The sequence below is a fragment of the Hydra vulgaris genome, chromosome 06 (genome assembly GCF_038396675.1).
Source record: "Hydra vulgaris chromosome 06, alternate assembly HydraT2T_AEP".
Classification (NCBI taxonomy): Eukaryota; Metazoa; Cnidaria; class Hydrozoa; order Anthoathecata; family Hydridae; genus Hydra; species Hydra vulgaris.
The window spans coordinates 16,977,501-17,102,500 of record NC_088925.1 but is presented as its reverse complement, the minus strand read 5'-3'; the positions used below and the strand labels follow the sequence as shown (position 1 = coordinate 17,102,500).

At 28.5% G+C, this 125,000-nt stretch overlaps 4 protein-coding genes and 1 long non-coding RNA gene across 5 annotated transcripts in view; 2 read left to right on the top strand and 3 right to left on the bottom strand.

Moving 5' to 3' along the window:
* Positions 1–3,690: 3,690 nt before the first annotated feature.
* LOC136081233 (uncharacterized) lies at positions 3,691–8,545 on the bottom strand. The gene is made up of 4 exons (XM_065798534.1): positions 8,537–8,545; positions 8,152–8,382; positions 4,213–4,228; positions 3,691–4,163 (listed from the first exon to the last, which is right to left on the bottom strand). Exons 1-4 carry the CDS (start codon positions 8,543–8,545, stop codon positions 3,691–3,693), a joined length of 729 nt encoding a protein of 242 aa, XP_065654606.1.
* Positions 8,546–19,460: 10,915 nt separating this feature from the next.
* LOC136081681 (uncharacterized) lies at positions 19,461–22,817 on the top strand. Its single transcript, XR_010639013.1, has 3 exons — positions 19,461–20,865; positions 21,142–21,238; positions 22,624–22,817. It is a non-coding gene; the product is annotated as an uncharacterized LOC136081681 (long non-coding RNA).
* Positions 22,818–29,123: 6,306 nt separating this feature from the next.
* Positions 29,124–92,922, top strand: LOC100204338 (5'-3' exoribonuclease 1). Its single transcript, XM_065799393.1, has 25 exons — positions 29,124–29,393; positions 34,466–34,597; positions 37,167–37,267; positions 37,407–37,504; positions 37,901–38,010; positions 38,110–38,220; positions 38,781–38,948; positions 41,977–42,145; positions 42,301–42,368; positions 42,603–42,680; positions 44,988–45,190; positions 54,708–54,797; positions 59,934–60,090; positions 63,529–63,648; positions 63,782–64,165; positions 64,348–64,534; positions 65,900–66,072; positions 66,219–66,332; positions 66,555–66,815; positions 67,002–67,171; positions 68,878–69,013; positions 69,794–69,974; positions 79,273–79,360; positions 88,880–89,007; positions 92,652–92,922. The coding sequence occupies exons 1-25, from the start codon at positions 29,319–29,321 to the stop codon at positions 92,831–92,833; spliced, it is 3,684 nt and encodes a 1,227-aa protein (XP_065655465.1). The 5' UTR covers positions 29,124–29,318; the 3' UTR covers positions 92,834–92,922.
* A 1,498-nt stretch (positions 92,923–94,420) lies between these two features.
* On the bottom strand, positions 94,421–95,962 carry LOC136081232 (uncharacterized). The gene is made up of 2 exons (XM_065798533.1): positions 95,326–95,962; positions 94,421–95,187 (listed from the first exon to the last, which is right to left on the bottom strand). Exons 1-2 carry the CDS (start codon positions 95,960–95,962, stop codon positions 94,421–94,423), a joined length of 1,404 nt encoding a protein of 467 aa, XP_065654605.1.
* Positions 95,963–113,333: 17,371 nt separating this feature from the next.
* Positions 113,334–125,000, bottom strand: part of LOC100207960 (serine/threonine-protein kinase RIO1) — a 38,326-nt gene continuing 26,659 nt past the window's right edge. The window contains exons 4-5 of the mRNA XM_065799392.1: positions 114,534–114,677; positions 113,334–114,405 (exon numbers count right to left, since the gene is read on the bottom strand). Of these exons, the coding sequence (XP_065655464.1) occupies positions 113,420–114,405; positions 114,534–114,677 (1,130 nt within the window). The 3' untranslated portion in view covers positions 113,334–113,419. The remainder of the gene's footprint in view (positions 114,406–114,533; positions 114,678–125,000) is intronic.

Sequence of the window (125,000 nt, the reverse complement as noted above, 5' to 3'; positions counted from 1 at the left end):
CAGTCTTAATAAGTTTGGTGTGAGCAGGCAAATTTCCCCAAAATTATTTAGCGTGTACAAGCACGCGAGAGAATGCGTTAAATCATAATAAGGGTTGCCCATAAATTACTTCAAGCAGCTTTGACCATTTTTGACCCCCATCGAAACGCTTTTGTAAAAAGTTCCGTACAAGTCTTTACAAAACCACTAAACCCGCCCCCTCCCCTACACTAGAGTTTGACGTTATTTGAATAAAAAAATGTTATACTAAAATGTTATAACACGGCTAAGTAAGATTTTGAACTTTACTTTGCCAACACCCCCTCCCCCACCCCACCCTTGGTAAGTGATAAAACCCGCCCCTGCAGTTACCCAGCAAGCACATCAACATTGAAATAACATTGAAATTTTAGGTTGAAAATGATTGATTTTTATATAAAATGGAAACGCAAGTCTACGTTGAAACTAAACGTTTAAAATAAACCGAAAATCAACGTTAGATTAACGTTGATTTAGCGTCGATTCAACGATTGTTGTTCGTACGAACTTATATACGAGTTTATAAACCTTAAAAATACAGCTGTAGATTGTTACGCAAGCAATTCCCTCTAAACAATAGTTTTTAACAATTGTTCAGAATAACGACTTGCGATTGCAGAATAAGTTATTTCCTTTGAAGAATTACACGAAAAAAGAATTCTTAAGTATTTCCTAAGAGACAAATTCCGCACTAGGAATTCTCACTTACAAGCCGTAGCGCTAAACTAATAACGAAACGAGAAGACTACACACAGTTAATATAATAATTAGTTATAACAATTTAATATATAGATATAGAAATAAATGTCAAACAAGTATTAAAGCAGTTCTCTTTCCTATAAAGAAGAATACGAAACATTATATGGTACAAGAAGTGGGCTGAAGAATTTAAAAAAAAGATTTTGAAAAATGCTTATCTAGAAAAAGAAAAAAGAAAACCGAACACTTACCAGCATTGCCGAACAAAATGGACTTCAATGAATCCAATATTGCTATTACATGAAAATAATGGAAACAAAAGACGTAGTTGTATCTAAAAGCAGCAATGTCAAATAAATCTGAAGAAGAAAAATACTCGACATTCTTATTTATTATCGGCGAATACATGGACTTGGAATAAAATAAAAAATGATGATTGTTAAATTGATGACATCGCGGTAAAAGAACAAAGAGATTCGAAGAATACTGTTTACCAAAAAGAAATCTGGTTTTGGAAATAAGAAAGTTTTTCTTACGGAAATAAGAAGTCAATAAATCACTTGATTTTTTTGTGACTGATTTAAAAATCTGGCTCAGACATGTGAATTTGGTCTTATATTATACAAGATAATTGGCAGAAATCACATCAGTCCGAAATAATCTATTTTAAAAAAAGCAGATTTAACTTTAACAAAAGCGATTAGCATATGCAGAGCTAAAGAAGTAGCAAATGTAGAAATGATATCAATTACACACGAAAGAGATATTGACGTGGTAAAGAAATTCAAAAAGCCAAAACAAGCCGATACGACAATCGAACAAATACCGAAAAGTTCGCAAATAGCGAAAATGTATCAAAAAGAAAAACAGACTTTGTTGAATCAAATAAACAACAAAGGCAGTGGAAGAAGTGCAGTAGAACACATGAACCAAAAAACTGTCCTGCATTTGGTCAATTGTGCCACCAATGTAACAAAAAAACTCATTGGACGACTTGCTGCAATTCAAAAAACTTACACTAAAATTGCGCTGTCAAATGTTACGTTGAATCTGTATCATCTGGAAAAATGTATATTAAAAAAGAAGCTTTAATAATCTTCAAAGTTAATAATAAAATGATATGAGGAAAAATTAACACTGTAGTTGAAGTTGATGTTATGCCAAAAAGAGTCTACGACCAACTAACATCACGTTATAATCTCACTTATACAGCTGCGAAACTACGTGGTTATGGAGGGAATTATATTCCAGTACTTGGAATAAATCATCCATTTCAAATTGTAGCGACTGATTTATTTCACTGGAATAAACAGGATTTTATAATATTGGTCGACTATTACAGTCGTTATTAGGAAATCGAAAGATTGTATAACATCTGATTACAAATAGTGATAAAGAAACTAAAAATCTTTTCCAGACACGGCATACCACAGCTAGTACGGAGCCACAACGGCTCATATTTTACATCTTCAAAATTCCGAAAATTAAGTAAAGAGTTGAAGTTTAAACATATAACTAGTAGCCCGCAGTAAACTAAACTAAAATTTAGTTGAAACTTCAGTGGCATTCTTAAAACCACATCCATTGTTTCCTCACTAAGCAAAACAATAATGCAATGCATATCTTATTTACACAGCAAAAATTAAAATTTCAAGTGTGTGTGTTTTTTTCGGATTTATATACACTCATTCCATGGAATTAAGCAAAAAACTAAACAATTGTGTTTTAGAGTCTATTTAGGGTAACTCTTTTCAAAACATGAGTAAATTTTTGAAATCATTTCTAATTGGATACACAGAGGACTTTTAAAAATTATTAAAAGTTATTAATTATTAAAAGTTATGTAAATAGACCTGCAGGCTATTCATATAATTTTTAATCCTTAAGTGTATTGTAGTACTCCCAATCACCATTAAACATTAAACTATGCTTAACTTAACTTAAAGACTAAGAACGAATGTACCGCTCCGCATCCTGTTCTGCCTTTCATAGGATCATTCGGGGAAGTACAAGACACTTAATGATTAAAAACTACGTAAATAGACCTGGAATAAACAAAAACTAAACAAGTGAAGAAAAAAAGTGTATTAAGTGTAACTCTTTTCAAAACATATGAGTAAATTTTTTAAACCATTTTAATTAGATACAAAGACAATTTTAAAAATAGTAACAACTTGTCTCATATTTTCCACTTCCGGGGCAAAACGAGATAGCATATACTATGTAACTAAAGACCAAAATAAAGAGATTTTTTATAAAAAAAGATATTAAATATAATTTATAAAAATTATAGTAGCTTTAGCTTAAAAAATCAACCTGCTTGGCTAACCTAACCACAGTTAGCCTAAAAACATAGTTCAAACTTAATCTTCACCGTAACAAATTGTTGCATAAGTTACACCTAACTACAAGGCATATAATCATGGTTCTTAAAATGTTTAAATATATTTATGGCAGATACACACAGTTCAAATAAAGACTGTCCATAACTTAACAGATTAAACGTCATGGTACCATTATATACACCTAAAATGTTGTGCACATTTCTCGCTAGACTCTATTTTATCAATTTTTATAGTTTATTCTTTTCTTCTGATAGTCTTTTCTTGCATTTAACTTATTTTTTGTTTTTTAACCCCTTATTAAAGTATTTTTATATGATGAGCTCATTAAAATTTCTGACTTTTCCCCTTTTTTTCTTGTTGTCTGTATTTCGATAATTGGAATCGGTAATATATTAGTTAAAGAAAGCTGCCGAGAGTTTGAAACTGACAACCAAGCATTTATTTTATTAACTGAAAAACTAGCAATTTTGGTTTGGCTCAATTAAAGAATCAATTTTAGATGATTTTTCAGGATTTATATCAGCTATTTCATTAAATATTATTACTATCTTTTAAATATTGATTTTCAAAATAATCTGACTCAGGAAGAATTTCTCAATTAAAAGAGTTGATGCTTGTTACTCGAAATTCAGAAATGTACCAATGTAGCTGCTTTCACATAAGCTTGACAAAATAGTCCTGAAAGCTTATCAACTGTAATTCTTCTTTCTGGGTGCTTTCTCATCCAAGTTGTGCATACTGAGTTGTAAGCACTCTTAAAAGACTTGAACAAAGTTCGATCAGGTGGTTGGAGCTTATGGGGTATATGTGGTAATAATGATAAATTATGTAATCCATTATAGCTAGCGTAGTTGAGAAAATCAAGACGTTTGGTCTGTGATTTGTAACCATCAAGAGTTAACAAACATTCATTTGTAGTGCTATAATTCACGCGTATTACAAAGTGTGTTATAAAATCCCTAAACAGATTAATCTCTACCCAATCACTTTTGAAACAGCGTCCAACTGTTTCTGGTGGTGCATCATTAATCAATGAATCTAGCACCTGTTTTATTTTTAAAATAATAATAGGAGGTATGCAGTATCCCACACTATCAAAAGCTAGAATAACAAGTGTTATTCTAAAATTTTAAAGAGCTGCCCCTCTCACCACTAGTTACTTTGGCCTGTAAAATACAATATAACTATAAACATATTGACAATACAAAAAAAAAAAAAATCACACTTTCGTGTTTTACTAAGGCAAATTAAAAAAATGCAGCTTTTCACTTATTACCTTTATAAGCTATTATTTTTGAAGACTTGTTGGTCAAGGATCATTGCAATTGTAAATGCGATTCGCTTCAAATTGGTTTACATTAATAAGCTTTTCCAGATTATCAAAATATCTTTGAAAAACGGCTTTATTTAAACCAAAAACTCGATTTATAGATGCTGCCTCAGGTTTTTGAATAAACAAGAAGGGATGTCTTTTCAAAAATCCAACCTAATAAAATCTAGACCTGCAAGTTTTTTTTCAGTATTGAATGAATGGTTTATTTTATTGCGTACAACATAGTCATACATCGCCCTTTGAAGTTCATTAGGGGCTGTCCATAAAGTACGTACGCTCATAGGGGAAGGGCGTCTTCAAATAGCGTGCGTAAGCGTATAGGGGGGGGGGGAAGGGTTCTATATCGCACTATATACGCACTAATTAAAAAATGTCCGAAGTTACATGGTGACCAAACTTAGCCAATTTTACGGTATATAAAACTTTTTTTTTTATTTTTCTATTTTTAAATCAATATAAAAGTAATTTTATTATTTGACAAAAGTTATGTATTTTTAACGTTTTGTGTTTTATTTTTTGTTTATAAACGCGGACAATATGTTAACGGGGCTCTGTGATAAGAAAGTCAATGTCTTCTTTTTGCTCCGGCCGATATTTATATATGTAATGTCTTTATTGTAAAAATATATGAAACAACAAAAAAAAAAAGTTAACGGAATTGCTTATTTTTAAAACTATATATTTACGAAATTTATCAAGGGGCTTGGCGATAAGACATATTAGTCTTTTCCTCGCCCCTGCTACCTATATATCTTGTTAGTAAAATACGGATTGTATATATTTACACAAGAACAACAACAACAACAACAACAACAACAACAACAACAACAACAACAACAACAAAAAATGTTTGATAAATACTTCTAGTACTAATTCACCTTTATCAAAAGAAATGGAAACTTTATTTAGTTCAACATTATGAGTTCAAGATTAGCATGTTCAGTAAAAAAGTATATTTGAATGCAAGGTTAACTTCTGGTCATGTTTTATGAAAAAATGTTAACTGGTTTTTTCGCAGACTAAAGACAGGTTATTGGCTTTAAACCTGAGATTAAAATTTTAGAGTTTAATAATCTTTTTTGCAGAATTTTTCTGCAACGAATTTGGGGAATGTGGTTTCTTTATTTCTTTATTGTCAGTGCAAATTCTAACGTTAGCCCAAAATTTTATCAATAAGCATAATGATCAAAAATATGCTTCTTTTTTCTCTATTATGTTTTTTCATTCCAGTCATTCAAGAGATTGAGCGTTTAGACTCCCTTTACAGTGTTGGCCCTGATAAAAATATGAAGCTAAATTTTTGTCAGAGCTAGATTTAAACTCAAGGGCAACCTCTCAATGCAAAAAATGATTATTGAAGAATCTGTCCAAAATAAAAAAATTTGCTGCCACAATTTTCCTCTAAATAAAATATCCAACCTTGAAAATAGAATTCTAGAGAACAGATTAATCTTCCAAGAACTGTCAAATCGCCCTCCAATATAACTGTACAAGTTAATAACTGTTTCTTTATTTTTAATACTGTTTATTAACATCCATATTCTCAAGAGCCATATCTGGATTAATAACACTTAAGCAGCATACTCACTACTTAGGAATAATAAACAGATTCTATGAAGTCAATATTAAAAACACTTTTTTCTTGTTTTTTTTCGAGCTAAATTCTTATTAGAATGCATATAGATTGGACAATAGGCTATAGACCCTTTCATTATAATTGGTTGAGAAAGCATAAAGCATTTCCGCAAGTGAAAAAAGAAGACTCCTTAAAACTATTAAGATGCAAAATATCTTCCATAAAGTTGTCTTCTATTTCACAAGCTTTAATTTTTACCGATTCTTGATTTTTCAACCAGAAGAATGAGAATTTTAAAGAAACAGTTTTCATAGTCTTAAAATTAATTGTAACTAACTTTGTATAACTTTGAGTTGTAGTTAAGCCAAGTAATTTTAGCTTTTGATCGTGACTAAAATATTTAATTAACAATATTGCGCGTTGTTTGAGCAGAGAAATTTACAAATACAAAGCTATAGATGCGGTCTAATGTATAGCTGGCACAGTTTTTTCTATAGTTAAAGAGCTCTGACACCAATATGACTTCTTGAGACATCCATATTAAATTGCCTACCCAAGCTACTGCTTCTACTTGTATTTTGAGGTTTTGAGGTTGTTAGATATTAGTACTCCAAGATCACGCTCAACGCATGTTGGAATTAGATTGTGTCTGATACCGACAATGTCAACCTTGGTATTTTTAAATAGTTTGTGCGATAACCAACTTGCATTACTTTGTACTTCTCAACGTTTAAATTTACAAGGCAGTTGTGGGACCAATTTATGGCGCTGTCAGTGTCCCTTGCAGTTTTCCACAATTTCCTTGCAGTGTCATTGTCCCTTTATTGCAGTTTTCCACAATCAGAACTGTTACTATTATTGGCGTATAGTTTGGTATGGTTATAAATGCAGTCTTGTAAATCATTCATGAAGAACGCAAATAATGGTGACGCAAGAACTGATCCTTTAAGGACGCCACTTGTCACCCTTTTCGACTCGGACGTTTATTCTCCAATTTGTACTCACTGTTGTCCGTTAGCTAGTCAATTAGAGATCCAGTTTGATAGCTGGCCTCAAATGTCATAGACATGAGCCTTTGCACACTGTGTTGAATGCTTTGGAAAAGTCATTTATTATCAATTATTATTATTAATTTTTTTTTTATATTCAAAGTTCAAAAATATTACAATAACCAAATATATTTTATAATTTGTACATTAGTAACGACAGGATTTCTAGAAGATCATAAGGATCTTGTCATGAAGCCCTTTACAATATATGTTTAATTTTTAATAAAAATACAATGTCTGATTTTAATTTTGAAAGAGAGCTTTGTTCTATAAGTGCTTCCCCATATAATATTCGCGTAGTTTATATGACAATGTATAAATGAATAATATGATTGTGTGAATTGGTGTTTACTTAATATATTTCTCGCTTTTTAGAGAATTCCAATGCATTTAGCAATTTTATTGGAGGTATTATTAATATGATTTCTCCAAGATAGATTTTCATCAATATATACACCAAGAAACTTAGTAACCTTTTCTCTTTTTATTATTATTATATTATTGATTAAAAGGTCTGGCATGATACGAGGCAGTTTCTGTAATTTTGAAGGTGGGTAAAAAAGTGTCTATTTAGTTTTTTCTATTTTTAGAGATAATCTATTTCGTTTAAATCAAACAGAAACTTTTTTGAATTCATTTGTCACTTTAGTAAAAAGTACATTACTATCTTTATGATACAAAAACAAATTTGTATCATCTGCAAAAATTTATGAAGATCATTTATGTACATTAAAAAAATAAGTGGACCAAGTATGGATCCTTGTGGAACACCACATCTTATATTCATTATTAGATGAGATATAGAATCTTTATTGTAAATAAACTGTTAACGGTTAGTAAGATAACTTTCAAACCATAGTAGGGTTTTATCTTTAATATCATATGATATTTGTTTTTATAACAGGATTTGATGATTGATGGCATCAAATGCCTTAGACAAATCAATAAACACTCCTTGTGTAAAACAAGAGTCTTTAAAAGAGTCAGTTATATTGCGCATAAGTTGAAGAATGGCATGCTCGGTTGAATTTTTTTTTTTAAACCAAATTGGTTTTCGTATAGAATTTTATTTTCAACAAGGTAAGAGTAGATTTGGTTGTACATTATTCTTTCTAAAATTTTTAAAAAAACTGGAAGAACTGAAATAGGGCGATAATTTGTTATATTTGCACGATCTCCTGTTTTAAAGATTGGAATTACTTTTGCTATTTTTAGTTTATCTGGAAAAGACCATTGTGCAATGGATACACTGAAGATTTTATAAAGAATAGCTTTTATATTATCGTAGGAATCAATCACAATATTTGTGTTAATATCATCATATCCAGTAGCTTTATTTCGTTTTAATGACTTGAAAGCAACCTCAAATTCATTAAAAGTTAACTCAGTAAATTTAGATTAGAGTTTATTGATGTTTCTAACTCATCAACAGGTTTATCTTTAATGAATAAAATGCTATTGCTTAATTTTGTCCCGATAGTGAAAAGCTTTTGTTTGGTTTAAGTTTTCCAGACACCTTTTTCATGATTTGCCAGACGCGTTATGAGTTGTGCTTATATTTATTAAGCAAGTTTGAATTGTAATTTTTATTTTGCATTTTTTCCAAGCTTTTCAAGTAAGTTTTTATACTTTTTATAATTTTGTTTATGTTTTTCTGGTTTCGATTTTAGGCATTTAATGTATAGCTTCTGCTTAATTTTTGACGTTTTTCTGAGAATTTAGTTATCCAGGGAGATGACATTTCTTTATCTCTTAAAACTATTTCAATTAAAGGAAAATTGGAATCGTACACTTGGTAAAAAGTTTTGAAAAAATTGTCTTAGATTATGTTGATATTATCATTAAAGTTAATATAACCCTAATCTATAAGTGATAATTGTTCTCTGAAAGAATTTGAATTATTGTTGTAAATAAGCCGTTTTTTTATAAAAACCTTTCCCTGCTTTTCTTTTTTTTAAATTTACACATATAGAAAAATAAATCGGGAAGTGATTATTAACTATGTCAACTAGATGTCCACAGTAAACTGCTTCCGTTAAATTGTTTCGAGATTCGATCTGGTTTGTAAGCAATAAAATCAACCTAAAATTTTTAATATAGTTATTACAACTTATCAGCTTATTCATCTGTCTGAGTCATGTTTGTGACTTCAATATATGATAAATAGACTGCTAAAGACATAGCAGATATTGTTATTGCAAATGTTTTGAGTAAAATAAGGCATATATTATGAGAGGAAAATAAAGAATAAACTACTGTTTATGGTATCTAGGGACATTGCTATGGGCTCTGATGCTACCTAAGAGTGTTTTAAAATGTAAATATGGACAAAGAAATATTTTTTATATTTGTTTCCAATGTTAGTTGCATGAAAATATCAAAGGTTAAAATTCCACCATAAAAAAAAAATTCGCAAATTTTTTTTTCGATGATTATTTGCATCCCTACCACCTTAAGAAAATTTGTTTTTTGCAAACTTACTGATGCATTTTGGTACTTTTAATGCATTTTGGTATTTCTAAAATTAATTTTTTTAACAATATTAAACAAAAATAAATTAAAATAATAAATCAAAAAAATTTTTTAAAAATAAAACAATTTTTAGCTGAGATACAAGGCTTCAGGCATAACTGTACCGTTATGACTCACTGTCCCGATATGCAACGCTCTACCCTATCCAAATTTTATAAAAGTGACTGGTTACAACATATAATTTTTCCTTACAATACGTAGAGTAAGAATATATTTTGCTTTTTATCCAAATTGGGGTGAAGCTGTATTTTTTTTTTTACCTATAAACCTAATTATTTCACATTGTATTCTTATAAAATGTTTAATATGTGAATGGATGAAACCTTTTTATACATCTCCGAAGACTTCCTAAAAACCAGAAAGTGATTTTAAAGGTCTCAAAATATTTGATGCCCGAGCTGTAATTGGTTTTCAGGAAATAGGTTGTGGATTTTCATCTATGCAAATATTTTCCTCTATCATGAACTTGAAGTCAATGGCATTATTTTCTTTTAAACAGTTGAACAAGAAATGAATGACCGCCTATAAAAATGTTGCTGAGAGTAATATAGAGTATGCTGCTAAAAAAGCTTAAAAAATTGATTTAGTAGATAATAGTACTTGAGTACGTGTTTCCATTGACGGTTCCTGGCTAAAAAGAGAGCATGGATTAGTAACTGCAATATCAAGTGATAAGTGCTAGGATATGGTAGTAAAGTCAAATCACTGCTTTGGATCCAAAATGTGGGAGAATAAAAAAGGTTTTCTTGAATACGATTTATCGAAAATTGATCACCACTGTCAAATAAATCAAGAAAAATCCTCTGATGTGATGGAATCATTTGGTGCTGTTGATATATTTAACCGGTCAATTATTAAACACAACATTATTTACAAAGAATATCTTAGTGATGGTGATACTTCATCTTTTAATGATGTTGTTAGATCTGAACTATATGTAGAATATAGTTTAGCACCGATTAAGCTTGAATACATTGGACATGTGCAGAAATGATTAGGAACTCGATTACGCAACCTTATTAAATCTTACAAGGGTACAAAAACTCCTGTCTCTGGAAAAGGTCAACTGACTGATAAATGCATTGATTCCATGCAAAATTACTATGGTATGGCAATAAGATCAAATCTTTCCAATGTTTATGCTATGAAAAAAAGCATAAATGCAACACTGTTTCATTTCGCAAACACAAATGATCAGGTTGAGCGTCATAAATTTTGCCCTTGAGATACCAACAGTTGGTGCAAGCACTGGTCCAAAGGCCAAAAGGATTATTAACCCTCCAATACAATCCCTTTTTGGATAAAAAGTCTTCTTCTACCTTTTTTTAAGGATTTAACGGATGAGGATTTGTTAAATGCAAATGAAGCCCTAAATGGACTCATATGGTCGAGGTTACCAAAAACTGTATTTTTTGGTAGGTTAACCATAGAAATGGGTGTACATTCAGCTATTATTCATTTTAATAATGAACGGAAAGAAAAACTGAAAGTTTTAAGACACTTTTGTTTAAAAGGGCAAATTTCAAAGGCTGTGGCAACAAAATTAGATAATCAAAGTTAGATAATTCACGCATTAAGCGAATAGACGAATACAATGAAAAGCGTAGAAAAGGACTGCAAGCCAGAAAAAATAATTTTTAGATAAAATAAGTGAAAAAGAACCAGTAGATTCATATCAAACTCTTACTGAGACTTATTTTTTAAACATTTTTTTTTTTTTTTCGCATTTTTCTCTGGTTTCAATTTTTTGCATACTTGCTATAACTCAAAACATGGTAACTTGAGATAAAGTTGAGTATTTGACTTGAAATTTTGAATTTATGTTTAATGTAATCTAATACTCCGGATAACGCTTAGATTTTACATAAAACAATTAATAACTTATACAAAATTTAGTTTAAACTCAATTTGTATCAACATTTGTTGAAAAAAAGTAGTATTTTCACAAAAACTTTAATAACTCTTAGAGTAAAATAATTTATGCAAATCCTAAGGGTCATCCAGAGTATAATATAATAATGCAATGCATATGTGCAAAAGGATTTTCAATTTTGCTTTTGTTTTATCAAGATATCATGTTTCAAAAGCATCACTTGTAAGGGTCAAAATTAACACATTTCCTGCCATTATGGATTTTCTGTTTAAAAAATAAAAAGTATTTTTATGCAAACTTTTTCTCTTAATCTATTTAACTGTTTAAATGAACTAAAAAATGTTATAATGACGAATTTTAGAAAGTCGTCTATTTGCATCCCTAACACCTTAAGCGATACAATGACAAAATCTTGATCTATTGCTAATTTGCTTTATTTATAAAAAGTATATATTTTTCAAACACTATTTTTTATCCTCTTTTTGAATCTGGTTTTAAAAAAATATCTAAAATTAAACTTTTTGAATAGTATTAATTTCAGTAAAATGATTTTTGTGGGGCATATCGGGACAACAAGTTATTTATATAATTGACTATATTACTACCATTTCGTTTAAGCCAGCTTGTCAAAAATGTTGCTGAATACTTTCATGTATTATTTCAGACAATAATAAACACTCAAAACTACTAAGAATAGAGTGCGGTGTCCCCCAAGGCTCCATTCTTGGACTCCTTCTGTTTCTTCTATATATTAACGACCTTACAAAAACCTCGAAAAACTTGATGTTATAATGTTTGTCGATGACACAAATTTATGTTATTCCTCGAACTCAATTAAAGACCTTTACAAATGTACAAACAAAGAGCTTGAAAGATTAAACATCTGGTTGAAATTAAATAAGTTATCGATAAATACAGAAAAAGCAAAATATATATTAAGATAAACTCACCCATGCTAAACCTTTACTAAAAACCTTGAATGCACTAAATGTTTACCAAATTAAAATCTATCAAAATATTCTATTCATGCTTAAATACAATCTGGGACTAGTGCCATTGCATTTTTCAGATAACTTTTTTCAAATTAACTCTAATAGATATATCACAAGAGAGACAGGGAACTTCACATTGCCTAAAAAACCAACAAAATTCTTACGATTCTCTATTTCCTACCGGAGTCCGTACCTATATAACAAAATAATATCCGAAAATATAGAGCTTAAAGCATTAAATAATTCTCCCACCTTGAAAAAAAAATTAAAACACCTTATACTTAATATCAATATTTTTATTGACATGTTTTAAACTTAACAACAAGATTTATACTAAAGTAATTATGTGTATTATATAGTTTTGTGTGTTATATATTATATAGTATATTTGTGTATTATATAGTTTGTATACTTTATATAGTTTAACCACTTTTAACTATATATAAAAATTATTTAGATTTATTTAACCATTTAAAGCGGTACTCAATGATAAGGCTGCATAGTCTTCTACGAGTCTCCTTTATAACAACATGTTTGTATTTGAAGAAACAATAGTTTTTAGTTATTTTTTTTTTAAAAAAAACACTGTTAGTTTTTATGATAAAAAATATTATTTATTATTTTAACGTTATACTTTGTTATAATTATTAAATTTCATGTTCTTATGTTATGTTATATATTTTGCATTATTATTGTTATGTCATGTTATATACTTTGCATTAAATTATGCGATAGAATTATAACGTAAAGAAGTTTAAGGTGGGCGTTAACCAAAATTTTTGAAAAGTATCAATTTTTTTTTAATGTATTTTTCAAGAGAAATTTCTGTACTTTTAAAAAATATATACTTTTATACATTATTATTATTTTTTTTCAATAAACTTGCATCAGTCAAATTATTTACCTTAACAACACCCTTAGCAACCATAATTTCAACATTGTAATAGAACATTATGGTCCAAAATTTAAGATTTAAAAATGTTTTACATCAAACTAAAAACCTATTATTTTACCAAAACATAAAAAAAGAGTTAAATTTGTTGTAGTTTAACATTAAAAAAATTAGAACTTTTTAAAAAAATGTTAACCCAGTCGGCAAATTTAGTTGTAAATGCGCATTAGAAACTCGTTTAAATACGTATCGATGTGGTATGTATGTTAGCCATTTTATCGTATCGAACACGCATTAGAAATACGCATTAGATGCGTATAAAGACAGGTATACAATACGACGCCTACAGGGTATCAGACTCGCATTTGAAACTTTTGTAAACACGTATAAAATACGATAACCAGAGAATATTCAATACGATATTTTCCTGGTATTACATGCGCATTTAAAACTTTCCAGAATACGCATTATTTACGAATATATGTTAGCCATTTTATCGTGTCAAACGCGCATTAAAAATAGACATCAGATGCGTATAAAGACAGGTATACAATACGACGCCTACTGAGTATCAAACTCGCATTTAAACACGTATAAAACACGATACCCAGAGAATATTCATTACAATTTTATTAACTAATATGAGTTCATAACATATTGATAATGACTAGCAGTAAGCAATCCGTAATACGGGTTATGAGTTATTAAACCATTGATAACAATAAAAACATTAATAACTTGATATATTATCTAAAATAATAAATGCAAATTTATCTATAAATATTTTAACTTTGACTCCGTATCAGCAACGTCATTGCTTATAGGTAACGACATAAAGACCGCATTAACATCAGTTGAGTTCTTTTTAAAATCTGTCACAACACAAGTACCAGAAAAGGAAAGTCAAGGAAAGCCTGCAAATACCTAAAAAAAGACATAAAAAAAAAATTACAATTTTTAATTACAAAAGTACTATTTGCATTTTATTGTTAGTAGAATTAGGAAACAGAAAATATATGAACCTGTCATTTCGAAAAGGGCACAAGCCCATTTACTAAAAGTTTTCAAAATCAACAAAAATATGATTTTTATTAAAATAATGTCTAGGTTGCTAAAGAAATTAAACATAGAAGTAGATAAATAAAGAACGTATATAATTTATGTATTTTTTATTTTTTATAAAAAAAACACAAACCATACAGAAATTTTTTATTCAAACTTATAAACTAACTGCTAAAAGTTTTAGACTTATGTCCTTTTCGAAATGACAGGTTCATATATTCTGTCTACAGAATGATTAAAAAAGATTATAAAAAGGCTAGACAATGTATACATTGTTACTATAGTAACGCTGGCAAATAACACCACAACTTAATAAGATATTTTATTAACTTAAATACTTGGACTAAAAAGATTTTATTTATTACAATATTTGAACAATCAAGGGACAATTATAGTTAAACAATTTGAGCAACTATATCATAAAATAGCAAGCAACTGGTAAAATATTTCTTATAAATGGTCATTATCATTGGTGGTTTTAAGAAATACGTAAGTAATTACATAAGTTTTATTAAATCTCCCACTCATCTTAGAGAGAGAGAGAGAAAGAAAGTGTTTCCAAAGCAGCATGTTAACAAATGTAAAAAAGCTCGGAATAAATACTAGTAACTGGTTTTATTATGTTACCAGTAAACAAAATTACTTTTACCTTGATTAAAAGCTAATTTCCAGCATTTCTTAATTAAGCTCCAGCTTCTCTCTAACTGTTGACTAATGATTAATAGAGTAAATTTCATATCATACTAAATTTACAAAAATTAAAACCATGTTTCAACAGTTAGCTAACTAATCAAAAGATGACAAAGGATAGACAAACTAAAAAAAAAAATGAAAAAAAGAACACAATTATGATAGAAATTATAAAAAAAAAAAAAATTATTTAGATTTAAAAGTGTTAATTGTTACTATAAATAGTTAAACTCATACTTTGCTTTGTTCTGAAGTGTCTAAAGTAAAATCAAATTAACAGACATTAACACTGCTTGACACTGAATTCTGTCAAGTAAGTTTTCTGCACTTCGAGTTACATTTCTTACATTTCAACAACGATTAATTTCATCCTGCCTAGATCTCTTTTTTTCATTTGACAACTATTTTAAAGTTGCCTATTAGCATTTTACATCAGTAACTTTGTTGAGCTTAATAATATCTATTTCAATTTCACTTTTATCATATTACCAGTAATCTTACTATTGTTACAATTGAATAAATGAACGTAAAAGAATCTTACAAATTGTGATCTTTTCTAATCAAAGACTTTATTTAAACTTAAGATTTATTGAAATCCATATCTTTTTATTCGTTTACATACATAAGTCGTTTATCAAAAATATTAAACAATATTTATTTACATCAATTATATTTAATTTAACAAAGAATCTACAATGCACATAATTATTTTTACCTTAATGAACAAAAATAATAAATGCACAATCTTGTATAAAATATTGAAGCAATGTCAGTCAGTATATTTTACTCTAAAGTAATTTTATATATATATATATATATATATATATATATATATATATATATATATATATATATATATATATATATATATATATATATATATATATATATATATATATATAGATCTATATATATATATATATATATATATATATATATATATATATATAGATCTATAGTTTGTTGGCTTTGGGAAGAGCGGAAGGAAAAAAGTGATTCTTACGCCAACACATACGTCACTTTTAATTACTTTTGACTTTCGTCCAACATTTTCGTGTTGGACGAAAGTCAAAACCATTAATTTAATTACAAATTAATTGTTATATAAAAAAACCACAAAAACGCAAATTTAATTGACCAGAATGTTTTTAAAAACATTCAGAATGTTTTTAAAACATTCTGAATGTTTTTAAAACATTCTGAATGTTTTTAACAATATAAACAATGTTTTTATTTTTATTTTTTTTAATAAAATGTTTTTATTTTTATTTTTTTTACTGTAAATCATGCACGGAGTGTTGCTACATTGACTATCTTATAGCCTGACTCGGAAGGGAGTGCTGCTACATCGACTGACAAAAAGCCTGACTCACAAGGGAGTGCTGCTACATTGACTGACAAATAGCCTGACTCGCAAAAGAGTGCTGCTACATCGACTGACAAATAGCCTGACCCGCAAGGGAGTGCTGCTACATCGACTGAGGGTTTGGTTTGGGCAGGCAGTCTATCATTATTAAAAAAAAAAAATTCCGGTCTTGCATTTTAATTTTTACTTTTTGTCAACAAAATATAGAAAAAACTTTCGGACAACATCTAAGGGTTCTATATATATATATATATATATATATATATATATATATATATATATATATATATATATATATATATATATATATATATATATATATATATATATATATATATATATATATATATATATATATATATATATATATATATATTTATATATATATATATATATATATATATATATATATTATATATATATATATATATATATATATATATATATATGTATATATATATATATATATATGTATATATATATATATATATATATATATATATATATATATTATATATATATATGTATATATATATATTTATTATATACAAATGTTTATACTATTATATATATATATATATATATATATATATATATATATATATATGTATATATATATATATATATATATATATATATATATATATATATATATATATATATATATATATATACTGAAATATAGGCAGATTTAAGTTTATAAACTTTAGCGTCAACAAATTACAGGCCGTTTTTCATGTTAAATACACAAAATATATATCTAATATAATATATATCAAATATAAAATAAATCCAATATAAAATAAAACAAATCAGTAAACTTACTCAAACCAGTATCACTTACAGTGATACTAAAAAACACTTCAGTTCTTTTCAATCACTCTAAAAAATAACTTTCAGCTCATTCCAATAGCACTTAAAAATAAAACAAAACTTGCTTAGCTGAGTTGCCTAGTTTATAAGAATCTGAAAACAGATAAGTAAAAAACCAAGAACAAACAAACATTTATGTTTTAGAACTACTATATTTAAACAAATTAAATAAAACAAAGAATAACACCAGTTCTCCTTAAAAGCTAAAAAAAATTTTCAGCTCAGGTTTGCTTGCAGACCTTGCTTGTAAAATAAAATGTGAATAAGAAACACATTTAGAAAAGCCTAGAAAAAATTCATAAAAATTTACATACATTTGTTCTTTTATATCGCATAAATCCATGATATGATAAATCTGAAATGAAAAAATGTAATTGATAAGTAAATACAAAGAAAAAAATCAAATATGAATCAAAAATCAATATATCTGATAGAGATAAGATGTCATGATAAGAAAGTAGTAGTTGTTAAATATTGTTATTTCATGTTAGCTTTTAGAAAACAAATCATGTTTGTACTTCATGGTTCTAAAAATTCAAATTGAGATATAAATAAAATGTATATATGGCAAAATGATTTTTCTTGAGTGGCTTTTAGTGAATGATTAAAAGCAGTGAGTTTCAGTAATAAAACCACTTGAAACTTTTAACAATGGACACCAACATTAAGGTAAGCCAAATGTAACAACATTAGTAACATAAATAACAACTTTACGCAAAATCTTGCTCAACACGTTTGCCAAGTCGCACACTTTGAAAACATAAAAACAACATAATATAAACATACATAATAACTATAAAACACAATACATTTATTCAACTTTATATAACATATACAAAAACCTCATAATATATTTATATTCACAATAGGTGCATTTTATACTATTTTAATGACACATTTATAAAACAATTACATAACACATATTACCACATACATATGTTTATCAAAAACTTTTTAACTATGAACATAATATATACATATAAGCAAACTATAAACATATATAACTTGAATTGCGCGAACAAAAAATTTAAAAATAACATGAAAAAATCTAAAAAGATTCATATATATGAATATATATATATGTAAAAACATATATCTCGTAATAAAATATCAAATTATAATTATATTTAATTTAAATCAAATACTTATTGAATAAAGAGCAAAAAACAGATAGAAGAACTGCAATCCTTATAACAAAATTTAACGTTTAGCAACAATCAAATGTCAGTGTTGGCTTGAAATTTTAATTTATTTTTCTAAATTTTTTAAAACAGTACAAAAAAAAGGTAATAGCATAACAGAAATGTTAATAAAATAATAATCAACATAATAGAATAAGCAAGCTATGAAATGATAGGATTTATAATATATTTGAATTATATTAATTTAGGACTTAAATAAAATAAAGATAATAAGAAAATAAGAATATAATAAAAAATAAGAATAAAACAAAATAAATTTAAAAGTAGTAATAAATATTTTTATGATAAAGTTTTAATAACTTTTTTAGTACAAAAAAGTACTGTAACTGCATTGGAGATATGCGATACTGCTTTAGCAGAACGATATCTCTTCATACAACTTTTCATGTATTCCTGACTATTCCTTTTCATTCCAGACAAACTTTTTACTAAATATTTCAAATGAAAACTTTTTTATTTAAATTTTGCTTTTACAATTTCAGTTTAAGCATGCGCTTTAAAGCAAAGATTTTCGTTTTTCCGTTATATGTTGATATTTGTTCGAGATCGGGTACGATATCGTATCCGATTTTGATCAAATATTAAATAATACGTATTTTTGATAAATAAGTGGTATTAAACTCGAATTCGAAACTTAAAACTAAATGCGCATTTTTCTGGTATCAACGGCGGTATGTTATACGTGATCAATACTCCGAGTATTTACAATACTAGATATGCCGACTGGGAAGTTAGTTCCCAGTCGGCATATCTAGTATTGTAAATACTCGGAGTATTGATCACGTGTAACATACTGCCGTTGATACCAGAGAAATACGCATTTAGTTTTAAGTTTCGAATTCGAGTTCAATACCACTTATTTATCAAAAATACGTATTATATAATATTTGATCAAAATCGGATACGATATCGTACCCGATTTTGATCAAATATCAACATACAACGGAAAAACAAAAATCTTTACTTTAAAGCGCATGCTTAAACTGAAATAGTGAAAGCAAAATTTAAATTAAAAAGTTTTCTCTTGAGAAATTTAGTAAAAAGTTTGTCTGGAATGAAAAAGAATAGTCAGGAATACATGAAAAGTTGTATGAAGAGATATCGTTCTGCTAAAGCAGTATCGCATATCTCCAATATAGTTACAGTACTTTTTTGTACTAAAAAAGTTACTAAAACTTTCATAAAAATATCATAAAAATATCATAAAAATATCATAAAAAATCATAAAACTTTCATAAAAATATCATAAAAATATTTATCACTACTTTTAAATTTATTTAGTTTTATGAAGTCCTAAATTAATATAATTCAAATATATTATAAATCCTATAATTTCGTACCTTGCTTGATTTATTATGTTGATTGTTATTTTATTAACATTTCTGTTATGCTATTACCTTTTTTTTGTACTGTTTTAAAAAATTTTGAAAAATAAATTAATATTTCGAGCCAACACTGACATTTCATTGTTGCTAAACGTTAAATTTTGTTATAAGGATTGCAGTTCTTCTATCTGTTTTTTGCTCTTTATTCAATAAGTATTTGATTTAAATTAAATATAATTATAATTTGATATTTTATTACAAGATATATGTTTTTATATATGAATATATATATGAATCTTTTTAGATTTTTTCATGTTATTTTAAAATTTTTTGTTCGCGCAATTCAAGTTATATATGTTTATAGTTTGCATATATGTTTATATTATGTTCAAAGTTAAAAAGTTTTTGATAAATATATGTATGTGGTAATATGTGTTATGTAACTGTTTTATAAATGTGTCATTAAAATAGTATAAAATGTATCTATTGTGTATATAAATATTATATGAGGTGTTTATATATGTTATATAAAGTTAAATAAATGTATTGTGTTTTATAGTTATTATATATGTTTATATTATGTTGTTTCCATGTTTTCAAGGTGTGCGACTTGGTAAACGTGTTGAGCAAGATTTTGCGTAAAGTTGTTATTCATGTTCCTAATGTTGTTACATTTGGCTTACCTTTATGTTGGTGTCTATTGTTAAAAATTATAAGTGGTTTTATTATTGAAACTCACTGCTTTTAATCATTCACTAAAAGCCACTCAAGAAAAATCATTTTGCCATATATACATTTTGTTTATATCTCAATTTGAATTTTTAGAACCATGAAGTACCAACATGATTTGTTTTCTAAAAGCTAACATGAAATAACAATATTTAAAAACTACTACTCTCTTATCATGATATCTTATCTCTATCAGATATATTGATTTTCGATTCATATTTGATGTTTTTCTTTGTATTTACTTATCAGTTACATTTTTTCATTTCAGATTTATCATATGATGGATTTATGCGATATAAAAGAACAAATGTATGTAAATTTTTATGAATTTTTTCTAGGCTTTTCTAAATGTGTTTCTTATTCACATTTTATTTTACAAGCAAAGTCTGCAAGCAAATTTGAGCTGAAAATTTTTTTTAGCTTTTAAGGAGAATTTGCGTTCTTCTTTGTTTTATTTAATTTGTTTAAATATAAATAAAAATTCTAAAATATAAATGTTTGTTTGTTCTTGGTTTTTTACTTATTTGTTTTCAGATTCTTATAAACTAGGCAACTCAGCTAAGCAAGTTTTGTTCTATTTTTTAGTGCTATTGGAAAGAGCTGAAAGTTATTTTTTAGAGTGATTGAAAAGAACTGAAGTGTTTTTTAGTTACTTCACACGGTGTAAGTGATACTGGTTTGAGTAAGTTTACTATTTTGTTTTATTTTATATTGGATTTATTTTATATTTGATATATATTATATTAGATATATATTTTGTGTATTTAACATGGAAAACTGACTGTAATTTGTTGACACGAAAGTTTATAAACTTAAATCTGCCTATATTTCAGTATATTTATATATATATATATATATATATATATATATATATATATATATATATATATATATATATATATATATATATATATATATAATTACTTTAGAGTAAAATATATTGACTGACATTGCTTCAATATTTTATACAAGTTTGTGCATTATTATTATTTTTGTTCATTAAGGTAAAAATAATTTTGTGCATTGTAGATTCTTTGTTAAATTAAAAATAATTGGTGTAAATAAATATTGTTCAATATTTTTGATAAACGACTTATGTATATAAACATATAAAAAGATATGGATTTCAATAAATCTTAAGTTTGAATAAAGTCTTTGATTAGAAAAGATCACAATTTGTAAGATTCTTTTATGTTCATTTATTCAAATGTAACAATAGTAAGATTACTAGTAATATGTTTTATGATAACAGTGAAATTGAAATAGATAGTATTAGGCTCAACAAAGTTATTAATGTAAAATGCTATAAGGCAACTTGAAAATAGCTGTCAAATGAAAAAAATAGATCTAGGCAGGATGAAATTAATCGTTGTTGAAATGTAAGAAATGTAACTCGGCATGCAGAAGGCTTACTTGACAGAATTCAGTGTCAAGCAGTGTTAATGTCTGTTAATTTGATTTTACTTTAGATGCTTCAGAACAAAGTAAAGTATGAGTTTAACTATTTATAGTAACAATTAACACTTTTAAATCTAAATAATTTTTTTTTTTTTTATAATAAAATCTTTTTAGTCCAAGTATTCAAGTTAATAAAATATCTTATTAAGTTGTAGTGTTATTTGCCAGTGTTACTATAGTAACAATGTATACATTGTGTTGTCTAGCCTTTTTATAATCTTTTTTAATTATTCTGTAGACAGAATATATGAACCTGTCATTTCGAAAAGGACATAAGTCCAAAACTTTTAGCAGTTAGTTTATAAGTTTGAATTAAAAATTTCTGTATGATTTATGTTTTTTTTATAAAAAACAAAAAATACATAAGTTATATACGTTCTTTATTTATCTACTTCTATGTTTAATTTCTTTAGCAAACTAGACATTATTTTAATAAAAATCATATTTTTGTTGATTTTGAAAAGTTTTAGTAAATGGACTTGTGTCCTTTTTGAAATGACAGGTTCATATATTTTCTGTTATTATTATCCTAATTCTACTAACAATAAAATGCAAATAGTACTTTTGTAATTAAAAATTGTAATTTTTTTTTTTCATGTCTTTTTTTAGGTATTTGCAGGCTTTACTTGACTTTCCTTTTCTGGTACCTGTGTTGTGACAGATTTTAAAAAGAACTCAACTGATGTTAATGCGGTCTTTATGTCGTTACCTATAAGCAATGACATTGCTGATACGGAGTCAAAGTTACAATATTTATAGATAAATTTGTATTTAATTTTTTAGATAATATATCAAGTTATTAATGTGTTTTTATTGGTATTAATTATTTAATAACTCATAACCCGTATTACGGGGTGCTTACTGCTAGTCATTATCATTATGTTATGAACTCATATTAGTTAATAAAATTGTATTGAATATTCTCTGGTTATCGTGTTTTATACGTGTTTTATACGTGTTTAAATGCAAGTTTGATACTCAGTTGGCGTCGTATAGTATACCTATCTTTATACGCATTATACATCTATTTTTAATGCGCGTTTGACACTATAAAATGGCTAACAAATATTCGTAAATAATGCGTATTCTGGAAAGTTTTAAATGCGCATGTAATACCAGGAAAATATCGTATTGAATATTCTTTGGTTATCGTGTTTTATACGTGTTTACAAGAGTTTCAAATGCGAGTTTGATACTCAGTAGGCGTCGTATTGTATACGTGCCTTTATACGCATCTAATGCGTATTTTTAATGCGTATTCGACACGATAAAATGGCTAACATACATACCATATCGATACGTATTTAAACGAGTTTCTAATGCGCATTTACAACTAAATTTGCCGACTGGGTTATGTTAAGTTTGCGCGCTGATTTTATCCGTTTTTTATTTTTATTTTTGAGAAACGATATCTTGATGTATCTTTTTCAAAAAATTTTATCAGGATATTTAAAGGGTTTGATTGATTTAGATCAATTTGATTGATAATAGATTTAGATTGATTTAGATAGATTTAAATTGATTTAGATAGATTTAGATTGATTTAGATCAATTTGATTGAAAATAGATTGATTTGAGCGAAGCATTTTAAATTTCCTTAACTCCTAGGTCCCGTAACTAGGAAAAACGGTTTTTCTTTGTTACCATGGCGACTATTGCCATGAACAAAAATCTCTCTTTCAAATCAATCCTTTTTCTGTTGTTGTCATTTTAGTTCAAAAAGATTTCGAAATTTAAGATCTTTTATTGAGATATGTGATAGATTATTACCTCCACATGAATCATCAACTCCCTCTAAGCTCGGTCGAATTCATTCGAATTTGTCCCAATTTCGAATTTTCGAATTTGAGTTCTCAAATTCGAAGTGGTAAAAATTTGTCAAATTTGATTTTTAATCAAATTCGAAATTCAAATTCAAATTACTCAAATTTTGTCAAATTTAATTTTTTCTAATTAAATATTGTAAATCCTCGAATTTTTTTTTTTTAGGTTAACGACCAGGGCTTTATGACTCATCAAGGGTGGGGTTAGCGAAGATCTAACTGAGAGGCGACTAAATAAGTGCAAATTTTATACCTGCGAATCTATATAAGGACAAAGCACTTGCAAGCACTGGCATAAGTGTAAACTGGCATAAGTGTGCCAAAGGAATTTGGAAACACTGGCTTAAGTGGGAATCAATTGCAAAAACAGGCAAATTGACATAAGTGCGCCGAAAGAATTTGCAAAGACTGAAATAAGTGTTAAACTTCCTTTAAAATTGAAATACTGAACGAGGGTGGATGGAAAATAGGTTTCGTAGACTGGAAAAAATCTCTTTTATATGTTTAATATATTCACAAGCGCAAATATAATTTAAGGGCAATACTCTACTATTTATTATCGGTCGTCTTTCTATCGCAAATATCTCTTTAAACAATAAATTTTTCAAGCATTTATAAAGTAGCGAGTGAGAAAGTAATATTTATATGGGATCACTAGACGTTAATCCTGATTTTTAACAATATTTTTGCATATACATTTGACAATAGAAACAAAAAGGAACATTTTCCGCATTTTTAGATAAATCAATCACTTTCAATGCATTGCATGCTATTAGTTGGTGGATTTTCATCTCTTTTGCTTGAAGAGGTTCCAGCTCTTATGCTTGAAAATATTTTAGTTTGGCTGGTTGAAGAAGACCCAGTCTTGGATTGAAGACTAACATCCAATTTTCTTTACCCCCTTCCTTAATAAAATAAATTTTGGTCGAACCTTCAACCAAGACTTCAGTTGTTTCTTCCTGAAGAAGTTCCTCTTCAGCATCCTTTTCTGCTTCCTCCACGTAAAACTTTACGGAGATCCTAACCTTTGGCAAGTTGCCCTTACAGTAAACCAGCATGTGGACATTTTCTACATTAAGCTTTGTCCTTCTGTAGGTCACATTGCACTTTCTGATGAGAACACTCGCTCTGAGCTAGCAGACGATGTCTGAAAAGTAAAATGAATTTAATATTGTGTCAAATTTTCAAATAAATTAAATTAAAATAGACTGGGACAAACTTTCAAACAGCTAAAATTCAAATTTAAATTTGAGTGACCAATGTTCAAAAATTTAGTTTACGAATTTTGAAAATTGGCGAGTCCCGACCCCTTCTAAAAAGCTATTTCATAACAAAGTTTTATTTATAAAAAAAAATATTTTCAAAATAGTTTTTTTTACCTGAATACAAAGGTATTTTTTGGCACGCTTCGCAGTAAGAGGATACTCCGAATGATGCCTTCTCCACCATTGTAGTACATCAACATCGGCTGGAGAAGGATCTGTTAAGTTGAGGTACCTGTTCATTTCCAACTGCATGGGGCTAATGGCTACCTCACAAAGTGACCGAGTGGGCTGGCTAGACTGAGAAAATCTCATTTTAGGCTTAAAAGCAATAATGACTATAGTAAAAAAAAATATATATATAATTTTTTTTTTTAAACCTAAAAATATTCGAATTTAAAATTTAAATTTCAATTACCTAATCTTAGCTTCAATGCTGTAGTGTTCTTCATCAACTTCCTCAAAAAATCCGTGATTCAAGTCATGTACTAGCTCAACTTCATTCTTCTTGATCACCAGCTCAATCATTTCCCTGTAATTTGGATTTTCATTTTCGGCAAGTGTAAGTCCTTTGTAAAATGGGTGGAGTATTGCTCCATAAGCATAGAGCTTGTTTTTGGTCCGACAAACCAGATATCTCTTTTCCAACTTTGACTGTAAGGTTTTGCAGAATACTTTGGCCTCCTCGTTGATTGTTGGTTTATTGAGTTGAGAATTTAGATAACCATTTATATTAAAAAGTTTTGATAAAACATACCAGATGGTTGGTTTTTTGTCAGAAGAAAATAATAAAGACATCTCTTCAATTCTGGTGAGTGGACCAATGATGGCAACAATCTGAATAAAAATTTATTAGAATAATTGATAATTATTATTAATTTACACAAACCAGGCCCCTACTCTTCTTAAAAATAGCTTAGACAACTTTGAAATTCTTGGTGACAAGTGAGTTTTAAATTTTGGGACTGAATTAAAAAGAGAAATATTTTGTCCCCTTTTAATGCAGATCTGGGCCAGAAAGTCTTCCTAACCCCGTGAAGTAGGATCTGATATTCAATAACTAAATAATTCAAAAAAAACTGTAAAAAAAAATTAATTTAAGCAATATTTGGATTTATCGGGAATAACTAATTTAAACAATTCGGAAAAAAATCTCAGTCACCTGTTCAAATTCCTCTGATGTAGGGATTTTTTTCTCAACTTGGGATCAGTTGCCTTGCTAAAATCCTCTCTGATCCTCTCAAGAGCTAGCTTTAACTTTAGCATCATCATCAAGCTGGAATTCCAGCGGGTTTCAACAGGTGCAATGATCATGACAAATTCAACTAAAAGAAATATTGTTAAAAATTTGGTTAAAAACTAGTAAAACTAGGTTATACCAAACGCAACTTCATTCAAACCGTAAAATTAACTGTTTTATACTATACAATATACAATAATATCAGCGATGGATTAAGGCAGGTGGGGGGCTAGGGTATAAAGCTCCGAGCCCCGCACATTTAGGGACGAAAACTTTTTTAGTGGAGCTTCTTTTTATAGACTTTTTTAGAAACAGTTTCGGGCCAACAACAAAAGTCTTATTTTGGCATGTAATAACCAAATTTGTATATAATAACTAAATATAAACATAAACATGTAATATATAATATATGCATAATATAAAATATATACATATAATGAATGTATAATCCAAACTTAAACTTGAAAACTTTTTCAATTGAAAAGTTTAAAGAAATTAATTACCAGTTTCAATGTTTGAATCATCGTTACACTGATTGTTTATCCTGACACACTCTTTCTTGATCCTCTTGATCAATGCTCCTTTTGTGAGTTCAAGATGACAGTTTCCTGAATGCGTCAACAGCATTCTTCACTTCGGGGATGCTGAGACACTCAGTCACCACAAAGTAAAGTATATGGTCAACACACCCAAGGCCTTCCTGAATTTCCTTTGTTAGTTTTTGGATAGCTGCTAGCATATTGGCTGCATTATCACTTGTGGAGGTCTTGTGGACATTTGATGGAAGGCCTAAAATCTACATACATCTTAAAGCATTGCTAAAAGTCAAGAAGTTTAGCAATGCTTTGAGATGTATGTTGTCTACCCTCTGCACTTCCACAATATACCAGAAGCTTCTCTAGGGTTCAGTTCTTTGAGATATAGTGAAGTGTCAAACCAAGGAATGAATCAAAGTTTCTAAACAAGAAAATAAATTTTCTTTTATATCAAATTTTATAACTAAGAGGTCGTTCTATGTTAATCAAAAGACCGGTATTTACCTATATTATGACTAGGCCGCAGCCTAGCGGCCTACGACTTTCAAAAAGTTGTCATTTCTCGTTTTATATACAAAATCATTGCTATTATATATTTATATAAAATCATTTTGATTGCTATTATATATTTAGTAAATTGAAACATTTCTAAATAAGTTAAAGAGTAAATAATTAATTTAAGTTAAAAAAATGTCAAAATTCATGTCGGACGAACAAAAAACAATATAATGAAGAAGAATATTGCAAAAATTTAGATTCTATGGAGCCCAAAGAATTCCTGAAAATTATAAATTTAATTTATTTTTAATTTTGACGAAAACATTTTGCAAAACCTTTTTTAGGGCGCCAAAAATTGATTTAACCTAGGACGTCTTAGTGTAAATTCAACCTTGGCCATCCGATGTTATTCCCTCCCCGGTAAAAAAATTAACAAAATTCTGTTTTTAATGGATTAATAATTTTTTTCACAATCAGACCACAAATCAGTTGTGAAAGCCACTCCAACGGCATTGTCTTTTAGATCTGTTACAATCTTGTTTGTCACTGCCTCCTTGACCAATCGGTTAAGAAGAGGAAGTTTTGCTCTAACCATAGTTCTGGCGGACTTCACATGGAACTTTGGATCCAAAATTTGACAAAATTTTGAAATGCTGCCTCATTGACAAGGTTGAAGGCAAAATTACTGCCTGTTAAATACTTCATCACAGCCAAATCAAATTTTGTATACAACTATAAGCTAATTATATTTTTACATGAAAATATTAAATTTTTATAAATATAAAAAATATAAAATTCTTTCTTACAATAAGCATTAGTCTTAGTGATTTATAAGGCCTTAGTCTCAAGCTTTGTAAATCACTCGATAAGATGTTAGTGAAATAATGGTATTGTGTGTTAATGATAGAAATTATGCATCTGAAAATTAATTAGTCACACTTTTACTTAAAAATGCTTTAAAAATTTTTTTATATCTGGCTGAATTATCTCCTCCCCCTAGCAAATCAGTTAGTATAAGATGGTGTGGTAATTTTATTTAGCAATAGAGATAAATATTTAGTCATACATTTACATAAAAATAATCTACAAATATTTGTATATTTGTCTGAATTATCACCTCCCCCCTAGTCAATCACTCCATATGATATGGTGTGATAATGGTATTGCATAATAATGATAGAAATTACGCATCATTTTATGCGGTCCGCATCTAACCGCATAAAAAAAAATGTTTTTAATATTGTTTCGAAAACTATTTTTTATAGGTACTCCTGAAGTTTTATGTGATTTTTTTTAAGTGTTTTCTTTTATGCGGTCCGTATCTACCGCACAAAAAGAGGTTCGAGTGTACTCTGATTTAGTCGCCTAATTTCTCGTTAAAGCTGGCTTAAATAAGGAGAAATCGAGCCCTCGAAATACAAACCATGCTTTTTATAAAAAATTGCGTATAAATTGTTCAACACACGTGCGCTTCTTTATTTTATACATAATATTATATTAGTTTAAACCTGAATTCAACAGGTTAATTTAGCAAATTAGCTCAATTAATTTTATTTAGAAAACAAATTAGGAATCCTAATTAAGCATTAATTTTTAAAAAAGAATTTAAAGTACAAAATTAATTAAAATATCTAATGCATTTAAAATTTTAAGTGACTTAGGTATTTGTTCTTTATCAATATGATAAGAACAATTACGACTAACTTGAATAATATATAAGAATTAATATATTCCAATAAATTTATTTTTCAATAAGGTAGAAAATGTGTAAAAGATAAATATGCAGTACAAAAACTATATCATGAAGAGCTCAAAAATTTCATTTTAATAATACTGTTAATAGGTATATAAGTTATATAGTTATTAATACAGTATTGATAAATAAATTTAGGCTTATCTAAATTAAAAAGTTGTTATAGTTGCATATGCAAAATATTCATTCATAATGGGTGTTCCTAAGTTTTATCGATGGCTTTCAGAAAGATACCCTTGTCTGAGTCAAACAATCAGAGAGCACAAGGTAAGTTTCTTATTACACAAATTTCTCAGAGTATATTAAATATATATTATATTAGAGCTGTGATATGTAACCAGGGTTAAACTAATTGATATATAACCAAGGTTCTATTACTAAATTAAAACTAATCTTTGATTAGTTTCAAAAGCACAATTTAATTAGTTGATTTAGTAAGTATTAAATCAAAAAAAAAAAAATAAGTTGCATAATAAAAAGATCAACATCCTCACTTGATTTTATGAGTTTTTTTGGGTTAATATTTAGTTTTTATGGTAGATACAACATAAATGACATTGATGCTGTATTAAGTATTTGTTTTAGATTAGATTATGCTATTTTTAAATGACCTTGAATTGTTAGATTCTTTTCAGAAAGTAGATAATTGACAAAAAAGCAACTGTTCGATTATTTAATCTTGTGATGCTCAAGTTTAAATTGTTTTAAAATTAATAAATGCAAATATTTTGATAAATAATATGTAAAAGTAAAAATAATTGTAAATGACATAAAATTTAATACAATTGAATATAAAACATTTTATATATTGAGTAACTTAATAATAGTTTTATTGCTCATTCATGCTTGTTTGCACAGAACTCACAGGAACCATTAAATCTGTGTTAGTGGTGAGAAAGAGTTGCAGCACTTTTTATTAAATGTGAAAAAAGTGTATGCAAATATCTAACTTCAAATTATGTAATGTTAAAACATATATCAGGTTTTACAGTTCTACTTTTACTTGAAAATTGCATTGCAGCAACATCTCCTTAAGTTTGATTTATAAATTTATTTGATATTTTATTAAGTCTTTTGTTTATTAAATAGTGTTTATTAAAACATTGCTCGAACAATAAGTCTTAGGGGCCAAAGTGGTTAACTTGCAGCATTTCTGATCTGAATTGCCATGGTTCAAATCCTTATGCTAGCACTTTTTTTTAAATCTTTTTTCGGTTTGGTAAAATACAAAATAAAATATTTTTGAAGTTCTATAGATATTATATATATAACATATATAAAAATTTTATATACTATAACAAAGGAAAGGGAGAAAATTTTCAAAAAAAGCCTAAAATTTCTAAATACATCAAAACACTAGAAGAAATTTATTGTGCATATGTCCTGATAAAGATTTTTATGTTATTAATATGCTTAAGTAATTAGTCCTAATAAACTGCGAAGGGTCTAAAAAAAGTTAAGGTCTGTATCTTGAAAAAGAAAAAATTTAAAAAGCCCATCCTCCAGAAGATGCTACTGTGGAGGCAAAAAATAATAAATAATAATTTGGATGTTTGTGGTAAGGGGTGAATTTGAACCCTCGCAAAATGACACTGATGACAGCAGATTAAACCATTGAGCTATGGAAGTTTTGCCATGATGTAGAAGCAACCATTTTATAAATCTTTTATGCTGATTGCAATTAATCAACACTTTTTAAGCCGGTTCTCTAAATAAATGCAGCCTTATTGCATAGCAATAAAGTTGTGCTTATATATAAACAATATATATATATATATAAAATATTTTATATAGATGTAAAAAATCCACTTATATAACGTTATATACAGAATTGTGTCTAGTAGAATTTTTTTTTTATTATTTACAAGTCTTTTTTGCTTATACTGTTTTGAATTTTTGTATTTATGTTATTGTATTTAAAAAATTGACTAGATTGAAAAAACACAAAACATTTTGTCTCATCCAAGTAGAAAATTCAAAAATTTTAGATTTGTCATGACTCTCCCCTCTCTTGATAGTTTCTGTTTGCTAAATTTACACCATCTTTTTTTTTTTTTAACATCTTCACTACCAACAAAGCTGCATGCAACTGCTATTAAAGTTGGAAGTTACTGGAAGTGAAAAATGAAGTTTATAGAGCAAGATAACAATTAACAGATGACTTAAAAGTTTGCAAATTATATGAATCAGGAAAGCAAGATAAAGGAAGTGAATTCCAAAGAACTGATGTTCGAAGAAAAAAACTAGATGAATAAGAGGGTCTGGAGCACTTAGGAACAGTCACAGTAAAAGGATGAGACTTAATTGAATAACGAATAACAAGAGAATGAATTTTAGTAGGTGGCACAAGAGACACTAGCTCTTTAGAGCAGTGCTTATTATGGTATTTGTAGAAAAAAGAAAGAGAAGCAGTATTACAACAATGTGTTAATGGTTGGAGGTTGGCTGCAAGAGCAGGTCCAATTATGTTTACAATGCGTTTTTGCACCTTTTCTAAAAGAGAAAGAGCATCATTTGAAGATCTGCCCCAGATATGGCAACAGTATTCCATACAAGGCCGGATTTGAGATTTATAGAGATAGAGAATAGAATCCGGAGTAAGAAAGTGTCAAACTTGATAAAGAGAAGCAACCTTAGCAGATGCTTATTTTGCAAAGGATTAGATATATGGTTTCCAAGAAAGATTAGTAGCAAGAGTTAATCCTAGAAGATAAAAGGTAAATGACTCATCAAGTACATTACCGTCCTTAGTGACGTCATTTGTATAGTGTTATGTACAAATGTCTGCAAGTGTAAACGTCTTTAGCATAAGTTAAGTTTGGGCTGCTATATGAAACAATCATGGATAATATATGTATAATATGAGAAAAATTTCTTTTTAACAATTAAAAGCTAATTACTATTTTTTTTGTCATAAATATATACGGCAAGATTTAAAAAATTTTAAATTTATTACCCTAAGGGGATGCTTTGAATCCTATGAAATGACACTGGTGACAGCACGCTAAACCACTGAACTATCAATGATATGCAATAAGGAGAAAAATAAACCATTTTATAAATAAGCTCTATGTATGTGTAAAAGATGCATGTTAAGTTTTTTTTTGCTCTTAAAGCAATTTTTTAGAATAAAATATTTTACTAAAAAATATTAAAGTAAGGTATAAGTATAGAATAATTCCATGTCAATTGAACCAAAAATTTAAAAAAATGTCATTGTATATCTCAGATTTTGCTGTTTTTATGCCGTTAAGAATATGTAGTATAATAAGAATTACTTAAAAATTTTAGCCTCTAGCTTCAAGAAGATCCTAAAATATGACTATTTTATTTTTAGCAGATATTGGCCAGACTCCTGTTGTCATTCAGAATCACAATGTTTGTTTAAAGCTTTCAAATCACATAACTTTAAAATATTTTTTTTTACTTGAAAATTTGTATTTAGCTATTTTCAGGGGCATCAAATTCAATGAAATGATCAGAAATGTAAAAAATCATTATTAAGTACCTGTAGTTATCACAGGGTGGCTACGCCTCCTAATAAATCCTAAAATATCCTAATATTTGAAAAACCTCCTAAAAAGATCTAAATTTTCCTAAATTATGCTTGAATTTTTTAAAAAATACTCATAAAATCTCCTAATTAAAACTTGGTTTTCAAACTTGAAGTTTTCTTCCGAAGATTCAACTTAAACTTTCAAAGTATTTTAAAATTTTGAATAATATTAAAATTTCATTAAAGAATTTTTAAAATTGTCCTACATAATCCTAGTTTTTTAAGTTTCCTGGTAAAATCTCTTGAAAAATCTTTAATAATCTCGTAAATTCTTCTAATTTTTCAACTCACATAATGTGTGGCCTTCCTGTTATTAGTTTAAATAAATTAATGTAATTTTTTGTATGCCTATTTTTAATCCTCAAGAAACTCATGTGGCCTTGATGGTATTAAAAAAAAAATTACACATCATTTTATATTGATTGATCTTTCAGAAAATATAAAGATTTTGATCTGCAAGTATATGGATTTCAATATAAGGATAATGGAACATGTTCCCTGCTTTTTTGTAGCAGACTATTGCAAATGATTTTTCACTACCTTGGCATTTCTGTAGTGTTAGCTGCATGTTAAAGTTGTATCTAGTGCCCAAGGCACCAAAGGGACTGGGGAATGTGCCTCACTTTTTTGTAGTGGAATCTTGCAATAGATTTTTTACTACCATGCCTGAAACTTTTGACATTTGTGTAGTCCTAATAAATGTATGTTAAAATTGTTTAAAGAACAGACAACCGGAGGGTCCATAGGGCTGGGGCTATGCCCTTCATATTTTCTTTAAATTTTTTGTTTGTTTTACCAATTTTAACAAACTTTGAAAATATCGTCTTCAAAAACTTTTTTGATTTATACTTCTTCCATTCAGTTTTTGATCATTCTGTATTTAATGAACTTTCTTAAAATTTCTTGAGGAAGGAGGTTTTACATTATAATTTAAAACTTTTTAAATTAAATTAATTTAAAAAGTTTTAAATAATTAAAAATCTAAATAACTAAATTTTTAGATTTTTTATTGTGTTATTTTGAGTCCTGTTATTGTTATTATTATTATTGTTGTTATTATTATTGATATTTGTTTGTGTCTGTGTCTGCATGTACACACACACACACACACACACACACACACACACACACACACAAACACACACACACACACACACACACACACACATATATGTATATATATGTATAGTTAGATAGCTAAACCTACCATTTGTGGTAAAAAACAGCTTTTAACAACTCTTTGTATTTTCTAATTGAATTAAGTACAGTTTATGTCAAAACCATTAAATTTAATTGAGGAAATTAATTAAATTTATAGTTTTTTAAAAAACAACAAATGCAAAAATTATTAAACTAAAATGTTTTTATTTTTTTTCTCGTTACATACATTGACTGAAAAATAGATATAACATGCATAGAGTGTTGTTAGACTGTTACTTGACTGACAAATAGGCAGAATATGTGAGAAGTGTTGCTACATTGACTGAGGGTTTTGGTTTGGGCAGGCAATCTTTTGATTAAAAAAAAAACTTTTTAAACTTTTTCTGGTCTTTTAAATTAATTTAAAAAACAATCATAAGCATAAATTTTATGGTAAAAGTTAAAGACCACCAAGCAACAATATATATATATATATATATATATATATATATATATATATATATATATATATATATATATATATATATATATATATATATATATATATATTATATATATATGTATATATATATATATATATATATATATATATATATATATATATATATAAATAAAATTATAGATTCCCGAATTCGACAACTTATATATAGACATGAATGGTATTATTCATCCATGTTCTCATCCAAATGATGAAGACCCGCATTTCCAAATTACAGAAGAGGAAATTATGATGAACATATTTGATTATATTGAAGTAAGTTTTTAATAATCATTTTTTATTTAAATTTTTTATATTAACCCATGAAATTCTCGTATTGTAACTAATAAGTGACCGGGGCCTTGGCCCCAGCTAAAAGTGAAACTTTTTTCAAACCCGGCCCCAGCCTCAGCTAAACTATAAGATTTAGCAGGAGTTGATAGCCAGGACTTCAAAAAAATTTATAATACTTTAGATATTATAATTTTATGCTTACATTTACTATTTATTAAATACTGGCATATATTTATATATTTTTAAACTCTAGTTTACTTCCAACAAGATTGCAACCACTATTAAGTTATGAGTTACTTTAAAATAGAGAATAAGTAAAAATACTAGGAAATGACGACTTAAAAAGTTGTAGGTTATATATAAAAGTAAAAATAAAGACGGCTCATAGTTATATAGTTTTTTTGATGTGCAAGGGAAAAAACTGGGTTAATAAAAGTTTTTATAGCATGAAAGGACAGATAGAGTTAAAGGGTGCAACTTGTTGAATAAGAAGCCAAGCAAGAATGAGTTTTGGTTAATTGTAATAGCTTGTTTGAGCATTGACCATGATTGTATTTGTAGAAAAAAAGAAAGAAATTCAACCTTACAGCAATTGGAGAGTGGCTCAAGCTTGGCAGATCTAATTTATTACTATTATTTTTAATGTTAATTCACCTCTCCAAGGTTAAAAACGTCACTACAGACAAGGAGGCTATTTAATTGTCGTTATAACCCTCTCTCAATTATATAACTCGGAAACACAAACCTTGACAACCAAGGCCGCTGCGCAGAGAAACAAGTTGAACGCGGTACTACCAGGAACGTGGTGGGGATTGAACTCGGTACCTCTCGCTTATGATGCAAGCGTTTCACCACCACACCACGACCGCATTACATTTACAATGTGCTTTTAGACTTTGTAAATGTAATTTAAATCCATAAGCCAAAGCAAGCTATTAGGCTGTTACAGAAAAGAGACGAGCAATCAAAAAGTGAAGATTTTTTTGTACAAAAGTATAAATTTGAGTCGTCAACAAATAGAGACACTTTAGATGTTCAATTTTCATGAAGAATGATATTTTAAATAAGAAACAATACAGGATCAAAGATTTAAGAGTACCATAAGATACCTTGTGGTGCCTTTAAAGTTACTTAAAATAAACAAGAGTGTAGGCCTTCAAGAGTAACTTTATTACTGCAGTTAGTAAGAAATAATTTAGTAGTCTCAAAACCTTTATGTAAATAAATTAATAACAGAGTGAAGACTATTTGTAGGAAAGTTTGAGAGGTCAAAGTGTTTTCTAGAGTTTTAAAATGGAAAAATTGGTACCACTTATTTAGTATTTTTTTTAAATTGAATATTATTAAATATTATATAATTAATAAGATTAAATGTTAGACTTACTTTAGCTAATAACATTGTTGAAGACTAACCACAAGTCTCTAGAACATCTAATACAATTTTTATAGATACAAGATTTAGTAAACTGAGAATAACAGAGCTTAACATCAGACGGGACCTTTTTACATCGGCTTTTTGGAATAATAAAAGGAGATTTGTTCCTAAGAGGGATGTTTTTGTAAAAAAGATGAAATAAATGATTAATAAAGCAACCGCTCTAGATGGTGAAAAAAATATGGAGTAGAATGAGGTTTGACTTAGGTTGAGTAGGTATAAAAGCTTCCAAACCCAGAAGGAATAAAAGCTTCTGAGATGTGCTTTATGCATACATTTATGGATATAAATATCTATGTTTGCTATTTATTTAGATCCTGGCATACAATATCCTTTCATATTTATATAAATTTAAGTATTTATATGGTGTAGTATTTGCCAAAAGAGAAGATGATGATGTAATGGTAATGATGATTATGATGATCATTTTGATGTTTATCTATGCATATATATACAAAATATAATATGAATTTTGAATTTAAAAAATTATAATTTAGGATAAATAAATGTTAATGCAGCCCCGGCTATATTTTATCGAACCCGGCCCTGGCCCCGGTCAAATATCAACCCCGGTCGTTTACTAATTGTAACCTAGTAGTTGAGGCAATTTACTTTTAACTATTATAAAATAGATAATATAACTACTTGGTGCAGTTAAGGCAGTTTTTAATTTATTCAAATTTTATTGTTTAGAATTAGTGTGATTTTGTCAGTGTATTATGTTCGAACAAGAGCTTTAGAACTTAAATTTTTTTTTTTGCTTAAGGTTTTTAATATGTTTAAAGAAACTATATTTGATTTTGAAAACAGCATTTTGATGAGACATTTTAAAATCATACACATAAATAATTTCTAAATATATTTTTGAGGTTTATCCACTTAAAATTTCCATTATTATTAATTTTTATTTTCAGATGTGTGTGTATATATGTATATATTTTATATCATTATTATTTACATTACAGGTTTGTAATGTAAATAAATATCTGTATAAAAATATATATATTAAGACATCTCTAAAATTTTTAAAATCTTTGTTATCGTTTTCTTTCCAGAAAGAAATAAACATTTCAACAATGTTTTCATGGTAGTAAATGTGTGTCATTGTTTTATTAGACATTGTTTCGAATCATTAAACCAAAGAAAAATTTCTTTATGGCAGTTGATGGATGTGCACCTCGTGCGAAAATGAATCAACAAAGAAGCCGGCGTTTTAGGTTCAAAATAACGTTAATTTGTTTCAGTTGTTTATTTTATTTAAATTATTTTTTCTTTATTTTGATCAATTTTTAATGGATTTTATATTTCAATTGTTTTTTTAATTAACTGGTTTTATTTGTTTAATGATATGTCTAGAACAGCTAAAGAAGTTGGAGTTTCTATAGAAAATGCTATTCAACGAGGAGAAACCTTGCCTAAGGGAGAATCTTTTGACTCTAATTGCATTACTCCAGGTATGATTTCATTATGCAAAACTAATTTCCTACTAATTTTTGACTGCCTAAAACTTTATTTTTTTTTTAATTTTGATTGCTTAAAACTTCATATAGTTTTATTTTATTTATTTAAACCAAATAAGATAATAAAGATAATAAATAAAGATAAGCAAGAACAAATAAGAATGCCATTTTAGAATTTATTAAAAGTTTTTATCTGAATAAATGGTATTCTTAGAAACATTTAAGTTAACTTCATCTGAATGAATCTGAACGAATTATATTCTAAGAGCTTTTTTGACAATTTTTAGAACTTTAGACTTTTCTTAAGCCGTGACAATTAATTCTGTTTTTTAAAAGGCAATGTTTGTAATATATTGTTTTTTTCAATTCTATTAAACCTTGTGTAAAAAGGAACAGAGTTTATGGACCGACTACATCAACAACTCAAGTACTTTATTAATTATAAAATTTCAACTGATCCTCTTTGGAAACACTGCGTTGTTCACTTTTCTGGACACAATGTATGATTTTAAATTGTTAGCTCTTTACACAATATATTCTCGTCAAATAACTTATATAGATTTGCTCATGTATACAAACGGTTTTAACAATTATTTTAGGTACCTGGTGAAGGAGAACATAAAATAATGGACTACATTCGCTATTGCAAATCAAAACCTGATTATGATCCAAATACAAGGCATTGTCTTTATGGACTAGATGCTGATTTGGTAAGGTATTCTTTTTTTTTCATAAACTGATTATTCATTTCTTAAACAAATTATTTATAAATTAAATTTGGTTTCCATCATTTAAATTAATTGTTTACTCAAATTTCTTGTGCAACATTCAAATTCCTTGTTCATCATTCTAATTAATTGTTCATCATTCAAATTTATTAAATTTGTTTTATATATAATATATTTAAATCAAATTATATAAAGTTCATTATTCAAACTCATAGTTCACCATTCAAAATCATTGTTCTTTATTCAAAATTATTGTTCAGCATTAAAATTCATTTTCAATTTTCTCTCCTATAAAGTTGCTAGTTCAATAAAAAGCATTAAAAATCATTATAATTACTTGTTCATTATAATCATTATAATTTTCAGGTTTTAGATTTGTTTAGTATTTAAAAATCATTATAATTACTTGTTCTTTACTAATCATTATAATTTTCAGGTTTTAGATTTGTTTAGTATTTAGGACAAATAATGGCTGTATTCATTTTAATTTCATTTAATGCTTGTAAGTAATGTATGCTTTAATGAAAGTTTGTAATGTTTAGATCATGCTTGGTCTTAGTGTTCATGAACCTCATTTTTGTTTACTGCGAGAAGAAGTCAGATTTGGTGCCAAATCAAACATAGTGTTATCTCCTGGAGATCAAGTCTTTCATCTGCTGCATTTATCATTGCTTCGTGAATATCTTGACCTTGAATTTTCTTCTATGAAGGTATCACTATTAATTGCTGCATACTTGATGCATTTTTAAAAAATTTTTGAAAATGCAGAATGACAGTTTTAGTTTTAGGGTTGTGGCTCTGGTGTAAAAATTGTTTTTGACTTGAATAAAAAAAATAATAAAAAAAAGTTTATATCGTGTTAATGAGCTCTAAATACAGCAATTTGTTTAAGTACATAAAATCAAAAATTTTTATGTTATATCGATCCATTATACATACTTATCTATCTGAATTTATTTTATGAAAAATTTTTATGTCTTTTTACTCACTAAAATAAAAAGGTCATAATTTAAAATTAAAGGTTTTTCAATAGAGTTGATTGATACAATTGATTGTATAAGCCTCACATAAAACGTTTTCAATTTTTAGATTTTTACTTTAATCAAATTTAAGACATAAAAACATGCAAAAAGTTTTAAATTTAAAAAATCATACTCTCTAAATGTGTTATATAATAAAATGCATTGTGTTTAAAAAGTATCGAATCAAAAGTGTATCAAAAAAAAAAGTTGCTCAAAAGTTCATTTTGAATCTTAAAAAGAGCAAAATTTTATAAAACTTTAAAAAATAATAATCATTAGAATATAAAAAAATAATCATTTTATATAAATCCTATTATTTTAAACTTTATGAATAAAAACTATAAAAATTATTCAATTATCGACTATCAAAATGAAAAGTTTTTGTATATACTAAAATACTACAAAAATAAAATTTTTTTCATGTTTAAAAAAATATTTATTTTTTGTAGTATTTTGATTACAAATCAAAATACTGCAAAATAAAAATGATTACAATATTTGAATTTTTTACATTATTTCACTTCATTTGAGAATGATTTCCAGCTTCAACTGGAAAATAATTGAAGTGTTATCTCTGGGTATTAATTGAGTGTTATCTCCCATTTGCTGATTTTTTAATCAAAACTTATAATTATATTGAAGTAAAAACATGTTTAAATCACCTTATACTTTGAAATTTATATAAATCAAGTTTTTTTTTAAATAAATATTTTTTTCATTTTATTAAAGATGATTTTATATCAGTTTTGTATTTGTAGGTTCTATTTATTATTTAAGGTCTTGATCTTATAACTTTTACATATTCTATATATATATGCATTTTTAATTATTTTTTAATTATATTTTTATTTCATATGATAAATTTTGTTGTACATTTACAATAATCGCTTTCTTGTTCTGCTGTCTTGTAGGATTATTATAGCCAAGTTGTTTCTATAATTGCTTATCTATCTTTAACAAATATTTTCGGTCTCAAAGTTTTTATCCATAAAATTTTATCCCTTGAAAATTTTATTAGACCAAAATGCACTTTGTGAATTTAATATAAATTTATTTTATCTTTTAGATCTCATTGTAATTGACTATTATCCTTTGATTCTTTAAGAGTCTGATAGTCATGCTTGATCTAGGCATAGACTTATTTATCAGTTTGCTGATACAAATGTTGTTATATCAGATTATATAATTTATTACATTTGATAATTTGTTGTTAAATCAGGTTTGAATTCTCTGACTATTTTTTTATTTGAATTTATTTGCCAGTGCACATTAATTGATTTTATTTGCCACTGCACATTAATTGATTTTATTTACCACTGCACATTAATTGATTTTTTTGTTTTTCTTTTTTCAAAGACTTTATTACTTTTAATGCTATATTTGATCAAAACTTTTCTTTTTCTATCAATATTGTTGTTATTTATGACTCTTAATGGCAGCTGTTGCTCATCACAATAAATTTTCTGGGTCTAGTACTACTGATCCTACTGGCACTGAAGCTCAAGACTTTAGTCTAGATCAATCTCAGATCATACTCAGATGGTTAACTTTGTTACTTATTTTTGAGAGAATTCATATACATATTTATGTATAATACATATGTATTATACAATAGCATTATGCCATATAATATACCCATATTACATATGTATGTAATATTTGTGTATTGTTTCTGGCTCTAGCTGAGTTTGTGATTCATGGTATTTTTTGTGACGATTCTTGAACTGGTTTCTTATTATTGTACAAAAAGTGTTTTTTTTTAATAATCTCCTGGGTTCAATGCCAGATGGCAGGCATAAAGCTTTTATTTCAAGCCTCAATCTCATCTTCTTGCACAGCTGCTATTTTTAATAAGCCTCAGTCTCATCTTCTTGTTGCTATTTTTAGTCACATTCATCATCTTTTTTCATCAGAACTCTCTTGAAAACAAATTTATTTTTACGTTAGAAATTGATGCTGAGGTTTGTTATTCTCAGAATACTAAATTTTGTGTTTTATAGTAAAAGTTATTGTAAAAAGGTGTTAGGTTCCAGAAACTTTTTGAAGGTATTTAACAATATTTATTTAACAATATCATTAATAAAGGCAAATCTAACATTCCATCTATTATCAATGGATCTTATTACCTCACCTAGGGATAAGTTAAGTATTTGCAGGGAATTTTTTTAACTTTAAACTTATTTCTTGAATTTAGAAACCACACTTTTTGTGGCATCAAACAAAATTAAAAACATTCAAATCTGATCTTCTAAACAAGCTCTCTTTGTGAGTTAGGAAAGCTTATAAAATTATTGAATACTGCATTCCTTATTTCAGTATTAAAGTTGCCTTAAATGGGCAACACTCATTTTCATTTCCAGTAAACTTTACGGTACCACAAGGTTCCATGAAAATAGAACCTTGAGGAAAAAGGTTCCACACTTGGTCCTGTAATGTTTTATGTGTTTATTTTTGCTAATGATGCTATTAATAATCTTACCTAAATATATATATAAATAAACATTAAAGTTATATTCAATCCAAAGTAAATTTTAACTTAAATAGCTGGCTGCTTTGTTGAAAGTAAATTTAAAATTAAGTTTTGTTAAAGTTTGTTTATGCAGGATATAAATATGTATAGAACTATAGAAAATGTAATAGTTATTTTTGGTTATAAATTTATTATTTATGGTATTTTTTTAAATTATAATTGGTGGTAGTATCAATTTTTTTTTAGGAGAGTCTTGAGTTTGAATATGATTTGGAAAAAATTATTGATGATTGGATTTTTCTTGGCTTTCTTGTTGGAAATGATTTTGTACCACATTTGCCACATATGCATATTAATCATGATGCTTTGCCTTATTTCTACAGTGTTTATAAAGATTTTCTAATTACTGCAGATGGTTTTTAATTTTTTTTTCTTTTTTATACAATCATTTTATAGATATTTTTCAAAAATATTTAAGTATTTGTTATAGCATAAGTATCCTGCTATGCTCTTGATGTTATAGTATGAAATATTAATAAGATGATCTTAAACATCTTTTATCAATATTAGGTTATATCAATGAAGGAGGTGTTGTAAATTTGACAAGACTAAAGCAGTTTTTTGGTTGTGTCAGTGATGTAAACATTTTTTATTGTTTTATGCTTATTTATTTATTTTTCGGGTTTTTTTTTTAATATTTAATTTTGTAAAATTCTTTTGTAAAAATTTTCGTTAAAAATTATATGCTTCTTTATTAAACTAACTCACACCTATAAAATTAATAGTTTTTATAGTTAGCCTAATTATATCTTAAATTTGTTATTGTCCAATAACTTGTGAAAAAAGAAAAAATTTCTTTAATTGTGTTGTAGTTTGATTATGAACTCTTTGCTGAATGGAAAAAAACCTCAAGTGGTGTAAAAAATAAAAATGAAGAGAATGATAAAAAGGTTTGTTTTATTAAATGTAAGTTGTAGTGACAAAGCATCATGGGATGCTTAAAGCAATAGTAAATATTGATCAATATTATATTTGTCCCCTACATTTTAGCCAATACATATAATTCAGTTAACTTGGTTTTAATAAACATAATTTATTTTTCTCAATTTGATAGAATTTTGAAATGATTTTGATAAAAAAATGATATTTTATTTCCTCAGTTAGAAAAAATAATAGACTGGGATGTTTCATTTTTCTTAGTTTTACGAGATTATAACTTTTTATATATGTATAGATTAAAAAGTAGGATAAGGGTTAAAAAGTGTTATTATGTGAATTAAGGATTGAGATTACACAGGTTATAGAATAGTGTTACTGAGTTCAATGGGATAGTTTTTAAAGTATGTAAATAATTTAGCAGTAAAAGTGCTTTAATAGAGCATACCTTTGTAAGCCAGAGGATGGAGCTTTTTTCTTTTTTTTAATTTCTTCAATTCCATTCTTGTATGGTTTGGACAAGTTTCCATAATGCTATTTTCTTATTTATATTTAGTTTTATTTGATATTATGGAAGAGTTATTAAACATGTTGCGGTTTACAGACAACTGTAATTTTTCTACAAATAGTATTTTACTTTTTTTTTTTTGTTTAAGCACATTTATGGATTGATGATAAATTTAATTTATTGAGAGTGTGAAAAATAGCAAGCATGAAGTTTAAATGCTGACTATATTTGTAACAGACAACTTAAGTAAGTCATAAATATGTTTTAGTTGCCTGAAGGGTCCCCCAAGAAAAAACACTGGTTTTAAACAATTTTTGAATTAAAAATATTTTAGGGTCCCCCAAGACCTTTGAGCGTATAATGATTTTGAACATATAGTGAGTTAAGTTATCAATTGTTTTTATGAAAAGATGATTATTTTTAAAGTTTTTATATAATTTCGCTTCTTTTGAGACCCAACAAGACATGCTTTTGAAAAATTTTTTTTTCTTAATATTAGGGACCCATTATATGTTCAAGGTTCTTGGGGCACCACTAAAGATATTTTTTATTCAAAAAAACTTTTAAATCTAGTGTTATTTTATCCTATAGAACACATTTAGAGGTAGAGAGCAGACTTTTTAAAAAAAAAATTGTTTTTAGGACCATCCTAATATATAATACACACATACAATATATACATACATAATATAAAACATTCGTTTTACATTATAATAATATCATTTATAAAATTCTCAAACAAGTTGTTTTAATTAATAGAGATCATTGTATATATTTAAGCCTAATGTTACTTGATGTCCAAGTGAAGTGTATCTATACATAGTAGTGCCTAAATGCCAACTGTAATAATGGTTTATTGGTAGAGCACTTGCTTTGTTAACAAGAGGTATGGAAATCAAGACCCCTTTCCTTGTACCATGGAAGTGCTTAACTTGTTTTTCAATGCAGCATCCTTGTTTATATGTATAAATACATATTTGGTTTTTTCTATTAAACAAGTTTGTAAACAACTTATTGCTAATCAATATATTTATAAAGTTCTTTACAAAATTATATTGTAATATCTTCAAATTCTAAATGTTGTACAGAGCACTGTTCTTTTGCTTCATATTCAATTTTTAAACTTCATTATGCTTTTATACTCCTTTCATTATTATCTATTTTCATAAATTTCTATTCTTCTGTTCATTATATTTTTTCCAATTTTATCGTATTCATATAGTTTTTTCCATGAATACAAGTTTTAAGAGAATGTTTAAGAATCTTTTTTTTCTTTTTAACGCTCTTTGCTTTCTGTTAACTCTCAACTTATAATAGAGAAGATTTATTAAATATTAAATTTTATCATGCAGATCAAAATAAAGACCTAAAACTGTGAAGCCTTGATTTTTGGTATTTTTTTTTAGTACTCATGGTTTTGTTTTTAATTTTATTGCTTTCTGTAAAAAAGCTTGACTCAACCCAAAAAGACTCATTTTAAACTAATGAAATAAACTTATACATAACACTCAGTGTAATATCAGTAACCTTTAGGGTATGCTCTACGCTATGTACTTTACATGTACACTTAGTTCTTTACTGAAAAAGAGATTGGTCTAAATCTAATCCCTATTTCATATTGTTGCAATTGTCGTTGGTTAGTTATTATTTTTATTAATGGGATTTATGTAACAGCAAGATATTGTTAAAGTAGTTGTAATTAAATGTCTATAATAAAAATCTACTTTTTATTTCTTATATTTATAAAGCTCAAAGTTTTATTTTGATATTTAGATTTAGTCTTTTTTTTTTTTTTTTTTTTTTACATTTTTAGATTTTTTCATTGGAAAATCCTGATGGAACAGAGGGCTTTGCAAACGCATTTGCAAATTTTTCGTTTAATGGAAGTCTGCAGAAAAAGAGCAAGAAATTGATAAAAGTTAAAGGATCAGATAAAGATCTAACAATAGTTAATGAGTTTACAGAACACAAACAAAATTATTATGCAGAAAAATTTGGTATGAATGTCAAAAACAAGTAAATCATTTCACATAGTTTTTATTATTATGTTATGCTACTCTAATGGTGAGAAAATGGCAGTAGTCTACTTTAGTGGTGGGTGTATAATGATGGGGTTCTATAGTATTGGGGGGATGTTGATTGCTTTTATATTAGGTAAATGCTGACTAGTTAAGTGGTGGGTATGTGGTGGTCAACTTAGAATTAAGACTAATGTTATTGTAAAAATTAAAAAAAAATAATACAATACAATTATATTGTATTGTAATATTACAGAATAAAAAACTTTTTTTTTTAATATTGCTGTGATAAAAACTAATTACTATTACTATTGTATTGTTTTTGTTCTAAAAATAAAGTAAAATCCCAAAACTATTGTGTTGTTTTTGTTCTAACAATACAATAAAATCCCAAAACTATTGTGTTGTTTTTGTTCTAACAATACAATAAAATCCCAAAACTATTGTGTTGTTTTTGTTCTAACAATACAATAAAATCCCAAAACTATTGTGTTGTTTTTGTTCTAACAATACAATAAAATCCCAAAACTATTGTGTTGTTTTAATGAAATAAAATTACAATAACTATTTTATTTTTTTTGATGAAAAACGATTGTAATACTTATTGTAGTGTATTGTATTACTATTTACTTAATTACAAATAACATTGAGCTCAAGTGTCAGCGTGGCACTCATTGCAATTGGCTTCGGAAATACCGTCAGTTACAAAAATTCATCGAGGTAATATACTTAAATATCCAAACCATTGTGAAATCAAGATTCATTTAATTTAGAAATGTTTCAAGAAATGTGTATCATTGTTAAAAAATTTAAAAATATGAAATAGTTATATAAAAATATAAAACAGTTGGAACCAAAGACAGAAACAACTGAGACAGCGGGTTAGAAAAAAATGCACTGGAAGATTTACATTAGGCGTCCAAGAGATATTATATCTTATAGGTTGTTTAAAATTACAAGGCAGCCCATTTACTTGTGAATCAAATGTCAATAAATATATTGAAAAAGAAAAAGATCTGTTAAATGTCAAAAACGATTGATGAATGGGATGTTTATTTTAGTAATACAGTTGATCATAGCAGCAAAGGTCCATTTTATTTAAAATCATAATTGTTAATAAAAATACAAAAAAATGCTGTCTTATGTCTACAGTAGAATAAGCTAATAATTTAAGGTTTCTACTTTACTTGGAAAGTCCTCAAAACAATTCACAATTAACTACAATGACTTTTTTATAGTTATAGGTACTCCAAGAAGAACTAAGTGTCTTATCACAAAGCATCGTGGAAGAGCATTTTAACTAGGAAGTTTACACCACATTCCTTACCTATGTCGCTTTCTGGTCAGAGCCAAAATTAAACCTCAGACCTCTCGATTCTGAGAAAGAACTCAAATTACTGCACCACGGCTGCGATGAAGTTATTTTTTATTTTTACTAGTAATTGTTAAAAATTATTCCGTATATGGTGTAATTTCATGTATAATGCCTAATTTTTTGTTGTATTGATAACTACACCTAATGATAACATATTTTATAGACAAAACGAAAAGAAAAATATTTACCACGGATTCTACTTTGATAATAAAAATGATTTCAATAAATTAAACGATTGATTGTTTTGTCAAAATAATCACTTTTATTGAAATTGAAGTAAAAGGCTAAATATTTATAATGAAAAAAGTTAAGTAATTCAAAATCACCATAAAAAATTAATTAAAAAAATGTGGTTAAACTACTAATAAAAATTCAAAATTTTTAATTTTGGACTTTCCCCCCTCACATGTTGGGAGTGAATCAGAATAATAATAATAAAATATCAATTGAATAATGCAAAATATATATTGAATTGTAACCACCTTTGTTGTGACTAAACAATTGAGATTCGCTTTTTGGAAAGGTTGCAAAACTAAGATTCTTCAAGTGATACTTAAGTAACCCTTAGTGATGTTAGTTAGTATAGCATTAGGAAATAAATTTAAAATAGAATTACAGCTGAATTACTGTTTTAGGAAATGTTCCAGAAGTCATATCAAGTAGAGTTGTTTGTGTCGAGAGTTTTAATACCATCATTAGACCACTTTATATTTGGAAACTTAAAATCACCAACAATGAAGCAGCCATCGTAGGGCTTTCTATTTCATCGCTGCAAAACAAGATCCTAAGTCCATTTTTGCTGTTCTGAGAAAAAGGCTTTTAAAGTTTTTAATTCAATTCTGTGTTTGATCTTCATAATTAAACCAAATTGTTTTTAAAATACTTATAGAATATGTTATTATTATAAAAAATTTAAGTTTATAAGAAGCAACAATGCAAATGGACCTAAGATAATCTTAAAATTATATAAAATATGACAAACTAAATTAACTATCTACAAATTAAATTGCAGCTGCAAAACAAGGCCTTCTTAAGTCCGTTTTGGCTGTTCTGAGAAAAAGACATTTAAAGTTTTAAACTTAATGCTTTTGATTTTTTTTTTTATTAAATCTACTTGTTTTCGCTTAATTGTTATATGTTTTAAGTATTTTAAACCAGAAAAATTTTTTTGTTTTGCCAAAAAATGGACTTATAATAGTTTTGTTTTGCAGTAACGATGTCTCTTAATTATTTTTTTTAGGACATAAGATATTTGAACTTAACCATAGTTGCAAAAGTTCAATCAATTTTGGTTCCATACTTTGTGAGATGACTTGTGCACCTAAGGAGTATTTTAAACCAAAAAAGTCAATTTTGCTAAAAATGGACTTAGGTTAGTATTGCTTTGCAGCAATGATTTAAGCTTTGAGCTAATTTTAAGGATTCAGCTATATATTTTATTAAACTAGCATCATTTAGTCTTGATATACCACAGATAAATATGTTTGTTGATAACTTTTAGATACCTAAACTTGTTGGAAAATTTTTTTAAAAAACTGATTAACTTTATGAAAATTAAATACATCAGTATTATAGATAGCTACACTGCCACCTCGATATCCCTCTTGGCAATCTTTTTTTTAAAGCGAGTTATTGTTTTAAATACAATAGCTTATTATTATTGTACTTGTATTATTGTACTTTGCTTTAAAACGTAATTCCATCATACTTGCTACTTAAAAAATTATATATTGTTTTATTATTTATGAGTTAATGCAGTTTGTTTTAATTTTTTAGATATAAGTAAATAAAAAGTTGCTCACTATTTGAGTTATTAGTCAAGATTATTATTAATGCTAAAATAAAATAGTCTAAAAAAGTGTTGGTAATTCTTAGCTATATAGTAATAGTACAAATTTCTAATGTTGCCATGTTTATATAAATGCATATTATTTTTAAGAGTAACAACTTTTTAAAAAGAATTTTGGAAAAAGTTGGCTTGGGCCCCTAATAACTATGGGCCTAAATTTGGCTAACACTATTATATATTTAAATATGTCCTCTGAATAAATACCTAGACCTTAAGGTTGCCTTAGTTTGAATTCAGAGGATCTAATCATCATCATGAAAACTCTGACTTGAGCCGCTGGAGATCTGATTTAGTTGATGTTCATCATCTTCTGAATCAGTTTCTTCAAATTGAGGTTAAAATATGGCTGAAGAAAATAGGTTCAAATATGAAGAAGTTGATGTTTCAGTTAAGTGGTTTTTTAGCAGTTTCTAATGGAGCTGACCTGGCATTAAATCCCAGTGTCTGTTGAATGTATTTGTGCTTTACTGGAGTTGAGGTTCTTCTTGAAAGGATAACTGACATAAAATTGTTCATGGAAGCGTCTAAATCTTTAGAGCTGGCTTCTCCTTTATGCTTATAGGACTTTTGCAGATGGACCTTCAAGTTGGCCTAAAAAAAGTTATTTCAGCATTTTATTTAAATTAATTATTAAGTATTTGAAAGAAAACAAACAATATAATAAAGTCAAATAATTTTTTTTTAATAAATTTATCCAATTACATTTGAATTTCGTCCAAAATCAATGTGATGAGTACTTACTCTGAGAAGATTTTTTGTAAGTTATAAAAGTCTGTGGGACTTTTTTTTTAATATTATTCGCCTACCCAAGACTGATAGCCTCTACTGTTGAGGAGGCTACTTTATTGTGGATACAACCCTCTTTAAAATCTTTAACTACATAACACAAATCTTGACAAAGAAGGTCTCTGGGCGGAGAAACAAGGTAAGAAACAACTTGTCACATGCTGAGAGGACCATTCATCAGTAGTGAAAACAATGTAAATACTTTAATATCAAAGAAAACAATGTTTTTCACAGCTTTTTTGACAGCCTCATACACGATGGGATGTTTGTTCTGAGAACAGGTCCTAGCAGAGTGAGTTGTGTACTGAAAACAATTTTAAACAGTTTAATTAATTCAGGCTCTGATCTAGTGAATCTAAATAAAATCATCCAAACCAAACCATTACAATAACACTTGGCATTTGAGGTTTACTTTACGATTAGTATAAAAGGTAAGCTTATTAGGGGTTCTTTTATTAAAAAAGGTGTTTCTATGAGGGTGCAGATTTTACTGTCATTATTTTTACTATACAAATTCCACACCCGAAAATCCGGTTATAAGTTCTTTTGTTTTACTATTGGTTTTGGCAGGAACAGTTGTGACGCTCAATACTGCTAGAATCACTAGCCATTTAAAATATTTTAAAAAATATCAAAAGATTCAACACACCAAAATATGCTTCATTACTAAGTGTGCTCAAGATTCTCTATATCTCTTCAATTCAATTTTCAATTCAATTCAATTCATATATATTCTGAAATAGTTGTTACATTCACGGAAGTTTACAAATAGTACATGTACTAATCTTAAGTAAAAACCTTGTAAATAAAAGCTACTAAATATATTGTTAATGTTAATAGTAATAATCGTCCACAGCTGTAACAAAGCAAACATTAAAAGTTAAAGGAGTAAAATACTAATAATGATAATAATAAGAGTGGTAGTAGTAACAATACTAACAATACAATGATAAGAGTATAATGATAATAATAAAAATAAAATGACAACAATAAAAATAATTACAATAATCATAAAAAGAATAATAGTCATTTAGTATTAGTCACACACATACACCTTTTATTAATGTGATTTATATTATTATCATATTTTATTAATGTGATTTATACTATACTGTGATTTACAAACTCAAATAGATAATCAAATATATTAATAAAGTTGGTTATATAAACCCCTTACACGACAGTAATTATGAAAATATTAGAATATAAAATTATGTTCATACACACATTATGTTACATACACACATATATAGACACATATATAAACACACATATATATACACACACATACATACACGTATACATATATATACATACACATACACACATATATACACACACACATATATACATGCATATATATATATATACATACATACATACATATATATATACATATACACATATATATATATACATACATATACATACACATTCACACACACAAATATATATATATAAATATATATACTTACATACACACGCACACATATATATACACATATAAATATATATACAAACATACACACATACACATCCATGTATATACATACAAATATATATACAAACATACACACATACACATCCATGTATACATATACACTTACATACATATACACTCACACTTATTCACATGAGCTTATCACAAACACTTATACATATATACGCATATCACTGGATTTATAAACTGTATTTGATTAGGAAGGAATGGAATAGGTTACTCTTAAAAACATAAATTGAATGAAGAGCTTTTAGGTCATAGGGAAGGTTATTCCAAGATTTTATACTTTGGTTTTTTATGGACTTATATCCATAAGTAACAGAACGATGATTTAAGACTGCAAGATTGAGATTATCAGTTGATCGAAGATAGTATCGGTTATTTGCATTTTTTGGGAAGAAATTGTTGAAGGTAAGAGGTAGGTTTTTGTGTTGGTGGTTCCAGACAAACTGGCAATTCAAGAATTGAACAAGGTCACATAGTTTAAGGATCTTAGAAGTAAGATAAAGCACATTAGGATTGGATTTGTAATTCTGAAAATGTATTATTTTTAAAGCTTTGTTTTGAAGATGAGATATCCTTAAAACTTCTTGCTGTTGAGATTGTCCCCATATTTGACAAGCGTATCGTATATACGAGCCAAAAATGGCATGATATATGTTTAACAATGCTTTCAGATTGACATAATGGCGAACTTTAGCCAGCATTCCATTTGATCTGCTCAATTTTAAGGCTAAGTCTTTGAGGTGGGATACAAACGATAGGTTGGAATCAATTATAATTCCAAGATATTTGATTGAGTTTACAGGAATGATTTTCTGGCCACTTAATCTGAAGTTTAAATTTTTATTGATTTTTGTTTTTTTAGATTTGAATATGACCAGTTCAGTTTTGTTACAGTTGAGGGAAAGCTTATTTGAGCGAAGCCACTGAATTAAATTGGCAAGATCATGATTAATGTATTTGTTAATTTTTTTTAAAGATTTGATAATGAGCAAGTTAGTATCATCAGCAAAGTGGTAAGGAGTTGCATACTTAATTGAGTTATTGAGGTCATTAATATAGAGAAGAAAAAGTAGTGGTCCTAATACTGAGCCTTGAGGAACACCGTTGGAACATTTTATTTGAGTAGATTTTGAGTCACCGACTGAGACAAACTGAGATCTGTTGTGAAGATAGGAGGTAAACCATTTAAGAGGTATTCCTCTGATTCCATAATATTCTAATTTCTTGAGTAGGATAGAATGATCTACTGTATCAAAAGCTTTTTGTAGATCTACAAAGACACCGCATGCAAAGTTTTTATTATCAAGAGCTTTTCTAATTGACTCAGTTATTTTTATAAGTGAGTGAGTCGTGGAATGATCAGCACGAAACCCATACTGGTGTTTGTAAAGGCATTTTAATTTATTCAAAAATGCATAGAGCCTCTTATGCATAGCTTTTTCGAAGAGTTTGCTTAGGTTTGAAAGAAGAGAGATAGGTCGGTAGTTAGACATATCCATTATAGAACCTTTCTTAAATATTGGAATGACTTTAGCAACTTTGAAAGCATCTGGGAATAAACCGTTTTGAAATGAGTTATTTATAATAATACTGAGAGGTTTAGAAATTATGTCTGGAATAAGTTTAAGAAGGAATGTAGGAAGGCTATTAGGACCAAAGCTTTTTCCAGTTTTAAGAGTGGTTTTAATAAGACCAGAGATTTCATTCTCTGTGACAGGATCAATAAAGAACGTATTAGAATTTGGAGAGTTGAAATAGTCAGTAAATTTGGATGTTGAAGGTATGTTTTTGTTTTGAAGTTTGTTTTGGATAGTAACAAAAAAGTTGTTTAATATATTTGATACAGTAGTTGGATCTGTTATAATATTTTCTTTCAATTTAAGTTTGAGAGTTGAACTATAGTAGGAAGGTTTATTGTTAATGATTTCTTTTATCCCTTTCCAAGTATTCTTAATATTGTTTAAGTTTTTACTAAAATAGGTTGTGTAATAAGATTTTTTACTACTTTTTAGTAGATTGCTGATTCTGTTTCTATAAAACTTAAATTTAGAAAACAGCTCATTTTTAGTACTAATATCTTTACATTTTGTGTGTTTTTTATATAGTTTGTTTTTAATAGAAATAGACTTAAGTATGCCATTGGTGATCCATGGTTTTGATTTAAGTTTAATTTGCTGCTTAGTTAGTTTTTTGTATGGAGCATGTTGGTCTAATATTTTTTCAAATGTCTTTAAAAGAAAACTGATAGATTGATTTACATCATCATCTTTTTTAATATAAAGGGCCCAGTTAATGTTGGAAACATCTTCAATAAATATATTTTTGTTAAAGTTCTTGAAGCATCGCCTGTAGAATTTACTTTTTTTAGGGTGATTAGTTTTTCTTGGAATGCAGATAAATTGAGCCATATGATCAGATATTGAGATAGTAAGATTGCCAGAGATTTGGTCAGGTGAATTAAAGTTTATAAAGATGTTATCAATAAGTGTTTGTGATTTAGCTGTTATGCGTGTCGGTAGAGTAATAACAGGATGTAGTGAAAAAGAAATAAGCGAGTCAAGGTAGCTAGATATAGGGTTTGATTCATTATATTTTAGTATATCCATATTAAAATCCCCCATAAGTAAAATACTTTTTTTTTCAATATTTAGCTTATCTAATAGTGGAGTTAAATAATTATTAGTGAAATCGTCTTGATTCATAGACGGATGTCGATACATGCAGCCAATTATTATATTTTTTAAGTGAGGCTTTATAATTTCAACAAAATGGATTCAAGATATTTGAAAGAGTAGATCTTTAGGTCGTTGCGAACTATGTAGTTTAAATTAGAGTTTAGATATAGAAGAGCACCCCCTTTTTTAGCCTCAGTGGGACAATGCTCAATGTTAAAACCATTTATAGATATGCTTGTTATATTTGAATCATTTACATATAACTCTTAATCTTAATAACATATAATCTTCAATAACTTGTACAGCTTACTAACCACTCTTAAATATGAAGCCAGCCGATCAAAAAGTAATAAAAAATAACAACTAATAAATAATAATCTATGTATAATTAGGAGATATGCACACCCTTGTGTCAAAGAATTGTCATAAGAAAAAAGTTAATGTCAAAGAGTATTACGTATGATTGTGGAAGAACTACTTTTCCTCTAACAAACTCATAAGTGAATTTGGTTTTTTAATGATTTACCTGGAAAATGCAGCAAAATAAGAATCAAACATCATAACCTTGGATTAACTGTTAATAAAACCAGTTTTTATCATGTTAATAGTGATATGTGCCAAACGCAAATGTAACTGGCCTTTGCATTTGTAGACTATTTGATAAGCATTCTGTGGTCTGGATTATTGTAAAATGTTCTGTAACTAAAGTTAAAGAAAACTATTCAATTTCTATTTAATATTTCTTTTACCCATCTTATAACATATTTTATGTTGAATTATTATTGTTTATACCATTATATTACATTGTATTCACATAAACTTTTAATTAAGTTCGAGTATTTAATTTTGGTCTGGTTAATCCCTTTTATTAGCAACAAAATGGGTGCTTTCTGTTTTTTTGACCCTGGTAACTTTCAATATTTAAAAGTTTGATTTAAAGCCTAAGAGTACCGCTCATCCCATCTATTATGATTCAGTTTATCAAATAATACTACAATCAGTCATAAAATATTAGTTGTAACCTGTTTCAAGGTTACATGGTATGGTGACTGGACTATTAAAACATCGCCTATTTCTAACATAACAATTTTTTTTTATCTTATTATTGTATTATAATATTATTATTGTATATTATTATTGTATTATAAAGACAAATTACAATACAATATTTATTTTAATTTTATTGTAGTGTTACAATATTTGTAAATCTTGGATATTGTTATTTTTCTTGAATTGTTATTTTTCTTGAAAATTAATTGATATTGTTATTTTTCTTGAAAATTAATTGAATAACTATAGTTGTTTCTGATATATTTTTTTAAGTGTTGAGATGCAGACAATATGTTCAAATTATGTTACAGCATTACAATGGATATCACACTATTACTTCAATGGTTTGCAATCATGGAGTTGGTAAGCATATTTTTGAAATTGCCTAAAGTGAATACAAAATCTTACTCAATTTTTAGTTCAATTTGTATTCACTATATTGCTTATAAAGTGACAACACTTAATGTAAAAAAAACACGATTAAAAAAAACAACTTTTTCTATTTTCCATTCATAAAAATACAGTATTTTATATTTGTTCTTAATGAACCAAAAAAAATCTAAAATCTAAATGGTAATTTATAGCTGTTGCAGAGTTGCTGAAACAAATGAGTTCTGTTGGGTCCTTTGTAACACATACAAATGGATGGTTAAGCGCCAAACCAGCCTGTACAACAAAGTTCAAAGAAATTAGTTTATATTAAAAAATGATTTATGTAGTGTTTCTTTGCAAACGCCAAAATACTATAATTAAAATTTTAAGTGCACTGAGCTGCAATTACTTTTAATTTTTTCGGTTTAGTGGCTTTTGTTAAAGACTTTTAAACTTTGTGCCAAATTATCTCATTTCAACATATTCGTTGTATAGGCTGGTTTGACGCCTAATCATCCATATGTTTGTGTAAACTTAGTTCAACTGAGAATGGTATGGATCTCAAATGGTAAAAATAAAACAGTATTATTTTTATCCGAATTCATTTATTGAGAGTAAGCCTAAATTGTTGGTCTTTAGCCTAAGCTTTTTGCAAGTTATTTCAATGTTTTGTCTGTGACCATATTCCATGATTATAGTTCTTTTCGTTGTCTCATTTTTTAGCACATAAAAACTGCAAACCAAGAGTATTTGGTTAATTCAAGTGACTTAAACAAATTGCTTCAAAAGATTTTATGAAATCCAATATGCTTTGTAATTGGACCAACATAATTTTAATGAATTCTAAACTTTTTAAATTTACTAAAATTGAAACAAGTTTCTAATTTGTAGTGTAGTTTATAATTTATATTGACAACAACAGAAAAGATTATTAAACTTATAACAAAAATGCAAAAGTAAATTACACAAATTTTATTTTGGTGTGCGATGTTAAAGTTTTAGACTAAAACTTTAGTAAACTTTCAAAATAAAATATACATAAACTTTTTGTGAAAAGGAATTCTCAATTTATTAAAATTTGATTAACAACTTATTTAATTAATTTGAATTAGGGTTGATAAAAATCATGATGTTTAGAAAGACTTTTTTTTTTTCATTTTATTTATTTATTTTTTTGATTTAAATCAGATTTTTTTGATTTGCCAATTTTTTTTAATTCTGAGTGGAATTCTAATGTTTTAATGCACCAAATTTTTAAAGACCAAATGACAAAAATCATAACAAAAAAATAACATTCAAACTTACATAATTTAATTTATTGTTTGTTTAAACATCATCTAATTCATATTTTATAAATAAAAAACTAAGTAAAAGTTATAATTACCAAAGGTTCAAAAAATGTGCACAATATATCTTAAAGTCAGCCTCAAAACTTAAAGTTACTTGCACATTGTATGAAACATTAAAATCAGATTTTAGTTATAGGGACATTTTCGAGATTTATTTATTTAAAAGTTACCTAAATTGATAATAAATATAATGATAAACAAATATATGTTAATATATATGTTAACACAAGGCTACTAAAAATTTGCACAAAATTTGAACGCTCGAAATTCGCAAACAAATTTGAATATTTCTGCAGTTCGTAGTTAATATATTCACTAGACATCCTTATTTCATAATCTGTAATGATTTTGGCAATTAAAATTATATAAATAAAATAGATGGAATTAAAGAAAACGACTTGTTCCCTTCATTAATTCACATCACAAAAATATAAAATATATACTTTGGCCTGATGGTGCAAGCTGTCGTTATGCAAAGCTAACAATTGAAACTTATAAGAAGTTTAGTATAACCTATGTTTCAAGGATGATAATCCACCAAATGTATTGCAATTAAGGCCCATTGAGGCATTTTGGTCTCATTTAAAACAGAGAGTCTATTCCAATGATTTCAAAGCAAAAAATCTTAACCACCTGAAAAGGAGAATTCAACTTAAGTTACGAGATTTCATTTCAGAATACTTTAAAAAACCTACTTTGCTCGCTTAAGACAAAAACTCGCTACACTGTTGATCATGGACACTTTTCATTTATAAGATGATCTATTATTGCTATCCTTATATATTTGATCAGTTGTGAAACAATAATTTAATTTGAATGACAATTATAAGCAATTCATTTTTGTGCAAATTTTTAGTAGCCTTGTGTTATTAAAGTTTTACTATAAGTTGTTTAAATTAGTTTTCTTATGATTTTCAACACCTGTGTCTTTACTTTTATTTAAATATCTGCGCTAGAGGTTTACAAGCATTTAATTGACAGTTTTATTTGATTTATAAGATAATAAATATGATTTAAATAAGATTTTAAGATAATATTAAATAATATTTAAATAAGTAGTTTCCACTTTTTTAAATATTTCATTTTTAATATTACATTGTACTGTATGCTTTGTTTTTATAGTTTTATTTGGTGATTTGTGAATCAAAATATTGACAAGTGAATCAAAATATTGAAGTTTAAATCATAATTAGTATTAATAACAATAATAACAATAATAATATCGTTTTATAATGAGATTATTTATCATAATATCAAAATCAATGCCCAAATATTTTTTTTGAATAACAGCTATTGAGTTTTGTGATTAACACAGTTTACGGTATTTAAAAAACCAAAAAATTCAAAGACCATAAGCATTTCTAGGTATTACAATTCATGATCAGTTAATTTGCCCCTTGCATCAATTAATTTTTCAGATTTTGTCTATTTATTAAGATATAAATCCTATTTAGTTGAAACTATCTTGCCACTGCCTTTTTATATCAACCTAAGAAAATATTGTCTACAGAAAAGAGAAGGCATTCTCTACAGTAGATTGACTAGATTCAGTTTTCTCAACAGAAAACTGAGTCTAGTCAGTTTTCTCAACCGAAAATTGACTAGTTTATGCTTCCTTAGTTGTCAGTTTGATATTTTCTACAGTCTCTTGATTAATGTTCTGATTGTCTTGAATATCTTTCAAAGTATTACATTTACCAAAACTTTTATGGTTTATCATTTGAGCTACCAAACCTTGTATTTCCACAAAACAGCTTTTGCATTAGGCTTTATCACCTTTTTTTCCAAATTTTATATATATATATATATAAATGTATATATTTTATGTATATATATGGGCAATTCCGCGAGAAAGAGGGGAAGAAAAAAAAAGCAAAAAAGTTATTCAAACACATACTAAACTCGATAACTCTTTTTTTTTTAATTACTTAAAAATACTTTTAAACAAAAAGTTATTAAAAAAAAAGTCGTTTTATTATACCATAACATGGTCTTAATGTTGGGTTGTATAAACATGCTTTGACACTTATTTACAGTCCTGTAAGCGTTAAAAATCGTATCGTATATTCATAATTGAGAACTTTGATAATGTTATAGTGCATTTTTTAAACGTAGTATACATGGTTATTAATAATCATTTATACTTTTTTTTACATCATTGATTGTGTCATTTTATTTGTTGTTTTTAAGCATTGGGTTATTTGTTAGGACCATCATGGTTACAACTGTCATGACAGAAAAAACATAAAAATGCTTGTAAAACTTCAAGTAAAAACTATGAAACTCAGCATATACTAACATCAATATGTGTTAAATACACACACCAAATGATTTTTTTTTACCATGCTGTTTGCTGAATTAAGTCTGACAGTTGTTTTGTTCAAAAGTGGTAAAAAGTAAGCTTTACGACCGTCACGCTACAGAGTTGATTTTTTTAAAAAATTCAAAACTTTAATGCTGTAACTTTTAAATACTAAATTATACGATAGTATTTCACATTTCTGGAAAGTTTCAAGTCATTTCCATTTTCGGTTTATTTTTAATAGCTTAAAGAGTGTCAAATGTTACGACCGTCACTCTCGCAGAATATATGTAATTTTAATTAATTATATATATACTAATTAAACTATTACTAAACAGGAGTTATTTTTAGTGCCTTTGAATCAAGGTAAAAGGTTCAGTGAATTATCATTAAAAACAATTTTAAAAAAATCAATTTAAATTATTTTTGTTGCTATGATTTAAATCATTATTTAGATTAAATTAAACCAACTGATTTAAATCAAAACAACCTTGATTTGAATTAATAAAAATTCTACTACAATTTTCTTAACATTATAAATTTAATTGTAATTATCAATCAAATGGTTAAAAAAGCCAGAAAAAGTGGTTTTAAGTAAGCTGAATGTATTTATATTTTACAGGATTTTGATGTTAAATGTAAAATTCAATGTGAGATTTAAAACAAAAAAACAAACACATTAAAAAAAAAAAATCGGCTTATTTGTATTTTACAGGAAAATTCTTTTTGCTGTAATTTTAATCAAGATAAAATCATTTAATTACAAAAAATTTTATTGATGCAACAAAAAGCGAGACAAATTTTATTGATGCAACAAAAAGCGAGCATACAAATAGTTACTTCTTATTACTTTACATGTTGAATAAAGGAAAACAAGATTTCAATTTATGTGTCTGCAAAAGAATTTGTAAAAAATGTAAATAAAAATAATATTGACCAACTCTGTTGACCAATAAGGAAAAAATGATATAACTAATATAATACCATGATTCTTACAAATCCATGAAATTGTCTGAAGTCTTGGAATTTCAGTTTTTAGAATTCTGGGATTAATTGCACTTGTTGAGAGACTTTTTATTTTCTTCAAACCAGAGAACAGTTATATTGCTTTTGTTCCTTGTGTTACTAGTTTAAATTTTTTGAACTAACATTAGTTGCTTTTTTTCCACAAAAAGTCTAATAAGAATCTAATAGTTGTATAACCTTTATAATAGCTGTATATTATTTTTAAGCTTTGCATTTTTTTTACAACATTAAAGCAATTTCTTTTACTCCTGTAAATAATTTACACAGGAAACTGAATCAGGAATGGTGAGCAAGAGTTATAGTTTGCCATTTCTCCCTAGACTTGTATTTTGTATATGTTTCATTCGATCATTTGATTTCTATGTTTATTTTGTGACAATTTTAATTAATTATGCTGATTAATTTAATAAAAATTATTAAAATTTATAATATTGAATTCTTTTACTTTAGGTATTATCCTTATCACTATTCCCCATATATGTCTGACCTTGCCAGTTTTGAATTAGAGAAAATAAGTATGGATCTTGGGACACCATTTCGACCATTTGAACAGCTTTTAGCAGTTTTACCTGCTGCTAGTGGCAAACTTCTACCTAAGGCATTTCAGGTAAGGTAAACTCTTCTTTTACATTAAATAAGTAACTCAAATAAAACTCAATTTTTTTTGGCTTATCGTAATTGCAACTATCTAGATTTTTCTATATTTATGAACTGTAATGTACTCAATTAGTCATTTACATTTTGTCTTTTAGGAATAACTCTTACTTCCAATCTATCTTGGAAACCATATAATAAATCCATAAAATTAAATCAAAGTAAAAGTACTTCAATTTATTTTATTTAATTTAATAAAAAGTTAAAATAAATTCTTATATTAGTTATTATACTGATTATAACTACTTTCAATATATCTACGCTCTATGCTTTTATGCATCTTTTAATATATCTACACTCTAACAAAAGCCAGAACACAATTTATCTACGCTCTAACAAAAGCCAAAAAAACTTTAATTCTAATGTTTAAAATAATATCTAGTTATAATATCTAGTTATAATGTTATAATAATGTGAACATTCCAAAACAGTTTGTAATAATTGTTGTTTTATGTTTATAAGAAATAGTTATAACACAAAAATTGTTAAAAGACACAGAATAACTTTATCAAAAGTTATTCCGTGTTAAATAAAGTTATTCCTATTATTTTGGGAATACTATTATTAAGACAACAAAACAACAGATCAGTTGCAGATTTCAAAGCAGAATCTAATAGCAAAGATAGGAATAGCAAAACAATAGTGTGGTTTCTAAAACTAAAATCTTTTCTAACCTATATATATATATATATATATATATATATATATATATATATATGTTTATATATATATATATATATATATATATATATATATATATATATAGAGAGAGAGAGAGAGAGAGAGAGAGAGAGAGAGAGAGAGATACAGGCTTTGTAATGAAGCGGGAGTGATCACTCTGCGCACGTGAAACATGCTCGTAAATAGCCCACAGTGCGCAACAAATAGTGCTTGCTAGCTTCATAATGAGAGTAAAAAATTGCGCTCGTCTAAAGAAATTGCGAGGGAGAAAAGTATAAAAGTATAAATTGATTTTATAAAAAATATTTGTAGTAAAAATTTTTTGTTTAAACAGTAGAATTTACATATTTTTAAATAAATTAAATTATATTCGTAATTAAGTACGTTACGCATAACTTATGCGTGACGAACTTTAATCTCAATTTGTGCAGCATAAGTTCAAATTAAAAATCTTAGTGCAAGAGAGCTAATGATTTATTCTATTTGAAAGCCAAATTTATCAAGTTTTTTTTTTTAATTCCAGTTGAACTTATCATATAATTCACTTAATTGTACCATGGTTAAGTCAAACCATTTGCTAACTACAGTTTTTAAGGTTCCATTTGACAAAAAGCTTTGCTTAACTTTTACTTTGAATTGCATATAAGTCCATGTAATAAAATATCAAAACTTGCAACACTTCTATAAAAATTCCAAACTTAAATGTTTAAAATTAAATATCTAGCATAATATTCATAAATATCTAGTGTAATAATTTATCAAACTAAAGCTTCACTTATAGCTTCAATTTCAAACAGGTTCAATCACATTCTATTATTTAATAGAATTAAACTAAATCCTCACTTATAGCTTCGATTTTGTACAGGTTCCGATCACGTTTTATCAATTTATGACTATTTAATATTATATTTAAAATTCAAAAACATCAAAAAAAATTCAAAACGTTGGAATATCAAATATTTTTTGTCAAAAATAGCTTAATAAACTAAATATTTTCACAACTAAAGTTTATTTATTAAAAAAGTTGAAGCTAAACAAAACTAAGAATTGAAAATAAAAAATTTCAATAAACGTAATAACAAACATAATAATACATATAACAAATGTATTTGTTATACCTATTGTTTATTGAAAGTTTCAGAAGCGTGCTCGCAAATTACAAAATAAAAAATGTAGCTTCACTAGTTTCACAAACCCATTTCTCAAAATATATGTCAATATATAAGTTATTTATATATTATATTTGTATAAGCATATATATACTTACACTAATATATATTTTCTTAGTATAAGAAAATATATATTAGTTATATGCTTATAAGAAAAGTATCATTCATAGTCATCCTTAATAATAAGATTTATACTAACATGTATAATAAGATCCATACTAATATCCAACTTAACTAATAGCTAAGTTTTATAAGTTTTGTCATTCAAAGCGTGTACACTTTTATTTACAGTAGATAGTAGTTTTGAACATTTTATAAAAACCATTGTTGAATATGGTCAGGGAAATTCATCTGATTTTTCAAAAAAGTCAGGGAATTTTATATAAATATTTGGCTATGAACCCTGATTCAGTTTAAGTTGGAAACCAGTTTTCTGTTTTGTACAAACAATGAATGGAAAGTTATTAAGTTATTACTGCTAACAGATTGAATGGAATGTTTACTATTTTCAAAACATTTTGTCCCAATGAGAATAGAAAATTTAAATTAAAAAATTAAAGTTTAATAGAATTTTGAAAAATCAAAAGTTTTAATCTGCAAGATTTTGTAAACATTTCACTCATCTTTTTTTAGATGAAATATTTTTATATCTTTTTTTTTTTTTTTTTAACTATTATTTATTTTAAATTAAATTTAAAGCGTTTCTGTTTTTTCTAATGCTGCAATCAACCATGCTAATTCAACTCCAAAAGGAAACAAAGTTATGTTGTAAATTTTTAGTTAATGGCGATATTTCATTGTTTTTGTTTCTTATTAAAGCAGTAACATATTTTTTCTAGATACATGAATGCATTAACTGAAAAACCAAAGCTTTTTCGTCTGATTTCCTAGACTTCACATGAAAAAAGTTCAAACAAAATATCGTCTACCCTTTCTCTTGAACTCTCTCTCTCTCTCTCTCTCTCTCTATATATATATATATATATATATATATATATATATATATATATATATATATATATATATATATATATATATATATATATATATATATATATATATATATATATGTATATGTGTATATACATATATCAAGTTTACCTGTTGTTGCATTTAAAAAACAAATCAAGAGTGTCAAATAAATAACAAACTGTAAACTTATATACATTAAAAATTAATTTTCAGAAGCATCTTTATGCTTTTAAATTGGTGCCAGAAAGCCAGGCTTTAAACCATTGGTTTAAAACCTGGCTTTCTCCCTTTGCTAAAATAACTTCGCAGATTTTTGTTATAGTTGATTAGTGTTATTAGGTCTGACATTGTTGCTTTAATAATATATTGGGATCAATTTTTTTATAACCAGCGATATGCCAGAAAAATTGACATCACAAAAATTGGTAGTCTACTAAGGTGTAGGATAGTTTATATAGATGGGTGCAAGGTAGTTTATATAGATGGGTTCCATTACAGAAAATAAAATATAATTTTTTTTGTTTTGTTTAAAAAGCTTGCATAAATGCTTTTAATTTTTTTTTTTTTAGAACTTAATGGTGGAAGAGACATCAACAATAATTGATTATTACCCCTCAGACTTTCAAACAGATTTAAATGGGAAAAAACAGCAGTATGAAGCTGTTGTTCTTATACCATTTATAGACGAGGTTTGCATTTTGTATCTAGTTTGTTTATTTTAATAAAAAAAATTTTCTTCTATCTAAAAATGGTCAATAAACATATATCTACATATGTTATATACTATAGCACATATAGATATACATTGGTCAACCTTTTTAGAAGCGCTTACTTGATGCTATGGCACAAAACTATGACCAACTGACAGAGGAAGAGAAATCTCGCAACACCTTTGGAAATGCTTATGAATTTATGTATGATGAAAATCTAAACTTAACTTATCCTTCATCTCATCCTGGCTTAAATGATATAGCTCCATGTAAAGTTAAACAAGTTGAAATTTCTCAGGACCTTTACAGATTAAAGATCAATGATATAAAGAAAGGTCTGTCTAAAGGTGCACAGCTTGACATTTATTCACCAGGGTTTCCAACATTAAAACACCTAAAACATAAATGCTTCTTTACACAGGCTGGTATCAAAGTGTTTAAACACAAAAGTAAAATTGAGAATGCAATTATTAAAATAACAGAACAAAAAAGTATGGTAAGTACTTTGTACAATAATTTTTTGTTGCAAGAGTGTAAGTTATGTAACAGTTAAAAAAAGTAATTGTATAAAATACTTGTATAAAATAAAGTGTAATTGTATAAAATACTTGTATAAAATAAAGTGTAAAAAATTAAAAAAAAAAAAAAAAAAAGGAAAAGTGAAAATTTTTTATAAAGGATATTGAAGAAACAGCCAATTTGATGATTGGAAAGTCAGTTTTTGTTGAATGGCCATATATGGTTGAAGCACTGGTAACTTCAGTGATGAATGAAGATCTTTGCTACTATCTAAGTAACGAAAATGAACTTGCTATGAAGATGGTTGATGGAGAAGATTATTCTAATTTTAAAAAGGAAACAGCTGGTATTTTATTTTTTTATTCAAAACTAATTTATTTTTTTAATGTTAATTTACCTCCCCAAGGATGAAAAGACCTCTACAATTGAGGAGGTTACTTTAACTGTAGTTACAACTTTCTCTTAACTCTATAACTCTGAAACACGAACCTTGACAAACAAGGCTGCTGCGCAGAGAAACAGGTTGAGCATGGTACTACCAGGGGCGTGGTAAGAATCAAACTCAGAACTTCTCGTCTATAAGGCAGCGTTCTACTACTACACCACTACCGCATTTAGTAAATGCGTAATGTTAAATGTAATACCTAAATATGGTTAATGTTAGACAAACTTTTAATCAAAAGAGTAATGTAAAATAATCAAAAGAGCAATGTAAAAGTAAAAATAATGTAAAATGTACTGCAAAAGACAAATGAATTAATTGAGACAATTGATTAATTGAGACAATTGAAAATAAAATGTATATTAACATATAGATTTTACTAGACTATTGTATATTATCATTTTTAAAAATGATAATATACAATAGTCTATGATAAAAAAGTGTTATTCTTTGAGAAATAAAAAACTAATTGATTTAAGTAAGACATATTACTTGTAATTTTTATGATTTATTAGTAACATTATATGCCTAAGTTGATATAATTGGATTTCCATATCCTATATGGATTAATAATCTGTTATCAATTCAATTTTTTTTGTTCACCTCTGTCCCAATGGCTTACTACAGTCAAGGAGGCTACCTATTATTTTTTTAGTTAATATTTTTTTCTTTATGTTTTTTACCTTTTTTAAGTTTAGCTGATTTTGACCACCACACCTCTTGCAGTTTTGAAGATTAAATTTGATCTACAACTCGATTTTTTTATGAGTGTAAACACTTAAAATTACTACATTAGCAGAAAATTATATTAATTTAAAAATAATACTGAATGTTTTCGATTTTCGGACAACCATTATTTCCAAATAAAAAGATGGTCAAAAATTTGATCAATCATTCCATTTTAAGTAACAATTCCTAAATGTCCTAAAACGTCCTACAACAATGTCCTAAAACAAGCTAGTTTTTCAAAACTAAAAAAACACAACTAAATAGCATTAAAAATACAGTAAAAAATTTCATTCTCAATAACAATTGATCAGCTCAATTTAAAAAACAAAAAAGCAAAAAAACTTCTCACTTATGAAGCAAGATTGCTGAATAATTTCTGCTTATTACTGGTTGCTAAAAAAGTTATGTATTTAAGTTAATACTTGATGTTTATCAAGTTATTGGAGATTAAATAATTGATTATCTATTGATTAGATATGAGTTTAAAATTTATGTCTTGTGCTTTATTTGTTTGTTTTTTATTATTTTTTATTTACTCAGTTATTTCTTCATACCATCTATTTGAGCGAGGAATAAATCTAGGAGATGTGACCACGATTGTGGCAGCTAAATTGCTTTTGGGTGAAAAGTATAAATTTGATGGAGGTAAAGCTAGTTTAGTAAAAGAATGGTCCCAGACTCCTACTTTTTATCCATTACAGACTATAGTACAGGTTTTTTTTTTTTGTTGTTTTTTTTGTTTGTTTGTTGTTGTTTTTTTTGTTTTGTTGATTTAAAGTAAAAAATAAATGATTTTATATGTATGAATAAATTTATTCAATTATAAATAAAAATAATCAAAGAGAAAAATTTTTTAAAGGATGTTTCTGTTTGCAAGAGGGAAAAGAATGTTATTAAATCTACATCAGACTTGTTTCCTGTTCATTCTCCGTGTGTTATCTTGTCGCAACCACATTATGGATTCACTGGAAAAGTATGTCAATCTGTTTTTCATTGTCTGTAATAGTTGAATTTTATTGTTTCATCTTTTTTATTACAAATTGGTTAGTTATGTTTTTGCTTTGTTTTATCTTTTTATAATAAATAATTACTATAGTTTTTAAAATTTGTTTTCATGTTTGCTTTAAAAAGTTTTTTTAATATAATGAGCATAATGATCTCATATGTTTAAGAAAGATTTTTTTTTTTGTCAAAGGTTCTTCAATACAACGAAAAGAATGATCATATAAATGTCCTAATAAACATTCTGAAAGAACCGAATTTTTCAGAAACAATGTTTGAGTCTCTTTCAACAGAATATGTCTCTTCTCACTCGATTGCAAAACAAATGCAAATTCCTATCGATGTACTTTCAAGAATCACTGGTGATGTATTTGTAACAAAGGGTAGTAACCAAACTGGTATTATGTCTTATAATCTTGGCTTAAAAATAAAATACACCAAAAAAAATTTAGAGGTATACTTTTCAAGCTGTTATTAATAAATGTTAATTTATTTGTGAGGTTTTTAAATAACAATTTAAAATCATAACAGAGTTTTTAAGCCTAACAAATTTAAAGAATTTTTTTTTGATTGCACAGAAGGCCTAATATCCATCATTTTCAGTGGAAATTTTTTTATTTACATATGTTTTTGTTCTCAGATGCTAGGTTATGCAAGACGCTCTGCCTTTGGTTGGTTTTATTCAGCGTCTGCAGTTAATCTTCTGAATGAATACATGAAAAAGTTTCCAGAAGTTTTTCGTGGGTTAGAATCTATGGCTTCATCAGATGTTGACAGTTTTAATTTTTCTGATTTATTTCCACAGCAAAGGTTTATTTTTTGTTATTGGTTATAATATCTACTTTATTTATTAAATAAATCATAATAACTAAAATATATATATATATATATATATATATATATATATATATATATATATATATATATATATATATATATATATATATATATATATATATATATGAGAATATAAAAGTATAGTAAAAAATAACCCAAATGCATCACTTCAAGATAACACCAGGCTACATGATTAATAAAGAAAAATTTATATATATATATATATATATATATATAATTATTTTTAAAAACTAACACAATGTTTTTTATTCTTGACATGTTTCGTAAAGTTTATTTACATTTTCAAAAAGATTATTTTACAATAAAAAAACTATGAAATAAGTATTAAAAAATAATCTTTGCAGAGAAATATTAAGGGACAAAAATTATACATAATAAACCAATATATTTACTACAAAGTAACTCAATAAATAACCAATCAAAATAACCAGCTGTCAAAAAAAAAAAAAACTGACAGTAAAATTAAATAGAAAAGTTTATAGCATAATGTAAAGTTTGTCTATTAAGTGAGGGACTTTCCCATTTAATGTGGAGGGTTTCTTTTATCTTTAATTTGTGTTTGGTTGGGGCATCATCCAAAATCTCAAAAGAATCACAGTTAGCCAGATTTTTGCAATTAATAGTTAAATTTAAGTGTTTAAATATATGAGATTGTTTATCACTTTTAAGGTGCTTATTTATTCTAAAAGGTTCACTTTTAAGGTGCTTATTTATTCTAGTTGCCAAATGTCTGGAGGTTTCTCCAATATAACTGGCACTACAGCCAGCGCAAGAAAATTTATAGACAACATGAGATTTAAGCAGTTTAGGAAGTGACTCTTTTAAGCAAAAACTATCTTGTATTTTATTAGTAGTGAAAATTAATTTTATTAGAACATCCTTGCAATATTTATGAACAATTTTTGAAATTTTCATTTAAGTATAATTAGAGTACATTCCAATGTGTGGAAGCTTAAAGTGTCTTATATTTAAGCTATTAACATAATGTTAGAAATAGATGGGTTCATTTTCTTATTAATATAGGATTTAATTTCAGAGTCAATAATTTTTTGTGGAAATTTATTATTTTGTAAAACTAATTATAGATTCTTAATATCTTTATCAAAACCAACCCAAGTATTTTTACTTCAAGTATTTTTAATGTACAATCAATCAAACAACGAACAAGTCCAAATTTGTAGCAAGGGAATAAAACTAAAAAATTCTTGTAAAAGATCTGTATACGTTTTTTTGTGATAAACTGAAGTCAAAATCGAATTGGATTTTTTAATAAGTACATCTAAAAAAGCAATCTGGTTATCTTGTTCTTTTTCCATAGTAAATTTCAAATTTTTATGTTGTTTATTGAGGTGTTTGAAAAATTCTTGAGCTTTATATTTAGAATATATAAGAACAGAATAATTATGAGATGATGATGTAAAATGTTGTCTGAAGAATGGTTTTAATTTTTATTTGGCAATTATGTCAGATGAACACAGGATATTTATAATTATGTCAGATGAAGATAAAATAATATTTATTATTGTCAGATGAAGACAGGATAATATTTATAATGAGTAGTTTTTGTTTTAACTATATTAGTATAGTAATAAAACAATTTAAAAAGAAACAGTTTTAAAACATTTTAAAATCTAATGATCATTTTATTTTATTTTTAGTGAGGATTACTTGGACCATGTTAGCATTTTTTTGAAAAATCTACCATGTTATGATGGACAATTAATTAGGTGCCAGAGCAATGTTCTAGAGGAACCTGTTGTGAATCGAATAGAGCAAGCTGTTAATGAGATAAAAGTCAGTTGTTTTTTTGTTGTTTTTTTGTTATTAGGACTTGTCGATTTTTTAAAATATATAATATATAAAATTATAATAATAACTTTTTCTTGATAATAGCAAATTTAGTTTTAGTGTTGGGAAACTTTTATTGAAAGTAAAATGATTTCTGAAAAATTGTTTTAAAAACGATTTTTTTAATATAATTATGTGATGGTCCTAAAAACACTCTTTTTTTAATACTACAGTTTATTCACTTATTATGACAGCTTCACTTATTATTTTTTATTTTTATAACTAAAAAAAGAGCAAAATGAAAATGAAATAATGTTCTACACTTTCATTATCTTTTTTTTTTTATTTTTTATTTTTTTTGCATTTTGGCAAATTTTTTTTTGTTTAATTTCCAACAATTTTTTCTTGTGGTTGCCACTAAAGTATTGCTTTATTTGCATTGCGATGAATTGCATAGAATTTGTTTATAGCATTATATATGATTATAGCATTGGCTATAATTTTGATTATAACATAGGCTTTTTATTTCACTATTGCATAACTCTAAAATTAAAGACAAGTTTTTTTTCTTTCTATATCATAATTAATTTTATAATTATATCATAAAGCATAGTTATATCATCAATGTCATAAATATCACCTTAAATGACGCTTTGCAAATCATGGTTTCATTAAATTGTCAAAGTGTAAAAAAGTAAATATTTTTAGTGTACAAAATTAAAGAATTTTTTAATAATTGTTATAATTAATGAATTGAAATATTTATTTACAAATATTCTTCTTTAGGACCAGCAAAAAAAAAGTTTGAAATTCCAAGTGAAACCTGAAAATTTATTTCTTCCAACTGACTCACTATACAATGTCCCACAGGACAGAGAAATATTTTTGTTTGATCGCGTTGTAAATATTCAAAATGGCATTAATGTTCCATTTGGTATGAGAGGAACTGTTATTGGAATACACAAAGGTTTTTCTGATTTTACTGTTGTTAACAAATTGCAACTTCTATAATATGTTTTTAAACATAAATTGATCAAAAATAAATTACTAAAATTATTTCATTTATCAATAATCTTTTAATTGAGGAGTGGACTTGCAAAACCAGATAATTCACTTTTTTTTTTTTCATTCTATATAATAATCTTCATAATGGCAAAAAATGTTTTCCAGTAAACCGAATAGATAAAAATTGAAATATTAAAATTTGAACAATTGATATCATAAAAAAAATGTTTAAGACAAAAATTTGAAAATCATGCTCTTTTGACCTTATTTTTATTACAAAATGAAAAAACCTTTTATCTTCTTTTGCATGCCAATCATTTTTTTTTTATCTGGTTTTGATCGGAAATTTATTTCTAACTGGTTTTCAAAAAAACTTTATTTAGTCAACTCAACTGGTGGCAATTTTAATAATCTATATAATTGTGCAAAACGCCCCTCTGCCTTAAAAAATGAGTAATTTTAATGTTTGATACTTTTATAGGGTTGATGAAGTTAAAACTTAATTGTAACTGTTTGAATATGGCTTTTGTAGTTTTAGTGAATTTTTTGTATATGATTTTTTTCTTAAATAATGTCCTCCATTTTTATAAGACATTTTTGAAAACAGAATGTTGATAAAAATTTTTGTCTTATTTTTATTTTGTCTTATATATTATAATTATTGCATAGACAATTTTTTTTAATCTGGTTTTACACGGACAGAATAATTTAAGGCAGGTAAAATGTTATTAAAATTGTTGCTTTTAAATTCAATTTATATTTGTAAAGGTGTAGAAATACTACTACAAAAAGTCTTTTTTTTTTTTTTTTAAGTGAATTATTTGGTTTTGCAAGTTCACTCCTCAATTGAGAAGTCTAAGTAAATGTATAAAATATATTAAAAGCTTTGGTTAACAAGTACTAAACTTTTATTTTTCATTCATTTTCGAAAGAACAAAAATGTGGTCATTAGGGCTATGACTTTTTTTTAACCCCATGCTCCTGTACTGTAGTTTGATGAACTTTTACCTAAAAACCATGAAATGAACTATTATTTGCATATCTTTTGAAAAAAGTTAAGTAAGGTGCAATTTGTCTTTATTTTTGCATGACAAATACATTTCCTTCATTACTTTGATTGCGCGTTCTGCACATTGATTACTTCTGGGGATCTGTACTATAGATGGCTCTCGCTTTCAGTGATTTTTTAAAGAGCTTAAAGCCTTTTTGTATGGATTCAGTACTTCAGCCAAGTTGTTAAAGTTGTTTTTGTTGTACAGTTGGTCTGTAAACCAATGGTCTGCCCAGCCATACAATATAAATCGACTCTCTGCAGAACTGTCCTTGTTGAAGGAATTAAAATGAAGGCCAGGATCACTAGCATAGCATTGGAGTTCCACCTCGCATTGCTGATGTTGGGTAATTTCTGAAACCTGATCAATGGAAAATGTCCCTTTTCATCAAAAATCAGAACACTCGAGTGAGATGAAATAAAAATTTCATATCATCTCTCCAGCCTGATATTTCAAGAATTACTTCTATTCCATTATCAAACTGTTTTCAGTTGTTCGTACTCCAACAGTTGAGATACAAATAAATATTCGATGTTCGGCAATAGTGTTTTACTTCCAAGTTCTTCATCCATCACCAAACGGAGGATTCTATCTAATACATGGTGTTGACAACTGATTAACTGAGGTTTATTAATGCATTTCTCTGTGAACATTCATGGCAATATTACAACAACACCATTCTTTTTTTCCAGTGTTAACGCTGGTGGTATCTGCAACAATCATCTGTATTGAATTCCATAAATGAAATTCATCGAAGACTTTAGAAATTCCTTAAGCAATAGTTTTTCCCCTGCCATCTACCAAGCCCAGGAAATCCAATTTGATTTCTCTTTTTTCATTTTTAAGGACGACCACTTGATAATCAATTCCATTGATGTGCTTGCAATCAAAGTGTAAGGACCAACTTTCTATATGCAACTTTTCAATGATTTCTTTTTTTAGCTTGATTGCCTCTTTGATTGTTGACTTGTAAATAGCTGATTGACATAGAGTTGGGATGTCAATGCTTTCATGAGCCAATTGCTTGCATATGTAACAGCTTTGTTTGTTAATACTCTTGTGTAGGTTGCCAAATTTTGCTTTTATTGTATTTTCTGCTTGGTGTAGGAGTAGTCTCATCTTCTACATCGTTTGTCAGCCTCAGAGTCAGAATCACTGAAACTAGGATAGTAAGATGATGAGTTGGATGACCTATTAAAAAGTTTTTGTCTTTTAGAGGGATGGATCGTTTTTTTACTGGCCACTTGGCCTGTAGAGTATCCCACTGTTCCTTTGCTTTCCACTTGGAGATGGTACAATCATTTGTTCTCAGAAGATAACCATGTTCCATCCACTTTAGTAATATCAAAAATTTCATCAAGGGGTTTGTAGCTTCTCCACTTAACACATTCATCATAACATTTCAGTATTTTATCAAGCTTTGCTTGTATAACTTAATCAGATACATGTGGAAAATTCAGTTTATTCTTCCACAATTTGGTGACTTCTTTGGAAATTTTTACTATTCGCTCCTTTCTTCCTTTGATTTTTGGTCCAAGGAAATGGTAGCGCCCGATAATTTGCTTTTGGAGAGTCTTCAAATTTTGCCAGATTATTAGTCCAGACATCCTTGTTCTTCTGAATGCTACTATTGCTAGGCTTGTACGTAGCCATGTGTTGCTTCTGTAATAACTATAAAATTAGATAAGCAGCTATATATACACAGTCTAAATTGTTCTAGAATATTCTAAATTGCTCCAGAATGTTCTAAATTGTTCTAGAATATTCTAAATTATTCTAGAATATTCTTAGTTGTTCCAGAATGTTCTAAATTGTTTCAGAATGTTCTAAAGTCGTCTAAAAAATTCTGGAATTTTCCAAAATTTTCTAATGTTCTAAACACTTCTAATCTATACAAGTTTTAAATGATTTTCAGCAAAGCCACACTTAATAGTAGTAGCAGTAACAAGATTAAATAAATGACAATTCGTAATTTTAATTGCAGGGTGACGTTTTTTACAACCTAGAGGAATTGAACATGTTTTCAATGTTTTCTAACAAAAGTTCATCAATTTGACACAGGAAATTTTTTTTTAAAAAAAGTCAAAAAGTCATAACCCTAGAGCTCATAGTTAAAAAAATTTGTAGTAAAACAATGTCACAAAGAATTTTAGCCGAACTGTTTGGCAAGGACAAATGGTTTCAGAAATGAGTAAATTTTGTTTAAATTTTATTTTTCCAAATGAGTCTTGCCCCTGTTAAACTTTATCATCAAATGTTTCTTTGTATCGTAAAGTATATTTGATTAAACTTGTTTTGAGTCTTGTTTTAAGTGATTCATTTAGAATTGAATATTAATGCTCAATAAAAATTTACATATATAAATTTATTTAGTTATACAATTTTTAAATAAAGAAAATATCATATGAACATATGAGGAGCCCATCTGCAAAGCGCGCCAAGTCCAAAAAAAACATTTTTTGAGTTAATTCCATTTCTATATTCTATATACTGAAATCTATAATCTATTTAAATATTAGTTCTATTAAAAGGCTCTTAGTCCTAAAAATAGGTATGGGAAATATCAAAGCGTTTTCAAAACACATTAAGTCTAACTGGGTTAGAGCTTTAAAACATGAAATCAGAAGCTAATCAGATAAGCGATAAGTGATCTTGTGTTTTTTTAACAACCGGTCTGTTTATACTTATTAGCACACTTTTTCTTGGTGCATCAAATTATTTAAAATTTATCACTTAATACAAAATGACTGAAATTAAAGAAAGTTTTATAGCTGCTGTAGAGAAAGAAAACAACCTTACTTACCAAAGGGAACAACCATCTTACTAAAGGGAAATGCAAGTAAAAGAATACAAAAGAAAAGGTAGTATTTATAATTTATTTCTAAATTATAAGTAATAAATCTTTTAATCAATGCAAGCCATATATTTTTTTATATCTACTCTTAGATGTCTAATACAGGGGAATACATTTGATTAATTTTTTTAAACTTTTCCTATACATCCAAATTTATTAAGACCCCCCTTCCCACCTGTTTATTAATTTTTATTTTCTATTAACTAAAATAACGGTGGAGGTGTACTTGATTCATGTGCGATTAAAACAATGATTTATTTTAACCGTTATTTAATTGAATTTTACCAAGGAGGTATATTGACTATTATACTATATCTATATCTATTATATTTTCTTATTTAGCTAAGATATGCCACTCTCCTCTAAACCCATGAATCAAGTACATCGCTGCCAAAATAAATCTTCTCAACTTATACTACCATTTTTAATTCTATTGAAATTATGATGACAAAGCTGTTAAAAAATGCATATTTGACCACAAACCACAGTAGAATTAAAATTATTTTATTTTTTGTTCTGTAAAAAATTGCAACCCACCCTTTTGTTAAGATCCACCCACCCGCCACACATACCCACACACTGCCTATTAAATCTGGAATAAAATCCCCCCCCCCCTCTCTTTCGTTTACTCTCAAACTACCCCCACCCTTACCCCTTGTATTAAGCACCCGAGAGTACTTGAAATATCACTTGCGTTTTTTAAATTTGTATGTGCAATATAGTACATATTATAAATAATAAATTGTTTTCATAACTCCAATTTAACTTTTTGTTATAAGGCACGGACCTAAACCACCTTCAAAACATTATTGAGAATATGAACATAAAACGGCATTCAAATGTTCTGAAATAAAAGACACAGACCTCTACCTTTTTAATGCTCATTTTATAATGCTGAAAAAAGTGTGACCATGACAAATTTATATTATAATTTATGTCAGTTCAGAAAAAAAAACGATCTAGAAAAAGAGAGCATTTTGACCCTAAAAAAATAAGGAACAGATCTTATTGTGAAATTAATTATTTTATGGAGAGAAAAAAAACAGACAAATAGTTAATGTTTGTAAAGACACTTTTCTAAACTACTTACAGGTTGGTAAAACTCGTATTCAAAGCATTGCTAAACATTTCTTTAATAACAGAAATCCAAGAAAAGAAAACAGAGGTGGTGATAAAAAAAAGCCACAAGTTCAGTGATAAGCATAACGCTGTGGTAGAATTTATGAAGAGTCTTCCTGGAAGGGAGAGCCATTACAACAGAAACAAATCTAGAAAGCTGTATCTGCCATTAGAGCTAAAAAGAGTTAAAAACGTTTGGAAAATGTACACAGAGAAGCAACCTAATCTACCAGTAACATGAATTTTTCCAAAAAATCTTTATACTTTAATTTAGGGTTTGGCTTTCCTAAATCAGATGCATGTTCATTTTGCGAAAGAATTCGACACCAAATAAAATGTGAAAATGATTTAGAAAGAAAGAACAGTTTGATTACTGATTTAGCTGTTCACAAACGAAGAGCAAATGCATTCTATGATCTTTTGAAGGAACAAAGAGATGGTCTAAAATTATTTGCTTTGACCATCAGCAAAACCAAATCATCCTAAAGTTCCAGATCAGCAAGCTTATTACAGTAGACAAATGTGCATGTACAACTTTTGTGTTGTAGAAAAAAAAAATAGCGGATATTTGAAGAAAAAAAAAATGTCATTATCTATACTTGAAATGAGTATGACTTCAAAAAAAATAGTTCATCTTGCTCCAGCGCAGTGTTTAACCAGCTTTGCAATACAAACATGGATGACATAAACACTGTTCACTTAGTTTCTGATGCTGGTGGTGGTCCAAATAAAAATAACGTTTTTTTTTACATATAGGCTTCTGGCTGTTAAGACATGCACCAGTATTAGTAAAAACAATTGAACTTTTGTTTCCTGTTTGAGGGCATACATTTTTGCCATGTGACCGTGTATTTGGAACTTTAGAAAAAAGTTTGTGAAAATTAAAAGAATATATTCTCCGGAAGAGTACTATAATGTTTACAGTACTCAAGGAGCTGTAAAAATTGCTGGAATAGACTGGAAATGTGTTTGATTTCAAGTCAGTATGTCAAAGAGTCTTTTAAAAGCCATTGCCTATCAAAATTCAGGAAAATTAACGCTTTTTTATTACAAGAGGATCAGCTAAAATTATTGAAATTCAAGCGGAACCTAATTTTAAATTTGTGCTGAATGGTCCTCAGATTATAACTAAAAGAGGCCATAGTTGTTTATCTTGTCCCTCTCAGATTCAAAAAGGAGTCCCAGTAGCAAAGACTTAAAAAAAAGATATCAAAAGCCTAATGCATGTGTAACTAGGAGCAAGATATTCGTTGTGATTTTTTAAAAAGTATAGTTAGCAACTCTTTTATAGAAAAAGACCCAGAAGATGAAGAAGATACTATATATATATATATATATATATATATATATATATATATATATATATATATATATATATATATATACATACATACATACATACATACATACAGTATTGGACAAAACATTTGCAACCAACATCGAACAATGCTAAAAAGTGTTCCTAATTTTACATGTCTTAAAAACGAAACAAACTATATTACCACAGCAAACAGTTCAGGAGTCTGGAGTCATATCATGCCATGACATGAGCAATCAGCTGACAGGTGACAGCACACAGGCAGAATTTCGTTGACAAGTGCCATTTCGCAGCGGACAAAACAAGTGCAACTTTTTTGATTTGTTTCATTTTCTTAAGTCTGGTCTGTTTCAACGCCACGGAAGTTTTTTAATAATTAAAGGAAGTATCCAGAAGTTTCCAAAAGCATGCAGAAGCTTCCAGAAGTTTCTAGAAGAAGCATCTGGAAGCATCCAGTAGCATCCAGAAATATCCAGAAACATTCAGACGCATCCAGAAGCATCGAAAAGAAGCATCTAGAATCTTCCAGAACAGGTTCACACAGGTTCATTTTACTATATAAGAGACATGTAAATCGACATGTAATTCAGTCAGTATATGGAAGTCAATCAGTCAGTATTATCAAGACAGTTTATCGAAGTGAGTTTATCAAAGTGTTTTATCGAAGAACATCAATGCAAGAAGTGAAATACAACAAGTGTTTCATTACATCAATACAGTCCACATCCAACCAAGACGTTGTGTTCCACAGAGCATTATTGTATCATCACAAGGTAAATGTAACACGGTAAGTCTTGAGAAGCGTGATTATTTTTTTAAATTATTTTTATGACTTCAAGTGCAAAAATGGCTCCCGACAGTCTTGGATTGGAACTAAGAAAGAAAATTATTGGCGATTACAGTCAGTAAGTGGAATGTCACAAAAATGTATTTGTGATAAATATCGCGAGAAAAAATGAACTGTATCAAGACTATGTTCCAAATATCATTCTACGGGGAAGTTGGCAGCAGATAACAAAGGTGGAAGACCGCGTTCCACCACTTCTAGAGAGGATTCTGTGATCGTCAGATCCGTCAAGAAGGATCCCTGGATATCATCAGTCGAGATACAAAAGCAATTAGAGCTGCCTGTATCGGACTGAACAATCAGACGACGTGCTGTTGAAGCCGGATTGTTTTCTCGACGCCCTGCAAAGAAATCGCTGATTTCACTAAAAAGCCAGAAGAAAAGACTCCTGTTTGCTACATCTCATATTGACTGGAATGTGCAGAAATGGCGAACTGTCCTGTTCAGTGATGAATCGAAGTTCAACATCATTGGGAGCAATGGCATTTGCCGTGTATGACGACCGGCCGGAAAATGCCTTGATTTATGTTACTGCTATAAGACCGTGAAGCATGGTGGAGGCAATGTAATGGTTTGGGGGTGTTTTTCTGCTAACGGTCTAGGTCCAATACATCGAAACGATGGAATAATGGACTGTTTCATGTATAAAAATATCCTGAAAGATGTTATGTTACCTCATGCTGAATGGAATATGCCAATAAAATGAGTTTTTCAGCAAGACAACGATCCGAAACACACTGCAAAAGTAGTCAAGCAGTGGTTTCAAGACAACCACCAATCGGTGATGGATTGGCCGCCTCAATCTCCGGATCTCAACCCTATCGAGAACCTGTGGGAGATTGTCAACCGCAGAATTAATTGTGAAGGTATTCGTAATAAGGATCAACTGTTTGAACAAATCCAAAAGGCCTGGGCAGCAATTCCACTAAGTTTCGTTGATCACCTGATCGAATCTATGCCTCGAAGATGCAAGGCTGTGATCGACAACAAAGGATTCGCCACGAAATATTGATAGCGAAATACAGCTTGGTCAACATTTTGTCAAGTTGTCAAGCACTTGTTTTGTCCAGAAGGAAATCAACTTTTTTTAATACTTTTGATTAATTTATTAATTTTCGTGTACAAATAATGAACTTTGTGATGAATAAAACTTGAAGAACTTTGTCTCTAAACAGTTACATAGTTATTTCTCTAAATTGAAAAAATGCAGCACTTTTATATAAAGAAACTAAATTAGCATTATTTGGTTGCACTCGTTTTGTCTGATACTGTATATATATATATATATATATATATATATATATATATATATATATATATATATATATATATATATATATATATATATATATAGTTTTTTGTCAACTAACCTATTTCAAAAGTCCATCTCACGTTATCAAAATAAGCTTAGTCAATAATTTAATCAGGTTTATTTCATGATCCTATTGAATTGCATTTTTTCGTATGCGCATACTTTATTTGTATCACTACACTGAAGTAACTTTTACCAACAATTTTTTTTTTAAGCAAAATACATGTGGGTCAGTTTTCCTTCAATATCTCAAAATCAATTTGCTCGGACTTAGCGCATTTTGTATATGGGCTCTTCATATCATATAAATGAAATCTGATAAACATATCATATCTGATAGCTGTCAAATTTCGTATTAATAATTTAAATTATAATTTAAATTATTAATATTTTTGAAATACTCCAATTTTTAAATTTACTATTAAATATTCTTTTCTTGTATTTGTGATTTTAGTAAGTGTAAATTTTTTATTAAAAAATTTTATTTATTCAAGTTGTGTGTTTGCTTTGTTTTCATATTCCAGCCTCTATTTGATGTTGTGTTTTTTGCTTCTTTATTCCAGCCTCTATTTGATGTTTGTACTGAATTTCTATTTTCTTATTATGTAGTCAGAAGCATTTTTTGCACCTGCGGCTATATTTAAAAATTATTTTTTTTTTTATATATTTTTGTTATAATTTCTTCATTATATTTTTTTCACATTATATATAACATATGGATTACTTTAGTTTGATTTTAAATTTTTTATTTTAAATAGTTTTAATTGATGAAAATAGTATTCGTGCAAAAAGTGAACTACGATATGAAGTACTTTTTGACGATGTTTTGCTTGGTGCTTCTGTAAGGTAAGCATATGTTTTGTATTTGTAATCAAAATGAAACTGTTTTACACTTTATTAATTAATATAGTTTTTTTTTTTTTTTTTTTTTTTTTATAAATAATGTAATAAAACAATAGTCATTAGGCAAAAATATTATTAATTTGTTTAAAAGATAATAGCAAAAAATTTGTTGGAAAAATAGCGCTTATTTTTAATTATTTTTAATAAAAAGTATTCTGCTAAAAAGTAAAGTTAAAAGATATTTAAACTAGTATTTATTAGTTTAATACCAGTAAATTTTCTAAACAAAACAAAGCAAAAAAAAAAAACACAAAAAAAAAACCACAGCTTATTTAAAAACAAAAATGAAAACCTTGTAAAGTAGTATTTTTATAAACTTTATTCTAACAGTCATTGGTTGATTCAACTATATCTAACTAAAAATTAAATATGTTAAACTAAGTATGGCTTTTTATGTATATGTGTAATTATTTCTCTTAGTGTTTAGGTGTAGTTTTACTTAAAAATTGGTTCAATATTTAAATTAAATAATATTTGAAAGCAGGATACAAAACCATAACTTTCTCTATGTGTATTTGTTATTAATATTGTATATTTTTTAATTAACATAAATGTACTACTTGCATCAATAATGTATAAATATATAATAATTGTATAAATAATGTTGAACATCAAAGACCAGTTTTAAAGTAGATTTCTTTTGTTTATGAAACAAAAGTTTACAAGCTTAGTCCCGAAACATTTTAATTTTTGGTTATTTGTAGTGTAGCCCTATTAACTGCAGTACACAATACAGGGATAAATTGTGGTGTAAAGCATCTGGCAATGTTTGTAATTTTTTATTTATAATTAGTGTTAGCTCAGGTGTAAGTTACTATATATGTTTGTGTTCTGCCTTAACCTCTGGCACAGTGTTAGCTCACCTGTAAGTTACTATATGTTTATTTGTGTTTTGTTGGAACCTCTGGTGTGGCGTTAGCTTAGTCACTGACTAGTGGCTACAACCGTATAACAAATCGTCCACCCTAACTTCCAGTTTCCCTTCAGATAAAATATCTTTCTTGAAACATTTTAACTTTTAAATAAAAACAATGGTTGCCTGATATTTACATGTGTTTGAACAGGGTCGTGCACAGGATTTGGGGGCCCCGAGCATCCTTCAGTTAAGGGGCCCACCCCCTTTACTCCAAAAAAAAAAAGCCTGCTTAAATTTTTTTATTATATTACTGGAATATATGTATAATTAAATAGTCCAGCTGTTGTTTCTTACAATATTATTTTTCTTGTCTTTTGTTTAGCAAACTTTTCAATCACATCATGGAAATCAATATTTTTTGCTAATAGACACTCGATACTCAAAATGGCGAGGTCACTTGTTCGTTCTTGTCCCATAGTTGAGCGTAAAAAATTCTTGATGAGCTTCAATTTCTGAATGAACGCTCACTTGAAGCCACTGTCACTGGAATTGAAGCAAAAATACGCAATGCAATTACTATATTTCTAAAGAGTTCTCCAAGCTTCATTTCAGAAATTTTGTTTAATAAGTCAAATGGGGCAAGAGGTTCCTTTCCAAAATTTGCTGTATGAATTTGTTTTATGTGAAGCAATTCTTCAGTCAGTTCATTTTCAGTCACATCACAAGAATATTTTTGCGAAAAATGTGAGCAAGCACTCTTGATTTCTGCTTCAGACAGTTTTTGATACTTCCACAAAAAAGAGAATATAGAAAGGATTTCTTGAATTGCTGTGAAACGTGCAGTAAGTCCACCAATTACAGAATCAAAAATGTGATAAAAAACCGTTCTCCGAAATGTTGCCTCCTCTCCTGATTCTGTTTCTGTTAATTCTGTAATTTGTTCATCACCTTTAATTTGCTCCCCAAAAAAACTTTTGCGTTTCACTTTTCTGTGGATTGGAAATTCAGAACTGATTTTTGCAACATCTGCAACTAACTTGGCTTCTTCTAAAATTGTAGGCCATTCCTCCCGAACAGATTTGAGTTGACTAATCAATGCTTCAATATTTTCCACCTCAATATCAATAGTTGCTTTTCTTGCCTGAATGACCTGGTTGCAGCGGTCAATCAATGTGAGAACTTTCAGCCAAATTCCAGACATGAGAACACATTTGGAGCTCATATATTTTAGGGCACCTCTAATCTCAGTTTTTGCTTTAGGCGTGAGATTCAAGCTCTTAACTTCTTTCAAAGATTCAATGATTTGGCTTAAGTGGTTATAGAAAGGGCGAATGCTGTCAAGTCTCTCAGTCCATCGTGTTCCTGATTGTCCATGCAAAGACACACCGTGAAGTCTCTTTTGCAATATTTCCCAGCGTTGCGGACTAGCAGAAAAGATCGTATATACGGTTTGAACAGTTCCAAAGAAAGTCTCAGCATCTGTTCAGCTTGAGGCAGCATTCTGTCCACACAAATTCAATGAATGACAACCACAGGGTGAGAATACAGACAATGGGTTCTTCTTTTGTAGGATTGCTTGAACACCCTTATATTTTCCTGACATGTTGACTCCATTGTCATAGCCTTGGCCACGGCAGTCTTCAAAACAAATTTTTAATGTTTCCAAAGTTTTTCAGAATTAATTCCGCAATATCAGATCCAGTCTTCTTGGCACAATCTGCAAAGATCCAAAACCGCTCTTCAATTAAAAATTTTCCAGGTTCTTTTTCATGTACATATCGAATGACAAACGAACTTTGTTCAGTATGGCTCACATCAGGAGTGGCATCAACCATAATTGAAAAATACTTTGCAGACTTGCATTCTTCTATAATTTACCTGCGAACCTCAGCTGCACAAAGGCCAATGAATTCATTTTGAGAACGATTTGACAAGTAATGCGCCTGAAGACGTTGACCCTTGTCCTGTGATTGTTTAACTTTTATCACATGTTCCTTAAGAATTGGGTCATAATGCGAAATCAGTTCCAGCAATCCTAAGAAATTTCCATTATGAGAATCTCCAATTAGGTCAGATTTTCCACGAATAGCCAATCCACGTTCACCAAGAAACAGAATCACATCCAAGATTCGTTCCAAGATTTTTCTCCAGGTGTCAGCTTCATTGAGAATTTGGCAATTCATCAAATGTTCAATTGACTGATCAGTTTTCATTTGAGCTTCCAATTCACGCCACTAAATGTAGCATTGTTTATGGATTTTCGAATGCTCATGTTCAGGAATTTGACTGATGAGATTCTTCCACTTCTTTTCATATCCCCATCCTCCAATCATTGCAAGGGATGAAGTCATGTGTGGAAGTTGATTTCTAGGTAAAAATAATCGGCATAGAAAACAAAACAATGCTGTCTTTGCTGGGCTAAATACAAGCCAATCCTGCGAGAAGGATTCCCCATTCGGCATTCTGCTTTTCAAAACTGACCTTGGAAATATGTGATTTCCATTATCTTTTGGCATATCCAGTGGGAAAGGAATGTGACCAGCCATGACAAACTTTTCCAGCTGAGAAGGGGAGAAATTTTCTGTTTCAAATTCACCAATGTCAAATGGCTGCAACAATGCTGGTCCATCACTGCTAGTGGTCCTTGTAGAAGTATTATCACTACCACTAATTTGACAGTCTTCAAAAGTGGCTAATTTCTCTATACTGCCAGCACTATTACCAGAAACAGAAGATTGGATACTACCGTCATATTTTTGCTTCGTTGAGCTAGTGTAAAGGGCATCTGATGTTTTAGGAGTAGTTGTAATTCCAATATCAAATAATGTTTGGCTTCCTTTTTGTAGAGCCGCTTTTTTTACTTTACTGATTTTTAACTTTGATGCACCAGATGGATACGTGCGTTTCATTTTTTTTTTTTAAATACTTTCGTCTAATAGATATATATACATATGTGTATATATATATATATATATATATATATATATATATATATATATATATATATATATATATATATATATACATATACATATATATATATATATATATATATATATATATATATATATATATATATATATATATATATATATATATATATGTATATATATATATATATGTATATATATGTATATATATTTATATATATATAAGAACATATATTTGTATATACAAACATATGTATATATATACACATGTATATATATAAATGTATATATATACATATATATATATATACATACGTTTGTGTATATATATATATATATATATATATATATATATATATATATATATATATATATATATATATATATATGTATATGTATATATATATATATATATATATACACACGATTAAATAATTAATAAAAAATTTATATATATAATTAATCACAAAAATGAAAAAATTAAATTTATTTTTATTAATCTATAAATTAAATTGTACAATCAAGCAAATCGCCTGTAAAAAAACTAATCCAAATACGCCATTTTTAAAATAAGATTTAAACACATTATAACTTTTCCCGCTAAATTCAAGATAAGCATGTAGATAAGATTTAAACAAAAGCTCTTCCGCAGGGATCTTCTATAAATTATGCAACGCTAAATTTATTTTTAAAAAAATTATTAGATCTCAAGCTCATTTTTGAGGCAATTTTCATTGAACTTAATGAGCTATTTTTATTTTTTATGTAAGTTAAAGCTCTTGATGGGGAAAAAGAGAAGGAAAAAAAAACCTGGAATGTTATTGCCGCTGTTGGGGGCCCCCATAGGGTCCGGAGCCCCGAGCAATTTGCTCGGGTGACTCAGGCTCTGCACGCCCCTGTGTTTGAATATAAGTTTTGATAGCTAACTTATCATTTGACAATCATTTATTTGAATCTGGTACTTGAAAATTACTTAGATAAAATCTAAACTTATTACAGTTGATTGTATTTTGTTTATATATGAAAATATTTATGATTATTTTTTTCATTAAACAAATTCTTTTTTAATATTTGGGGTTTAATCTTATTCTTTCATTTAACTTATTTTAACTTATTTGCTCGCTGACTTTTAGTTTTACATCAACTGATGTCCATGGCGCATCATTGGGATGCTCTAATTGATTTTTTTTTTTTTAAATAATTCATTTCTAAGATTTTTTTCATGTGTGTATTTGTCACCATTTAGCATGTTTAATAAAGAACAAAATATAGCATTCTATGTTTTTATCACAAAATGTTTCCTAATTTGTCATGGATATATTTTTGTTCATATATCTCCCTTTTTTTCTCTATTAAAACAAATTTTTGACTTATCAGTCGTTTTTTATGTAGTTTATACTTACATAGTTACATTATCATTTATGACCATATTGAGGGTGATCTTGGTTTGCATCTCATAATATCGGAAAATAATCATTTCTGTGTTATTCAATTAACTTGTTTCTCTTCGCAGCTGCCTTGTTTGTCAAGGTTCGTGTTTTCAGAGAGATGAGTGAGGGTTGTAACCACAAATAAAGTAGCTTCCTGGACTGTTATAACCTTATCAGCCTTGGGGAAGTGAAATTAAAAAAAAAATTGCTTTTAACTACTAAATTGATATTGATTATGACTTTTTAGCTTTTCAATAACTTGGTAAAATTACCATTTGTACCAACGGGTTATTCCATGCCATATGGAGCAAATTTTTATGAGGTTCCTCGTGGACCATCTCAGATTTTGCTGAAACTTTTTGATTTTGTACATACATATAAGACAAGCATATTTTGAAAATTTCAGATCGTCATTGAATATGGTTTTTGAAAAATCCTTATTTAAGTAGTGGACTATTTTGCATGAAATTTCACTCTACAAGCAAAAAGGTTTTTTCATCGTTTTTAACAGCTAATAACTTTTGAACAAGTTGGTTTTATACTTTAACTATTTTAAGGTAGCAAGTATGCAATGGATACTTTTAAAAAAACAAAAAATTTAAAATCTGGCATCTTAGCTTTTTCCATAATGGCAAGCTAAAGGTTTTCCGAGGCAATTAGATTTATGTGGTTTTGCAAAGAGCTGCGCGTTAAGAAAACTAACCAATTTAAGTCAAAGTCTTAGAAACGAAAAAATCAGACATAGGAGGTTTTGATAGTAAGCTGACGATCTGTTACCTAAGATAGGACTTTTTTTTTTCCTTAAAATTTCTTATACCTGTCAATCAAGGAGTGTTAATAAAAACGAAAAAAATTAATGGTGACTTATTTATTTTTATTTATTTATAATCATGAAAAGTAGTGTCTAAAAGGCAGGTAGGTTTCCATAAAAACTTTTTAAAACTCTGAAGTTAACAAAAAAAATGATTTCATTGAATAAGATGTTATTTGTTGCAAAATGATAATTAAAAAATACCAATTTTTATAACCAATTTTTATAACCTAACCCCAGTAGATAAAAACTTACAACCCTCACTTTTATAAAAAAAAAATTCTTTATGAAAATCAAACAAAATGTTTTGCAATTTGTAAATTGAAGTGATGAAAAAAATTTACAAATGTTTTAAATACATATGACACTAAATATTTTAAGATATTTGTTTATATATAACTTGAAATTGCAGTTTAAATTTTTTTTTAGCTTTAATAAGAATTTTAATAAAAATAGATAATAAAAAGATAATAAAAAGTTTTTAAGATAATAAAGAAAATTAAAGTTTAAAAAAAATTAAAATTTCTCAAATAAAAAATTAATCTCATTGATTTCTTTTAAGTTAATATTATAAAATCTTCATCTCTGCATGGTCATGTGAATTTGCTACATAAAGAACTTTTTCATAAATTTAATATGAAGATCTTAATGCTCTTCTGAAGTAATAAAAATAATTCCTAAATAAGATTCATTAATATTCACATTAGTACAAACACCATCAAATGAAACACTTCTTTTTTTTATTGAGGTAAGTGACATTGGTATGAAACTGTGATGGTTTCGTGTCCCAAGTATTGTAGAAGAAGAATGGTATCTCTCTTCCAAATTGAAGTTTGTAATATGTGTCTTTATAAAAACTTTGTCAACAAAAATAAATAATATTCCTTTTACATGTTGAACACACCAGCTGTACATTTTGATCGATGTGTCAATAGGATCCTTAAGTGACTGTAGACTGGCTTGTGCAACCATACCTTGTGTAACAAGACGTTTTACAACCTCTATTTTCAATGCTACGAATCATTAACTTCAGTAAGCTTTTATAATCAGCAATTCTCTAAATTTTTGGTACAAAAAGCTTTACATTTTGATGGTACTCGCAAACACAAACTGTATGCAAACCAGAAGCGCCACAAAAATGTACCGCTTGGGCCTTAGCTCACAAAATTTTAAAAATCCAGCTTTAAGATAATTATATTTTTTTTAAACTCAATATAAAGTTCTTTTATATTGACAAAAAGAAGTCATTTTTTGATGTGTTGCTTTAGATCATTTGATTTAAGTGACACAAGCTCTTTCTTTTCTGGACAAACATTTGAATATTAATTGTATTTATAGAATTGAGCAACCTCTGTAACTACATCTTTGCTTAGTTTTCTATTCGATTTTGAAGAGGTTTCGATAATATTCCACTTTGTTTTCCTAATTTCTGGCTATGTATTACAGATTTTTTTGAAGTCAAAAAATACTTCTGAGTTTTCTCCTTAAACCAACTGTCTGGAGTGAGCGTAAGAAGTGTGACTTTTTTGGGTTTTGAAAATTTTTTGTCAAATTTTGAATCATAATATTGTCCAAGTTTTTGTTTGTTTTGTTGTTTTATTGGTTTGTTTTGTTTGTTTTATTTGTTTGTTTGAAGCAACAGTTTCACCAAGTTCACATAACACATTGGCAACAGCCTTTTGTGCAACTCTTTTTTTTTTTTTTTTGAAACAAGTTTGAGAGGTGAGCATCCAAAACTTGCAAAACTGAAAATAAGATCTTTTTATCTTAGATTGTCAACATAATTTTTTTTGGGGGGTTTGTTTTCTTTTGTATCAAGAAAATGATTGTTTATCTGCAAATAGTGCAGATTTTTTGAACAGGTATTAAACAAAAATCATATAATTCAAAAAAAATCTATAAAGTAAAAGATAATAATTATTAAATATCGTTCAATATTAAATTGTTTAACATTTATTTATTGCCAAAGGTATTTATATAAAATTAAAGGTATTTGTTTAAATATGAAAACTTACTTTTCACTTTTTTTGTGTGCTTATTCAAAGGATTAAAACAATACCTACGATGTTCATTCTCATACCTCAACAAGTAAACTTTCTTGTGATAGTTACAAATAAAATTTATGGGATTTACTTTGCTTCCCAAAGAAATAGTAACATTTACATTTTTTAGACTTGTTAAACTTAATAAGATAACACTGTTCATTTAATGTTCTAAAAAACTTTATTTATGTTCATTTAATATTCTAAAAAAACTTTTTAGATTGAAATATTAGTATTATAAACTTCAATGAAACATTTTTTTTTTTCAAAAAAAAAAAAAAAGTTATTGAAAAATTACCTGACATATAGAGCTATCTTTTAGGATTATTAATAACTCCCCATTAATTTTTTTTTTTTTTTAATTAACGCTTTTCGATTGACACGTATAAGAACTTTTAAGAAATTTTGCAATACAAGTTGTATTCTATCCAAACTGTATTTACTCTTTAACTCCAAAACACAAACTTTGACTAACAAAGCCGCTGTACAGAGAAAGAAGTTAAGTATGGTGCTATCAGGGACGTGGTGCAGGTCAAACTCAGAACTTCTTCCTTATGAAGCGAGCAATCTACCACTACACCACTCCCACATAAGACAGTTTGATAATATACCACTACTACATAAGATAGATTGATAATATACGCATTCAAACTACTGCATTATTATATTACAAAAGTTTCAATAATATTTCTAGTGAACAATTTGTTTCTTTATTACATGTTAAGAAACCACATGTTAAAGCGTTTAAAAGTATTCCAAAAATACGAGGTTGCGCCGGGTAAATTATATTTCTGTGGATTATTCAGTTTTTTGTGTTTATTGCGATGAGATTTAAGATGCAAGTAATAACATAAACTTATCATATAAATTGCTGCAAGCATGTTGCATGATAGTTGCAGTGGTTCAACAAAATCGTTGAAAAAAGTTTTCCTTAATCAGTGATAAAATCAAAAGGTTGAAGAAATAGTTTAGGCACAATTTAAAAATAGTTACTATCATAAACTTCAAAAACAATACTTAATTTAGTGATTTTTAATTAATAAAATAAGAGAACCTCACAGTTAAAACTTTTGTATAATTTATTATTTGTTGAAATTCATTTTGCCTAAACAATTTTAATCTTATTATAATAATTAAATTGTCACTGTAAAGATGAAAATAATTTTAAATTCATTTCGTTGATTTTACTGGGAATTTTTTACTAGAAAATGATCTGTTCCAATTAATGAACCAAAGTATTCCAATTTAAAAACCGGTTGCCTTGATTGTAAAAAAATTGGTGGCTTGACAAAACCGAATTGTTTTCCAATAAATCATAAACAAAATTTATTTTGTCAAGGTCAAAAGATCATGGTTATATATTCAATCATAAACAAAATTTATTTTATTCAAGGTCAAAAGATCCTCGTGGTTATATATTGAAAGCAGATTCTTTAATTGGGTTAATTCCAGAAAAAACCAAAAGCGATCGTCGCAATTTGCACAACGCATCTCTAAATTTCCAATGGAAAAAAGTACCTGGTAAGTAATATTTTAAATAAATTATAAAAAAAAAAGTTTCATCAATTTAGGAAAAATTGTTTGAACTAAATTTTATATCGTGTCTTATCTTATAATATTTTTAAACAGTTTCTCGATGGTGTTTTAACTGTCTTAAAAACATCTATATCCAAATGATGTAAATTACTACTCTATGAGCAGGTAAACAAAGTAGTTTAACATTGTTTGCAACAACTAAGCCTAAAACTGTGTTGATGTGAGAGTTGTCCGTCAAATTATTGTACCATGTGCATAGAGTTGTGTCTGTAGCAGGCGCTGTAAAGGCAGAAAACTTTATAAACAATTTATGATGATAAAAATAGACACATAATCAGTGGCATAGCTAAGGTTTCTGGTGCCTAGTGCAATACTGAAAATTGGCACCCCCCCTGAAGCAGACATGTGAACTAAAAAAAACACCTAATGTTTCCAACTATATGATAATTTTAATTAAAAAAAAGCAAATGCTAATCATAATGCAAACTCAATTTAACTCATGTTTCCAGTTACGTATCCATTATGTTTCATGTAAATTAGTCATTGAAAGTGCCAGATGTTTAATCAGATCCAATAATTAATAACTATTTATAAATTATAATTGATCTTTCTAGCTTTAACTGCAGCAAATTTATCTATTATGTCGTCAAAGTCTATTGAATCTAAAGTTTCTCTTTCAACACTAAGGATTGCCAAATCAAAAGACATTGTTGCCCCATTGAAGCTCATAGATATGAAAGAATAAGCTTCAACTTCCTGAAGGAGTGTTCGCAACTGGCTATTGACACTGCAATTGTGAGCAAGATTTGTAATGCAATGCGTAAGTTTGGAAAAGCGTCATCTCCGTATGATAAAGTAAATGTAAGTAAATCCAACTGCAAACTTTCTGGATTTTCATCACCATCACAATCCAATTTTTTCATTGAGATTATTTAATTGACTAAAGCGAGTTGTTAGTTCTTGTTGGAAATGATCCAATATCATTTTCAAAACTCTGCTAACTTCATCTTCAGCAGAGAGGCCACTATCTCCAGCCCTTTCACCTCGCATTATTTGCTGTCACCTGACACTCCTCTCAACTTCAATTCCCCATTCTGCTCTTGCTATACTCAATTGCATTTTGGCACAAATGATCACGAAATTCTTTGAGATAATTTTCCAACATTTCTAACATCAGATGCTGCATCTTTAAAGTTTTATGTGGGATCTTGTAGTCGTTTTTGAACGCAGTCTACTTTTCCAAGAATTTTGTTCCAGAAATGAAGTATAACAATGAAATTAAATTTCAGAATATTTTGAAGTAAAGTTCCAGCTTCATTTCTTGTATCCATTGTCTGGCTTATGTCATCTGAAGGACTTTCATAAAGTTCGACCAATTCAGTGACTCCTTCGGAAATTGCTTTAACAGCTTCTGCTTTTGCACTCCATCTGGTTTCTGCTTCCTGTTTAACAGTGATTTTAACAGCATTTTTCAATTGCTCCCATCGCAGTCAAACAAGAAAAAAACAGATAAATGCTTTCAACTGTTCCAAAAAACTCCAACTAAGTTCAAACTATGGTTATCACAATTCACAAACAATGCTCGAGCATTTCAGTGACATATTCATTGTTGAAGCCCAGAGATATGTCCTGTCATCACAGCAGCGTTGTTTTAACATTGGGATTTACAATCTGCCAGTGGTAGGTTGTCCGATTCAAGTTTCTCAGTAATAACAGTTTCAAGAGTTGCTGCATGGATTTCAATGTATCCAAGAAATAACTCTCTGATCACAACATTCTTGGTAACAAAATCAATGTCCACAAATCTTATTACTTCGAATAACTGCTCTCGATGTCCCAGATCAGGAGTCGAATCAAGTAAGATACCAAAATACTTACTTCTTTGGATACTGGTGAGGAGCTTATCTCTAACAGTACAGGCATGTAGGTTGATGAATATATTTTGAATGTCTGGAGACAGATAAGAGACGAATCCTGGATTTTCCTTAGCATACTGTATATGGTTTGCAGTGAGAAGGTCATACTCAGCAAGAAGTTTCAAAACGGCAAGAAAATTTCCAATATTTGCTCCTTCATCAGCAGTACTAAGTTTTTCTCTATGACCACGTAAAGCCATGTTCTGAGAAGAAGAACTTTTAATATAAGAAAGAATTCTTTTTAAGATATTTCGCCAGTGTTGCTTTTCAGATTCAATTTTGGCTTCGAGTTCTGGATCTATTTCTTTTCCATAAATTATTCTTCGTTCAGCTTCTTCCCATATAGTAAATGATTTGCGGTCACAGGGACTGTTCTTGTGATCTTTTAATCGTTGTCTCCAGTTAGTAAATCCACCAGCTGATTTAAAGGAAGATTGTGAATTTGAGCTAGAAGTTGGAAATAGTAAACAACAGAAACAATAAGCTGCTTTGTTAACTGGTGAATATAACAATCACGAACAACCCACTTCATTACCATTATTATTACTTCATTAGCAAGTCGTCGTTTGAACTATGTTGAGTTCATTGAACGTCCTCCTGAGTTTGCAACAAAAGGTCATTATTAGGATCCGAGTCGCGGGTTTCTTCACCTCCTTGGTCCATTGAGTCTTCTTCATTTTCGGCAAACTATTGATAACTACCTTCATCTCAGCTGTCATCATCAGATTCTGATTCACTATGCTTCAGTATGCTGTCATCTTCAGATTCTGATTCACTTTCTGCATCATCTCTTTTCGCTTTCTTTAAATATAGAAACTTGTTCATTAATTCTTTGGACTTTCTCTGCATTTTTCTGTTTTTTTCGACTCTGAGTCCCACTTAGTCTGTGTTTTGGCATGTCTGAATTCGAAAAATAATATTGTGATGATTAGGATTACTTTCTCTACTTAAATATTATAAAATTATAATTTGATTTTAAATCGTTGTAAATTAAAGGCTAAATTATTGGAGTCTAACTCGTTTATATTTATCGTAAATTGAGGTCTTAACTGCTTTAAACAATATGTATATATTTTATATATAGAAGACGCGTTCGACTCCGAAAATTCCGCCTTTAATCTTTTAGTCACGTTTTTGAAATATTTATATTAAAAACTCATAAGTTTCACCAAAATTTTAGGTTGAGTTTGTATTACTAATACGTATGTATGTTATGCTAGCTCGAACGTGTTCAAGTTCGAACGTTTGATTTTTAAGCCAAAAATTCAATGTTCAGGTTCGAGTTTTTTTCTTTTAAAAGTTCGAACTTTCAGAAAAAATGCCTTTACGATCATTTCGCCAAATACAGCTGAAATACAAATAAAAATTATTGTTTTAAAATTTGTTACATTTTTTGATAACCAATGTTCTTTCCATTTTGATTTATTTGTAGCTGTTTAAATTTTAGAAACATTGTCTGACCACACTAAAAATACTAACAGTATAACGTCACGTGTAAAACCATTGCAATTAAGAATACGTCAGTTTTTTAGGCTCTTACATATCTATTTTTGATAGTCATTTGATTCTATTAGACATTGACTTTTTGTCTCTGTTGTATGTATGTTTTATTATTTTATATTCTAACAATATGACTAAATAATTTTTATGAAGCTGAGTTTATTATTTGGGATGTCGGCTAGTTGGGTTAACTCATTTTTTTCTTTAATTTAGGCATTGGTTGGCGAAACTACAGTACATATAGATCTCCGACAGCTTTTTGCTTTAAAAGACCTCATATAAACTTATTACATCAACGAAATTTCTTTTCAACTATTAAGCCATCTCGCTCATCGATTATAAGCGTTGCTTTGAGTGGACTTTTAGTTTCGTCTATGTGCTTATTTCGTGTATAACTTTTAGATTTTATATAGTGTAAATACTTTTTTTTTAAATCGACAGGTTTGTACAAAGTTTCTTGTTATTTAAATGGAATTTATCGAAATTGAATTTTTTATCATTGTAATTTTTTCTTATTTGCGTAGAGGCTCATGCGTTAGTAATAGATATTTTTTGAAAAAATATTAAAGGCAAAATTAAAACAACTTGTTGATAATGACGAATTATTGTAAAGGAATATTGATCTCTATTGTTGACGAGGAGCCAATATTCCGTTAAAAAAGTTTCTTCGTTAATTAATTAACAATAGGGCAAAGTGACCAATTAATGGCCACAATTTTTTTATAAAATGTCGTGTAGGATGTCTTAAACTAATGGTGAATTTTTTTTTATACTGCTTTATTAATGACCAACGCCTACACCTTATACAAACCTTTTTTATTTTTAAACATTTTTAATTCAGATAAAAATGTATTTAAACTGAGATTTTAAATTTGTACCAATTATTGGCCGGGTAGACCAAATTATAGCCAGCAAATTAAAAAACGTTACCTATTATGAGCCACTTACATTACCTAAAATCAATATATCTAAGAATGCTTATATATCGAAAAGTATTATTCAGACAGACGATTAAAGCTTAATAATGAACTAGGATCTACTTTAAAGAACTACAAACCAAGATAATTTTTTTATAAGTAAAATATTCTATACTTCGCTTAAAAATATTATTTTGGTTGATATTAAACAAAAAAACTTAAACAGTTTTTATTTGTTATTCAAATAAAAAGATAGTCTATCAAAAAGGAAATACAAAATAAGTTAAGAAAATTTTTAATTACTTTTATAAAAAATCAAGCATAAAACAAATTTTAAATAAAAAAATAGCTTTAGCACATAGCTGTTATAAGATTTCAACTAGCATCTAATAATGCAATTTTCAATATATGTACAATAAGCTTTACAATAATATGTTAGAAGTTTTGATAATATTAAAATAATAATAAGAAGTTTTCACAATATATTGATAATGAATTTGATAAAAATCTGTTGATAATAATCTATTTACATTTGCTCATTATCGATGGAGATAGTTGCATTATCTGGTACTTTAATACAGATATTTTGATTATCTGAAGAGATATTGAATTCCAATATCTTAGGAGTTGAACTGAATTTTCTCATTCTAACTGAGCTAGCTTTTTTAGATAGCTTTTGTATCTCTTTCTCCTGTTTTTGTTGTGCTTTATTTTCTTTTTCTTTTTGTTTTTTCAATTTTTTCTCTTCAGCTGCTGCGACTTTCGTTTTTTTTCTTCTCCTCATCATTTACTTTAGATTGCATTGCTTCTTGAGAAGTTAATACAAAATATTTTTGAGCTTTTTTTCGATTTTCTTTTGACTTGATAGTACATATCTTTGGATAAGGCAAAATATCATTGTCAATATCATTATTTGAATGGTTTGTACACAACATAATTGGTGTCAGACTAGGCTGAACAATGGCTTTAATTCGCATCTGACTACAATCATTAGTGGTTTTATTTGGAAAAAAACTAGATTGCCCAGTTGTTTCATTTGGCACAGGAACTTGCTGAATAATAGTTTCATTTAGAAATAGTAACTATAGATTCATTTGGCATCGGAACAGAGTCATCTATTTCTAAAATGGTATTTGTACATGAAATCTGTTTCAGTTTAAATTCTTTATATAATTTATACAAGGGATCTGGGATGTCGTAGCCATTTTGAATTAAGAAATTAAAAGTTGTAAACTGCTCATGAGTCAAATGGGTATCCCATATCAAAGAATTATTGTCAACGTTTATCAAATTATTATCTATTTTAGATTCAGACATATTTCCAGGTTTATTAATTAATTCTACTTCAAAATCAACTTCCTCTTCTATTGCATATTCTGATCTTGTTATTTTAGTGTCAGTTTTGATAGGATGCAGATTTGATTCAAGCAGATCATTTGAGTCAAGTAGCTGTTGTATGGAATAGACAGAATTAGGCAAGTAAGCTATGCTTGGAACAGCAGACGGATTGTATGGAAAAATGCCACATGATCGAAACCCTGAAATAATATTAGCAGCTGTGAGAGCTTGATCCCAGGCTTTCTTAAAAAGGCCACAAAAAGTTGACTTGTCAATAGTAACTCCAGGATATTCATTCATTAATTCATGACATGTTTGATTATAATAGGTTTTAAGAGGACCAAATACTGTGCGATCTAGAGGCTGGAGCCAATGCGAACAATGCGCTGGCATTTCGACAATATAAATGTTATTTTCGATTGCAACAGACAATAACTCAACAAAGTTATGAGAATCGTGACCATCAACTATGAGAATTTGTGGCCTATCTCTACCTATATTAGGCAAGAAAGTATTAGTGAACCAAAGAAATGCAATTCCTTGCTTTGTCCAACCTGTCTCACTAAAACTCTAATTTGAGCCTGATGGTGCATTTGCAGTATTAAAAGAATGAAGGGATCTACCCGTTTTACCTTTTGCTATCAAATGTGGAGGTACTAAACCACCTGCAGCATTTACAGCAGCAATAATGGTTATGGTTTCACGTTTTCCAGATGTGCGAGATTGAAGGTGTTTTGTACCTCTTTTTGCAATTATTTTAGGAGGTTTAAAATCCATCTGTAGCCCAGACTCATCCATGTTCCAAATTAATGAAGGCTTTAAAAGGGCACAAGTGTCACTCAAAACTTCATGCAGTGAAGAGAAATATTTAGCAACTTTTGGCATAGACATGCATTGATGACGGACTGATGAAGTACCTTCAGGCTTTCGCAAAACTAAATTTTTATGTCGCTGATTAAATGAGCGCCACCATTTTTCTGAAGGAGTTGAATGCTTAAACTTTAAATTGTGCTTTGTGGCTAAATCTGATGCATATTTTTTAAATTGTCTCTTTCCAAATCCAAATCCAAGTTCAGCTCTTGTTGCGGCATATTCAACAAGTTTTAGCTCTAAATTCATTGATAATATTGGACTAGGTCCGGGTTTGACACCATGAACTGAATTGCCTTTAAGATATTTACCAAGGGTTGACCGAGGAATACTAAATTGTGCTGCAGCTTCTCGTTGCGACATTAAACTATTTTGAACAGCTGCAATTGCATTTTTCATATCTTTGTTGGACCACTGAAATCTCTTTACATTTGTCACTTTCTGGTTCAACTTTGAATTAAAACTAGAGGCAGTGTTCTTTTTAATCTTGTTATTCTTTTTTGTGATTTTCGTGGTTTTTCCCATAATTACTCAAATTAACTAAAAGATAGAGAATACTGACTACATTGTTATGATATTGTATTTACATTAGATTTTTGTAAGGTTATATACAGATACCACAAACAAATACATATACAAGCATAAAGTATGCTTATCATACATATCTATACATCAATATAACAGAAATAGCATACATAAGTACAATGGTTAAATACAACATAATACTTATAATACATAATACTTAGTGAGCATTAAATTAAATATACAAAATATATATATTTTAAATTGTTATGTAGCTAGTAAATATTAATAATAATAATTTTTGTTTATTTGTATTATATAAATTATAAAATACAAACCATTACTTTAAACCATTACTTTAAATATTTACAAACATTAAAACAAATAAAATTACATACTTGCAGACATAATAAACCGTTATAATAAATACTGTAAAGTAAATACTTATTATACGTAGTATTTATACATCTTAAAGTAAATACTGATTATAGTTAATATAAGCCTTATATTAAATATAATCAGTATTTACTTTACCATGTATAAACATTAAATATAACTATAATAAGGATACAATTAGGACATATAAGTTATTAGAACTTTTATAATAAGGACATATAAGTCTAATTTATTGTGACACAATTTGTGTTTAAACTATATACACAATGAATTAAACTATTGTCCTAATAATAGCCACGTAATAATTCGATATTAAAAATAGGAGCCGTGGCTCTTATTTGGTTAAATAAATGGCTATTATTGAGACCTATTTGAAATCTGGGAGTTTAGGTTATATTGATGCTTCTGCCTATCGTATATTGACGAACAAAACAGTTTACGTAATAATATTAAAGTACACAACAGATCAAAATAAACCAAAAAGACATACTTGAAAGAATATTGCGTTAAAATATGTCTCAAAGTTGCATGAAAAAACCAAAAATTACTTTTTACGGCATAAAATATTCACTTAAATTAACCTTGAGAAAAATAAGATTTCCTTAAAATCAAGACTGAAAAAAACATTTATAAAAGTTAGATTAAAACATAGATATATTAAAGAAACAGAAAAGTATAATCAACAACTAGATAAATGCTCCGCCAAATAAATAAATGCAATAAAAGCGGACCCAAATTCGGCTCTTAATAAGACCCGGCCATTATTAGGGCTCTTTGCCCTATGCAACAAAAAAAATTATAAAAGCGCTTTTAATTCTAATAATAATTAATATGGGTTTATTTTATATTAATAAAATGGGTTTCAACTGTAGCGTTTTTAGGTTTTCGTCGGAAAAAATTTTATAAGTTTTTGTATTTTTGTTTTATAGTTTTGTTTAAGTTTATTAAGTTTTGTTTGGATTTTAATGAGTCCCGTACAGAGAAGTGTTTTTGGATTTTGATGATCCTGGACTAATAAAACAAAACAAAAATTATAAAGTTTTAATAATTACTAAATAAAATACATTACCTGACACGAATTTCCTTCTTTTGTCTTTCGGATTTCGACAAAATCCGAATTTCAAATTTTAGAGCGCTTTTTTTTTCTTTTTTTTCAATAAGATGCAAATGTTATATAAATTTACATAAGGTGCAAATGCTCATAACATTTGCATCTTATGTAAGTAACTCATTTTAAATTTGACAGTCGATCATTTTATATGGAAATAACAAAAAATCTCTTTGAATAGTTCTATGAAAACGTTACTAAATCTGATCGCGGACACGGAGCCTTTATAAAATAGAATAATTACATTTATATTGTTTGTTTAGTTTTATATAATTATATTTTATTTTAACGGGTGATAACTAAAACATAAGAATAATTTTAACCCTCTAAAATCAAACCGCAAAAGTCAAAAAAAGAAAAGTACTCCTCTGTAAAACTATACTCTCTCTGTTTACAAACTTATATGTTTTGTTTTGCATCAGCTAATTCAGTTGTGTTTAAAATGCCGTCAATAAAGATCCGCTACGAGAGCGCATTGTATAGTTCTATCAAATGCACCAAGAACTCGGAAAAAAGTTTACTGTGAAACATTTTAAAACCGAGAATTTTCCATTTTTAAACTATTTACCGTTTTATGGCATCCTTAACAACCAATCGTAAAAGTGGTACTGGAAGACCAGCTAAAATAATGAACAAGAAGGGACTTCGTTTGCCTCACGGTGCTTTCAACAACAATGATTTAATAAGTCAACGAGATGCTGCAGAAAAGTGTATGCAGCCTTATATCTGCAAACCGTTGAAAAAACAAGGAATAGTCTGCCGAAAAAAAACACGAGCACCGGAATACACTGAGCAACAAATATCAACTGTAAAATCTCAATGCTGCTGGATGACCCAAAATTACCTTGGGAAATGTTTCATTTTGGATGACGAAAGTTACTTCCCCCTCTCCAAAACGCTAAAAAACGTAAAATACAAAATATAACACCAAGTTTGAGCAGAAAGTGATGCTGTACATTGCCATATCTGAGAGGGGAATTTCCTAGCCATTGTTCAAGCTAAGTGGTTTGGCTATTAATCAAGAAGTATACTAGAATCAATGTTAGAAGAAAATATTGATTCCATTTCTTCAAAAATATCATTCAGATGACAATTACTTGATTTGGCCGGATCATTGCATTATGCCAAAAAAACAAATGTCTTCTTGGAAAGTCAAAACATCCCATATATACCAAAAACCCGCAATCTGACAAACTTGCCTCAGTGTCGTCCAATTGAGGATTTTTTTGGATATTTGAGTTCGTTAGTATACAAAAACAATTGGAGAGCTAAGAATTGCAAACTATTGATTACCCGAATCAAAAGATGCAAACAATCCGAATCAAAAAATGCTGTACAATGCTCCTATTCCAACATCATGACAAGTCTTCGTCGAACTGCTGATGATGGATCATATTCGAATGTTCATTAATTTTTTCTTAAAGATTAGTGAGTTAAAATAAATTCAGTTTCAATATAAATAAATATAACTTTCATTTCCTAAACATTTGTTTTTATTATACCCCGATATGAAAATTCTCATTTTTTAGTTAACACCCGTTATTTTATTTAAAACTTTATATAATTACATTCGATAAAATACTTTCTTACAAGTATTACCGTTTTTAAATTAAATTTTGTAGTTAAAATATAAATAATTTTTTTTTAACGGTTGACGGTATAACGGTTGACGGTTGACGAGACGTGGGCTCGCATTTAAAAAAAGTATGAAATCGATTAAACAGCAAACTTTTTTAGCAATACACATACTATGTATATAATCAATACACACACATACACGCACAATAGCTTAACATTTATATTTATTCTCAAAACTACGATATTTCGGATCGTTGCGAATTATTGCTGGGGGATGGGGGAGAGGGGCGCAGAAGTCTTCAGCATGAGGCACCGTTTTAGGATATGGGGGCCATAATTTGGGTAGGCCTAAAATAATTTTTTTTCCATTTGCTATTCAGCAAAAAAACTTGTCTGTAGACATAAGTATTTATGGATAATTAAAAAAAAAGAGAACCATTTACATCTGGAGCTATAGCATCCTAAATGTTCGCTTTTATTATTTCTGTTATAAAGTTTGCGTTGGAGTATTCTAACACATCACTGCAAAATTGGTTTGTTTCCACAACAACTTTCTCGCCACAGCAACTCATTTTGACATTTTGTTTTGTTTTTATTAATCAATAATGTTAAACTAACTGTCATGGCTGTTCTTAAAAAATTACTTGTAGCGAACCTAACTGCCCAATTTTTGGTCATGCAATGGTTTTATCTGTAAATAAACTTCCAACTTATATAGAAGCTCTCAAGTTTTGTTTTAATGAAAATTATAACTAGTCTTAAAATCAAACAATCTGGTTAATTTTTTTTAATAGTACTGTCTAACAAGTTAAATATTTGAATGATAATGCTTCAATACTGACAAAGTTGTCCAATTAGTAAATGGATACTTAGTGGCCCGTCAGCTAAGTGTATGTGGGTTCTAAGTTAAAGTAGAAAACTCGAGCTGATGATCAACATACGTGATGTATAATTTTTTCCATTGTGCCACATTGCGCGAAACACGTGTCTTTTTAAGCATTAGCAAGCAACTTGTTGGCCTTAGAGTTAGCAGTACATGCTAAAGCCTTTTGTTTGAGGCTGTTGCTAATTATTATGATTATTATGCCTAAATCAAGTTCTGTTGAGCTCAATTCCGAATTTTGATTTTTTTTTAATCTAATCCACTCCCAACATGGCTGCAAGCAAGGAGTAATATAATTGCAAGCACGATAAAGAATTGCAATGTTAGCAACTGAAAAGTTGCTAACATTGCAATTGATAGTATATATGGTTTTCATGAGAGGTCAGTCGTGAGCGATAAACCAAGAAAGCGTAAAAAAGAGGACTCAGCGAGTGGATTGCTATGTATCAATATATTTTCAATACGTTAATATATTCATCAATAAATGTTAGCAGTAAATAACTAAGTTTTGTTGGAGTTAAAATTTAAAAGCCAAAGCAAACCTCAAGTTGTTACAGAAAGAGAGACCAGATTCAAGATCGGCTACCTGTTCTTTGCGATCAAAAAAATTTTTTTTGTCAATACAGGATTAAAAAATTGAATCGTCAGCAAAAAAAGCCAAATTTAAATCAAAGATTGTCAAGGGAATCATTAATATAGATAAAAAAAACAATACAGAACCAAAGATAGAACCATGAGATATCCCAGAAGTCACTGGAAATGAAAAAGAATGTTGGCTTTCGAGAATGGCTTTAGAAAGAAATAGTTTGATAATCTCAAAAATTTTCCCTTATACACCATATGAAAAAAGCTTATGGAGAAGACCAATATGTCTGACAAAAGATTTAGATATGCCAAGAGCAATACCCTTTACCTGCCGCCTCCAACTTGAAAACCGATTGTCTGACAGTAAGTTATTAGACTTAAGATAGGATGTTAGAAATTTGTTAATAAAAGACTAAAGACTTTGCTAATAATAGAGAGAAGACTGATCGGACAATACTTGGAGGGGTCAGAATGTTCTAGATGTTTTGTTGGAGGGTCCAGAACTTTTTTAAAATTGGGACCACAATGCCAGTTCCTAGCAAGCAGGAAAAACAGGTTCAATCAAGCACTTATTAAATAGTTCAGGGAGAATAGAAGAGAGTTCTGGAGGACACTTTTGTAATATTGCCTGGATCACAAGCCGTAGAAGAGTTTAATTTTGAAATGATTTAAGTAACGAATGCTGGAGTGATTTGGATGTCTAAAAATGGGTTAACCTGTTTAACTGTAATAGCAGGAAGAGTATGGCTATTAGACTCAAGAGTCAAATTAGAAAAAAATAATTCTGTCTTATCCTTTACTTTGTCTTTGTAAATGATAATGTTGAAAATTTTCTAAAAGTCTCTAACGCCTAAATACGAGATTTAATAAACTGGGAAAAATAGACTTTAGCACCAGACAGCTCCCTTTCACATTGATTTCTAGCAATAACACGTATACTTTTGTTCTTATGAGAGTTGCTTTTTTAAAAAAAAAGGTTACAATTAGATATAGCAGCTGCACTAGAAAGTTAAAACCATGGAGTAGAATGAAGCTTGTCTTAGAACCAGCAAGGAGAAATAAAAACTTTTATACCTACCTGAATCCAGGAGATTATGTTGGAATAATATTTATTAGTACAGAGTGAAAAGACATCAGCAAAAGACTGTCACAAAGAAAACCACATAAATAATCTCAAAATTATATAAGTAAAAAGTTGATGCTTTAGTATGAACTTGAGTATAAAATATGAGCTTTGGTGCCACAAAGGTCAGTGGTGTCAGAGCTAAACTATTCTGTGTGATAAGTATTAAATTCATCAATAACAACAATATTGGCGGACAAAGCCTGCGCGAAAGAGGGAGGTATATGGGGGATGGGACCCCCTCACTACCTTCACCACCGCCATCAATAAGTTTTTCGTTTATTTAGTCGGCAAATTTGACCCTTTTAACGGGTGGTTACTAAAAATCCGGACTATCTTTAACTGAATTTTAAATGCCACAAACTAAATTATTTTTTTTCATGCTTATATCCATTTTAAAGCTTATTTAATTTTCTATAAGTTAATTTACTTGTTTTTATATAATTAATAATAGTTAAGAAAATAATGATGGCTAAGCAAGAAGAGGTAAGAAAACGGATTTACGAGTTCTATTTGAAAAATAAATTGCAAGGTAAAAAGTTCACAGTAGCTCACTTCAATGCTGAAAAAATTCCAAGAAGCACTATCTATGATATAATCAAACGTGTTGAGAATGATTCTGGGTACAAAAGAGTGCAAGGAAGTGGTCGTGTGGCCAAAATCATGACCCCAAAGGGTATCAAGCGCCTGAAAACCATATTTGATCACAGTGACCGAGTTTCGATGAGGCAAGCTGGTCGAAAATATGGATGCAGTCATTCACATATCATTAAAACTCTTGCCAAGTACACTGGCATCAAAAGTTATAAAAAACAGGGTATACCTCATCGACTAGAGAACCAGAATGAGCGAATCAAAACCGGCATTGATCGTGTTTATTGTGATTTTAAAGGAAAATCGGTCATCCTTGACGACGAGTCTTACTTTACTCTGTCACACTCAACAATTAATGGAAACAGCACCTACTACTCTAGCAACAGAGACAAGACTCCACCAAGTGTTAAATATTGCAAAAAGCGCAAGTTCGAGCCCAAGGTGCTTGTCTGGCTGGCCGCTTCTGACAAAGGTATTTCAAAGCCATTTTTTATCCCCAGCGGCCTTGCAGTCAATAAAGCCATCTATGAAATTAATTGTATAAAGAGAAGATTAGTGCCGTTCATCAACGCTCATCATGCCGATGATAATTATATATTTTGGCCGGACCTGGCGTCATCGCATTATGCCAAAACCGTGACCAACTGCTATGAGACTCATAATATCAATTTTATCAAAAAAGTTGACAATCCGCCAGCCGTACCGGAGTGTCGTCCAATAGAAGACTTTTGGGCTATTTTGAAAGGCAAAGTGTATGAGAGTAACTGGCAAGCAAAAGACGTGAAGCAACTACAAACCAGAATAAAGCTTTGCCTGAAAAAAATTGACCTTAACCTTGTATTTTCACTTTTTGGGTCAACTCGTGTTAGAGTCGGCCAAATCCGAAGAAACAGACTGGTTGAAGACAAACTTAATTAAAATAAATAAATAACTAAAAACTCTTTTTAATGATATTTTTATTTAATCTCTACCATAAAGACTATGGGAGTAATTGCCCATGAAAGTTAGTCCGGATTTTTAGTAACCACCCGTTAGACAAGTCAGTAGGCAAATGTAGATCTTTTAGATTAGTTACTTGACAAAATTCAAAAAACAAGGACCTTTTTATTTCGTATGTAAAAAATTTTAATAGCACCCCCGACGTGACACCTACTTACGTTGGCCCTGTTGGCAGAAGAGTAAAGAGAGAAAGCATGGTCAATTTAACCAGAAATTATATTTAAAAGAGCCTTACGAAAAATTAAAACAACAAAAAATAAAGAGAAAGATGGTAGAGTGAAGATATACTTCAGACTCCTTATGTGGCCTTGACAATACGTACCACAAAATAATTAATGCAACACGGAACTGTTAATACCCTGATATTTTAAAGCTGTTGATGGAATCTACTGATTCTAAGAGTTACCACAGAAAGCTACCACTTAACCTTACTACAATTTGGCATCAGAATCAATAAACTGAGTTTTAGAACTGTATTCTCATAAGGAAATAGCAGGAGAAGTTGCATAGCCATTATCAAAGAGTAGCAAACAAAAACATATAAGCAGTGTCAAGAAGGTTCAGCATTCATAAGCCTAGATAGGAAACAATTTAACACAGATTTATAGTTTCTAGATGCAGTTAACATTGGCCCAAAATAAGTAATTTTATTGAAACACCATCAGTAGCTTTTACTCAACCGAGTACCTTAGAATAGGGAATTTTAAGTTGGAGTTATATTCTCCAAGCCTTTGCCTAAAAAAACTAACCTTATAAGGCAGCAGGACATAGACGGGTAGGACTGCGATACATGATACAATTAGCAGAGTGATCTTGATGATGCTGAACCTGACCTGACTTGTAAACTTGTCAACGTTAAGCACTGTATAGAAATATTTTTTATTTCAGCAACCGATGTTAAAATTTTTGCATTTTTAGATGTTTAGCTTCAAATGTCATACTCTTGCCCGCTTATGTAATCAAACTGATGTCTACAAGGTGCGCTAGGATGGCTTGCCTAACTACCTTTTCCATTAGTTTGCACGTAACAGAGGTGACACTGATAGGTTGATAGTTGCCGGTTTAGTGGTCATGCTTTTTTTGCATATATATATATATATATATATATATATATATATATATACATATATATATATACATATATATATATATATATATATATATATATATATATATATAATATATATATATATATATATATATATATATATATATATGTATATTGTTGTTCTTTTATTACAACCTGTAAGATAAAGATTCAAACAAATACAAGAGGAAAAATTAAAAGAGAAGATATTGTTAAAATATAAAGAATAAATATTAAAGTATAATGAAAACGGATACTTCAAATCAGGTCTTGTCATAGAGCACCAGTGCTGATGATATCAATAAAACAACAAAAGGTTTTTAGTTTATTTAATCAATTTTTTTTTTTTCTTGATGTGTTGTGCATGTTTGCATCCATCAAACTACTGAGTCTTCTTAACCACTGAAATATGTGAACAATGATCTCTATAAATTTCTAAATAAATATCACGTCTTAAATGACAATACCTTAAAAATAGAACGTGGAGAAACACGTCCATAATTTTTAAAATAAATATGCCGTCTTGTGCCCCTCCAATCTCATTTATCGAATGTAATAATTGAAATCTTATTTGTCAAATACGATCATTAAAATCTTAATTATCCTAATCAAATAACCTCAACTACCCCGAAAATGGAAAGCGCTTGGATATACAAAGGCGCTATTAATTATTATTATCATTATTAACGAGTTTCATTTATTTACTGTGATTTTAGATTAACTGTGATTAACGGAACTAATTCTTCTGTTTAAATTATCTGTAAGCGTAAAAAAGAGAAAAAAATTGAAATAAAATTTTTTACTTCCAAAGAATGCAACCTTTTTTGGTAAAATTGAAAGTGATGACGTAAAAGAAACAAAAAAAAATTTGCTAAAGAAACAATAGGAAATTTGCTGATCATTAAGAGTCATTTTTTGTAAGAATCAGGCAGTCAATGGAAGTGACCTCCTCCAAATTGCTTGAATTTTTTATATATTGATCAGAATATAGAAAAAACCTGTTGGGGAAAAAAAAAAATTTCAAAAATGTTTCGTTCACTCGGAATCTGTGCTTAAATTTTTGAGATTTTTTTAAAAATTTTTAGAAATTTAGTTTTTGCCACCTTTGAACCCATTTTTTTGGCAAGGCAAAAAGTTGCACATAGCTTTTGTAGTTAATATCAGACGTAACCCAAAAGCTCTCTCCAAAAAATATAAAAAAGTTGCGTGGCACTGTGCGGTTGGCTAATTATCATAGTTCAAAAGTACAAAATCAATCAGTTTTGTCAACTTTTAATCGGAGTTAATTCTAGCGGCGAAGAGTTGCACACAATTTTTCTTTTAGGAGTTGAAATTATCAAAGGTATTGAGTCTAAAAATGCAAAGAAAGTTATGTGATACCTAAGGCCTATTAATATATTAAGGCTTGAAATTGGAAAAAAATGTTTTAGTATACTTACAAAATGAACCATTACGGCAGAGGCGCTTAGTTTTGTAAAAATGTAAACATATCCAACTGTCAATACAAAAAGGTCCTAACATAATAATAAAAAAAATTCGTGTGATCTTTAGATAATAAGTTAAGAATAAAGGTACAAATTGTTAAAAATGATTAAGTACGAAGAGATATTTTTTTGGACACACAGATGAGGTTTTCGCTCACAATAAAATTTCTATCATCCAAAATTAGCATTTAGCATTACACAAAACATTGGACGTAATGTTAAGAAAAATTTAAGCGTTTCTGACTATGATATAGAAATCATAACAATTGAAATAAATAATAATAAAAAACAATACATGATCAGAAGTGAATTATTTAAATTTACGTCATAACCAAATAACTTGTGGTGATCGAATGGAAGAAGAATCGCTGATATCACGATTGTGGAGAAACAAGTTAGTGGGCGGTTGTTTACTTTACCATAAAAATGTCTTAACTTTATTTTAACGATCTTTAAAATTTGCATAAATAGAGTAGATATTTTATCATTGCTATTGAGAAATAGGTACTGCATAAATAGAACTTGTTTTTAGTTGAGTATGAAACAAAAAAATATTTTTATGAAAACTGTTGTTGCTTTTCAAAAGGAAATTGTGGATCATTCAAAAAACATAAAATTATAAACAAAATGTTCTACATTCATCAGCTGGGAGATGTTGATGTTAAGAAACACCTCATCAACTTAAAGGTAATTATGTTTTTTAAATTTACGCAGACTGTAATATAATTTTTATAATTACATACTTTATAACTTCTCTGCAATAAGATTTTGAGACAAAGTTCTTTAAACAAAAAAAAATAGCTCTTTTAATTAATTCCTCACTCTTTTAATAAATAATCACTAAATTAATCACACTCTTGCAATATTGTATTTTAATAATAACAACAATGTATTTCAAACTTGTAAACATTTTTCGTGAAGAGTCAGATTATAAACAATGCTTTAAATGACACACTTAATAATTGTTTAAAAAATTGTTTTTAGGTCATGCGATTAAACGATAATAATATTTGGAAAGAAAATGGACTTATTGCAAATAGACTTAAAAGAAATCTTGAAAAGGATGAACAAATATGTGCTTTTCACCGGTACACGTTTGGTATTGCATGGAGTCCTCCAAAAACATGCTTTCATCCTCACCATCTAAATATAAAAGGAAAAAAATCTCCCGCTTCAAGGGCGTCACCAATACATGTCGTCATATCAATGTCAAAGCGATACAATAAAGTATTTTCAGTTGGTGCAATGCTGTGTTTTACCCATTTAAAGCAAGAAACTGCTTTATCTAGAGTCAACGAAAACACCAATTTATGTACAGAAACACAAACACAACAAGAACAAACATATATGACACCTGCTACTCCTGATGAAGAATTTGATCCCGGTGAAATTAATGTTTCACAGGAGATTTTGGACGAATCTCTAAGAAGCCGTGAGAGTGTAACTGAGGTTCTTAATGCAAGTCCAATAAAATTTAGATTAAAAAGGAAGTTCGAATATCTGGAAGATACTACTAAAAATAAGTTAAAACGCAAGTATGTTCGCCTAGAAAACTTATTAAAGAAAAAATTTGCGGAAGCTGTTGCTCCTGGACAAGAGGAAATACTTATAGATTTTCTTAACAGTAAAAATGTTGATGAAATAAATAACCCTCTCCCAATTGAAATTATTCGTGCTCAGAAAGTATATAAGCAAAGTGATTCCATGGGAAAGTTAGTTATCCTCTCATTATTAGACCATACCAAGTATACCAAAAAGTTTATAATGAACACATTTGAGTGTACCAAACATCGTATAGAAACAGCAAGAAAATGGCATGCATCTCATAAAGGGTTGGCATTTCCAGAGAAGAAAGTATTCGTCCGATCTAGTCTTGATCAAACAAAGTGTGAACATTTCTTAGACTTTATATTTACGAGCGGTATTTTGCATGATGTTGCTTATGGAATAACCAAATTAAAATACGACAGCGGTGAAGAACAAAAGATAGTGCATGCAATACTGACGACAAAATATAGCCACGCTATCATGTTCTATCGAAAAAGTTGTAGTGAAAACAATTATATACCCTTATCTGATTCAAGTTTGTGGAAAGTATTGCATGCAATAAAACCTTCAAGTCGAAAAAGCTTAGCTGGATTAAATGATGTTACTGCTTCAGGCATGAATGGTTTTCAAACATTACAAAAATTGGCACAAAGATTTAGTTCTAAATCTCTCGAAGCTGCCCTTGAAAAAGGAAAAAGGTATTTGAAAACAAGTTATCAAACCAATTGTAGTGTCAATGACTCAAACATTTCTTCTCATAGCTCAAAACATGCCTTATCAGATCCATCTGAAAAAAATCTTCAATCCAACACAGAGATATCAGAAATGGTATGAGCCGATTGCTATGATTTGTGCAAAGCTATCGAGATGATCAAAGAACTAACAATTCAAAATTCTGACGATGCTGATTCTATTTATGATTTGGAAATTGCTGTAAAGGATGTCTTCAACTACATAAAACACCTGATGAGAGATTCTCAACAGAAAAAGACAAAAATCGAAGCTTTTAAGCAATTAAACGATGAAACTGCTTTCTGGCTTAAAGATTTTTGTCAAAAAATTCTTCCGGTTCGATACAGAGAGGGCTAAAGAGAGTATTTTAGCAAGAAAGGAATGAGTTTACATGTGGATATATTCTTCATAAAAATAGCAGGAAAGTTATTCAAACGTGTTTACTTTACTTCAATGTATAGGTGTGATCAGGGAATAGGTGATGTTGTTTCGTTAGCCACTGCAGTTTTAGACCAATTCAGAATTGATCATGCGGTTGATCAAGAAAATGTTTACCAAATCTGATAATGCCGGCTGCTATCAGGGAAATCTTTCAGCTGAAGCAATCTACAATGTATGCAAAGAGAGAGATATAAAGTTGCTGAGATATGATTATAATGAACCCTGTTGTGGAAAAGATCAATGTGACAGGGAGAGTGCAGTTGTAAAGACAATTTTAAGGAGTTACGTTGACTCTGGTAATAATCTTTTGACTGCTGAAGATATACACAAGGCTATGCATTATAGTTTTGGCGCTAAAGATACAAAAGTAGCAGTTGCTCAAATTAGCAATGATAAAACTGTAGTTACTGGACCAAAGATTAAGAACATTAGCAACTATCACTCATTTGAGTTTGGTGAGAAAAGTATGAAGATGTGGCGTTATTTCAATATCGGTGAGGGAATTGAACAAGAGTATGGAAATCTTAAAATTCAACCCTCGATTAAGTTGTTGTTGCCATATAGCAAAACAGATAATTCAATTAAGCGTAACAAGTCACTTAAGGAAAAACAGAAAAGAAGTGACAGGCAATTATATTCATTAAGATTTTGCACTGAAATGAATTGTACTTTATCGTTTGAAAGCGATGCTGAGTTAGAAGAACACATGCTATCCGGTCTTCATACAGTTCCGAAATCATTAACATCATTGGATAAAGTTCGCAACTCGTTTGTTCATAAGATGAAAATTACTTCACAACTAAATATGCCAATTTCTTCATCCTCTAACATTGCTTCCGTAAAAGACAAACCACATTGCATGAACATTTTTCTATTGCAAGGTTGGGCATTACCAGTTCGAAGTTCTTTTAGATTTTCAAATCAGCAGAAAGAACTGTTGTATAAATACTTTATTCGTGGAGAAGAATCAGGTAATAAAATGAGCCCTGAGCAGGTTCACATGCAGCTGAGGAGAGAACTTCCGCCTGATCAATATGTAACTAGCTAACAGATAAGATCTTTACTTTCAAGGTAGGCATTGTTGCTATCAAAACTTTTGCAAATTAGATTATGTTTCTGACTGTTAAATAGTTCTTTTACAAATATGAAATTAAAATTTAGGTGAAAGTTATAATTTTGTGTGTTTGTTTACATATGTTTAAAAATATGTACAATTGATATTGTTATAGATTTAGTAACCTGAAAAGAAAAGGTAAGCTGGTAGAACCGACAACAGAAAATAATGAAAATAGTCAGGTTAACGATAACAAAGAAGTTTATGGCGAAAATGATGACTTTAATATGGCAGGAGACAACGAAGATGATAATAAATATGAGGAAGACATCGCCAATCTTGCAAAAGAAATTTGTCTTGTATGGAAAGTGAATGATTGGGTTGCTGTTGCATATGAAAAACAATGGAATATTGGATATATTGTGGAGGTAATATTATTCAAAGTATATATTAGTTTCAAGTTTTTATTTTGTTTTACAAAACAGTGCTCTAAAATAAAAGGAATATAAATAAAATGTAAAAATAATTTCAGAATGACATTATATAAGACTTTACAAGTTTTATTGAATGTAAGCAAAATTAAACAAATCATAAACTCTTTATTATATTATTTTAAATGTTGCGCTAATACTTTTAGGTATCTATAACTGGGATCAGAGTAAATTGTATGATTAACGGGCAAGAGAAGAATACTTTTCGCTGGCCAGATACTACCGAGGAGATAAATAACCAAACTGATAAAATTATCTGTTTAGTAAATGCTCCTTTTCTAATCAGTGGTTGTGGCGATTATTCATTATCCGAAGAAGACTATAATACAGTCATATCATTATTCTTAGAGAAACTTACTGCAGCAGAGTAGAAATTGTGTGTGATGTGGTGGATAATGTGTGTAAACGACTCTATTAATAAATGAAAAACTAATTTTTAAATGGAAAAACATTTAAATGTTTGATTTATGTTTTATTTAATTAGCAATATAGTTATCTTGATGTTAGATTTTTGTTCAGTTTTTAATTCATGTTATATCATGCGTGTGACAAAATCACACGAATTTTTTTTATTATTATGTTAGGACCTTTTTGTATTGACAGTTGGATATGTTTACATTTTTACAAAACTAAGCGCCTCTGCCGTAATGGTTCATTTTGTAAGTATACTAAAACATTTTTTTCCAATTTCAAGCCTTAATATATTAATAGGCCTTAGGTATCACATAACTTTCTTTGCATTTTTAGACTCAATACCTTTGATAATTTCAACTCCTAAAAGAAAAATTGTGTGCAACACTTCGCCGCTAGAATTAACTCCGATTAAAAGTTGACAAAACTGATTGATTTTGTACTTTTGAACTATGATAATTAGCCAACCGCACAGTGCCACGCAACTTTTTTATATTTTTTGGAGAGAGCTTTTGGGTTACGTCTGATATTAACTACAAAAGCTATGTGCAACTTTTTGCCTTGCCAAAAAAATGGGTTCAAAGGTGGCAAAAACTAAATTTCTAAAAATTTTTAAAAAAATCTCAAAAATTTAAGCACAGATTCCGAGTGAACGAAACATTTTTGAAAATTTTTTTTTTCCCCAACAGGTTTTTTCTATATTCTGATCAATATATAAAAAATTCAAGCAATTTGGAGGAGGTCACTTCCACAGTTTCAGGAATTTGCCTGATTCTTAGAAAAAACGGCTCTTAAATAACACTGCTGCAAATATTTTTCAACGTTATTACTTTAACATACAAACCATTCAAATTTATATATACCAATAATATACATTATAAATCAATATATATACATTAAAACAAAAAGAGTTGAAGAGCGATGCGTCTGTAGCCATCGATAAACAATTAGAAGAATTTAAACTAACTAAGATAATGGTAGATGCATAATCATAATAATAATAATGATAATAATAATGATAATGCATAATAATAATGATAATAAATGCACAACAAGCTAATGATAGATTGCAATAAAAAATACTGCTCTGACTAGCAGTTTCTATGGATTATTAGACAGAGTAAAAAAATTTCTCAATTGTTTTGAAAGAATTTGGTTTCACTACTAGTTATGATCTAAGACTTGTTGTTGATAAAAAAAATAATTAGAAAAACAAAAGTGGATTACTGTTCACAACTTTAAACGATGAGCAAAAAAAAAAAAAAAAAAAATGTATTTTACGGACTGTATTTTGCTGGAAGGAAAGATTAATGGTTAAAAAACTTAAATTAAAGTGGTTTCAATTAGCTATGAAGAAAAGAAATTACTCAATTTTACAAGAACGTTACATTCCTAGGTTTGCTGAAAATATTTTCAGTAATATTATTTAAAATTTGAATTAAACTGTATTTTTATTTTCTGAACTGGATGTAATTAGATGCTGTGGCACTGTTATTAACCAAAAAAAAAGATCACTGCAGAGGGGAATTTGCCGTTAGATGGAGAATTAACTGGCCCAAAGTCGTTTACTTTTTTTTTTTTTTAATTACAATATTTAAAATACAGATACAAATATATTCAAAAGTAAATAACAAGTATACTTCCAATAAAAATTTTATAAAATTTTTAAATATCACTTCTTTCGCTCATTGAGTCTTATTTATCAAATATCTGAAATCTTATTTGTTGAATAAAAAATTTCTTCTTTGTAACTTCTTTGTAGTTCCAAATACACTTCTATATCTTCTAAAGGTTGTTTTAAACCAATTTACTAAACGCTAGTGCGTTTACGCTTCCACTTCTGACAAAAACGCCAAACCATTGCCAAAAAATGGTTCACCTCCAAATGTAACTTATATACATAGATTTATACCTAGTACTCATACATTTTAGGGTAACCCCCTCTTCCTCCCCTTACACCTGCGTGCGTACTTTATGGAAGAGTCATAAGAAGAAAATTATTGTGAGGAAAGAAACAACTTATTTACAAGAAAAAAAAACTTTCGTAACAAATGTTAAAACTTGTAAACAACCATCTCTTTACCGTTCCCCCAACAAGTGTTGAAACAGAAAGTGCCTTCTCCAATGCGAGACTTCAAAAAAAAAAAAAAAACTACTCGTCGCTGAACTAATTTTATTTTTATTACTTGCGTATTTTTATTATACTTGTATTCATTTTCAGTATATTTTATTACTAAAATACAGTGTATTATTAGTGTAAACTAAAATATTAAAATATGTTTCCAGTTTAAAAAGTTTTGAACTCTATATTAATATTGTATATTACAAAATAGTTTTAAATAATTATGAAAAACTACCGGTAAATTTACCGGTTAACCGATAATCGAATACTTTTTACCGCAAATAAAAAAAAAAAAAACTAGTTAAAAATATTCCCAAGTGCAGTACGCAACCTTTACTTTTTACTGTTCTTTTTCATTATTACTAACACTTAATAAGACATATTTAGCGAGAGATTATATGCTCTTTTTACGGCTTTTACGGAGGAGAATACAACGCCAGACCTGTAAAAATCAATTTTTTTAATGTGTTCTCCTTCGTAAAAGCCGGACATCTGGCAACCCTAGATATGATTAAATAATCTCTTAGCTTCAAAACAAAGTATCTGATTTATACATACTTGGTCTATAACGCTAAGCTGTAAAATAAAATACTTCGACGAAAAACATAACACTTCGACAAAATTGCATATTATTTATTAATTCTAATGGTAACTTCGATATTTTTAGAATAGAAGGTCGTTATAAAAAGGAAGACATTTTATTTGACTTTACCGAGCCTTTCGCATCTTTTTTTAACATGTTTTGGTACTTTATCTTTTCTCTTTTCTCTATTTTGATCTTTGACTAGTTTCTTATTTTCTTTACGCATTATTTTTCTGTTCTTGGCATTTTCAATTGCATCTTCGGGATTTTTGTTAAAAGATTCCTCTTCAGAACATTCGCTATTGCTGTCACTGGAAGAAGTTTCAACTAAATCTGACGGCTGGACATTATTTGTAGAATTTTGTAGAATAGAAGAATTTTCAATTAAATCAGGTTGAGATTTCGCCCCACTAAGTTCTTTATTTAATCCTGTAAGATTCGCGTAGTAAAACTGATCTGAACCTTGCTTTGCCGCCCTGGTATCCCGTTCATAATCGATAACCTCATCTAAACGTTGTGGTATATAAGCATTTTTAAACACTTCTTCTTCAACAACATTATGTACATCTTCAATTGAACGCTTGCTTGAAACCTCTTGCAATGTTTCGAGGTATTGTTCAATATTGTCTTCATTAATAAGAGGATCTGTGACAAAATCAAACAGTTCTTTTACTGTCATTACGTTAACGCCGTGTTTTCGAAAAAACTCATTTATATTAGTACAGTCTTTTCTTAAAAATAACAACGACGAAGGATGGTCATGCTCTACTGATTGCGAAACATCGATAACGTACATAAGATTTTCCGGACCGTTATATAAAATATTAAATTCAGAAAAGTCAGCATGAACCAATCTCGCTTTCCAATACATGTCACGCATGATTCGAACACATCTTAAATAAAGCTCGCGCGCTTTTGATTCTGAAATGTTTGCATCTTTAAGAAGGGGAGCAGGAAAACCATCATGTCCTATGAAGTCCATTACCAGTACATGACTGCGTAATATTATTGGTTCTGGACAAGGAATACCTGCACTGCAAAGACGAGTTAAATTTCGCATCTCCTTCTCAGCCCATGTTCTTACCATTTTCCGAGGATTTCCTATAAAAATCAAATTAAAATGAAAAAATTGAATCCTATTGTTAATAGTTACAAACAATAAACATTACTTTAGCAAACAAATTTACTGAAACTAAATTTGTCATAAAACAAACAAAAAAACAACCTACCTTTACAGTATCCATGTCTGAATCTAAACTCTCCACTGACATACTTATCTCGATCCTTAAAAATTAAAATCGAGGTCTTATAAATCTTTACAGCTCGGTTTGCACCTGAAGGAGTAGAAGCATGGTATACATTTGCTTCTTTACCTAAGTAAAAAATTAAAATAGTGTTAAATGATTTTCCTTTCAAAAAAACAAAAAAATTTAGTTTGTTTGATTAATTTAAAAAAAATTTCAATATGTTTTCATAAAAATTTCAAAATAAAATACACTCCAAATGGCGACATAGGGTCGATTCCACACTTACCGTGAGTTTAACTAAAGTTATTGTAATATATTAGACTACTCAAAAAGTAGAAATGCATTAGAAAAGAATTTTTGCAGCTGTCAATGTAATACAATAAGGGATAGTTTAAAATTATTCTCACTCTGAAATTTAAATCAATAATGTACTTACTTTGATCAATCTTTTAAAGCGCAGTTTTCCATACTTATCGTAAGTGTTTCACACTTATCGTATATATTGTCGACACTTATCGTATATCTTAAAATCTACTTTAGTGTCTGGTTTAAAATGCGCTCGCGGTTTCAAATGAAAATTTAATGCATTGGTAACATTTTATAAAACGTTTTTAGGTATAAAATTAAAAAATAAGACTATTAAATAAATTTAATGTTTATTATCAAATGAACACTAATTATATAGTAATAAAAACATTATTATAAATTAAAATTAAAGATTTTAAAGCATTTCCATTACTTTAGTATACTTATCCTTTGAGTTCTTAAAATGGAAAGGATAGAGTTTCATCATAACTATCTAAGTCTTATTTTATAATTATTATCAACATTTAAATGTAACTCGTATTCTGACTCCTTTGTAACTTTTTTTTTTTTTAATTTTCATGTTTTCTCTTTCTTTTTTAGTTTTTTCATTTAATAACTTTTTCTTCATAGCCAATTGTTTCTTTCATAATCTTTCTTCCTCTACTTTTTACTTTTTATCTGCAGCTAATTGTTTCTTTTTTAGTTTTTCATCCTTTATTTTTGACTTTTCTTGCAATTTTGTCTTCTGAATAAGCTGCCACGTTTCAGATGTTATAACCGATGGTAAACGTTCTACTTTGTGCTTGGACGATTGGACTGGTTGTTTTGGCCATATTAAAACACTTTCGATTGGATTTATTATTTCTGCTGCTATTCTTAAACTAAAACAAGCTGGTTTTGGTTCTATTACAGCTGCATTATTGCAATCAGGCATTTCCATATCGGTTATACCTTGCACATTTTCTAAATTACCACTTGTTGATAGATTTTTATTACCCTGTTGTATTTCATCAAGTAAAATTATGGTCTTATATGTTTCAGATAAGGCTCTTTTCCAAAAATGATACAACTGGAGGTATTCAAGATCACCTTTCTAACCTAAATGTTCGTCAGCCAATTTAAACTGCTTTAAAATACTAAAATCAATGCACTTTTCAATAAAGGTTATGGGAGAGTAAGCTGATAAAGTCACACTTGAATGGTTTTCTTCTAAATAAGGAGCCGGAGCAACAGTTGACTCAGATAATTTTTGAACAATTTTTTTGTAGTCAACACTATTAGCATCAAATGGAAAAATTCCGGTATTTTTAAAACCACTTTTAATATTTTTTGCCATAGAAGGATGGATTATAAAAGAATTTAATGCTTCTGGTACATTTTCATTGTTTATTTCTTGTCCTTCATGGTCAATGCGTCATTGTCGGCAAAACGATTTCCACTTTGCTTTCATTGGCCCAAAAACTGCCACATCGAGCGGCTGCAAAATATGTGTTGCATTTGGGAACAAAGCAACAATAATTATTCCATTTTTAGAGCAAAACTCACTAAGTTCGATAGAAAAATGTGACACATGACCATCAAAAAAAATTATAACTGGTGAAAAAGTTTCTTCTTTTATCAAAAATGGATAAAAAACGTTTGTTATATACTCAAAAAAACATTCTGCGGTCATCCAACCATTTTCACTTTTTCCAATACCCCATCCTGATGGAGCAGCATTTATAATTCTATTTGGAAGACGAACATATTTAAAAATTGTTAATGATGGACTTTACTACAAATAAAGTGGTGAGCACTTTCTTCATATGTATTTTTTCCTCGTTCACCAATTAATAAATTAGTTTTTGGTGACAACTGAAAACCACTCTCATCCATATTGAAAATGCGCATCTAATCATTTAAATATTGAGTGTTTTCTCCTTCGGAAGCTTTGGAATTTCAGTAAACCAATCTCTTATGGCTTTTTCAGTTACTCCTCCTCTAACTCAGTTTAAGTATTCACCTCATTTTTGAGATAGCTGTTTGTGACGGTGAAGAAATGCATAAAACCAACCTTTTGCAGGACGGCTGTTAGTAAATTGTGTTTTTATATTGTTAAAAATCAAATATTTTTGCACAGTATCTAATAGCTGTACTACAGACATGGCAAATCCCATTCTGGTGCATGTTAGTAACCACTCGACTAACTTGTTTTCAATTTGTCCACCTAGAACTGATTCATACCCGCAGTGTTGTATTTTCAAAGAAGTTCTTCCAGATATTTTATCACGAAGCGTCTGATAAGGAATTCCAAACGCCTTGCTTGCTTTGTACACAACCATATCTTTTTTAACAGCATTAATAGCATCACGTAATTGACTATCTGTATATTGAAGTCTTCTTTTTGAACTACAAACTTTTGTCTTATATTTTTGTTGTGCCATTTTAAAATAATCTAAGTAAAATATTATTTATTTTTAAAGTAAAAAAGAAACAAATTGATTATTCATTGGACATACGATATGTATGGAATGACATTTTTTTTAGTTCATACTTATCGTACATTCAAAAATACTACATTGATACTATAATGATGAATTGTTTTAATAATATTAATAATAATTCATGTTTTATTTACCTGATTAAGTTAATTTAGAAATAAAATTTTAAGTTATCTTCTTAAATTTCCTTGTTTTATTTGAAACGCTTCTAACAGCTGGTACTTAAAAAAAAAGTATTTTCATAGGCTGACGTAATAAACCCACTGAGCTCATTTAAGTAACTATGTATTGCGGTTTCTATGTATTGTAATAGAAGTGCATGACGATGTTGTTGATACACAAAATATTAAAAAAAAAAAATAGTTATTACTTTTTACAAAATTTATGTTAGTATTTAAAACCTACAATAAGTGTCGACTCACGGTAGGTGTGGAAACGACCCTAGCCTACTTAAATTACACGGTTTGATTCGTTGCATTTTCCGTAAAAAATTAAGAGGCCCGTTTTTTTACGGCTCAAGTACAGTGCTGGCAAAAAGTCTTGCAACACGGCACAATTTTACACAAATCAATGTTTCCACGCCAGTAGGCTCAGTGTTATTATCTTATATTTTTATCTTTAGGTATAAATATATTTATAAAGACAATTTTGTAGCTTAAACAGTTAACTCAGTGAAAATCATGGCTAAGATTCGGCAGCTTAGTAGAGAAGAAAAAGCATGCATTCAACGTCTTGCTAAAAGTGGTATGTCTCATGCAGACATTGCAACAATTTACATGGTTGAACGCACTACAATTTGGCGTGTTGTAAAGCAGGTTATCCCCCTGTCTCCTAAAAAGAGGTCTGGACGTCCTAGAGTCACTTCACAGCGTACTGACCTCAGGATGGTAACAATGGTCAAGATGAATCCTTCAATAACCTCTGGTGACCTACAGAACAGCATACCAACACTTTCTAATGTCTCAAAGCGCACAACCCGTCACAGACTTTCTGTGGAATTAAACTTACCTGCACGAAGGCCATTTAAGAAGCCATTAGTAACTGAAAAGATGAGAAAAAAGCGCATTGAGTTTTGCAAGAAGCATCAAGATTGGACAGAAGAGCAGTGGACACAGGTGATGTTCAGTGAGTCCATGTTTCGTCAGTTCTCTGATGTTAAGCTTTTTGTTCGTCGACCTACTAGTTCTAATCCTACCAATCCTAAATACACATGCAAAACTGTGAAACATTCACCTTCTGTAATGGTGTGGGGTTGTTTTTCTGCTCATGGCCTCGGAGATTTATACTTTTTGCCCAAAGGAGAAACTATGAATGCAAAAAAGTACCTCAACATTTTGGATGAATCTCTAATCAATTTCATGATTATTCATCAGTGCACAATTTTTCAACATGATTCAGCACCATGCCACACTGCGAAGTCTGTGAAGCAGTGGCTTGGATCAAAAAAAACATACAGTTGCTTGATTGGCCTGGAAATTCTCCAGATCTCAACCCAATTGAAAATCTTTGGATGTTAATCAAGAAGTGTGTATCTGCTAAGAACTGCAGTTCATTAGATGGTTTAAAAAATGCTATTCGTCATGTATGGTGTACAGAAATTACATCAGGACTATGTGAAAATCTTGCCAAATCCATGCCCAAACAAATTAGTGCTGTGTTAAAAAACAAAGGATATCCTACCAAATATTAATAGTACATCTGTTTAAAATGATTATACAATGTAATAAAATTAATTGAACTTGTTTTTGGTGAAAATATAATATTTTTGGAAGTATTATTGTTTTTGGAAGTAATTATGAAAAGTAATTATGATGTTGCAAGACTTTTTGTATTTGTGTACACATTGCAAACATTGATTTGTGTAAAATTGTGCCTTGTTGCAAGACTTTTTGCCAGCACTGTATAAGAACTTAATTTTTGTTGGTTGAGAGTCTTGTTTGCACTATAATTGTTTTATTCTTATTTTATTTAAAGAGTTTAATAATAGTTAGATTTTCTGAGTACTTACATAATTTAGTGATGGATTTTTTGTTAACTGATTGCCTACCTCAGTTTATTCCAATAACATAGACTACTGAAATAGGTTTTCAGATAGCTATATATCAACATGCTACTGAAAATAAACTTACATATTGCTAAGATTGCCTAAAACTCTCCATTGAAAAAAAATCGAAGGCTTGTAATTTTGTATTTATCATTATTAAAATTAAAAAAAGAAATACCTTTTTACTACAAATATTTATTTGGTCTTTGTCTTTTTTAGAATACTTTCACTTGATCTTTCCTTAATGAATATGTAATTTCTTTTTGCAAATTATTATAAAAAATATTATCAACAATACGAGATCTACTACTGTGATCAAAAAGTAAGGTGAATTTTTAATTTAAACTTCCCGCCTTATTCGAATCGTCCAATCTTTTTTATTTTTAAGTTGGTAGGAATGTCATTAACATTTGCGCCAAATTACATGTCAAACTCATAATTATTTTTTTTGTTTACGCTTGTTTCTGAAGTACCAAAAGTGCATTCGGCGATTTTCACGATGTCTAATTTTGTTGAGCAAAGAAGTGCTATTAAATTTTGTTTACGGAATGATATTTCTGCTGCTGAAACGTATCGAATGTTGCAAAAGGCCTTCGGTGAAGAGACTATGTCTCAAAAAAATGTTTACAAGTGGTACAAAGACTTCAAAGAAGGCCGAGAACGTGTTGATGACTTGGAACGCTCCGGACGACCATCGACTTCGATTGATGATCGCCACATCAACAAAATCAAAGAATTGGTGCTTGCAAATCGTCGGTTAACCATTCGAGACCTTGTTGACATTCAATTTGGAATATCATTTGGGTCGGTGCAAGCGATTTTGAAGGATCATTTGGGCCTCACGTTTGGTGCCGAAATTTCTCAATTTCTTTGAAAAAGAGTGTCGCATTAAAACGTGTGAAGCAATGCTTTCTGACTATCAAGACGTCTACAAACAAATTATTACTGGCAATGAGACTTGGGTCTACGCATACGACCCTGAAACAACCGACCAATTGAGTGAATACCGTGAAAAAGGCGAGCCGAGACTGAAGCAACCACGTCAAAGTCGCTCAAAAATCAAGGTCATGTTGACTGCTTTCTTTGATTATTGTGGTGTCGTGCACTACGAATTCCTTCCAACTGGCCGAACTGTCAACAAGGAATATTATTTAAGCGTTATGCGACATTTGCGTGAAGCTATTCGCAAAAAGAGACCGGAATTATGAGCCAATAACTCTTGGATTTTGCACCACGATAATGCGCCTTCGCACACAGCACTGGTTCTTCGTGAGTTTTTCGCCAAAAACTGTACCCATGTTGCTCCACAACCACCGTATTCGCCCGACTTAGCACCGTGTGACTTCTGGCTGTTCCCAAAGCTCAAGAGACCACTCCAGGGAAATCGTTTTGAGTCCATTGATGAGATCCAACGTGAATCGGCACGCGCATTGAAGGCTATCCCTACCGAGGACTTTTCGGCATGCTTTGAAGACTGGAAAAAACGTTGGCAAAAGTGCATTGGGGCGGGGGGGGGGGATTATTTTGAGGGGGACGATACAGATTTGGAAGAATAAATAAAGATTTTTCATTTTATAAAAAAATTCACCTTACTTTTTGATCACAGTAGTATATTTGATTTCCCACTTTTGGTGTTTTTCATCAGTAAAATTGACACAGCTATAACAAATCTTTAAAATTTGTTCTGCAAATTTTTAATTGAAAAAGAATGACTACAATTAAAAATTTGCAGAACAAATTTTACAAGAATGTTTGATTAGAATAAGAGAAATAACATCTAAAATACTATTATTAAACAACCTCTGTCTAATAATATTAGACAGAGGTTAAATTCGATATATAGGTCCTTCTCTGCATAAAATAACGTTTATTAATCATAAGTTTAACATCAAAATCTTTTTGTTAATTTTTACCAATATTACTTGCTTTAGTATATATATCTGTGTTATCTTCAGAAAGCTGACACTAGTATTTATGCAGACAACCAAGCAATATCTTGCATAATATTTTTCAAGGATTATCAAAATTCTGATGAATACTTTCTGGAAAAATCTCTCAAAATCTTTTTACTAATTCAGATTTCTAAAAGACTCACAAAAAGTCTACCACTGGTCATTTAAGTATACTTACTAAAACCTAGCTCCAAAGGATCACTTTGTAAATTGAAACTAAGAACAAATTTAAAATCTTCTTCAAGCAAATCATTCATAAGAGATACAATTGCTTGTAGTGTTGTAATTGTTGTAATTTCGGCCTTGAGGAGGTGAATAACAAAAATACAAAAAAAAATTAGAGCACAAGAAGTTTGTTTGGTCGATGTAAAGTATTTATCAAAGTTTATTTTGATCAAATTTCAGTACAATTTGCAATTTCTCTATAAAATGTGGGTTTCTTATCACCTTTCAAAGCAGCATTGCTGAGTTTGATTGAATGAATTGAGTTTCTGCATTAAATTAAGTATGATAAATAACACAACAATGTTAAAAATTGTGCTACATTATTTCTTTCAGGAAAATAACTCTATATTACAGCTGCAGTTGTTTTGTCAAATATTGTCAATGTTGACAACTTGTTTGTTGTTTCCAAGATATGTGACTTGATAATTAATTTTTCTTACTTTTTCTTGCCTGTTTAATAATTGATCTTATAATAAACTTTACAAAATATATTCCCTGCAATGTAACCAGCAGTAACTTCAACATAGTCTCTTGAAAAATCAAACAAAAAAGAAGAAAAAAATATTTTTTTGCGTTTAACAAGTTGTTTCTTACATTTTTTATAAAGACAGTATATCAAATAATAAGTGCGGAGTATATGAAATAATAAGTATGTTTTAAACACTCCTTTTCTAAACTGGATGATAAATTAATAATTTTCCATCTCCAGTATATGCTTTATGAAATTATATAAAATGCATTAACATTGGTAGAATGGTTATTGGTAACAGCAGCTCTTATCTTAAGTTCAGATCAGTGCATTGAGATAATACACTCATCGATTTCTTTTTTGAAACATAAACCTGTTATGTAAACTTTAGGTGAGGATTTCAAAACATAAGAATAAATTTTGAAGCCCTACAATCATAAAAACAAAAACAACTTTATAAAGATGATTTTCTCAATCTTCGCCAAATTGTTTACCTCTTTGATATTGGGCTGCTTTTTGCAAATACATCTTGCCCACAAGAAGAAGATGATCACTTAATACCAAATTTTTGTCAATGATTTTTCTAATATATTATAATTTTTTAATTTATAATTTTCACCACTGTCAAACCATTTAGGTAAAAAAATATGAAAACTTTTATTAGACAATGAAAAATTAAGAATTTTATTAACAGCTATTGACTTCAAACAATTGGTATGTCTGATGTTGGTTCCAAAACAGTTGGTATGTCTGATGTTGCTTTCAAAACAGTTGGTATGTCTGATGTTGCTTCCAAAACAGTTAGCATGTCTGATGTTGCTTCCAAAACAGTTGGTATGTCTGATGTTTCTTCCAAAACAGTTGGTATGTCTGATGTTGCTTCCAAAACAGTTGGTATGCCTGATATTTCTTGCAAAACAGTTGGTATGCTTGATATTTTTTGCATAACAGTTGGTATGCCTGATATTTCTTGGCCTACTGTAAATAAATGGCCTGATTTGTTGCATTTTAATTGCTGCATGTTTGAAACATGCATCATAATAGAGTATTTACATTGCAAAACATTGTTTTGCAGTGTAAATATTTCAAAGAAAAATCCATGTTTTATACCTAATAATTGCAATTATCATAAATACAAAATTACAAACCTTTAAAATTATTTCCAATGGAGAGTTGTGGGTAGTTTTAGCAACATGTAAGGTTATTTTTAGTAGCATGTTGATATGTGTTGATATCTAATAACACAGAGTACTGAAATAGGCTTTCACTGAAAGCCTATTTCAGTATTCTGTGTTATTGGAACAAACTGAAGCAGGAAATCAGTTAACAAAAAATCCAGCACTAAATAATGTAAATACTCAAAAAATATCTAACTATTTGTTAAACCATTTTAATAAAATAAGAATAAAACATTTTTAGTGCAAACAAGACTCTTAACCATAACAAAATTAAGTTTTTATTCTTGAGCCGTAAAAATACTGGTCTCTTAATTTTTTAAGGATAATGCAACAAATCAGGCAGTGTAATTTAAGTAGGCAATGATGGCGATTTAGACTTAGCTGACCACTTTGGATTAATATTAATGGACTTTTAATGGAGTAAAACGAGTTTTCAATTAAATGTACTCTTCAATATCTAAAGATTGTGAATTAATTCAAAATACAATCAGAAGCCACAATGAAACAATCATAACTGTTTTGTTTATTTTCAATTGTAGTTATCAAGTCAAAAACTTTGTCTCACTCACTCTAGTTATCAGTTAGTCAAAAACTTTGTTTCACTCTCTCTAGCATAACAGTTATATTCGATTATAGATAACAGTTTTAAAATAGCACAGCAAATTAAATATTTTAAATCAAATAATAAAATATAGAATTTAATTTGCAGAGTCATAAACAAAAAAGGTGACTGAAATTTTTTTTTTTTTTGAGCATTTTAAAGATGTAGTGAAATATTAATTTTGTTTAAAAACCCTTCTATGTTAAATGAATAAAGACTCATGCTAGAGTCCCGTATAAGCTGGGACATAACACTGATAGACAATCAACATGTATATAACTCACTGGAATTTGGAATCAACATGTATATAACTTCATCATTAGATTTACAAAATAGGCAAAAAGATTGATCATTGAGGTTAAGTGTTAAATCAAGGAAGTTCACAATCAGGTTGCACTGTATAGAAATAAAAGTTTCAAAAGAAAAGAAATGTATAGAAAGAGAAAAATGGTAAATTATTGTAGATCTTACAATCCCACACCCTAACAACGCAATTTATGCCTATATGAAAAATATCTAATAATATCTTATCACAATAAGAACTTATTAAATAAAGAAAATGAAATGGTTTCTAAGCATAGACATACTGGTTTCTAAGCGTAGTCAAATTTCTACAAACTACTTTCAAAATTCGATACAGTATATTCGGCAGCCATTGTCAGAATTTTCTTTTTTCATCTTTTTTTTTCATTATTGTTTTTTATTGTAAACCTTTTTTATTTTGCATATTTTTTTGTTTTTGAGTTAACTAAGGTTTTTGAATTGTTAGAAAAAAAAAGTAGTTAAAAAAATAAATAAAACCTTTTTTACCCTAAGTTACCTTTTACACTAAAACATCACTTTAAATGATAGTAGTAGCTTACATCACATGACGTCAATATTAGTAAAAGATACTATTTTATATGATTTTAGATTTAAAAACAATTTGTAACAATAAAAACATATCAATGTCGTCATTAAAGGTAACCTCTTTAATTCTCTATTAAATTTCTCAGTAGTTTAATAATGTTAACAAACAATTAGAAACAACAATAATGTTAACAAACAATTAGAAACAATAATAATGTTAACAAACAATTAGAAACAATAATGTTAACAAATAATTAGAAACAATAATAATGTTGAATAAAGAAACAATTAGAAACAATAATAATGTTGAATAAAGAAACAAATTATAAGTAATAATTTATTTTT

What these genes read in the sequence shown, in the direction of transcription:
- LOC100204338 (XM_065799393.1), top strand. Translation starts at nt 29,319, where the DNA reads ATGGGTGTTCCTAAGTTTTATCGATGGCTTTCAGAAAGATACCCTTGT. An exon ending in AAACAATCAGAGAGCACAAG is followed by an intron (nt 29,394 to 34,465) that starts GTAAGTTTCTTA and finishes ATAAAATTATAG; the next exon opens with ATTCCCGAATTCGACAACTT. An exon ending in GGTTTGCAATCATGGAGTTG is followed by an intron (nt 54,798 to 59,933) that starts GTAAGCATATTT and finishes CTTTTACTTTAG; the next exon opens with GTATTATCCTTATCACTATT.
- LOC136081232 (XM_065798533.1), bottom strand. Translation starts at nt 95,962, where the DNA reads ATGAAAAATGCAATTGCAGCTGTTCAAAATAGTTTAATGTCGCAACGA. An exon ending in TCCACATTTGATAGCAAAAG is followed by an intron (nt 95,188 to 95,325) that starts GTAAAACGGGTA and finishes TGCCTAATATAG; the next exon opens with GTAGAGATAGGCCACAAATT.